General features: G+C 32.8%; 1 long non-coding RNA gene across 1 annotated transcript; it reads left to right on the top strand.

Moving 5' to 3' along the window:
* The first annotated feature begins 51,017 nt into the window (after positions 1-51,017).
* LOC127164897 (uncharacterized) lies at positions 51,018-116,616 on the top strand. Its single transcript, XR_007827718.1, has 3 exons — positions 51,018-51,101; positions 83,552-83,636; positions 116,300-116,616. It is a non-coding gene; the product is annotated as an uncharacterized LOC127164897 (long non-coding RNA).
* Positions 116,617-144,179: the final 27,563 nt, after the last annotated feature.

The following is a 144,179-nucleotide window of genomic DNA, read 5'->3' as shown; positions in this document are numbered from 1 at the left end:
AAAAGAGTCTTATATAAAAATACAATTATTTTAAAGTCCACTTTAAAAATACAATGCTAATATTTACATTAAATTCTCTTTCTTTCTTTCTTTTTTTAAAATATGATTTTTTTGTTTCCCAACATTTTTAAACCTAAAATCAGCAAACTTTTATTTTGGCAGGTTGCGGGCAAGTGTGATCAGGGTTGACAGGTTGTCACAATAAAACCAGCCCAATTACTATTCAAAGCTAGCCCAAAACGCATTTTGGTGGGGTCCCCCGGTAAAAATACACATTTTTGGCAGGATTCTCCTGGTAAAATTCGTACTCAGGGGCTAAATATCACATTATTGGGGTTGCTTTAACCCGCTAACATGAAAAACCACCCACGACAACAGTTTTAACGTAGCCCAATTCCACAGGAAAATGCGAACTTGGCAACACTGAGTAAGTTTATGCAATGGAATTCAAATGGAAATCTTATACAATTACACAACAAGTTGATCTAAAACAATGATTGCATATTAACAGCTGTTAAACATGTCAGTGCAAATTTACCACGCACATTTTTTATTTTTTTTTTTTTTTTTTTTTTTTTTTCCATGGAGAAAATGAATGGAATTTTTATCCTACTCTGTTGCAAGCAAAGGTGGCAGGAGCTTTCATAAACAAACAATGTGACTGGTTTGTTTTACAGAGCTCTCAGGAGTCAAGAGTGTGTTTTTCAGTTCACTGAAAACTAAATTCATGTTTACATGTTCTCAGGCTGTTACAGTGAGCAAGGATGAACTAGTCAACGGATTTTTCAGGAGTTTAAAGGCTCGTGGCATGAAATTCTGTTGCATTTGAATATTCCGTGGCTGCTTTTCACCCACATGCTAAGAAATGCAAATGAAAATAAATTGGATAAAGTGCATTTTCTTATTTGTGTAAGATAAACAGCATCACCCATCAGCACTCGTGTTTCAGAATTTACATACTGTCAGGCAGAAGGCAGACAACTGCATCAGTTCCTGTCGAAATCCAGGTTGAGTGCTTTAAAATGGCTGTCAGGTGAGAGAACTAGAGTGCCTCGTTCGGAGCGGTTGAGTCATATCCTATCTGGAGCCGTCACGCGTCAGACTGAGAGCGTTCATTAACATGAATAAATTCCTCTGTGCTCATTTCTCCTGCAAGGTCACAAATGTTGTGTCTGCTGTTGTGCTGAAAGCGTTGAGCTAAACCAGTGACAGCACAGATCTGGATCCTAATGTGTCGTCTCCTGATATCAACAAACACCTGGAAAGCGAGTTAAGGCGTTTCAGAATTGTATTACAAAAGATCAATTTTCCAATGTCAGTGACATTAGATATTCTTCATGAGTTATTGACGACCTTATCAGGGAAAGTGTTTTGCCATTCTTCTCAGGCTGTTGCACATGGAGTTTATTCAAGCAGCGGAGAGGCATTCGAGTCAATCTGTAACGGCGGCAAGCCTGAGGCGTATAGCTAAATACTGATATTGAGCCAGACACTCATAACTCCATCTTTAAAGAAATAGTTCACTCAAAAAATGAAAATTCTGTCATCATCTCTTCACCCTCATGTCATTCCCAAACCCCAGGACTTTATTTCTTCTGTGGAACACTAAAGGAGAAATTCTGACATCTGCTTAGGCGGGTGTCAAGACTTTCAGTGTAGAACAACTTAAATACTGGTCTGTTTGTCACACAAAGCTGTCACATAAAACTAAATAAAAATAATGCATGCAAACTGTATCGGCCAGTTTGGTGTTCTAGTATTTAAAGCAAATACTAAACCTGGAGTTTGCTGTAGGGGAGCGTGGGGTAAGTTGAGCCAGTGGGTAAGTTGACCCACCCCCTGTAACTTGGCAACTGTACACCTTTGCTGTCATGTGACCATGTATTTTGGAATAACACATCATTTCTGCCAGACTGTGAAAAGGAGAAACACATTGGAGGAGTGTAAGGCACCCATTTAAAAACTGTTCTTGGCTTGTCAAAGTAAAATTTTATCATAACAGATGTTGCATCAAGACAAATTTATCCAGGTCTAAAAATATTCATGATGCATATAGGTGATTTATCAACATATAAAACCATGCAAATCATTTAGCCAGAATTGGTAAGCTAGCTTTTTCCAAAATGCCACCTATGGGGCAAAGTGAGCCAAATGCTGTGGGGTAAGTTGAGCCAGCACTTTAACTTACCCCACCATAAGGCACTGAAGATAAGTTAAATCTCTGAAATATAAACTGGTATTTTAATTTGATATTACCCAACATAGATGTTATTTGTAGTTTACTTGTACAAGTGCACCCAAATCCTTCTCTGAAACCCAAGAAGATGCTTTTCATCACATTATAATCAAATATATCTTTCCACCTGTGGTCCCTAATGGCCTGTTTGACATTGCAGAAAAGGTACCATGCTAAAAAAAAGCGACTAAATTATGTATTAGTTTCAGTGACATTTATTCCTTCTTTCTAATTCAGTTTTTATTTAATTTTACTCAACAAGCTCCCTGTTTAGTCTGTTTTTGGGAAGGTTAAAAGTTTGGTGTTTTAACACATTGCTTCAGAAATGCAAACAATTATAGATTGAAAATTAAATTTCATTTGGTTTTTATTTCGTTTAAGTAAACATTAGGAAAAGGACTATGACTGTTTGTAAAATGAAATTTGATTATTAAGTTACCCTTTAACTTACCCTGGGGCAAACTGAGCTACAGGAACACTTTTTTTATAAGAAGCCATATTTTTAGAACCCTTTATCATAGATGCATTTTGTTAATTTAAAATAATGGGAAACATCCTGAAATTACTTTAGATACTGTCATTATACTTCTGCCTCATTTTCTCTTATCTTGAGGACCACATGTGTAAAAAATGACTCATCTTAGCCCACTCTTCCCTAACTGCATGGAACTGAGGGACGGGGACCAGTACCAGTAGCCCACAGCTGAAGAACTCTACTTTCAGATGATTTTACAGTGATATGAAGGTGAGTAAATGGATTTCATTTCACAGAAATTTCATTTTGCTTAAACTAAGCCTTCAACCAAAGCATACCCTGCATTTTGATTTACAAAAAAACAAACAAACAAACAAACAAAAAACCTAAACTAGCAACTCGTACAAGTCACTGAAACTGACATGTATGTTTTTGTAAATATGAGAAGTTATAGATGCAAGGCCTAGTTTTAAACCTGTCTGAAGTCTGGTTGATTAATTTTCAGGTGTGTTTGTTGCTAACAAGTGTGAATGACACAATCACAGTGATCAGCAGCCAATATAACTGCAAAACAAAAAAGTGCGAGACAAAGGAAATAGGTGTAAAAAGGCAACAGCTTCAGTCTTGCAGTTTGTTTAGAGTGTTGGCTTTGCCACAGAATAAAACACTGATTCTGATCAGGGTTGTTACTGTAACTGTAAAAGTAAAACCATTAAAAAGACTTAAAAGGGTCATCGGATTCAAAGTTCACTTTTTCATGTTGTTTGAACATTAATGTGTGTTGGCAGTGTATGTACAAATCTACCCTATAATGATAAAAATCCATGCAGTGGTTTTAAAATAATCTGTAAAAATAATATCCCCTTTTTCAAATCAAGCCATTCTCAGATGCCTGTCGTTGTGGTGTCACACCGACAGAGGCCGCTCCTACAATAGTGGATTGACATAAGCATCTTACCTCAGACCTGCCCTAAATCAGCTGTAACAGTCCGACCTCCATTGCTTCGATGCTGGAGCAGGGATGTAAGTTAGACAAGAATATTGAGCGATTGAGGTGTTGCTGGATCTAATTCTGAACATAGCGGTTGTCATTTACTCCCGACATCTGAGCTGCTGAAGATGCAGTGGATTACGTTTGTTTGTAAAGAGAATGCACCTCCCGATCTGCATAAATGCGTCTATGTTTGTGTCAATCATTCGTGATCCAGCTTCACCTACAGCAGAAGTGAGTATAAGGGTTTTTTATGAATCTCTGCAATCACCTTTCCTAATAACGTGCTAGTTAGCAAGTTTCGTGGCTAAATGTTCTAAATGCGGCTTGTCACTCCACAGAGAGAAGAGAGGGGTGGGGTGAGCAGAACTCATTTGCATTTAAAGGAACAATCCATCAGAACAAGATGCTTTTTGCAGAGCTCATTTTGACAAGGTAAAAAGGGTGTTGTTTTACACAACCAGAATTTTTAACCAAAGTATAGACTTTTCATTAACACCCTAAAGAATAATATCAACTTGTGGAAAATGGGCATCCGATGACCCATTTAAGGGAAATGTTAACTGAAATAAAATGTACAAAAACTTTTCATTTAGTTTAACTTGGCTTGTTAAGATTAGACAATGTTTGGCCGAGATACAGCCATTTGAAAATGTGGAATCTGAGGGTGCAAAAAAATCAATATATTGAGAAAATCACCTTTAAAGTTGTCCAGATTAAGTTTTTAGAAATGCATAATCAAAAATTACGTTTTGATATATTTACGGTAGGAAATATACAAAATATACTGATGAACAAAATCTTTTTTTTTTTTTCATTTACTGCTATACTCTTCAGAAGCTACAGAAAATACAAAATATGTTCAATTTATCAATACAAAAAGTTTTCACCCCTTTGGCTCTTGATGCGTCATGTTTCCTTCTGAAGCATCAGTGAGCATTTGTAATAGCTGCATATGAATCCCTCAGTTGTCCTTAGTGTGAAAAGATCTCAAAATCATACAGTCATTGTTGGAAAGCATTCAAATACACAGAAATGCTGAAAAACCAAAGAATTAGTGAGACCTGAAGAACTTTTCAGAAGAACAGTGGGTGGTTTAGGACAAATAAGGGACTCATGAACAACTATCACTAAACAAAAAACACAGCTGTGGATCATTTAGGTAACAACACAGTATTAAGAATCAAGTATGTAAACTTTTGAATGGTATTTTTTACAAATTCAGCTGTTGTTTACTCTTGTGCACTATATGTAAACGTCTTTAATGTGAAATATCTTATTCAGGTCAGTATTAGATAAAAAATAACATGCATTTTTTATGATCCTTCTTATTTGGGTAAAATAATTAACATTTTGCAGATTATTCTGCCTTAAACTGTATAATAAACAACAACAACAACAACAACAAAACAACCCAACAAACTTATTAAATCTTTAAAACTAAAAATAAAAACACTTATTCAAAATATCAGTAAAAGCTATAATGGTTTGTAATCATTCTTGTAATAGCATCATAATAATAGTATCTCAGTGGCACTAAAATAAACACACTTTCACAATATGAGGCCAGTGCAGTCAAGTGCAGCTGAAAACCTTGAAGCTCCAGCCTCTGCAGGCCTCTCTAGTTTACATTTATTTCATTTCATTTTTTTTTTTTTTTGTACATTGTTTTTCACAATACATATTGTTCCGCAGCAGCTTTACAAAGAATCATCGCTTCAGGACCCCGGTGAGCAGCTGAGTACAACAATAGCATGAAAGCTCCCGGAGAACGCTTGTGAAATTAGTGGTGAGAGACGAAGAGGCAGAAAAACAATACTTTATGCATTTCTTCAAAAGGCGTTTGCTGGAATGGAGCATCTCCCAGAGTAGGCGGTAGGTCCTTGAGTGCTTACCAAACCACCAGCCAGAGCAGCAGATGGAGCTCACAGAGCACAGACATGACTGCCTTTGGCCGCTTACAGTTCTGGTTGGTCCCATGTGGGGTCCATGGGGCCCTAGCAGATGATGGACCCGATTCTTTAGGGAACTAAAGGGTTTGCGCTCTGTAGTTGTTTCTTTTATATTAAAGGGATAGTTCACCCAAAAATGAAAATGTGATGTTTATCTGCCTACCCCCAGGGCATCCAAGATGTAGGTGACTTTGTTTCTTCAGTAGAACACAAAAAAAGATTTTTAAGTCTGTCAGTCATACAATGGCAGTCAATGGGATCCATGGATTTGACAGTCAAAAAAACATAGACAAAATCAAATAAAACCCTGCAGCTTGTGATGATACATTGAGGTGTTAAGACATGAAACAATCGGTCTGTGCAAGAAACTGAACAGTATTTATAGCATTTTTTACTTCTGATCCAGCACAATGCCCAACTCTCCTGAGCGCATTCACAACGTGTTAACGTGCTCTGGCATATACAAGAGCAAGCAGCCATAACTTCAGTCGATCATGCTCAAAAGTTGGGAGTCGGTGAAAAGTCAACACTCCCGGATAAGTTTGCGCAAGTGTAACCTGTATAATTTAGGATATCAATTATATTAAAAAAAAATTAAAGTGTCTCTTAAAATAGTAAATTAACCAGAAATGAGAAAAGAATGTAAGAAAAACTGTAAAATTTAAGTGAAATGCATTTCAGTGTGATGATTGACATTTTAGTCATTGTCCAATTACGTTAAGTCTAAATTGAAGACCCACCCCACCACTTTAGTGTTGGATGGGGGCAGCCATTTTCTTTCTACAGAGTGTTACGTTACGTTACATCAATCCGGAAGTCGGCCATTGCGGCGGCATTGAGTGTAAACAATGCCACTGAACCGAATGGAACTCGCGTATAGGTTTGGCGAAAAAAGGAAGAAACGAAAGTAATTCACTATGTCAAGATAAGAAATAGAAGGAAGAACTGTCGGGTCATCAGTCCGCGACAACGGAGGCAGATCGTACGGTTGTTTACCGTTGCTGTGGCCCATGCAAGTCGTACATTCACTGCACTGCATTTGGTTCCAAAATGTCATTTGTGTGGAAAATTACGTTATTATTGTATTTAGTCTGTAAAAGGCCGTTAACAGCTTTAGACGGACATAAAAAGAAGAAAATACTGTGCAGGCAGATCAATCTCACTGTTCACGATACACGAAATATCGGAAGAAACCCATAATAATGAATTGGGGTAGGAGTTTATATAAATGTGTCTCTGAGGGGAACTGTCTGTTTTCAGAAAAGTTTACATGGCTTTTTCTTTTCATCTAGCATCTGTATAACGCATTATAAAGCGGCGTAGCGGAGCTTTGTGTACAGCAGTAACCAAGGAAACACTAGTGTTGAGCCCTGTATTAACTTTAGTTTGTCAAAATAAAACGACCTTCCCTGCTTAATAAGTCCTTCTCTATATGATTTAGCAGCTTCCACGCATTTTCCGTAGTTTAGAGGGCATAAATTAGTAGACCAACGTCTTCAGTGGTACACTAACCGTGCAATTAATGCTTTTGTTTACATATGAGTATCGCCGCAATGGCGGCGCATCCGGGTAACTGACCAGAACGTGACGTCGATGCAAACCCTCTATTAGTGATGGAAAGTTCGGGTCATTTTACCGACTCAGACCTTTGAGTCTCGTTCAGCAAAATGAACGAATCTTTTTTCGAGTCATTTCGTTCATTTTAGCAAAATATGATAAAAATGTTACGTCCGTAACACATCTACTGCGAGACGACTCCGAGACGACTCGTTCGTCCCGAGTCACATTAAAGATTTGTTTAAAATGAACGAATCGTTCAAGAACGACCCAGAGACAAGCAGCAGCGTAACTTTGAAAAAGTTAAAATAACGTAAGAGGCGATTAAAACAGAGGTTTTCATATGTTGTATTCTCTTTGGTGAGTAGGCATTTTGCAGTTTGTTGACTGCCATAAATGTGATTAAATGTGTACTGATGTGTTCATGTTGAGAGAGTGAAAACATATTTTCCTGTTAGAATGAAATGCTGATAAGTTCTGATGTTTTACAAGGAAAAGAAAGATATTATAGTTAAGACTGTGAGTTCATAGTGTTTATATTTGTTGTTGATGAAAACGAACGAGTGTGTTTTGTTTAATTAAGTATCGTAACGTTACCTAAGCCATGAAAATACAATGAAAATGTGACTTACATGTCAAACGAAGCAATAAGTGCTAGTATGTATTGAAGTTCATCTGAAAACAGTGAATTTAATCTGTGTTGTGAACTAAAAACTGCCTGTTACATTTGTAGGTCAGGTGTTTTTTGTCCTACATTGGAACTACGTTTATTTCAGTGTGATGATGTCAGATGGCGAGATGAACACTGATTGTTGCGAGAGTTAAGTTCCAACCAGAACCCGTATTTTAACATTCAAAAAACACTCATTACTCTTAAAGGGATAGTTCACCTTAAAGGAGAAGTTCACTTCCAGAACAACAATTTACAAATAATATACTCACCCCCTTGTCATCCACAATGTTCTTGTCTTTCTTTCTTAAGTTGTAAAGAAATTTTGTTTTTTGAGGAAAACATTTCAGCATTTTTCCACATATAATGGACTGATATAGTGCCCCGATTTTGAACTTTCAAAATGCAGTTTAAATGCGGCTTCAAACGAACCCAAATGTGGTTGTAAACAAGCCGAGAAAGAGGGTCTTATCTAGCGAAATGATCAGTTTTTTTTTATAACAATAATACAATTTATATACTTTTTAATGCCAAATGCTTGTCTTGTCTTACTCTGCCTGAACTCTGTTTTTTTCTGGTTCGTGACAGTTAGGGAACTAGTTATGTTGAAAAACTTCCATCTCATGTTCTCCCTTAACTTGGTGTTTTACCTTTTTTGTTGAGGGTGTTTGATCTTCTTTGCATGTTCAGTTTGCATAGACTGGGTCGGAACTTCTGCAATCATGTAATGATTTTGAAATGATTTTTGAAGTTAAGGGAGAAAATACGGTCTGAGTTTTTCGACATATGCTAACTGTATTGAGTATTTTTTTAAAAATGTAAATAACCGATCATTTCGCTAGATAAGACCCTTCTTCCTCGGCTGGGATCGTTTACAACCGCATTTGGGATTGTTTGAAGCTGCATTTAAAGGGCATTTTGGAAGTTCAAAATCAGGGCACCATATCAGTCCATTATATGGAGAAAAATGCAATTTTTTTTACGACTGAAGAAAGACAGACATGAACATTGTGAATGACAAGGGGGTGAGTAAATTATTTGTAAATTGTTGTTCTGGAAGTGGACTTCTCCTTTAAAGTGAAAATTCTGTTATCATGTACAAACAACATTGAAACCTGTTAGCACTGCCAAAGACAATCCAAGATGTAGATGAGTCTGAAGTTTGAAATTTGAAGCAATTAGCACCAATGGATCCTCTGCAGTGAATGGGTGCCGTCAAAATAAGAGTCCAACGGGCTAATAAAAACATCACGATAATCCACAAGTAATATGTCATCCACCAGCTGTATGTTTATAAGAAATTTTTAACCTCAAAACTGCATCTGCTAAAATATGAATCCTATATTTATAATACTGCTTTTATTGGGAAAAAATAGATTTATTACATTTGATTCATAAGAAAAATATGCACACATCAAGCACTGAAGACAAAAACAGTGCAAATATGTTGGCGGATTTTGATGTGAGAGGGCAACAGGGGATAGACTTTTATACTGAAGGAAGCGTTATTATGCATTATGGACTCGCATTTTTGTCAGAAACAACAGTTTAAAGTTAAAACGTCTTTGATAGATTTGTGTCTTACAAACGTACAGCTTTTCACTTCACAAGTTGTTAATTGGTGAGCAAGTGATATAATGCTACATTTCTCCAAATCTGTTCTGATGAAGAAACAAACTCATCTAGATCTTGTACGGCCTGAGGGTGAGGTTTTTTTTGACAAACCATGTTCAAGGACATGTATTTGAAACAGTGAGATGGTGTAATAGTGGGACCATCGCTGTAAGGAGTGACCTAGCTCTCTCAGACACGTATGATCAATAACTCTGAGGTCTGAGCCACTTTCAAGTGTTTTAACTTTCCAGGTAGATAGTGCGCTGAATGATGAACGTGTCACACCTCCATGTAGATTAAAAACGGGAAAATTAATACACTTTAGATCATGTAATCTTTTTTTTTTCTTCCCCTGGCTGAGTTAATGAAACGGAGACAAAACAATCAATTATGGCTACATTGTTTGTCCTTCGGAGTGTCCACTTTAATGAGATTCCGGGTGTGTTTCTTACACACTTGCACACGTATCTTTGACCTCCATCAGTGTACCGAACACAACAATGGTCCGGTGACTTTCAGTGCTTTGGAAAGTACCCCACTTCATATATGTATGTATTGACCAGTGTGAGTCCAATTCCAATTCCAGGACAAATCAATATGTACAGGAGGTATATACTGTATCGATTTGTACCAAACAGCAAATAGATGAATCTCACAAAGAAATGTCTGGGTCATCACCTTCAAAATAATAATAATAATTATTATAATAATAATGCATTATTATATTATTATTATTATTATTATTGTTTTTGTCGTTGTTGTTGTTGCTAACAATAACAATAATAATAATAATAAGAACAACAACTACAACAATAATAATAATAATAATAATAATAATAATAATTATTATTATTATTGTTATTATATGCAAAATTTATTATTATTATTATTATTATTATATTGCATATAAAAATCATATTTAAAATAAATGTTAACTGAAATTAAATAATAAAATAAATTATTATTTTATTTATTTATTACTTTTATACTGTATATTTATTATTACTTTTATGTAAACTTGATTCACTAAAATAACAAAGTAAAAATAAAAATTAAACAAATTTAATTAAAAATTACAAAAACTATATAGATATAATAAAAGCCTAATACATATGACTTTAATGACTTAAGCAAAAATTAAAAGAGATATGTTTTAAAAAAAAAAAAAGCTAGAATGATTGTGGCTTATAAAGACATTTTTTCCCTTAAAACTGTCATGTGAACAAAAAATGTATGTGTTTATTTGGATTCAGCATAAAAATGTAAGTATTGTTAAATAAATAAATACTTACTTACTTACTTACTTATTTTTTATGTTTTAAGTAAGTACTTACTTACTTATGTTTTTGTTACCCAACTAAAATGGTAATACTTTTGTGTTATTTTGCTTTAAAAATATTTATTTTTATTGTTATTATTATTTTGCTTTAAAAATATTTATTATCATTATTATTATTATTATTAATTTTTTTTTATGTATTTATTTATTTATTTTTTTGGAGTGACATATAACCGTATGTTTTTGTTACCCAACTAAACTAAATTAATACTTTTGTGTTATTTTGCCTTAAAATATTATTTTTTTTTTTGTTACCCAAATAAACTAAACTAATATTTTTGTGTTGTTTTGCTTTTTAAAAATGATCTTTATCATCATTATCATTATTATTATTATTATTATTATATATTTTTTTATTTATTTGGAGTGACATAACCCAGTATGTTTTTGTTACCCAACTAAAATGGTAATACTTTTGTGTTATTTTACTTTAAAAATATTTATTGTTGTTGTTGTTGTTGTTGTTGTTGTTGTTGTTGTTGTTGTTGTTCTTCTTCTTCTTCTTCTTCTTGTTCTTCTTTTTTTTTTTTTTTTGTTACCCAACTAAACTAAACTGGGGGGAAAAAGATCAAATTAAATTAAAGGGTAAAAACACACACAAAAAATTCCTCTTCAGAATTCACATGACTTAAGAAAAATATAAATTAATATATTTTTTATAAGCTTGTGAGGCAGCAGCATAGTGAAATTGCCTTTTCTGCGGAGAGCTCTTCAATCATGGCCGACTCACACTCACAACAGGTTCCTCTCTGGCCAAAGCGAGGAATAATGTGTGGATGTGTTCGTTTGCTTTGAAGGCTGATGGTCAAAGAGAAATTGTAGTTCACTGGCAAGAAAGACAAATGATCTCTTGCCTGAGTTATAGGCCCTACTATAAGTTGAGTAAGCGCAAAAGGACAGAATGGAGGTTTCTAGTTGGGCAGTTAAAGTGATGTGTGAACCAGAGGACAGAAACATGTTTGTGGAGGTTACAGTACACATCAAACGGTCCAATTACACTGTATTCACACTCACAATCTCTTAGAAGTTTTGAGCTTTTTTGATTTATCTTGTTGCATGCACTTACAGCACAAAAACAACAAATTACAATAGTTATATTTGTGCATTTACTAAGGAAAATGTGAGTGGTATTACATAGTGGTGCGCTTGTGAAAAGAATAAACTTTAGCATACTTTTAAAGTGCAAACTGAATGTAATGTCATGTAATCTGGAAAAAGCATGTGCATAATCATTAAATGTGAATGTTATGTAATAGAGCAAATTATTTATTGTGCCAAAATGTAATATTTAGTGTTCGGGATTTGCTAAATCTAAACTTTTAGCCTCTCAGATAAATCAATAATCCACAAAAGTGTTGTATGTGAAGTCAGTAGTGCCTAATGAGCAGAATGAATGCCAGGAGAGAGTGACTGTATGCAGTGTGTATGCAGTCTGTGTCATTAATTATATATGGCTCGTCTTTGAGATGCTTCCCCATGTCTGATTGACCAGACCCACCGGTAATGACAGCTGAGGTCACTGTATCGACTTCTGCCTCTATCCCGCCGTGCATTGATATTCCCAAAAGCCCTCCAGCATTTTAAAGTTATTCTGATTGATTCGCTTCACTATTTTCTATGTTGTGGTTATTATTCCATATAGTAGGTTCTGGGAAAGAGAAAGAACAGCAGAAAGAGAGAATATAAAAGGAGAGGTGGAGAGAAAGAGTAGTGCAGGAAACACAAGAGTAACCATGTTTAGACCAGGGCTTCCTTTTTTTTTTGTGTGTGTGTGTATGTGTGTCATACTACTCTTTAAAACTAGTAAAACTATAAACTTTATATTTATACCCCACCACCATCTAATTATCTAGTACTGTTGCTTAAAAAAAAGATAATACATTTACAACATTCAGTTAGCAGATGCTTTTGTCCAAAGAAAGAAAGTAAACTTCAAGGAGCAAGGATCGATTTGTACCAAACAACAAATAGTTGAATCTCACAAAGAATAATCTGGATCATCACCTTCAAAATAATAATAGTAACAATCATAATAATAATGCATTTGCATATAATAATAATGATAATAATAATAACAATAATATTTATCATTGTTATTATTATTATTATTATTATTATTATTATTATTATTATATTGCATATTAAGAAAGTGAATATTTGTTTAATCAGGGTTATTATAGTTAATTAAATCTTTAAAAAAAATTATCTAGTATTGTTGCTAAATATATATATATATATATACATATATATTCAGTGTTCAGTTAGCAGATATTTTTGTCCAAAGCAAGAATTATAATTATAAAATAATTATAAAATTATTTTATAATCATTATAATTATAAAAATTAATTGTAGTTAATCATTTATCATTATAGTTACATTTATCATTTAATATCAATTAATATAATTTAATTGTTTGTGTTTCTTAAAGGATAATTCTGACCCAGTATTGCTGTCTTTTTTACTCAAAAATTTAATTTGGGAAAAAATAGATTTAATAAGCTCAAAAAAAAAAAAAAAACTAAAAACTAAATGAATAAAAATAATATAATAAAATAAAATAAGTGTGGAGAACATGACTCTTACTATACATGGAAATAAAAAAACAAATTTCACTTAGAAATTGCTACTATATTTCACCAATAATTACAATAAAAACATCAAAGTAACACATTGAATTACACACAAAATGAAATAGAAATACTGAAATATTATTTTCTTTTAAAACATAGTCCAGTAATCTTTTTCTTTACCTCTTCAAAAACAAAAAATATAAATAAATAAATAAATAAAATTACAATATTACAAATATTTTAAAGCTATACAATTTGTGTGATTCACTGATAATCTGTCCTTTTTTCCTCAAATCTCATTTTGTATGTTTATTTTACCTGCAGATGCATTGCGGCGGATTCGATTTCATTGACATGGTTCTGACACATGAAAGATGCAGCTGTGATGTGCAAACTACTGCAGAGGAGAAGATCAATACTTCAGAAGACTAGAATACAGCACACGAGTCACATGGTAAGTCATTTGATTCCTTTTGCAAAGACCAAAACAGGACTCCAACAGTGATCTGAACTCAAAATCAGCATTTGACTGCTGACATTGAGTCTAATTAAGTCTTATAGGCAAACAAAGAGCTCAAAAATGTCTGTGTCGTCATCTGAGAAAGCATTCGGTCCAAGACAGAAATGATTTAAACCATTTTCGTTTTCTTCTCTTTGCTCGCCTATTTAAAGCGGATCAAGTACCACAGCAAAAAGTCTTTTTAAAAAAAGTTGTCAGGAGATTCGATCTCAAAAGAACGAGCATATAGTCTTCACAGAGCTCTTTAAAGTCGGCTTGTAAACTCATTTGTGCCACTCGGCTGATAACATGTGGATTTGGGGATGTAATTTGATATTTTCATTTGACCTTTGATCTCGAACAGACCTCTAACTGATAGAGCGCTTGATGTTTCAATTGCGTTGGTGCTCCCTTTTCAACCCTTCTTTTCAAAATAAACAGCTGATGTAATTCAACAAGTCTTAAGTAATCTCCAAAAACGGTGTTTTTGATTTAAGCCCAGCGGCAGGGGTTATCGCTGATTCATAGTTGGGGCGGCAGTGAGGTGCATCTTCAATTTAGTTCCTGTGAATTGGCTAGCCATTGGAGATCATTTTCTGGCTAATGTTGTGCTTCCTGGAACTGATGGCTGTAAATTGCTCAGAGGCAGAGATGGTTATCGCCCCCAGAACCTCCCCAGGGGACAAAAGAGACAGGGCTGGTCGTGATGGTTAAATTATACACCGCACTGACTTGTTCGTATTGTGAAAGGACGATTTGGATGTGGAAATGCCACTTGTGGTGAGACGGGAAGTTAAAGTGCTTCATGGTGGGGAGAAAAAAAAATCACAAATTAGGGCTGGGTGGGATGACTTGACATATATTTAGTTGGTAGGACTTTATTTACATGACAGAGCGAATTTGCACATTTTTTTCACAACTTTTCCATTCGTTCAGATCAGTTACTATTATTGATATAATATTACAGTTTTTATAAATATTTTGAAGAGGTTTTATATTTATATTTTCTGTTTTCACCTTAATTTTTGTTAAAGATTTAGAAACTTTGTTGTATTTTTGTCAGTTGTATTATTATTATTTTTTGCCTTTATTATGACAGGACAGATCAGAAGTGACAGGTAGGCTATCAGCACTGACATATTATATAAATTAGCTGAAATAAGATAAATGTATGTAATGTTTTGTTTTAATTTTATTTTAAGTAAAGATTATTTATTTATTTGTTTGTTTGTTTATTCCCTGGCTTTTCCATTTATTCAGTTCAGTTATTTTAGTATTGTTGATATAATAATATAGTTTGTGTAAATATTTTGAATTAGGTTTTACTTCTATATTTTCTGTTTTCACCTATTTTTTTCTTAAAGCTTTAGTACTTTGTTGTATTTTTGTCAGTTGTGTTAGCTTTTTTTTTAAATGTCTTTTATTTATTTATTTAAACAAAAACGGGAAATGTTACCTTGGCAGCTTGCTGAAATAAAATAAGTTTATGATTTTTTTTTTTTTTTCCAAGTAAAGATTTTTGTAAAGTTATTTATTTATTTATTTAAAAATGAGAACTGTTACATTGGCAACTAGCTGAAAAAAAGGTTCATGGTTGACCACCATGAACCTTTTTTATGTTTTGTTTTAATTTTATTTGAAGTAAAGATTTTTTAAAAGATTTATTTATTTATTTATTTATTTATTTATTTCTGCATTTATGTATGTATTATTATTGTCCTCATCATCATTGTCATTTTGTTATTATAAATATTATTATAATTTTTAATTTTACACATTCTCAAAGAGCAGTATCTGTCCAATTACATTTTAAAGCATTAAAGTTGAACGAAAGTTTGGGTTTGGTAGGTTTTAGTAATTTTGTTGTGTCAGCTGTGTATTAGTTTTTCAATGTTTTTATTTTATTTTATTTTATTTTATTATTTTTTATTTCTGAAATAAGTCTCTTAGTCTCTTAAGTTGCATTTATTTTAATCAAAAATACAGTAAAAACACTAATATTAAAAAATAATAATGCAATTTAAGATAACTGGTTTCTTTTTAAAAATGTTAAAATATAATTTATTCCTGAGATGCAAAGCTGATTTTTTCAGTATCATTAATCCACTGTTCAGTGTCACATGATCCTTCAGAAATCAATCTAATATGCTGATTTGCTGCTCAAGAAATATTTATTATTTCAATTTTGAAACCAGTTTTGCTACTATTTATTTAGTTATTTGAAACTGGTACAAAATATACAAATATGGTATATTTTTCTGGATTCTTTGATTAATAGAAAGTTCAAAACAACAGCATTTAGTTTAAAATCAAAAATGCGTTTCAGAGTTTTAAATAAGAAATTAAGAAATGCTATTTTAATCTTTCTACTTCTTTCTACTAAAATAATAAATAATACTTCAAAATGCAAACAAAATATGATGCATCACATAAAAGGTCGGAAACACTTCCCAACAAAGTTTCCTAAGGGGTTTCTGACCTTTTAATGTGAAGCATCATAATATTTAGTTTGTATTTCTGTGTACAAATCCCCCTGAATGCACCACTCGAAGACAAATGCCTGCTTCCTGGCGTCAGTGTCACTGGAGAGTTTGGGCTCTGACTGCTACTTATTGTGCATTATTTAACTTCTGCCTTACCATTTGCTCTTGTCCCTTGAGACTTACAAGGCTGCTTCACATTGGACTCTGTTTGAGTGACAGATGATGGCAGGCCAGGCTTGAACCGCTCCAGCAGGGAATCATGGGAGAGGAGGGCAGCGCAAGAGCTCTGGTCTAGCAAAGAGGGAGCTTCAAACAGCATGAGAGCTGTGTGACTGGGCCTGTGTTTAATGTAGGAATTAATGCATGCTTGGGCTGGTCTCGCTCTCGTACGTGACTGGCATATTGTCCCCTGCTGTCTGTCAAAGACACAGGAGGACCTGCACATCTGAAAAAGCGGAAAGGAGGAGGCACCTTGGAGATCACAACTGGAATGTTAACTTGCAGTCCAGGTGGTCATTCTTTGGGTTATAACGCATGCAAATGGTGTCGCCTGAGAAAATGCTTCACTTGAGAAACACTCAAGAAACCTTTGTAGTTTAATTTGATTTGCATGTAAAATGATAGTCATTTTGAGAAATGTAGGGCTGCCTTTGATTTATTTAGATTTTATTTCATATATTTATAATATAATATAGTATATTATAATAATATTTTATTTTATTACATAAATATTTTTTATTTTTGGAATAAATATAGAATAGTATATTTATATAATATATATTCGATTTCTGAATTAATTTTAATTGATTTGTAAAAAATAACTTTTTTTTAATAATTTGATTTTAATGTAAAATAATATTCATTTTGAGAAATGTAGGGCTGCCTTTGATTTATTGGTAAATCATTGTGGGTGTTTCCAGTTGATTGTGTTGTGATTTAATATAATATAATATAATTTAATATAATATAATATAATATAATATAATATAATATAATATAATATAAATATTTAATATTTTTGGTATAAGGAATATAATAATAATAATAATTAATGCATTTTGATGATTACATAATATGTGGACTAATTTTTTTATTTATTTTTTTGGAATAACTTGCACTGAAGAATATTGACTATTTTATTTTATTTTATTTTATTTTATTTTATTTTATTTTATTTTATTTTATTTTATTTTATTTTATTTTATTTTATTTTATTTTATTTTATTTTTTACCAAAAGGTGCATTTATTTAATCAAAAATCATTTGTTGGTGTTTGCAGTTGACTGTGTTGACAGTTGGCTGAGGATTTAGATTTCATTTCATATATTTGTAATATAATATAGTATAATATAATAATATTTTATTTTATTACATAAATATTTTGATAAATGTAGGGCTGCCTTTGATTTATTTCCAGTTGATTGTGTTGTGATATAATATAATATAGTATAATATAGTATAATATAATATAATATAATATAATATAATATAATATAATATAATATAATCATGCACAATAAGACAAGAAAAACACATCTGATTTAATATTGACTAAAATAAAATAAAAAAAATAAAGTATATTTTTGGTTTCTGGACTAATTTTTATTTGTTAAAAAACGTTTTTGGATTCTCATGTAAAATTATATTAATTTTGAGAAATGTATGGATGCCTTTGATGTATTGGCAAATCATTTGTGGGTGTTTGCAGTTGATTGGCAGAGGATTTTAATATATAATAAATATAATATAATATAATATAATATAATATAATATAATATAATATAATATAATATAATATAATATAATATAATGTATATTTTATATTTTTGGAATAGTAATAAAAAAATAAAAATAATATAAATTTTGTTTCTGGATTAATTTTAATTTATTTAACTGTGTTTACAATTGCTTGATAATTGGCAGAGAATTTTGTTATTGCATTATATTTTAATTATATAAATATTGATGACTAAATATTATGTGGACAATTTTTTTATTTTTTGGAATAACATGCACTGAATCATGCACAGTAAGACCAAGAAAAATACATTTGATTTCATATTGAGTTTAAATGAATGAATAAATGAATGAATGAATGAATGATTTTTTTATATTATATAATTGTAGCATTATATTAAATCTATTACTTTAATGATTTAATAATGTGAACCATGCACAATAAAACCATAAAAATAAGTGTGTGTAGTATATATTTTGACATTTGATATTCCTTGCGTGCATGTCTTTGAGACAAACACAAACCACTGTCATATTTGACAGCCTAGACGTCGTGCAACTTGTTGTTTTTGCTCCCTTGACAAAACTGTCATTATGAATATCAGGAGAACTATATGCACCAATAACTTCTATTAGTTCTGCATGTTTACGTTCAAGAAGAAAAGAGAAGATAATTAAAACCGTAAAAGAGAGAGTAAATTGAAACAGCTGGAGGTCGCAGCTCCAGTCACTGTCGCCCGTCTCTCTGAGCTACTCCATATAAAAACGGCGTGAATAAAAAAGATCATTTCCACACGCATGCAACAATTATTTGACTCCCAACATGAGTACTAAGCTAATTTTACCCCAGCAGGCACAGAATGATGATCCAATGCGCTATGACGTGCCTTTGAAGTTTTCTGAGTGTGCTTATTAGTGGACTCTACTAAGGTGCTTTGCACATGAATTCCACAAAACCTGTCTGGGTCATATTTCACCCAAAATCAAAAGAACTTAAGTAAATAAAATATATTTTCTTAAAGAAAATAAAGCCTATTGCTGCAGATTTTTATAATGTGACATTCCCCCAAATTTTCTGTGTATCAGTGTCATTTTAGTATCATTGATGTGCTATTATACTATTATTAATTTTTGTTAATATTGTACATTCGATTTTCTTTTAAAATTTTGTTTTCACTCTAATTTTGGTTAAAGTTTCGGTAATTTTGTGTGTTTTTGTCATTTTTTTTTTTTTAAATTTGTATTTATACGTTTTTCTATAAATTTTTTTTTTTTTTTTTAGAAATTATAGAAATTAATACTTTTATTTTTTTTTAATTTGTCAAAAATGATGATAAAGACATTTATAATGTTACAAAAGAACTTTCCATTTATCAAAGAAACCTGAAAAAGTCTACCCAGCTGTTTTTAACTTAATAATAAATGTTTTTGAGCAGAAAATTTGAATATCAGTGCGGTTTCTTAAGGATCGTGTGACTGGAGTAATGATGCTAAAAATTCAGTTGAAATCACAGGAATAAATTACGTTTTAAAATATATTCAAATTATTCAGTTATTCAGTTATTTTAAATAGTAAAAATATATTTTAAAATTTTACTGTTTTTGCTGTACTTTGGATCAAATAAATGCAGGCTTGGTGAGCAGAAGAGACTTCTTTAAAAACATTAAAAATCGTACTATTCAGCAACTTTTGACTGGTATGTGTAGTATCATTGATGTACTATTTTAGTTTTTGTTAATATTGTGAAGTAGATTTTCTTTTTAAATGTTGTGATTTTATTTTAATTTTGGTTAACGTTTAGTAATTTTGTCTTTTTTTTTCTTTTTTTTTCTTTTTTGTTTTTTATTTATACTTTTTTCATTTTATTTGTGTCAGTTATAGTTTTATATATAATCTTAAACTATATTATTGATATTAACAATATTATCTTTAACTAAAATGATAATATATATACATTACGTAATATGTTTTGTATTTTTTCCCTTATTTTTTCATTTATTTTATTTTATTATTACTTTTTTTTAAATCCGTTTTTGCTGTACTTTGGATCAAATAAATGCAGGCTTGGTGAGCAGAAGAGACTTTAAAAACATTAAAAATCGTACTCTTCCAAACCTTTTGACTGGTGTGTGTTATTTTAGTATTACTGATGTACTGTTTTAGTTTTTGTTAATACTGTGAAGTAGATTTTCTTTTTAAATGTTGTGATTTCATTTTAATTTTGGTTTTTATGTTTTTTTTTGTTTGTTTTTTATTTGTTTACAACAAATAAATATATACATTTTCTATAAATTATTTTATTTATTTTATTTCTATTTAAATTGTAGTACTTAAACTAAGCTGTTAAAATCACAGCTATCTATCTATCTATCTATCTATCTATCTATCTATATATATATATATATATATATATATCTATATATATTCACATATATATTTACATATATACATAGTTATGCCTAATATTCCTGATATATTCTCATTATGTATTGATCATACAGTCCTTAACAATAGTGATATTAAAGCACATTGTAGGCTTAAAGTTAAGAAATGTGCATTGTGCACAAGTAGTACTCCAAATAAAGTTTAATTATAATTTGATATGTGATATGTCAGTAAATATGTTAATAGACTTGAATTATATGTAATATGAAATAAATGTATTTTAAATATATTACTTTTTTACTAGCGGCTATTACAGTATTTTTTATTTATTTATTTATTTATTTTTTGTCTGTAGAAATGAATGCAATGAAAAATGATATGAAAATAACAATCCATTTCATAAAACCTTTATTTTTTGCTAAATTTAGTTTCTATTTTTCTGTCCTTTCTATTTTTAGGTGTAATGTGACCTGCTTATCATGAGATTTGCCCTTACCGACGCTTCTTGCTGAAATTATAGTAAGTGTAATTTATTGTGACTTATTTTATTGTGCTTCATTCAGCTTGTTGCAGATGCTGCTTACAATGACCAAACAGAGCATCCATTCATCCATCTCTCCTCATAGTTTAAACAATGTATGACAGACGCAATACAATAAGAACACAGTTGAAAAATAAAGCAGACTATGAAAATCAATCAAACTGCTCTTGAAAATCATATTGCATTGGTTCACTCCAAGTTGAAAGATTGTTTCTGCTGTGAACTTTCTGTCCCCATATTCAACCTTTTTTTTGGCTGCTGTGATTTGATCTGCGCGCAGTTTTATAAACCTTCTTGTGGTGATAAGGATATGGGCTGGTTTACAGGCACCGCCCTCGAATCAATGTAAAAGGCCAGCATTTTTGGAGCACCTTTAAGGTGTCCGTGGGGGGTGGTGATTGATGCTATCTTCTTAACTATTTCTGAGGTATTTGTGGCTCTGTGTGAGAAATGCCCCTCCCTCTTTGTGACCCTCCAACACCCCCCACGGCCCACCGCAAAAGCCCTTTTCTTGTGGATCCTGTGGAAAAGGGTCTTCTGATCTGCTTTGCACTCAAAGCGTTCGCCTCAAGCACTGGAATAAAAGCTTGACACCTCAATCAAATGTTGTTTCAGTCAAGAAAAAGTAAACTTTCACATTGCACAGAGAATACAGCCATTTAGAAATCCAAGTCACCGCTTGTAATTTGTTTCATGAGGTAAATTAGAGTGTGTGTGTATATATATATATATATATATATATATATATAACATATAACATAAATATATAACATTTGTGATTTTTCACTTGGTTTGAGTACAAAAATCGCTTTTAATTATATTTTTCTATTTTATTTTTATTCTATTTTTTTTCTATTCTATTTTTTAATTCTAAGTTAAATTTTTGTTCCAGTAAATTTTTTTTTTTTTTCCATTTTTGTTAAAGATAATATCCCTGATATATACTTACATAATATTTCAGTAAAGAAAAAAAAAGAAAAAGATACTTTGAAGAAACTTTGAAGTTTTTGTAATTCCTTTTTTTACAAAATGTATTTATATTCACATAATTATTATATTATATGATATTATATGATATGATATTATTATTTTTTTTTTATTATTGTTGTTATTATTAGAACAGCTAGTAGAACAACATTAGTCAGTTTCAGTACAAAAATTGCTTCTAATTCTATTTTAACTTTTTTTTTTTTGGTCCAAGTTATTAGTTGTTGTTTTTTTTTTTTTTCATTTTAGTTAAAGATAATATCCCTGGTATATACTTATTGTGTAATATATATATATATATATATATATATATATATATATATATATAATTTTTTATTTATTTATTTATTTTGTTTTTATTAGCACAACTACACACAACATTTGCCATTTTCGCTTGGTTTGAGTACAAAAATTGCTTCTAATTCTATTATTATCCCTGATATTTATAGTTTATATGTAATATTTCAGTACATTTTTTTTTCATATAAATTATTTTCTAAAAAATTTTCTTATTTCTGTCAGTTTAGTTTTATATATAATCTTAAACTGTTGTAATGACATTAATGATATTATCTTTCACTTTAACTAAAATACTAAAATTGCTAACATTTAATTTGCTACATTTAATTTCATTAAATTTTGTTTTATTTTATCTACATTTTATTTTACATTAATTTTAAATGTAAAAAATTGTGTATATATTTTTTCGAACCTGTGATATATTTCTTTAGGATTCTTTTATGAATAAAAATTAATTTATTACAAATAAAATTCTGTGTTACAATACACACTACTGTTTCAAAAAGTTTGGAGTCAGTAAATTTCTTTCTTTCTTTCTTGCTTTCTTGCTTTTTTTCTTTCTTACAAAGACTTATGTTGTTAGAAAAGATTTATATTTTGAATAAATGCTGTTCTTTGTAACTTTTAATTCATCAAAGAATCCTGACAAAAGTATCACAGGTTCCAAAAAAATATGAAGCAGCACAACTGTTTCCAACACTGATAATAAATCAGCATATTAGAATGATTTCTGAAGGATCATGTGACACTGAAGATTGGAGTAATGGCTGATGAAAATTCAGCTTTGCATCACAGGAATAAATAATATTTTAAATTATATTTAAACAGAAAATCAATATTAGAAATTGAAGTAATATTTCCCAATATTACTGTTTTTTTTTTTTTTTCTGAGATCAAGTAAACAGCCTTGATGAGCATTAGAGACTATTGAAAAACATAAAAAATCTTACTGATCCCAAAGTTTTAAATGGCAGAACAGTTTTGAATGATTTGTTTCATGGCATCAGTTTCCTTGTAATATTTTCTAAAGTGTCTTTGGAGAAACAAAGGGGGGAAAAATAGATCTGGAAGCAACAATGTGGAAAAATGGTCAGTTTTGTTGCACTTTATTCTGATCCTTTCTTTTCTTTTGTGTGTACGAGCGTTTCAGCTTCTCATGCAGTACTTTTAGCAACAATAAGTGTCTTTCATTCATAATAGGCGCTTCAAACAGCTCACATTTCGCATCTCCTTTTGAGAAGTGTAGTGTAAACGATTGCATATCGTTCCTGAATGACTACAATTGGCAATCATAAGTATTCAGCATTGAGCTGCTCTCGCTGTTGTACGGTGGAGAAATGAGGAGTGCTATATGCTTTGATGCTGTCAGTGCTGGATTGCATCATGAAGACGAGGCCGCAAGCGCTCTAGGTGTACCTGATGTATAATCAGACCCCTGGTATTTAGTATCTTAATTAGTCTTCAGATTTAAGAACTAAGACTGGAGGGGATGTGTGATTTGGCAGAATAAATTTTCTCAAATGAACTAAACAACAAGAGACAGATGTGGAGATATTAAAGGGTTAGTTCACCCAAAAATAAAATTAGTCCACCATTTTGGAGGGTTCCAGACGTCCTAGGTGTATATGACTTCTTTCTTTTAGACAAATCCAACTGGAGTTATATTAAAAATTATCCTGGCATTTCCAAGCTTTATCATTGCATGGGTGGGTGTTTCTTTTGGTTTCATTAATCCAAAACTGACCCTTTAAATGGGCCAATGTTAGTATGGAAGCATATTTCTGCTAGGAAATAATAATAATAAAAAAAAGTTAAAACATTTTTTTCTGAATTGTGAGGAAAAAGTCATAACTTTGAGATGTAAACTTGTAATTTTGTGGTTTACAAATTTTTCTTGTAATTCTGAGTTTGCATCTTGCAGTTCTGCTTTCTCATATCTTGTAATTCTGACTTTTTTTTTCTCTCTCTGAATATTGAGTTTACATTTGATGTGAGTTTTTTTGTTATTGTTGTTTCTGCCATGGAATAAAAAAAAAAAAAAAAGTTAAGTACATTTCAGAATTATACATTTTTTCCCCTTGAATTCTGGATTTACATCTTACAATTTTTTGTTAGATGCAAAAGTTTTTTTTTTTTTTTCTCTGTCCTGCTATTAAAAAAAAAAAAATAAAAAGGTAATTGCAATTTTTTTTGTTAATTTTTTGTTAGATGCAAAAATTTTTTTTTTTTTGTTTCTTTTACTTTTTTTCTAGCAATTGCATGTTATATTTTACAATTCTGCTTTTTTCTAGAAATTGTATATTTATATCTACAGTTTTGACTTTTCTTCACAGAATTACATATTTATATTCATAATTGCACAATTATATCTTGCAATTCTGATTTTTTTCTTAGAATTTTGAGTTTACATCCTACAATTTTTTTGTGAGACCTTTTTTTTTCTCCTGCCATTAAACAAAAAATAAAAAAGGTAATTGCGACTTTTTATCTCACAACTCTGATTTTTTTCTAGCAATTGCATGTTTCTATCTACAATTCTATTCTGACTTTTCTTCTCAGAATTGCATTTACATCTCACAATTGCACAATTATATCTTGCAATTCAGAATTTTTTCTTAGAATTTTGGGTTTACTACCATTTTTTTTGTGAGATGCAAAAGTTTTTTTTTCCCCATCATGAAAAAAAAAGGTAACTGAGTGTTTATATCTCACAATTCAGACTTTTCTTAGGAGTACATATCTCACAATTGCAGTTTATATCTCTGCATTTATATCTTGCAATTCTTAATTTTGTTCTTTCAATTTTGAGTTTACGTTTCACTATTTTTTTGTGAGATACAGAAGTTTTTTGTGTCCAGTACTGGAATAAAAAATATTATAAATTATATAAAATAATATAATAATATTATTTATATTCAGAAAATTACAGAAAATAATTTTCTCAGAATTGTGAGATATAAACTCGCAATTGTGAAAATTGTGAAAAAAAAATTGATATGTTCTCAGAATTCCGAGTTTATCTTCCAATTATGACTTTATTTCTCAGAAATGCAAGATTGTCTTCCAATTCTGACTTTATAACTTACGTTACGAGTTTATATCACCCAATTCTGACTTCATTTCTCCGAATTTTGAGTTTATGTCATGCAATTCTGACTCTGTAACTTGCAATTGTGAGTTTATATCATATAATTCTAAGAAATAAAGTTAGAATTGCGAGTTTATATCATGCAACACTGACTTTATAACTTGCAGTTGTGAGTTTATATCACACAATTCTGACTTCATGTCTAAGAATTCCGAGTTTGAAAAGAAAAGTCAGAATTGTGAGATGAAAAGTGCAATTACCTTTTTAAATTTTTAAAACGGGCTTCCATAGAGAGCATATCTTGCTATATATAGACTCCGAATTCTGACTTTTGTCCTGCAATTTTGTCCTCCTCGTACTTTTCTTCTGTTTACTACTTGCATGTCTCAGTTTGTATCTACAAAAATGTCAGAATTGTTAGATATAAATTCATAATTGCAAAAAGTCAAATTTGTGGGATAAAAAGCTACAGTTTATTTATTTTTTTTTTTTTATCTTGTGGCAGAAACAAGCTTCCATTAGTCTGTTAACCCAGGCCAAAACAGCAGAAAAATGAGGCCACTCAGTGACTCTTTGAATTAAAGAAGCCATTTGTACTGCTGTATCTTTAAGACAGCTGGTGATGTGTCCCTTTAAATGAGAGCGACTGAGTACTGCAGGCTCAACATGACACAACTGCAGTTCATGAGGTGAATTTCAGCAGGCAGAAACTATTAAATTAACATCAGCGTGAGAATGCTTGCTGAGGTCTCTGTAAGTGAACCATTTAGCAGCTACAAATGCCAAAAATCCAATTAGCATGAACTAATACAGAATACACAACAGCAGTATTAAAGGTTACCCGTCAAATGTGTTTAAAATCGATCATAAAATGCGGCTCCAACCACCTCAGGTGTGGTAAGTAATTTACTCAGCTCAAAAGGCCACCAATGATAATTGGCCCTTTGTCCCAAATAGTTTTTCAGCACTCCTCACCTTTTCTGTTCTTTTTCTGTTATTTGTGTCCACGCAGATTGAAAAATGACTAAATACTATTAGATGCTTAATGCATTTATGCCCATTAGAATTAAACAACTCTCTTTGAAACAGACTGCATTTGATGTCGTCACATAAATTGTCTTTCGTGTTACTTTGTTAGTTGCTCCTAACTATAGCTGCATCTGAGTTGCATACATATGCAAGCAACTACATCGTTTTTGAAAGACGTGTTATTGTATTCTCACCAAGGCAATATTTATTTGATTAAAAATACAGTAAAAACAGTAATATTGTGAAATGTTATTACAATTTAAAATAACTACTTTCTATTTGAATATATATTAAAATGTAATTTATTCTTGTGATGCAAAGCATAATTTTTAGCATCATTACAGAAGTCAGTGTCTTCAGGAGTCAGTCTAATATGCTGCTTAAGAAACATTTTAAATTATTATTATTATTAATTGTTATGCTGAAAACAGTCGTGCTCATTAATATTATTTTGTCCTGATTAATACATTTAAAAGCTACTATGATAATAATAAAATTAATTAAAATGAAAGAGAATACTAAACTAAAATAAATCTAATGAATAGAAATTAATAAAATTAACAAAAAAGAAAATTAAAACAAATTAAAAACTAATAACAACACAAAAAAAGACTAAATCTCTAAATTTTCAATATTGAACAGTTTTAATAAAAAAAAAATAGAAATAGAAAGTTGAAGAACAGCATTTACTTAAAATATAAATATTTTGTAATAAATAAATAGAATAAATTAATTCATTAAAATAAATAAACAGGGTTATTATCGTAAAAGTAAGACCATAAAAGTTCAAAAGTTTAAAAAGTTAAAAATAAATAAAAAATAAATTGGTTGTAATAAACTCTTGAAATAAAAAAGTTAACAGAATTAAAACTAATTAAAGACTAATAACAGCACAAAAAAGACTAAAACTTTAAATTATCAATATTGAAAAGAGTCATGCTGATTGATATTGATGATTAATATTTTTGTGACAATAATTTTTTTTTTTTTTGATAGAGTAATAATAGAAAAGTAAGGAATATTTTGTAACAAATAAATAAAATTAATCAATACATAAAATAAATAAATTAACAGGGTAATTATCAAAAAAAGGAAAACCATAAAGGATAAAAATAAATTGGTAATAATAAAAAAAAAACTCTTGAAATAAAAAAATGTAAACAGAAATAAAATGTAATAATAATAATAATAATTATATATATATATATTTATTATTTATATTATTTATAACATATTTATTTATAACTTATTTACATTATTTATAACTTTTACTTATTTTTTTTATCTTGTTGCCAACATTTCTCATTTTTGTTTAAGATGAAGAATTAAAATAAAAAAATGAATAAATACTATACTGACATATTAAATAAAACACGAAAAATTGATAAAATTAACTAAAATCAAAAACTAAATTAAAGCTAATAAATAAAAAAACAAAAAAATATTGAATACAAATGAAGCAAAAACTAATAAAATTACATTATTAAAGTAAACGCTAAACAAAGTAATAATATAAATTAACAAAAAATGAAAAAAAAAAAAAACTTTAAATGATCAATATTAATGATCTTGTGGTGATTAATAATTTTGATAGAGCTGATAATTTTTTTGCTAAAGCAATATTTGAAAAGTTATGAATAGAAAGTTTAAGAACGGCATTTATTTAAAAATAAATTAACAAATTAAAATAAATAAAGGAAAAATATTATAAATACAAATAAATTAAAAACTGTATTGGTACTCTCTGTGTATATAATATAATATAATATAATAGGTGTGATGAGGGAATAATTTCTTGTCAAAGTTAATTTAGGGAATATGACAAACCTATTTTCACTTTGTAGAAATGACCCACTTGACCTTTTAAGTAAAAGCCTTTGGTCTTGTCCATACACTGGCCCAACGAAGGACATTCCTCACGTCCTCAAGCATCTAAAGAAAAGCAGCTTAAGCGTCTGTCGAAATTGAAATGCTTCCTGATTCTCTTCTCTCTTCACCTCTGTGCTCATCCCTTGTTTCTTTCTCATTTCTCCTCCAGCTGTCAGTATCACGTTCTGGATCAGTGAGAGAGGCCAGATGGCATCAAGCGTAGGGATCACCCTTTCTCTCTCTTTCTCTCTGTGTCTCTCTCTCTCTCTGCCCTGAGCTGAACTGTGCTGGACTGTCAGTTCTCTCCTGGCTTCAGCTTTCAGTGCAGGGCAGCTGAGTTCCCTCTTGGTCTCCTTTGGCGTTGTGAAGGCCCTCGCCCTCTTATCATTCTGCTAGCTCCTCACTCCAGTTCATTTTCAATGCCCCTTCTCTTCTTTCTCACAGTGAGCCCTCACAGCTCGCACTCGTTCTCTCTCGGCCTCCTACAGAGAGATCCATTGACTCGGCGCTGTAAGAACAGTAGTACTGCGGGCTGCTAGGAGCATCTGCACACGCTGATTAATGAGCTGCTGTGCTTGGAGGCGCTAATACTCTAAAATGAGGGCAGAATTAAAGTATTGCACAGCTTCTATCAATAATGGAACGAAACAAATTGGATCTGGAAGTGTTTACAGGAGAGAAACGATGGCGCTGGGTTTCCTAACCTGGGGGTCGCCAAGCAGTCTTGATTTTTGGAGAGCTGATTATGATTTTAGCTGCAAATAATTTGCAGTGTAAGAGATGTTTTTCCTAGAAAAAAGTGAAAAAATAAAGGGTTTTAATTGTTTTTACATCAGGAACTGAATGGATAGGGAAAATTGACAAGTAGATTGGTGATATTAATCAAAAATAAGAGCTTAGATGGTGTGAATATCCATGATTAAAGATTACAATAAGCACAAACAATTTTTTCTTTGGAATAATCATTAAAATCATCATCAAAATAAAAAAGAAAATAATAATAATCAGTTAATATAACGATAATAAAATACTTGAAATAATATAAATGTTAACAGAAATAAAATACACCCCCCCCCCCAAATTTAACATTTTTATTTAGTTCAAGTTGTAGAATTAAAATGACTAAAACAAAACAAACTAAAATTAATCAATTAAAATTAAAAATGAATAATAATAATAATTATTATTATTATAATGATAATAAAATACATAAAATAAAATCAGTGTTGACAGAAATAACATAAAATATCTACAAAAAACTAAATTTCACATTTTTTGAGTTTAAGTTGTAGAATTAAAATAACTAAAACAAAACAAACTCAAATTAATCAATTCAAATTAAAAAGGAATAATAATAATAATAATAATAATAATGATAAAATACATAAAATAAAATCAGTGTTGACAGAAATAACATAAAATATCTAAAAAAAAACTAAATTTCACATTGTTTTTGAGTTTAAGTTGTAGAATTAAAATAACTAAAACAAAGCAAACTAAAATTAATTAATTAAAATAAAAAATGAATAATAATAATATTAATAATAATAATTAATTATAATGATAATAAAATACATAAAATAAAATCAGTGTTGACAGAAATAACATAAAATATATATATAAAAAAAACTAAATTTCACATTTTTGTTGAGTTTAAGTTGTAGAATTAAAATAACTAAAACAAAACAAACTAAAATTAATCAATTAAAATAAAAAAATGAATAATAATAATGATAATAATAATAATAAATTATAATGATAATAAAAAACATAAAATAAAAATCAATGTTGACAGAAATAACATAAAATATATTTTTTAAAAAAACTAAATTTTAAGCTGTAGAATTAAAACAACTAAAATAAAACTAACTAAAATTAATAAATACTGTACTGACATTGAAAACAACAACAAAACACGACAAAACCTATTCTTAAGTTATGATGACAGATTATAAGCACAAACATTATTTTTCTTTGGAATAATCAAGAAATCATTCACAATTAGCATCAAGAAACATGGTTATTATAAACTAAAACCATAGAAAAAATGAATAAAATTCATTAATAAAAAGTATAATAAAATACTTTAAATAAATTTTTAATGAAAATAAAATATAAAAAAAACTTTCACTTTTTTTTGTTCAGTTTGAGTTGTAGAATTAAAATAACTAAAACAAAACAAACTAAAATTAATAAATACTATATTGACATATTGAAAAAAAAAACAACATTTATTTTTTTGGAATAATTGAGAAATCATTCACAATCACCACTGAGAAACCAGGTTATTATCATAAGAATAAAACCAAATAAATAAATAAATATGAATTATAATGTTCATAAAATACTTAAAATAAAATAAATGTTGATGGAAATAAAAAAAAAAAAAAAAAAAAAAAAAAAAAAATATATATATATATATATATATATATATTGTATATATATTGAAAAAAAGGGTTATTATAATAGAACCAAACCCATAAAAAATTTTAATTAATTATAATGAAAATAAAATAAATATTACCAGAAATAAAATATACTTTTTTTTGCTGTTTAAGTTAAACTAAAATACCTAAAATAAAACAAACTAAAATTAATACATAAAAATTAATAAATACTATATTGTCATAATGAAAAAATCTCGAATTAATAAAATTAACTAAAATGAAAGATAAACACTGAACACTAAAGCTAATAAATAAAAAATAAATTAAATGTGATTGCATACAAATAAAACAAAAACTAATAAAATGACATTATTAAAGTAAAAACTAAGCTAAAACTAATAAATAATTAGTTAAAATTATTGTGACAAACCTTTAGTTTAAAAAAAATTCTGACAAATCTAACGCTGCTAGATGGTAGCTCATAAATCATATTAAGCAACAACTCGTTTTATAGTTTACAATCTATTAGCTGTAACTTGCAGTTAGATCTGTCAGTGTGAATTTTGCATAATAGGGACATACTATCAGCTGATGGTGTTTTTGTAAAGGTATGAATAAGAATGATGTGGTTGGTCGGTGCAGACAGTGTAAATCATGAGAATACTTTAATTTGAAAGAGCATATTCGTCATTCCAATGGATGAATGAATGAGAAATTGCAACTGCACAGTCTAGACACCCAGATTTCTCTGCATATCATAGGAACACACGTCTAGGACTAGACAAACAATGTGATTGAGTTGGTGGAGGAAGGCCAACAAGAACCATTGCCCAGAACACCAGGGTAACCGTCTCGATTCTTTATGAGAAATGTCAGATGTCTCAACTAAAGAACATCACCTTTTGATGAACTCTTCGGTGCAGCTGTACATCACAGGGATTCATGTACGGGACGCTGCCAACCTGCACCCTCTCCTGCAGCAAACAACTCCAGTCCAACTGAGGATCAGCCTCCATATGCTTGGCCTGAGCGATTCTCCAAATTGCTCTTCGGTATTGTCACACACACAAACGAAATGTGTGCTTTTTCTATTAAAATACTTTAACAGTTCCCCTTTGGATACCAGCATTTTCACAGCTGACTCAACATTTTGTTCTCTGTAGTATTTTCTAGTTGAGTGGACGCATTTAGTTTCTTTAGACAATTCAAAGGGCTACAGCATGTAGCATGTTATTTTTTGTATTTATTTTTTTACCTCTCATAAAAAAAAAAAAAAATTAAAATAAAAAATGATAATTTTAACTACATCTATTAAAAAATAGTGTTTGTTATTTGAAATAAAGCTGTAATAAAATATAAAATATATACAATATAAACATAAAAGAATAAAAAAAGATATATTAATATATTAATATACAATCTAAAATAAAATGAGCTTAGTAGAAGTTCTAAAATTGCTAAAACTAAAATATAAATAAATTAAAGCTAAATTGAAAATAAATATAAAAAACAAAACGAAGAAAAATGACAATCTTAAAATAAAATTAAAAATGAAAACTACAAATATAAATATAAAATACGTTTTTACCTCATTAAAATGTCAATTTTAACCAACTATTAAATGTTTGTTTTTGTTAATTGAAATTGATAGGGCTGAAATAAATAATAAATTATATATATATATATATATATATATATATAAACATAAATATAAATCTAAAAGAATAAAAAAGAAAAAAATATAAAAAATGATAGATAGATAGATAGATAGATAGATAGATAGATAGATAGATAGATAGATAGATAGATAGAGCTTGGTTGAAGTTCTAAAATTAGTAAAACTGAAGTTTAAAAAACATACTAAAACTGATAATATAAAATAAAAGCAAATTTTACCTGTTTTTAAAAATGTTGTCAATTTCAGCTACAACTATTAAAAAATAGTTTTTGTTCATTGAAATAGAGCTGAAGTAAAATATAAAAGAATAAAAAAAAGAGAAAAACATCAAAAGGTGTGTGTATATATATATATATATATATATATATATAGTTGAATCATTGCTAAAGACTAAAATAAAAATAAATTAAAGCTAAATTAAAATATTAAAATTCTAAAAACTAATAAAAATGACTAAATAAAAATGTAAAAGGATAAAAAAGAAAAAGTATAGACAGATTAATATGCAATCTCAAAAGAGCTTAGCTGATGTTCTAAAATTACTAAAACTAAAATAACAATTAATTAAAGCTGAATTGAAAAAAAAAAAAACCCTAATAAAAATAACCTTAAACTAAAATTAAAAATGAAAACTGAAAATATAAAATAAAAGGTAATTCACAGTTTTAATCATGAACACTGAAAACATAAAATCTAATTCAAAATATTAAACTAGGCTACATAAATAAAACTGAAACAACACTGAAAAAGTGTAAAGAAGAATATGCAAAGCTAAAAAACATAGCAAAGGAAGATCCTTGGGCTTTTCTTGCAAGTACTGACCTCTCAGTGATCTGTGTGAATCGTGGTATATTAGATCACAGTGAAGCACTTGAGAAACAACAATTTATCAATAGGAATGAAAATGTTTATATTCCATTTCAAAGTCACTTATTTTCTATCTTTTATATGCATTGTTCACTGATGTCCTCAGATTCCCCATGGTTTTCATATGGAGGTTTCTGAAGTGTGTCGAATGGACATTGGTGTGAATCATAGAGGAGCTGTTGAAGGAAGTCGAACACTTCTATAGGTATCTATAGGACAATTTTGTGATAGTGCTTGTTTTTTAATAGTGAAACCTTTGTTCCTCAACAGGGATGCTGAGGCCTGATAACCAGCTTCTTCACTTGTTGTTTTAATCATTTAAGTTCTTATTATTGTAGCATCAGGAAGAATCAGTGTTACTGCTTTACATATGAAGTAAATTAAAAACTAAGCTAACTAACCACCTTATTACATCATCTAATTCCATTTGGGACATGTCAGTTTAGGAGCTTCTTACAGAGAATTATTTTCCTCAGCCAAGCTTGTTTCCATTTGATTTGTCTGCTACATTTATTTAATCAAATGCTTTTATTCATAAGACCCCAGATACAGAGATTTTCCCAATGTGTCTCCCTCAGCTGAAATTTGAACTAAAGTTAAAGTTTTAATAAATAAATAATAATAATACATAACACTGCAGGACTATTAGGCATCGCACTTGTTTCGCCCCAGTTCACACATTGATTGTGATCAGCGGCTCCTACTGTGATTTGTGACGTTTTTGACATTGCAGCGTGTGATGAGGTTAAATGCCATGCAATCTGAAATGAAGTGGCCTAATGTCTTTAATAAATTAAAAAAAGGCTCAAATGTTCACAATAAATGTCTTTGACATTGGCCCTCCACTATAAACTAGTGAGAACAAGCCATCACTTCTGGAGAACTGATGGCAGACTGAGATGGCAGACGAAGTAGGAGAAAATTTGATTGCAAAAAAACTACAAAATATTCTGCGATAACAACCAGTTTGATGTACACCCTTGCAATTCTGTCAGAAAATGCAACTCTTCCCTCAGAAAATTGTTGCAGTTGCAAATGTTCACATGTTTATTTTTTTTAGCACACACACACAAAAACAGAGAAGAAAAGTAAAATCTGATACAATTCCACACAGAACCCAAAAAATGCACTGGACAAAATGATTGGCACCCTTAACTTAATATTTGGTAGTACCCCCTTTGGAAAAAATAACTGAAATTAATCGCTTCCTGTAACCATGAATGAGTTTCTTAGACCTCTCTACTGAAATTTTGCAAACTGCTCCAGGCCATTTAGATTTGAAGGATGCCTTGTCCCAGCTGCTGTTTTGAGATCTCTCCACAGGTGTTCTATAAGATTCAGATCTGGACTCATTGCTGGGCATTTCAGAACTTTCCAGCACTTTGTTTGTAACCATTTCTGAGTACTTTTTGAAGTGTGTTTCGGGTCATTGTCCTGCTGGAAGACCCATGACCTCTGGTGGAGACGCAGCTTTCTGACACTGGCCACTACGTTGCGCCCCAACATTCCTTGGTAATCATCAGATTTCATGATACTGTTCACACAGTCAAGGGATCCAGTGCCAGAAGCAGCAAAGCAACCCCAAAACATCTTTGAACCTCCACCATGTTTGACTGTAGGGACTGTGTTCTTTTCTTTGAAGGCCTCATTTCTTTTTCTGTAAACAGTGCCATGATGTCCTTTACCAAAAAGCTCTACTTTTGTTTCATCTGTCCACAGTACATTTTCCCAGAAGCAAACTCCAGTCTTGCTTTTTTATGCCTTTGTGTCAGCAGTGGTGTGAGTCTCCTACCATAGCGTCCCTTTTCATTCAGATGGCGACGGATAGTGTGAGCTGACACTGTGTCTGCAGATCAGCTTGAATTTGTTTGGAATTTGTTTGGTTCCTTATCCACCATTCGAACAATCGTTCGTTGTAATTTGTCATTAATTTTGCTCTTCCGTCCACGTCCAGGGAGGTTAGCTACAGTGCCATGGGCTGTAAACCCCTTGATGGTATTGCGCACAGTGGACACAGGAACATTAAGATCTCCGGAGATGGACTTGTAGCCTTGAGATTGTCCATGTTTTCCAACAATTTTTTTTCTCTTAAATCCACAGACAACTCTTTACACTTCTTTCTTTTCTCCATGCTCAGTGTGACTCAACACAAAGGTTGAGTCAACTTTTCTCCATTTTAACTAGTTGCAAGTTGATTACTGTATTGCCCACACGTTACTTGCCACAAATACAAATTACAGGAGCATCACATATTTGGAAAGCAATTATTTCTTACAATTTTGACAAATAATTTTGTCCAGTCCATTTTTGAGTTTTGTGTGAAATTGTATCAAGTTTGACTTTTATTTTCAGTTTTGTTGCAGTGCAAACAAAAACAATAAGCATGTGAATACCAAAACATTTGCAATTGGAACAATTTTCTGAGAGAAGTGTTGCATTTTCTGACAGAATTGCAAGGGTGCTGATATTTTTGTCCATGAATGTAAATAATTAGATGTCAAATACTGATCTGAGTTAAAATGATCTGCTAATTAAGCAAGCAGGATAGTATTAAAAAACTTTTGGCACCATGGAATAAAAAAAAAAAAAAATATATATATATATATTTATAAGGTAACTGCAGCTCTTTAAAGTGCCCCTATTATGGATTATAAAAGGTTCATACTATGGTTTTGGGAGTCCCCAACAACAGGTTGCCATGCATGAAGGAAAACACTTTTGTTATCTTATAATGTGCATTTATTTTTACCTTATTTGCTCAACAACTCCCAAACGGTTCCCTCAATGATTCATTTCCTCCTTTGCATGAAGCTAACCTGCGGTGATTGGTTTATATGACCCAGTCTGTTGTGATTGGTCTACTGTGTGCAGCGCATTTTGGAAACAGAACACTCCAGTTCATGACAGTTAGGGTACATCGAAAAATTCCATTTCAAAATCGCCCTACATCACTGTCTTTCGCCCTTTTTTTGTAAAGACTGTTTGACCCTCCTTGCACGTTCACTTTGTAAACACTGGGTAAGTACTTCTGCAGCAATGTAGGATGATTTTAAAGTTGAAGGAGAAAATGAGATGGGATCCCTAACAGATTTACCCTCACAATGCAGAGCACAGCATCTTCTTGACATGTAGCTATACAGGAATCAGCTGTGTTTGAGGGAGGAAGGGGGAGAAGTTCAGTTTTCCCGGGCAAGTGGGCAGGGAATATGCTAATGTTTCAAGTTGACATCAATTTGAAAGATTCGTTTTAAAAATGGCACGTTTTCATGATTCAAAATCGACTCTTTCTTTTGAAAGACAATAACTTTATACACTGAGCACTTTCAGATTTACAACTTTGCAGGATGTTTTCATTCAGCTGTCACACACTGCTTGAAAGGTAATTTCAAAATTCTCAAAATTAATCTCAAAATTCTGAGTTTATAGCTCACACTTTTTTTTTTTAGCAATTTGGAGAAAAAAGCCAGAATCGCAAGCTGTAAATTAAGAATTCTGAGAAAAAAGTCAGAAATGCAAGATGTAAATTCAGAATTCTAAGACAAAAAAGTCAGAATTGTGAGATATGAACAGAATTGCAAAAAAAGTCAATTTATATCAATTTCACAATTCTGAGTTTAATCTCACAATTCTGACTTTTTAAAATCTTTTTTATCTGTCAGTTCTGAGGTTTATATCTTGCAATTTCAAGTTTCTCTGAAGATTCTCAATTCTGAAGAATTGCAGAGAAAACAGTCAGAATTTTGAGATAGAATTTCAGAATCACAAAAAAGGTCAGAATTCTAACTTTACATCTTGCAATTGTGAGTTTATATCACAATTTTCATGATGAGTTTTGATCTTGCAATTCTGTCTTTTTTTAAGCTTTATCTTGACATTTTTATGTTTAAAAAAAGTTAGAATGCTGGGTTTTGTATCACAGAATTCAGACTTTTTTTTTTCATCTTAAAATTCTGAGTTTACGTTTTACAATTCTTACAATTTTGATCGTACAATTCTGACTTTATCATTATCAATTCTGACATTTATATCTCACAATTTTGAGTTTATCTGAAGATTCTCAGTCCTGAAGAACTGTAAGGAAAACAGTCAGAATTATGAGATATAAATTCAGAATAGCAAGAAAAAAAGTCAGAATTCTGACTTTACATCTCACAATTGTGTGTTTATATCACATTTTTCACAATGAGTTTTGATCTCGCAATTCTGACTTTTCTTTTTTTTTCTTCTTCTTATTAATTTTTTTTTATTTTATCTTTATAAATTCTGATATTTGTATCTTGCAATTCTGAGTTTTTCTGAAGATTCTCAATTCTGAAGAACTGCAAGGAAAAAGTTAGAATGCTGGGTTTTCTATCACACAATTTTGACTTTTTGTCTTAAAACATCTCTTTAAATCTTGTAATGCTCACAATTCTAAGTTTTGATCTCACAATTCTGATTTTATCATTATCAATTCTGACATTTAAATCTCACAGTTTTTCTGAAGATCCCAGTCCTGCAAGGAAAACAGTCATAATTGTGAGATATAAATTCAGAATAGCAAGAAAAAAGTCTCACAATTCTGACTTTTTAAAATCTTGCAATTTTGAGTTTTTCTGAAGATTCTCAATTCTGAAGAACTGCAAGGAAAACATTTGTGAGATACAATTTCAGAACAAAAAAAAAAAAAAAAAAAATCAGAATTCTGACTTCACATCTTGCAATTCTGAGTTTATATTGTAATTTTCACAAAGAGTTTTGATGTCACAATTCTGATTCTCAATTCTGAAGCACTGCAAGGAAAGTTATTTCGCAGTTCTCACAATTATAGTTTTGATCTCACAATACTGACGTTATCATTATCAGTTCTGACATTTATATCTCACAATTCTGATTTTTTTTGAAGACATTCAATCCTGAAGAACTGCAAGGAAAACAATTAGAATTGTGAAATATAAAAAAGTCAGAATTTTAACTTTACATCTCACAATTTTGAGTTTTCATTTTTCATAGTTCTACACAAGTTCAAACAAGACAAGATTTAAGGGACATGCAGTTGTATCACTTGTTACACAGCTTTTCACATAATTAATAATGATGAGGACAAAAAGTATTGATTTGCAAAGAAACTAAGAAACTTGTAAAATCATACCTCTTTTTAAAATCTTTTTAATTGTAGACTTTTTACAGTGTACAATACAGTCGTTCTAGCATTCATGACAAACACTTCAACAATATTACCATAGGCCTACTATTAATATCAAAGTCTTCCTGTGTCATTTTAAAGTAAATACAGTTTTGTTTGAATGAAATGAAAGAGCATATCCGCAATGTCATAGAGAGAAGCGCTGGCCTCAGAGCTTCATTATGGTCACGAGCTGTCCATTAAAAAAAAAAAAAAAATAAATAAATCATCATATCTAAATAAAAAGCATTTTTCACTATATAGACCAGTCAGGTTAGACAACATATTGAATTTAAAATGGATGAAAATTAGGTTGTGAGGGATAGATTTACAGTGGCACACACTGTATAAAGATCCTAGATCCTGTAATTTTCACCACTTTTCTATCTATTGAAAGTTTTTTCAGAAAGATGTTTCTTTAGCTGAACAATCGATTGTTGTTAAAACAACAGTACAGTCCGTTGAACGCACTATCTCTCTCAGACTCATTTTCATTTCTGTCAGAAATTAAATATGGCACTATCCTGGCTAAGGTCTTGCACTTTGTGTGAGGAATGCAGTTTGTATGATGTACAGAGTCACTGTCTAAAACAATCCAATTCGACCACTTTTGAGGTTTTTATTTCAGTCTGGAAAGGCAGAAGCTCATTGAAATTCAATTGACGTTGTTTTCAATTGAAACACTGCAGGTACAATCAGCCTTGTTAACTTAACCGTCCATAAAACTTTCTTTTCCTACTTTATCTCAGGTTCTTTCCGATACTTCTAACTACAGTCATAATCCCGTGAAGCTGAAGTGCGTTGGGACCGGTAAAGTGTTGAGAGGTCGGGCTCAATTCAGGTTTTATTATAGGGCGAGTTTATATTAGCGCCAGGACAGTCAATACGATCACTCTCTTCTCATTTGGTCGTATCTCACTCTGCAAACTCAGTCGGACAGCACAAGTCTTTTCATCTTCGGCGTCAGGATTTTTCATTTGCCTTTCTGAAGGGGAATAATTTTCCTGTGTGAGAAGCAATAAAAGTGCAATCGCATTAGAAAGGCAGAGCAATCAATATATCATATTGACTGCTGAACCTGAAATCACAGGGCTGCTGTATTGTTCTCTCTACTGTCACAATACAAGTGTTGTTTGCCGTGAGGTTTATCTGTGATTACCGTAATTATTAAACACATTTTAGACCATACGTTAGCCAAATACTTGTCTGTCTCTTGCATCTCTGGATTTTAACATGCATAATTAAATAACACAGTTTTAGAGCTCATCTGACATCACTCTTTTGCATTATTGATGTAATAATATATGAAGCAAATCATCATAGTCGTGATCATTTGCACAAGGTTATGTTGTGTACATTGTCTGATAACTTGTATCAGAAGCACTGAACCAAATCAGTGCACTTCATTCATTTCATACAATCATTTGGGTACTTCGCAAATAACCAATAAGACGTCCATGAAAACTACTTTTAAGTTTTTTTTCTTTTGTTCAGCAAGGGCTCATTCAATGAATCAAAAGTGACAGTAATGACTTTTAAAAATGTTCCTTGAGCAGAAATCAGAACATTAGAATGATTTCTGAAGGATCCTGTGAAACTGAAGAGTGGAGTAATGATGCTGAAAGCTTTGCATCACAGAAATATATTTTATTTTAAAATATATTAAAATTGAAAACCACTATTTGAAACTGCAGTAATATTTCAGTGTTTTTTTTCTGTATTTTTAATCAAATAAATGCTGCCTTGGTGAGCATAAGAGACGATTTTCAAAAACATCATAATTAAAAAAAACAAAAAAAAAAAAAACCTACTGACCACAAATGTTTGAATAATAGTGTACGTCACTGAACTCTTGTTGCATGTACACAGTAAAAAAACAATTTGTTGAGTCAACTTAAAATAATTTGTTACCTGGCTGCGCTAAAATTTTAAGATCAGTCAACTCAACTTGAAATGTTAAGTTGTACTAAGTTACAACTTAGATATTTGAGTTGATTCAACTTTAATTTTTATGGCAGCGGGATAACAAGCCTAGCTTTTAAGTTTAACAAACAACGTTTTTTTTTTGTTTAGTCAACTCAAATATCTAAGTTGTCACTTAGTATAACTTAATATTTCATGATTACTAAACTTATTTGAGCTGACTGAACTTCAAAGTTTAAGGCAGCAGGGTAACAAGTTATTTTAAATTTAAGTTTTTGCAGTGTAATTAAAGGTTTTATTCAATGATTCCACATTCTTACAAAGAATACATTTTGTTATTGCAGGTTCTGTTAAAGCATTTTTAATACTGTATTTATAAAGTATTTTATAAGATGCTACAATTTGGCCTTTTTGTGACTTGTGTGGTAAACCAGACATGTGGTTAAAGAACTGCTTGTGCTTATGAGTTTCCTATGCTCTTTAAAACTTTTTAATGGACAAATAAATGTCATTATATTTTTTTTATTAATTTTTATTTTGTTTATTTTTTTGTTTGTTTGTTTTATTAGCCATTTCTTAAATGCCATACAGAATATTTACAGCATTTTCCAGATGCAGCATGTTTTTCGCTCACTGACATTGAGTTGACAGTCACTAACATTTTTTGAGTCTTGAGTAAACAGCTGTACACAAAGGGGTGGAAAGATCTGTGCAAAATAAATGCATTATTCTGGCACTCTTGGACTTATTCCTGTGTATTAGTATACGAAAAGTCCTGCATTTTAAGTGTCAAGACAAGCAGAAATAGCTGTAAGAGCACGAAAGAGAGGAAAAAATCCAGAGCGTGAGAAAAAGAGATGATGAATGGGGTGACAAGGTTGTGTCATTTCAATTCGGTAAATTCAGGCGATAAATTCAATTCATGAAGCAATTTCATAACTCTGGAAATCTTGCAGTGGATACCCTCCTGTCTTGTTTTGCACTGAACTCATGCTGTTTTGCTACTGTGGAAGAGGACTGAATATTTAAACAGCACAAAACAACACATTGTTTCATATACATTTGAAAATTAAATTATATATTGTTAATGTAAACTACGACAACTGGACAGATATGTGGTTGTAACCTGCTTTTGTATTTGTAGGCAAAGTTGAGATGCTCCTCTTCCATTTCTGAAGACTTAGGAGGCTAAAGAAAACATGGCAAAGTTTCTGTGAATATAAGTGAATATGAGCAGCTGAAGCTCACTGGTTTTACAGAAAAAGCACTGGAATGAGTTCGTCAATGAGACAGTCAGAGAAATGGCTGCCGCCCAGGGCAGTGCACTTCCCTTAGTTCTGGCTCTATTACTGGCTAAATTAGACTAGTTAATGGAGATCCACTCATTAGATACAGTGAATGAGAGAATAAAAGTAGAGGAACAGAAAAATGAAGACTCATTTTCACTGGCATCAACTTCAGTCATAATGAATGCACACAGTGAGGGTAGTATGATGCCAACACTACTGAAATATGTAAAGATTTGAGATTCACAGTTTGTATTTGAATTGCATATCAAATTCCCATCCATTTCTCAGTGATTTATCATATATATATATATATATATATATATATATATATATATATACGTTTTTTTTTTTACTTCAGAATTTTACATTTACTTCGATGTGTCTCTTGTCCAGTAATTTTACTATTAATTTTCACAAATAAGTTCAATATAGTTAAATAAGTTCAAAGCAGTTATTTTATTTTATTTTATTTTATTTTGTTTTATGTTCATTTAATTTAATTTAATTTAATTTTAGCTTAGCTGTTTCATTAATGAATGACATATATATAATACAAATGCATGGAAATTATATATGCCATTCAAATACATGAATCTTAAATTTTAGATTAGAGTTTTTTGGTCAATTTGAGTTAAACAACAGTGTTGAGGATGCTGAAGTAAACTAATCTTAAAAAGTAGTGAAGTAGTAAAAAATAGTTTTTAAGAGGAGTAAAATCATAAGAATATTAGCATGATTCTGACATCTGTGATTATTATTACAGCTGCCGGTTACAATTAAAATATTGAACTTTCTTTCAGATTGGGATTTGATGAGGTTTAAGGTTGACTCTGTAATAGGACCCATGGTATTTTTTAAATCAATCCACAGTACTTTAACACAGCTTCCCGTTAGCAAGCCAAAGGGGTTTCAATCCCCAGTTCAAGCCTTGGAGGGGTCTTAAACGGGGAATACAAACAAAGACACATAAACAGACAGGAACCTCAATATGGCAGTGAAGGATTTGTTCCTCGCTCGAACCCTCCAGGACATGCAGATATCACGTGGATCAGATCAGCAGCTGATAATTTGAATTTTAGACGCTCTCTTGATATGCCCCCGTATTTGACATTGCGACCAATGGTGCGAATAAACCATTCCATGTGTGAAATTTGAATCTTTTCAGATATGCAGTTCTGTCAAGGTGGTTTTATACGGGTGAATTTATTCCTGTTTTGGAAAAATGAAACTCAGAGCCAACAGATTAGATCTGTTTTTGATAAGTGTGCTTTATATAACCAAAAAACAATTTACATTAATACCTCTTGACCTGTGATTGAATGTAACGGAACCCTGTTCTTATAAGAATTATAACAAGACATTCTTTCTTCTGTGGAACAATGTTTAAGGGGAATATATATCACTATATCAGAAGTGTCTATCGAGCTCTGACAAAAAGCACATTTGGAAAAAAAAAAAAAAAAAAAAAAAATATATATATATATATATATATATATATATATATATATTTTCAATAGCTTATATAAATGTTTGATTAGACATTAGATGTAGAGTATTAGAATATTTTGACTGATTTATAGTGTTATTTTACATTTTTAACTTTTATTTTTTATTTTATTTTTTTGTACATATACATTTTTTTTAATCTGCTATACAGATACTATATTAATAATTCTTAGACTTTATATATGGATATCAATTGCTCTAGAGAGTTTGTCCTCTTGATGACAAATATTTGGCATGCAAATATTTGTGAAGATTTTTAGCAAATAACTACTTGGATTTTTTAAAAATTATTATTTTAATGTACATTACAATAAAAGAGGCTTCTGAGGTATATAATGTTAAGTGACTATTTACAAGCTGTATTCATGGCATAATACAGTAAATGATTGGACATAATATTTAACATCTTCCATTTATTATTTGTAGCGTGCCAGACCGCCACCCAGTATTGGCAATAATTTTGTGCTTTGTTGCTTTTAATATAACACAGCTCAGCTTTAAAATGCTGTCTGTTTTATCATGAAATACAAATTATAAATGTGTTTATTTCAAGTTTATAGCAAGATATAAAAGTGAAGGAAACAGCCTAAAATATTTAAATTTGTTAAATTTACTTAAACGAATGTCTCTTTATTGTAATCGGAAATATGATTGACTTACATGCCCCTTAAATTGAAGTGAATATAGCAATCTGTCACCACATTAAAGGGGTCCTATTATGCTTTTTTAGAAAGTCTTGATTTTGTTTTGGGGGTGTACTAGAACATGCTTTCATGCTTGGTGGTTTGAAAAACGCTTTTTTTTTTTTTTTTTTTTTTTAAACATAATTGACATTATTATAACACATTTCTCCCAGCCTGGCACATAAGACTCGATTAGTTCCGGGTTTAATGAAGGCCCGCCTTCCTAAAAACGAAATGTGTTGTGATTGGTTAGCTGTCCCACTGCATTGCGATTGGCGAACATCTTAGATCCGGGGTGCTCAACCCTGTTCCTGGAGATCTACCTTCCTGCAGAGTTCAGCTCCAACCCTGATCAAACACAGCTGAACCAACTAATTGAGATCTGAAGGAGCACTTGATAACTATATACAGGTGTGTTTGGTCAGGGTTGGAAATAAACTCTGCAGGAAGGTAAATCTCCAAGAACAGGGTTGGGCTCCCCTGGCTTAGATGGTGTTTCAGTACTGCCACGCCCCTTGTCAAAGAAGCAAGTTCTGTCTACAACTGTTAGCGCAAGCTAGATTAAAGTGATTCTTTCGTTTTAAATATGGATATTTTTCTTACAAAAACACATCAGTTCGCTACAGGAGGCCTTTATTAACCCCCCCAAAGCCATGTGAGGCACTTTTTATTATGGATGGATGCATATTATTGGACTTGTTTTGGACTGCTGAGGGGAAACACCCGTCTATGCCGTTCTAAAGCTTTGACGTGCCAGGATAAATTTGAATATAATTCCAATTGCATTTGTCTGAAAGAAGGAAGTCATATACACCTAGGATGCATGGAGGGTGAGTAAATAATACGCTACATTAGTGTTGGGTCCCATCATCAGCGTGCGAGATCGCCGATACATGATATTATCGTGCTAATTTATTTAATTATTTACATACTTAGTTTCATTGCCCGAAACCAGCTCCAGCATAAGGCTAAAAGCAGCCTAACATTATCAAAGAACAATATCACTGATCAGCCTAGCCTATTCTAGTGCAAGTTTATGCATTTTAAAAAACACTCACGTAAAAAAACACTGTATGATGAATAAATCTCTTACCACACACTGCACACATCTGTGGCGCGTTATGGCTCTGACGTGGCAACCAGAGTAGATTGTGGCTTCGGCCTGTACTGCACACGTCTGCAATACGTTACAGCTCTGAAATGGCCACTCTAGTCGATGCTTGTGTTTATACCCGCCATGCTGCGGCTCCTTGAAGCGGCCCCCCGTGATGCCAACAATTTGAATTTCCGTGGGCGGGATTTTATTTAATGATATTCTAATGGACCACATTGTGACATCATTGCATGCAGAAAACAAACGTTGTAGTCCAAAGGAGCTGTTTGTTGTAGTTCTTTAAAAGGGATTTTTTAAAAACAAAATATCTCCTTTTGGAGTGGACTTTGGGATTTGTACTTTTTTATGCCCACAGACACACACCACATACTGACTAAAATTCAAAAAGTGAAAAAGCATAATTGCACCCCTTTAAAGAGCGTGAAAACACATTATTGTAAGACATATTGTTTGTATTTCACTATGAAACTGACAGAATTTGAAAGCTGAGATTTTGGAATATCTCCCGGGGCTCCCAATCCGGGCCATTTGCATGGGCAGTAGGCTAGAATATACTTTCAAAATATAACTTTAATCTCATAATTGCTATGAATTCTTTCTCGTAATTTCGACTTTTTTCTCTAAATATTTCGACTTCATTCTCGTAATATTTCGACTTTATTCTCGTAATTTCGACTTTATTCTCGTAATATTTTGACTTTATCTTTGTAATTTTCTGACTTTATTTCTTCATCTTTCAACAAATGTTTCCTTGTAAACTCTCCATTCCACTGTGCCTTGTTTACAAAACAACATCCTCCGAAGTCCGAACAATCCACTGACATGATGATGCCATTAAAAAGAAATTATCCACTTGTTCCTTGCGCTGAGATCCTTCTGATATCCATTCAGAGATGCGAACAAACTGTTTAAACTAAATGCGTCAAATCGAATGTTCTTTCACTCCATTTGTCCTACTGACAACAGACTCAAGCGCGTGGACTGTGTCAGAAAGCGAACGTGTATCTAGACAAGATAGCGGCAGTGATTATAATTACTAATTGCTTTTGACGCAAATCAACACTTTTGGAGCTTGATTAAAAGATTTGTTTATAATGAGTAGGAGGTTTTAACCTTATAACTGTCGCCCGTCCCCTCAGAGGGACGCCTAAAATTACTTCACTATATTACAGTTAAATCCTAATCTAATCATGACAAACTATATATCATTGCAAAGGTCTAAGACTCTAGTAGATATTTTATTAAAATATGTAGGAAAAGTAATAGATTAATTTATGACAAGAGCGCACCTCAAAAATCTATGCCATAACAGGAGTTTTGACCCTTGTCACCAAATGTCTTTTTTCATTGCCTTTTTCCCTATCATGTTTTAAAAATTATCATAAGTTATATATCAGTTGAAAGTTTAAAACCTTAAAATCCTTCCTTTGAAACCCATTTTACAATCTTTGTATTTTAATTACCATGGAAATGGTACTTCAAAATCATATTATACAATGTATTTGTTCATGAATTATGACAATTTAAGTTTGGATAGTGCACTTTCTTGAGGTGACAGTTATGAAACTTGCAAGATGTTTTAATGGTACAAAGACGTCTTAAATGCCAAAAGATCAAGGCAAATTTGATTTCTTATGTCATCACTCCTTTAAATTTCATTGCGTTTTTACACAAAGCTTATTCTGTGATGTCAGGAGGCTAGGAATATATCACTTTCCAGCCTGTAGACATATTTTAACCTTGCACTTTTTTATGATTATAGATGGAATGCACTTTAAGTGTCTTTTGACACTGATTTTTCTGTATTATCAAATCTTTCATGCTCACCATTTTTCATAGTCAAAGGCTTATGTGTTACAGCAGCACATAAAAGCCCTGAGCACTGGCTATGAATCCCTCTTTTTCTTCAAGAGGACAAACTCTCTAGAGCAATATGTCCATATATACGTGTTATAGGAATTAAGATATATATTGTGTATAGCTTAGAATAGAAAACAAATTTTTTTTCTCATTTGACAATTATTCAACTGGTAATGAACCCTGCAGAAAGTAAGATGTTTTTTTTTTTTTCTCCCTCTCTCCTTCTCTCTGTTTCTGTCTGGCTCTAATACTGGCTCCTACTGCTCTTAAGAGATGCTGACATTTAACAGCCCAAGTCATTCTGTTTCCATACAGTGTGTTATTTCTGTTGTTTGGGTTCTTGTGATGTTCTGTGAAGGCTTCTTATAATGCAGATTATTCTTATAATAGATCAGGAACTGATGGGGTCTAATGACAAGGAATTAAAGTTTCTACTGTAACTTTTGCATAACTCAAACCTCGTCTTTATTGCTTGTTTACTTTCTTTCTTTCTTTTCCCAAGCACCAATTCAGTATATTAGCATGATTTCTGAAGGATCATGTGACACTGAAGACTGGACTAACGATGCTGAAAATTCAGCTTTGCATCACAGGAATAAATTAAATTTTAAATTGTATTCAAATAGAACACAGTTCTTTTAAACTGTAAAAATATTTCACATTAATGCTGTTTTTACTGAATTAATCATGAATGCATAGATTTTAATCATAAAAGCAGCATTTGGGAGCATAATAGACTTTCAAAAACATTGAAACCAAACTTTTCGTATGTGCCTTTAAAGGAACACTCCACTTTTTTTGAAAATAGGCTCATTTTCCAACTCCCCTAGAGTTAAACAGTTGAGTTTTACCGTTTTCGAATCCATCCGGCCGATCTCTGGATCTGGCGGTAGCACTTTTAGCATAGTTTAGCATAGATCATTAAATCTGATTAGACCGTTAGCATCTCGCTCAAACATGACCAGTGAGTTTCGATATTTTTCCTGTTTAAAACTCGACTCTTCTGTAGTTACATCATGTAGTACTAAGACTGACGAAAAATGAAAAGTTGCCATTTTCTAGTTAGTTTCTAGCCATATCAGCCTAGAAAATTGCAACTTTTCATTTTCCGTCGGTCTTAGTACACAATGTAACTACAGAAGAGTCAAGTTTTAAATAGGAAAAATATCTAAACTCTTTGGTCATTTTTGAGCGAGATGCTAATGGTCTAATCAGACCCGGAGATCGGCTGAATGGATTTGAAAATGGTAAAACTTAACCGTTTAACTCTAGGGGAGTTGGAAAATTAGCCTTTTTTTCTTTTCTTTTCTTTTTTTTTTTTTTTTTTTTTTTTTTTTTTTTAAGTGGAGTGTTATATATAAAGTATAAAATGCAAAAATGCAGCATGCAAGAATTGACAACAGATGGCTCAATATGCACAGTGTCCACAAAATATCTCCTATTTGCTGATGTTTTGCAGATTTGCTCAGAAGAGGAAAGACGGCAAGAGAGAAATCTCTCTGTACAATTCATTGCCTGGAACTATCTACACTAACAATGACACAGCATCTATTGATTTTTTTTTATTTCAAGGCCAGAGAGTTCTGACATATGTCCACAATTTTGTTTTCGTAAGTAATTTTCCAACCAGCATTGCCCAGAGGTTCACAAGGTGACCTCATTTTCTGAAGAGAAAAATTCTTCATATCTGAGACAGCATGCCTTGCCTTTCTTCCCTTCAATGTGATGTTTTGGTCTTAGAACATGGCTGTTGTGAACTGTAAATAAAAATGCATTCTTGTAATGTTTTCCTCAAGCCTTGTTGTTGCTGGCCTTCCGCGGAAGTTTGCCAAAAAGAAAAAAGAGACCTTGACCAAAGCTTTCCTTTTATGCAAAACCATGCAGTCAAGGTCTGTCTCTATTGAGAATGCAATAAAAAACATCTTAATGAAGCGGACAGGAAAAGTTTCACGTGCACTACGATTGAGAATGGATGCTTTCAATAAATACCCACATGTTGTGGTTTCCCAGAGTCATGCAGGGGGTCAAATTATTCAAATTATTGAAATGAATGTGAATAAAAACCATGTGTCGGACTCGTATTTTATTCCCATTGAGTAAAACAGGATAAAAATAAAAATCAATTAAATAAATGAAATCTCAAAAGCATGTTGTAAAGGGATAGGAGGCAGTTTAGTCCAGTGGGAGATCATTATGGACTCTCTCACAGTCTAACAAAGCAACCCGGGATGAATGTTCCCTGCAGACTTCTAAAAGCACCAAGGGGAAAGAGTACAACTAATAATAATAGCTAATAATAATAAAAAGCAGCGGGATTTGGAATATCACAGCATCTGCCAATCACTAATACAGACAGCGAGATAAAGCAAACTGTGTCCAAGGATTAGGATAATATTATTATTTTTTCCAAGAAGAGGATTTCTGGTACATGGAAAGTCATTATCTTCTTTTGCTAATTATTTATAAAGCCCTGGGATGAGCTCTCTCTGCACTTTAGTACACTGCACGTGTTTTTTAAATGATGAAACATGTTTTATTCAGAAGTGATCAAGTGTGCAGTGAGAGCTCGCAGATAAAAACAAACAAAAAAAAAAAAACCCAAAATGTTTAAAATCTATCACTGGTGTAGTACCCTTTTATAGGTTTATACCTTATTTAAATATTAGTACCTTAAACGTACATGCACTATTCTAGCTTTTGTAGCCTACTTTTTTGTACCTGTGAGTGAAGGGTGTAGGGGTCAAAAACAGGAGGGTGTAAAGTTGGCTGGTTAGCACATATAGGCAGTTAGTCCTAGTCCTGCTGGTTAAAGAAGTTCACTTGCAGAACAAAAATTTACAGATAATGTACTCACCCCCTTGTCATCCAAGATGTTCGTGTCTTTTATTCTCTTTAGTCGTAAATAAATTATGTTTCTTGAGAAAAACATTCCAGAATTTTTCTAAATATAGTGGACTTCAATGGTGCCCCAAAGTTTCAACTTCCAAAATGCAGTTTAAATGCCGCTTCAAATGGCTCTAAATGATCCCAGCCAAGGAAAAATGGTCTTATCTAGCGAAACGATCAGTTAACAATTTATATACTTTTTAACCTCAATGCCTGTTTGTGTCATCTCTGCGATGCACATGTGTAGTCTGTGTAATCCGGGTCAATACAGTTAGGTTGAAAAACTCCCGTCTCATTTTCTTCTTCAATGTCAAAATCACCCTACATCGCTGGTTTACCTTTTTTTTTTTTGCAAAGAGCGTTTGATATTCTTTGCATGTTCACTTTGTAAACACTGGGTCGGTACTTCTGCAGCGATTTTGAAGTTGGGTAAGAAAACGAGACGAGTTTTTCGATATACCCTAACTGTATTGACCATATTGACTCAAAGTATATAAACTGTCAATTTGTTTGCTAGGTAATGCCCTTCTTCGGCTGGGATTGCTTAGAGCCATTTGAAGCTGCATTTGAAGCTGAAACTTGTGACACCATTGAACTCCACTATATGGAGATAATTCCTGTTTTTTTTTTCCTCAAAAAACATAATTTCTTATCGACTGAAGAAAGACACGAACATCTTGGATGACAAGGGGGTGAGTAAATTATCTGTAAAATTTTGTTGTGGAAGTGAACTTGTCCTTACACCCAAAAGTGGCTGAAAAAAACCATAACTTGCAGTTTAGTCAGCCAGTCAGATGTTGATTCATTAACCACTCTGTTCAGAGAAATATTCGCCTGACTGATTCAAACAGGTAGTCCTAACTTTCACAAATATGAATTAAAAGAATGACCTGACTCATAGTTAAACTACGGGGATTAAACTACACCGATAGCGCGATGTGTTTCGATTAACTAAATAGAATCGGTTCGTAAGAGTCACTCGTTTGTGAATCTGCTAGCGCTTGTCACGTATGTGTTGATTCACTAAAACGAGTCATTTGTTTGTGATTCGAACCACACTGGTCACGCTGCTTTTGATGCACTAAAAGATCCAGCTCATAAAATTCATCATTCGATCGTGATTCGTAAATTGTTGATTCACTAAAAAGAACCTGTTCAGAAGAGTCAATCGTTTGTGAACCCACACGCACTGGTCACGCGGGTATGTGTTCGATTCACTAAAAAGAACCTACTCATAAGAGTCACTTGTTGGTGATTCAAACCACGTTGGTCGCATGTTTTTGATTCACTAAAAAAGAACCGACTCATAGAAGTAATTTGTTCGTGAATGGTAATGCATTTGTCACGTTGTGAGTAGTATGTTTGCGTGCAGCTTCCACGCCGAAGACTAAGAAAGACGTTTCTTTCCGTTATTTCACGGTATGTGGCCTTTTTATCGAATCACAATTAATACAGACTGCAAATACACATTCACAACTGAGGTAAAAAGTGATTTCTTTTGCCATTGTGTACTTTTGAGACAGCATTCATCCACCGCCATTGAACTGAATGGGAACGCTGTTGCTAATAAACATCGGTTGTCCATAACTTCACCCATATTATTATTATTATTTACACTATTATATTATAGCTGTGTTTGCCAAAATAACTTTTAGAATGATTTGAATCTCTTTATTGTTGTATTTAAACAGTGGTGTATAAAGTACCTGAAAGCCATACTTAAGTAAAAGTACAAATATCTTACCAGAAAATGACTTTGGTAGAAGTTGTAGTCACCGTTTAGAAAATTACTTGGGTAAAAGTCCTAAAGTATGTGATATTTATTGTACTTAAGTACAAAAAGTATTGCTTTAAAATATTAAATATATTTAAGTATTGAAAGTAAAAGTACAAGTAAATGCAAAATGGAAAAGAAGCAAATAAAAATATATAAAATGTTCATACACAGCTTGAGTAGCAAGACTGTGTTCGGTTTTAACTCTTTCTTCCATGTTGTATATTTGAGTAAGAATAAATAGCACTTCATCCGATACTTAGTGTCTTTCATTTCAACATAAGACAACATTACTGGAATCTGCATCTGAAATTTAGATGTTTTTACAGTTTAATGTATCTCAGAGGGGACATGGATGCATTTAAACTGCTGTTACAGACTTGTTTTGTTTTTAACATAAAACGTTGAATAGGCTACTGAAATTTGAAATAATTTAAGACATGAAAAAATAGTCGAAATGTGAAATTAAAACCGCCAGTAGGTGGCAGTAGGAGACTGTTCATGAGTGAGTCATTGAGATTCAACCGATTCATTCAAACGGCTGATTCATTCTGGAACAAAGCATTTGCCTGCATTCCAATGTACTACCTTCCATCCCAAATTCTATGTGATAGTAGTGATTTTCAATACTATTTAGGGCAGATAGGGTGGATAGTATGCACATTGGGACGCAGGGTTTGACTATCTTCATGAGTCACTGAGTAATTTTTATCAACCGATTCGTTCAAAAAGCGGATTCATTCAATAAGTAAACTGTGCATTGCTCAGAGATGCAAAACAGTGCTGCAATCTTTGTTTGGAACTATTTTCGTTGGCAAAATTAAGCAAAAACAAGCAATATTATGTCTAAAATGTAAGTCAGTTTTTGCTTTACTGAACTTGTATAAAATTATTATTAAATGTGTTATGCTGACATCTGCAGAAAAATGGTACTCTTTGTGTGATATAGATTAAGTTAACTATATTAAATTATATAAATAAAGCATACAGAAGCATTTTTGCCTCTACAATTTAGAATGCCTGGAATTTTGAGTTTTAATAGACTAACAAATCAATGTGCATACACTCTTTCTGCGATTTGGTGATATAGCCTACTTGATAATATCGGATTGCACATCATTAAAACAACACTTATTAAAACACCATATCATCACAGAAGATATACTGTATATCGCACACCCCAGACACGACAAAATGAATCCGTTGTTTGCACATGAGCAAAGGTAAAAAAAAAAAACTTAAGTACTGTAACGAACTATTATTACTTTGTTACATTACACCACTGTATTTAAATAACAAATACGTAATATTTGTAGCTAATGATGTTTTAATTACATTTTTATTTTAAAACAAACGTCACCTTGAATGCTTTTTAAATACACTTTTCCTTTCGACTTAATAGTTAAAAGCATAATAACGACAAATAGTCAAACACTTCACTGTGTCAGACACTTTTTGAGGAACACTAATGCATATTTAACAGATGTTTTCTGCATCTGTAAAAACATTCTGACAGCTTCTTTTAGGTGGCAACAGTTTTTTCTTGAAATTGACAACGTGTAAATTTATTCTATTCTTTTGGCTTTGGGGTATTTTGTTAATTGAGAAAACGAGTCTGTTGCTTCATGCTTCATTAAGTGAACTTCTTATTCTAATTCTTCTAATCTTAGCACTTAGATCCAGCTCCTATTCAGTGCTATAGGACTCATATGCTGGTTATTGCATATGGAGATAATCCCCTCCAGACGATCAGGTTAATTAGAGAGGCCAATTCTAATCACCAACTCATTACAGATATTAATTGCCACTGTACAGACCAGAACAAGTAAATTATGGCATCTTAATTATCGATAGGCTGAAAGGAGACAGGAACTGTACAGCATCAGCTGAAACATCATCAAAGAAGATGACAGAAGAGGTTAGCCAAGAAAGCACAAGTACAGTAGATGCATTTGTTTAGATTTTTGAGCACAGAAAGTGTAAAGCTGAGGTACTAAAACAGCGTCTTTGTCAGTCAGCAGCAGAAGGTCCAGCGGTGTGAGACCAGACGGTCATCGTCTCATATGTCACTCCGTATCTGGGTTTTAGGAACCACTCAGTCTTCCATGCAGATGTGCTTCATCACAAGTTGCCAGTAGTTTTCATTATTGCACTTGTGTTCACGGCCACCTGCTGCTTTCATGAGTCAGGAGCTGGGGTGGAAATATAATGGCTTAATTAGAAAAAACCTGATGTACTTTCTGTGATGTTCAAGCTAATTTTCAAATCATTAATAAAAAGTTAGTTGAGCGAGTTCCAAATCAAGCTTTGCTAATTAGATTGAAGCATGTGTTTCTAAATGAAATGTGCCTTTTATTAGCATTTTTTTTTTAAATTTCTTGTTACTTGTGAGGGTTTCCGCTCAGTTGTTTCTTCTACACTCTTAGGGTACTTTTACATGACAATGATGTACTGAAAAAATGAATAAATATAATCTATATAATATATAAAAATAATAAATAAAGTCTAAATGTTTTGAGAATAAAGTCGAAGCGTCTCGAGAATAAAGTCGAAGCGTCTCGAGAATAAAGTCGAAGCGTCTCGAGAATAAAGTCGAAGCATTTCGAGAATAAAGTCGAAGCGTTTCGTCGAAGCGTGTCGAGAATAAAGTCGAAGCGTGTCGAGAATAAAGTCGAAGCGTGTCGAGAATAAAGTCGAAGCGTGTCGAGAATAAAGTCGAAGCGTGTCGAGAATTAAGTCGAAGCGTTTCGAGAATTAAGTCGAAGCGTTTCGAGAATTAAGTCGAAGCGTTTCGAGAATTAAGTCGAAGCGTTTCGAGAATTAAGTCGAAGCGTTTCGAGAATTAAGTCGAAGCGTTTCGAGAATTAAGTCGAAGCGTTTCGAGAATTAAGTCGAAGCGTTTCGAGAATAAAGTTGAAATGTTTTGAGAATAAAGTCAGAATTCCAAGAATGAATTCATAGCAATTACGAGATTAAAGTTATAATATATTGAGAGTAGGCCTATTTTCTAGCCTATTGCACATGCAAATGGCCCAGATTGGGAGCACCGGGAGATATTCCAGAGTCTCCACTTTCAAAATCTGTCAGTTTTATAAGAAAATACAAACAACGTTCTATTACAATAATATGATTTTCACGCTCTTTAATGTGGCGTGACAGATCGCCTTATTCGCTTATCTTTGCAATTACAGTGAGACATTTGTTTCATTAAATTAGCCTATACTGTTTTTTTTTTTTTCTCATTCCTTCTGACATTTCTTCACATTTATATCTTGATATAAACTTTAAATAAAGAGGAAAAATACATTTATAATTTGTTTCGTAATACATCTGACAGAATTTGAAGGCTGAGCTGTGTTATATTAAAAGTAACAAAGCACAAAATTATTGCCATTACGTGCTACAAATAATAAATGGAAGATTGATTTACTGTATTATACCGTGACGCTTATATACCTCAGAAAAGACAACAATATAAATTATGTTAACGAGTTGGAGTCCACTTCAACCTTTAGAATGTTTTATTGTTGTTTTTATTTAAATGCATGTGGAATGAAAGATTAGACACTAAAGACATTTTTTACAGAGTCGGTGGTGGAATTATCACAAAGAAAACAGTACAATTTAATGAAACAAAGATCTTATTGTAATCTGTCCCACATTAAAGAGCATAAAAAACACATAATTGCAAGACACATTGTTTGTAATAGCTATAAAAACTGAGACTTTGTTTTATGTTAAAAGTACCGAAAGCACAAAGCTTGTTGCTATTATTGGTGCACTACAAATAGGCCTAATGAATGCAGTCGAAGATGAAATATTATTTTCAAGCATACTGTCCCTGCGAGTGTATGACATGATTTCTGCTAATAATCCCACATATATGCAAATAAATTCCAGTGGCCTGGCAACTTCTCCCAGTGCTCCCTATCCGGGCCATTTGCATGCACAGGCAAAATATTATAACTTTAATTGCTACGATTTAATTCTGGTAATTTTGATTTTATTTTCTAAACATTTTGACTTTATTCTCTAAACATTTCAACTTTATTCTCGTAATTTCGACTTTGCTCTTAAATATTTTGAATTCATTCTCATTATTTTGATTTTATTAACAAGTATTTCAACATTATTCTCTACACGTTTCAACTTTATTCTTGTAATTTCGACTTTATTCTCAAAATATTTTTACTTTATTCTCTGAACATTTCAACTTTATTCTCGGAATTTCAGGTTTATTCTTGAAAACTTTGACTTTATTCTCAAAATATTTTGACTTTATTCTAAAAATATTACGACTTTAATCTTGTAATTTTAGAATTTTTATTATTATTATTATTATTATTATTATTTTTTTTTTTTTAATGTTGCACTAAAACATCGTCGTAAAGAACAAAAAAGTTTGTCCTTTGTGTTTTTGAAAAGTTTTGCATACGGAAGACAATGTTGTGAAAACGACTAAAGCTGCTGTTTTATTTATGCCATGCCAGTAGCTGCCGATGCTATTTTGTAAAGAAACACTACGGGTCTGCACATATTCTTATAGACTTTTTTTTTCTCTCCATTCTGTCCCCGATTGAGTTTTGGTTCTTTGCCACCGTCGCCTCTGGCTTGCTTAGTTGGGGACACTTAATTTAAGGCAATATCGTCGACTTAATTGCAAAGATACTATTTGAACAGAACTGAGCTTGGATAATGACATCACTGAATCACTGATGGACTAAGTTTAACAAAATTTAAGTGCTTACTATTGTCCTTTTGCATTATTGACAAACTATCTTCTTGTTTAATAATGTAAAGCTGCTTTGACCCAATCTGTATTGTAAAAAGCGCTATATAAATAAAGGTAACTTGACTTGACCTGAATATGTATACGGACATCAACACCGCTTCACAAATTTGCGTTTTATAGTTTACACAGAGATGATAGTGGCATCGTTTTCAAAAACTTGCACTTTAAAGCTATTTTCAAAAGTTTCAACCCCCCCGAAAATGGATTGTTATTGTAAATGAACAACTGTTCATGTGACACCACCGCAGAAAAGAGGTGCTAAGATGGCACTGGAATGTACAAGCTTCTTTAGACCCCATTTATACCCCTAAATGTTACATATTTGTACCTTAAAGGTACACTGCTATTTAAAAGTTTGGGGTCAGAAGATTTTTAATTTTTTTTTTTAAGAAAAATGAGAATGAATGATAACAAAATACAGAAAAAACTGTATTATTGTGAAATATTATTGCAATTTAAAATAGTGGTTTTCTATTTTAATATACTTAAGTGGAAGCTGTCATAAGTGACTTAATGCACTGTAATGCAAAGCTGAATTTTCAGCATCATTACTCCAGTCTAAAGTGTCACATGATCCTTCTAAAATGCCGATTTATTTTCAATGTTGGAACAGTTGTGCTGCTTTTTTTTTTTTTTAATAGGAATATGATTTCTGAAGGGTTGTATGACATTGAGTGCTGAAGTAATGGCTAATGAAAATTTGGTTTTGCATCACAGGAATAAATCATAAGTATATTAAAATAGAAAACTATTTCAATTCTCAAAAATTTAAACTGCAGTAATATTTTTCTGTATTTTTGATCAAATAAATGCAGCTCTGATGAGAATAAGAGACTTAAAAAAAACATTAAAAAAAAAAAATCTTACTGATCCCAAACTTTTGAAAGGCAGTGTATCTATTAGTATTTTAAAAGTACATATTAGTAAAGTACCTTTTAAAGTACCTTTGAAAGCGTAGCATGATTTTCACCACTGTACTTTGGTTTGCATCTCTTCGTGATGCACATGCATAATGCAGCCAAAGTCAACTGAGCCGCCTATTTGTGTTTTCATTTGCGCCGTCGCTGTTTGTCCATTCTTTTCAGTATTATTTTCCCATGCTTTATTTGTTGTCATTGCCTTTTTATTTGTATGTAAAGTGGGCTGTATTTTTCTTTCATGGTTCCCTGTCACCTTTGATGTACAAATAAAAAAAAAAAAAGAAAACTGGAAAATTGATGATGATGCAGCCCAACTGTTGAGAGGACATTGCATCTGTGTTATTTCATAACTAATCGCTGGAATTAAATGACCTGGGCTATTTCATAATACACTTTTCATCATAGAAGTACCTTATATTAAGGTGTACCTGTATGTTAATTTAAACTTTGTTTAGGAAACAAGAAGAGCAGAATCTAGTACATGAATTTTGAATGTATGACATAATTAGGACGTCCATTTTGAGTCTCTTTCCAAGCTTTTTTTGGTTCTTTACTATGGTATATGGCCTACATAAAGAAATTCTACTGTATGTACTGTATGATATATAGCAAAAATACTTACATTTTGGTCTGTTTCTCACAAAAAGCTATCATAGAAATCTTAGAATGCGGTGCGTGTACTATTACTTTTGCTGAAATGGAGTTGTTTTGTTCATTTTAGAGTTTTTATTATTGTGGGAAAAAATAAAATAAAAATCACTCACAATAATACAGTGATTAAAAAAAAAAAAAAAAAAAGAAAACAAAATAAAATAATAATTAAAATTTATATATATATATATATATATAGTTATATACAATTTTTTTTTTTTTTTTACAAAATCATTTAATTGCAAATTTCTGCATTTTTATTTAGCATGCAGTGTTAATAATGTTGCATATTGTTGTGGAGTTCTTGAAATCTGGGTTATAATGAACATTTCTAGCTGGATGTTTTGAGTTGAGTTACACATTTATGGTGTATTGATAGGCAGTTCAGTGTTTAGGAAAGAGCCTTCATTTGACTGCCTCTTGCTGTCTTTCATTAACCTAATATATTCAAAGTGAATGGTGAAAAAGAGAGTTGCCTGAGACAGACTGTGGCCTTGATGTGCCTAAATTCAGACGGTGTGACCTGGATCTCCATTCAGCCCAGATTCTCATCATTTATATTCTTGTGTGAGCACCGCTGCGCTGCTTTAAGCATCAGGGGTCTAACACTGACTACTGGAGTTTTAATACAACACAGAACAGAGGCCGCTGGAACCGGTAATGAAGGGTCCTTTATCAAAGACATGCTACCACTGCTTATCTTGTAATTGGGAGAAGAACACTGACCTGATTCATGAAGCATGTCACTTGAATATAAATTCACTGTGCCATGTTAAACTCTGCACTTTTAATTGTTTTTTGGGACTTTTTCCATTTTATTAGACAAATAGATTGTGACTTATGTGCCAGAAACCTGACCTCACATCACCTTTGCCCATGTATTGTATAAGTTTAAGGATTAATAATGAGTCAATGTAGGGAACTATAATATCGTAGGGGTGCCTTTGGGTGAGTTTTACAAAAGACCTAACAAACATAAAAAAAAATATATATATACATATATATATGTGTGTGTGTGTGTGTGTGTGTGTGTATTATAACCTTCATATACCACAGATCACACTCACACACACACACACACACACACACATATATATATATATATATATATATAATTCTATAAGTCAAATAAATCATTAGAAAAATCAGTATAGGCAATAGGCAATAACCTATATATATATATATATATATATATATATAATCATATATAACATAACATTAAATATAAATATATATAACATTAAAATGTAACATTAAAAATAAAAAAAAAAGAACGGTGACCTGATTGATGAAGCATGTCAGTTGAATATAAATTCACTGTGCCTTGTTATCTGAAACTGTAGACTTTTAATTATTTTTTGGCCTTCTTTCATTTTATTAGAAAAGTAACTTAGTAAGTGCTCAAGGAAGCCAGGGAAATTTCTTAAGCTGACCTTACATCACCTTTGCCTGCGTTTCTCTGTCAGCCTGTGCTTGACCAATTATTCATGGATTGAATTTCAAAATGCATTATACACATTGCAATTGTGCCCCTAAAATGGATGCATTTGTTCCCTTTTTCCACCTTTTAGCCTCTCCGGCATTTGAAAACATGACAGACTGCTGACACGAAGAAGGAACGCGGAGGAACACGAGCCTACAAAGAATAATGTCTTACTGTCACTAAACAATTGCATTACTGCAGATCAGGATTTTTTTTTTTTACTTATGCAACACTGCTCTTTTGCAGGCCGCTGACGAAATGCATTGTGTAAGCTAATGTTCTTTATCTCAGACTGTTTGTTTGTCTGGTAAGTGGTCAAACTGGAGAGAACATTCGTAGGTGCCAGAATGACTATGCAGTATGTAAAAGCATGTGGTAATGTGCATGGCCAATGTGCTTTAGAAAAGATGGACATCATTTCTGAATTATAAGTAGGGAAACGTACAGTCATTTGTGAATAAAATAAGCTCTGTCCAGTGGTATAGCCATCAAGCAGTCCTCTAGGAAATATGGAAACGGCATCTAGCGCTCACATCGAATTCATGATAGTATAAAACACAGCGTAGATGAGGAAATAATGCAGGAGGTATATAGTAAGACGCCGTGTAGAAGAGCAGCATATTCTGATATGACTTGTATGACCTGTCCATATGTAGCTTATTCATAGATGAAATATACACATGGCATTCCTGTGGATTTGGTGCTCTCACTTGCATGGTCTGGGTTTGATTTCTGCTGAGGGAATGTGTAATATTAAATTGCCCTTCTGGGGTCATTATTGTGTCTGCTGTATTAAACAATATCCTACTGGATGCTGTTAAAAAATGTCCTCTTATCACTGTTAGAAACAAAGCTTCACTGCTCTAATGTGCACAGAGACTGTAAGTGGTTACTTATTTTTAACCACATTTCATATAGTGTCATCTTATTAAATGAGTGATGATTTCACACCAGGATGAGGCTGTAATGGCACCTCAGGGGTGTCTTTAGGTGAATTTCATGAAAACCTCTCGAAAATATGTCCAGATCATAATTAATTGCACAAATAAATACAGACATTTGTAAATTATGTACAATGAAATATTTATATATGTTTATATATAGCCTGTACAGGCTATAATGCCATCTTAGGCATATCTTTAAAAAACTTTTTTTAAAAAACTTTTTTTTTTTTTTATTTCATAAAAACTGTGAAGAATATGTCCAGATCACATTTCATGCTAAGCAAGTAGACCAGAAAGCAAGCAGATAGATAGATAAATAGATAGATATAAACAGTAGAAAAAAAAAAAAAAAAACAATGAATGAAAATTAAACGTGCACAATATAAGTAATAAAAAATAATATTATAAACACAGCAGATCACATTTCACATGTAAAAAGAAAAAAAAAATCAAAATGAGAAAACAACAAAATATTTTGTGAATGTCATAAAAACCTGTCAAGAACAAATCCAGATCACATTCACTGTAAAAAAAAATAAAATAAATAATAATAATAAAATAAAAAATACAAATACGAATAAATAAACCAAATAAAATATTAAGTCAGTGTCATGAAAACCTGTCAAAAACAAATCCATTACATTTCACTGTAAAACAAACAAATAAATAAATAAATAAACATATGAATAAATAACAAAATAAAATTAAGTGAATGTCATAAAACCTATCAAAAACACGTCCAGATCACATTTCATTGTAAAAAAAAAAAAAAAAAAAAAAAAAAAAAGGGAGAGAGAGAGAGAGAAAAAAAAGGAATAAATAAACAAAATGAAATATTAAGTGGATGACATGAAAACCTGTCAGAAACATGTCCAGATCACATTTGTGTGTGTGTGTGTATATATATACAATAATATAAAATATTATTAATAATAAATTAAAATAAAAAATAAGCAATTAAGAATAAATAAAACAAAATAAAATATCTAAAATACTGTATATAGTTTTGTTGTAATACAGAAAAAAGAGACTTTTGCAGTAACTAGCAAAAGCACTATTGAATTACAAAAGAATAAAGAAAATGCCCAGGTGCAGTACAGAATGGAAATGAAATAATACTCTACTGAAAGATGTCACAATGCAGGTAATGCACAAAGAAAAAAATATATATACTTCTTTCACTGCTTTGTAAAAACAGGTATGGCTGCTGATCTTCTGTAATCAATCTCTTAGGGAATAATCTTTTTTTACCCGTAAGAAAGACGAGCAGACTGAGAGAAATTGCCATATGGCAATGATTTAAGTTGTATGGAGAGTTAATTGGCTAGCGGTTTGCTCTCTGTGGAAGCGCGGTGGTCCTGCGGGAGATTACGCATTACATGTTCGCCGTCTTATGATATTAGAAGCATGTAATTAAGTGGTCGGAAAATATGTCAGCCAACATCAAGACACTTTTTGATTTGGAACATTGATTTGATGCAGAAAATGCAGCTTTGCTATGAAGACATAATTGCTTCTCAATAGACCCTAATTTTAAATCCTGACTTGATCTTTGAATGTCTTTCAGCCTCTGCACCACTTCAAAGTCAGCACAAATTGGGTCATATTTGTCAGGGAGAGAATCCTTCCACTCCCAGGAAATGTATTCAAAGTAGAAGTACACACGAAATTATTTCAAAAATTGAACCGTACACCCTTCAGGAATAGCAAGTAATTTTGTTTACAAAATCCTCGCCTGAATCTCAGGTTACCGGCGCGACTAAATCTTTGCCTGCTTTATTGTTCATTTTAAACTCGCAGGCAGACGGCTGATACCGAGCATAGATCAAACCGAGGGAGAGATTATAAACCAAAATCCGCCAGCTGTTGGTTGCAGTGTCCTATGGGACTACATTCAGTCAGATGATATTATAGCGGCAGGAGGGCTTTGCATAGGTTGTGTAGCCTGTCAACCTATGCCGTATATTGTGAAGTAATAAACAGATTTCTTTCCCTTCCGTACTTAGCTCGTGATCCAGCCCCTGTAATGTAAAACGATGCCTTCCATAGGGAACAGAAATCCTAAATGAGATTTCTGCTAGACAACATTGAAATTAAATGGAGATCATATGGAGTCTTCCCCTTGCTTTGCGGATTTTCCCTGGAAAACAAAGTACAGTGATCCTGTAGGGTTTCAAAAGAGATCTCAACAATGTCTCAGAAGTCTGCAATGACGTAAAAGACCTCAGTATGAATATTTCACATCACATTTATCCAAATGATCTGAACTGTTTTTAGGTTTAGAATTTTATACACTTTTAAAACTAAAGGTGCTTCATGATGCCATTGAAGAACCTTTTTGTCCAAATGGTTCCATAAAGAACCTTTAGCATCTGAAGAACCTTTCTGTTTCACAAAAGGTTCTTTGTGGCGAAAGAAGGTTCTTTGGTTCTTTGTGGAACCAAAAATGGTTCTTCTATGGCATCGCTGTGAAGAACCTTTTAAAGCACCTTTATTTTTAAGAGTGTATACTTTAACTATTAAAAATCCTTTTTCATTCATTGAAATAAAGCTGGAGTAAATATAAATATAATATATAATATTAAATAACCATTGAATTAAATATTACATTTTGAAGTAGAAAAACTGCTTGTAAAACATACTCCAATAATTACAGCTTGTTTACTTGCAACATTTATTTAATATATAAGTTTTATATATTTTTATAATTTAAAAAAAACTTAAAGTAAAAAAACAACTGAAAATTTGCATTAGCAAGTTTATTTAAAAAACTTAAAAAGAATTCAAAAACTTAAAATGAGCAAATTTGCACTGGCAACTAACTAGAATAAAATAACAATAAATAATAAAATAATAATAATTAAAAATGACAAAAGCACAACAAAGTTACTGAAATAAAATAAAATGGAAACATATAAAATAATAAATAATTAATAAAATAAATTGGTGTAAAACCATATTTGGCTTACTTTTCTATATATTTTATAATTTTAAAAACGTACAAACAAACAAACAAACAAAAACAACAAATTTGCATTGGCAAATAACTGGAAAAAAAATAAGTTCAAGTACTAAAATTACTAAAACTAAAAAACCGAAGTATAAATAAAGCTTAATAGAATCAAATCAAGTTAATACAAATACAAACAAAAACTAATGGAAATGACAAAAGCACATACATAAGTTACTAAAAATAAAAGTAACATGAAAACTAACTAAATAAATAAATGCTAATTTGGACATATTAATAAAGTAAATTGATGTAAACACATTTTTAACTCAGAAATTGCTAGTAAATTTGACGTATAATTGTAAAGAATCGGCAAGTAAAACACTGAATTAAAAATGACATTTTGAAGTAGAAAAACTGAAATGCATTTTCTTGTAAAACATACTCCAATAATATTTTTTTTTTATTTTCAACTTGCTTACTTACAACATTTTATAGTGTAATAATATATCAGTAATACGAAAAAAAAAATGGAGATGGTCTTACTATCTATCTGTCTATATATATTTACATTTCTATATATTTTATCGTTTTAAAAACATACAAAAAAAATTTAAATAAGAAATTTTGCATTGATAGCTAACTAGAATAAAATAAGTTTAAGTTGAAGAACTAAAATGAGTAAAACTGAAGTAAAAATAAAGCTTAATAGAATCAAATTAAGTTAATAGAAGAAAAACAAAAACTAATAAACATGACAAAAGCTAATGACAAAAGCACATAACAAAGTTACGAAAAATAAAATTAAAATAAAATAAAATAAATAAAAATAAAAATTATTATAAAAATAAAAATTAATAAAATAAATTGGTGTAAACTCAGAAATTGCTAGTTAATATGACATAATTATAAAGAATCTGCATGTAAAATGTTGAATTAAACATGAAATTTTGAAGTAGAAAAACTGTAAAACATACTCCAATAATATGTTTTGTTTTAATTTGCAACTTACTTTTTAACATTTTATAGTGTAATAATATATCAGTAATACTAAAATAACACTGAGGATGATCTTAGTATCTATCTATATATATTTACATGTCTATATATTTTATCATTTTAAAAACGTACAAGAATAAAATAAGTTTAAGTTGAAGAACTAAAATGAAAAATAAATAAAATAAAAAAAAGCTTAATAGAATCAAATCAGGTTAATAGAAAAAAACAAAAACTAATAAACATGACAAAAGCACATAACAAAGTTACGAAAAAATAAATAAAAATTGACAATTTTAAAAATTAAAAAAAATAAAATAAAATAAACTCAGAAATTGCTAGTTCATGTGACATATAATTATAAAGAATCGGCATGTAAAATGTTGAATTAAACATGACATATTGAAGTAGAAAAACTGAAATTGTATTTACTCCAATAAGTTCAGCTTGTTTACTTGCAACATTTTACAGTGTAATAATGTATAAATAAGGCTAAAATAACACTGAATTCAATGCAAAGTTTATATTTAAACTTCAAGTCTCACGAACTTAGAAAGAGCAAGTTTAGAATTAAAATAAAAAAAAAAAATCTCAAAAATTAAAATAATCAAGCATTTATTTCCATATATAGATCACTGCATTTCTTAGATTTCATATTCGACAGTTCATTTAACTTTTGGCACAAAAACTTTTAGGAAATGCATAACAAATAAACAAGCGAATGAAAATATTCCTGGAATAGAAGCACAGCATGAGGCCTTTCTCTTGTGATTCAATATTTATATTGTATTCAAAGCCCACGAACATTACAGAAACAGCTGCACAGAACTTTCTTTAACCTCCCTAGAGTAAGCGGTGTATTACGATCTGCAAATGTATATAAGCAAAGCTCAGATGTAAAGGGTAGCCGTGTTCAGTTGGCTGCAGATGTAGTGTTGCTGGAGTCGCTTCAGGTAGGAGGTTTTTGTGCCCCTGTCGTTCAGCGACTGTAGTCTCTTTCCCAAGGCGCTGCACAAGTCAGCAAAGTAAATAATTCATCTTTCACGGCCCCTGTTCCTATTGCAAAAGATGAGACATCTTGTATTCTGCTCCACAGGAAGCGTTTGAGGTGGAGACAAATAGATGCTTGTGCAGTGGCATGCTTAAAGTTTTCTCAGGCTAAGTGACAGTTGCATAGGACAGCGCTCCCTAATAGACTGCAGAGCTGACAATAACAGAATGGGTCAGAATACTAAATGGGGATTGAGAGGGATAGTGCATTGTCACAAATGAAAAAGAAAGCAGTGGGAATGTCTGCCGTGATGCACCGGTGCACATCGCTAATAGATGTAATTGTGTCAATACAAGTTGCGTGACAGTTGTTTGAACAACAGGAGCCAGATGCACCAAATTCTGCTATTTTCTTCTTATTTTCTAACATTAAGGAAAAAAATACTCATCCTCAGGCCTTCCAAGATGTAGATGTGTTTGTTTCTTCATCGGAACAGATTTGGAGAAATGTAGCATCACTTGCTCACCAATGGATCCTCTGCAGTGAATGGGTGCCGTCAGAATCAGAGTCCAAACAGCTGATAAAAACATCACAGTAATCCACAAGTAATTCACACAACTCCAGTCCATCAATTAACACAGGGGTTTAAAACTTTTTGGAGCCTTTTATTGATGCAAATGGTTCACATTTTATATGTACTTTTTAATAATGCAACACAATATAGGGCTGGGTGATATGGCCAAAAAAGTATCACAATATATGTGTTTTTTTTTTTTTTTATATCAGTTGATATTGATAATTATCACAATAAACATTTTATTTCTTTCAAGTTTAACCCTTTAACTGTCACTGTCCCCTCTGTGGGACGGCTAAGTTTACTTTACCATATTACAAATAAATCCTAATCTAATCATGACAAACTATACATCGTTGGAAAGGTCTAAGGACCTTTGTCACAAAAAACACTTTCTTCGTTGCCTTTTTCCCTATCATGTTTTAGAAATCATAAATTATATATCAGTTCAAAACTTAAAATCTCAAAATTCATCCTTTGAAAGGCATTTTTAAAATCAGACATTGCATTACCACGGAAAATGTATTAAAATCATATTACAAAATGTTTTCATTCATGAATTATAAAAATTTAAGCCTGGATAGTGCATTTTTATATCTTTGATCAAAAATGAGAGTGACAGTTAAAGGGTTAAAGGCAGATTTTTGTGGCTTTAAACTATTCTTTATGGTCAAAACATGACAAACACTTTATTTAATATCTTAATAGAAAAAAAAAATATATTTCTTTGTCCTGTATGTTTTAATGAGTAATTTTGTTTTAAATCAAGAAACAGGTTTGTGTTGCCTGATAATAATAATAATAATAATAATATAAAAAAATGTCTCTTAGAAATACACATTTGATAGTAGCTTGAGTTAGGATGCAGATGTAGATGTATGTTCATTATCAAAATCAGTAATATCTGTGAAAATGTAGCAATCTCATTTTTCTATATTGAAATTTAATTATTCTGAATGTTTGAGTTTTTTTTAAGTAACTATTGCTCTTCCATAGTATCATCCATAGATCATTTTAATAGCAGTTAAAACCACAAACATAGCACCTCAATACTGTGGTAAAAATGTAAAAATATGGTTCCTAGGTATTTGTATGAAAAACAGCAGTCTAAATACATTTAGTATATATGCATAAACGCTATAGCTTAATCACAAAAATACTTTAATTATATTCCATTACTCCTCCTTCAATACATTTAATACATGTCTACATTATTATTATAATAACATTCAACACAAATATACCCACATTTCTGACACAATACCACCGTGCAGTTTGTGCTACTACAGTAAATCGATGGTAAATGATGGCGATTTGTAGATTAGAAAGTCTTGACTGTATCGTTGCGAACAGTGTTTCTCCTGTTTGTCAGCACTGTTTCATTTGGCTTTAAACCGAGTCATTTGTGTTCTTCACTGAATTCAAGCACTTCACACTGGATCTGCGAACAGCGCTGTTTTGGTTCTTACAAGCACACAGATTTTCACTTTTACAGATTGTTATTTGATGGACTGGAATGATGTGGATTGCTGCATTATTGTGATGTTTTTATCAGCTATTTGGACTCTCATTCTGACGGCACCAGTGTTAATTTTTAAAGCAATTTTTGATTTAGTTTTAGTCATATTTTAGTCATCTGAATTGTTTTAGTTTTAATCTAGATTAGAGGTCGACCGATGTATCGGTTTTGCCGATTAATCGGCACCGATAGTTGATTGGCGGAGCTATCGGTTATCCATGCCGATAGTTTTTCCGGGTCGGGTCCGTTGCTGGAGCGGCTCAGAAATTCCTCATTATACAACAAAGTCCCTATAGTCTTTGTTATACAGCACGGGAGCAGCCTCTAGTGGCGAAATCACTGACAGCACGTGCTGTTTGTTTAGGCATGTGACACTGCGCGCTGCACAGTGCGGGAAACTTCAAAGGCGGATTTAAAACGTTGACAACGAAACGGTGTACGTATACTGTAGTGCATGTTTTCATGTCATTACTAAGTGATGAATTTGTTGACTAGATGCTGCAGTAGTGGAGAAAAGACAGCAGTATACTTTTGCCCGTTTGGTGATCAAATAAAGTCTTGTAGACCGCCGCTTGAACTGAATGTGACGCGTCCAGTGTGTGTGATACCGGATAGCTGCGAGTTCTTCTAGATGGCGCTGCACTTTTACCCACTGTGTGACTAATTATTTTAATATTTAAATTAGATAACCACAAATGTTCTAGAATAGAAGCAGTTAAATTGTGAAAGTACACAATATCCATATGTATGCAGTTTCAATACTGTGTACCTTGTATAGATATTTAAAGATGGCCATCTTTAGCTTGATTGTTGATGTAATGGTAACACTTTACAATATGAGTCCATTTGTAACATTAAGATTGATAAAAAGCTGTAGAATAGACGTATTTTTCCTTAAGTGTGTTAATTTCAACATTTACTGATATATTAAAAAAATGTTAGTTGTTTTTGTTAATATTAATGAACAATTAACTAACGATAATGATCAATATATAATTAATCATAATATTTTTTTATTAATTTACAAAGTATGGTTCAGTAGGCTACTTTTTTTTTTTTATTGTAGAGCACTATTTATTTTCCATTCAGTATCCATTTTAAAAACTATCGGTCAGTTAATCAGTATCGGCCAGTGTGGTCCAACCTAGTTATCGGTATCGGTAAAATCCAATATCGGTCGACCTCTAATCTAGATTTAGTCAACTAAATGTCACACGATTTTAGTCAACTACAACTACAGTAGGTAGTTATATAAATATAATGTAACATAAACCTATATAATAGGTTTATTTACTCATCAAAGCGTGCCACTGCGGCACGGCACAAACTTACTAGAGCATTCACTTGCTGATGTGTCTCAGTCACTAAACAGCGCCAGTGTGAAGTGCTTGAATTCAGTGAAGAACACAAATGACTTGGTTTAAAGGGGTCATCGATGCCCATTTTCCACAAGTTGATATGATTCTTTAGGGTCTTAATGAAAAGTCTATAATATACTTTGGTTAAAAATTCTCGATGGTTGTGTAAAACAACACCCTTTTTATCTTGCCAAAATCAGCTCTGCAAAAATCAGCTAATTCTGATTGAGGCTGCTTTAAATGCAAATGAGCTCTGCTCACCCCACCCCTCTCTTCTCTCTGTGGAGAGACAAGCCTGTTTACTTTAGCAGCATTTAGCCGCGTTTAGCTGCTAAACTTGCTAACCAGCACATTATTAGGAAAGGCGATCGCAAAGATTAATAAAAAAAAAACCCCTTATACTCACTTCTGCTGTAAGTGAAGCTGGATCATGAATGATTTGCACGAACATAGACGGATATATGTAGATCGGGAGGCGCATTCCTTCACAAACAAATGCAATCTACTGCATCTTTAGCGGCTCAGATGTCGGGAGTAAATGACGATCACTACATTCATTATTACATCCAGCAACACAACACCTCAATCGCTCAGTCAGAGATATTCTTGTCTAACTTACATCCCTGTTCCGGCAACGAAACAAAGAGGGCAGACTATTATAGCTGATGTGAAGTGGGTTTGAGGTAAGACGCTCATGTCAATCAACTATCCTGGGAGTGCCCTCTGTCGGTGTGAGTCACAACGACAGGCATCTGAAAATGGCTCGATTTGAAAAAGGGAATATTATGTTTACAGATTATTTAAAAACCACTGCATGGATTTTTATCATTATAGGGTAGATTTGTACATACACTGCCAACACACATATATATTCAAGCAACATGTAAAAGTGAACTTAGCATCCAGTGACCCCTTTAAAGCCAAATGAAACAGCGCTGACAACGGCAACGATACAGTCAAGACTTTCTAATCTACAAATCACCATCATTTACCATCGATTTACTGTAGTAGCACGAACTGCACAATGGTATTGTGTCAGAAATGTGGGTATATTTGTGTTGAATGTTATTATAATAATGTAGACATCTATTAAATATATTGAAGGAGGAGTAATGGAATATAATTACAGTATTTTTTGTGATTAAGATAGTTTTAATGCATTTATACTAAATATAGACTGCTGTTTTTCATACAAATACTTAGGAACCATAGTACATTTTTACCATGGTATTGAGGTGCTATATTTGTGGTTTTAACTATTATCATGATATGCATGATACTGTGCAAGAGCAATGGTTAATTAAAAAAAACTCAAACATTCAGAATAATTAAATGTCACCATATAAATATGAGGTTGCAACAATTTTTACAGATATTACTGATTTTGAAAATGAACATACATCTACATCTGCATCCTAACAGCTACTTTTAATATTTATTTTAAGGAAAAATCACTGGAAAAAGTAAATTTTCAGCAAATTTTCATTGATCACTAGGCTATTCTGTCAATTAGAATTTGAATTCCTGAAAAGAATGTTCTTAAAATCATCATAAATAACCTCCTTAAGATAGGAAAACATCCAACTTTTGTTGCAAATAAAATATTATGATTATCAGTGTTTTCCAATTCCGATTGATGAATCTTAATGTACTGTTTACGTGAATGCTACATAAAGTGATCGGGTTAGTGTGTGCGTTTATATGTCACAAATCTTCACAAATTTGCAAATCGGAATAGTTTTTTTTTTTTTACGTGTGCATACTGCACGAATATAGAGTTTCTCAATGCACATAATAACCTCTCTCCTACACTTTTTCTTTATTTGTTTTTTAACAGCAGCATTAATGCTGTGCTGGTCATATTTATCACGCAGTAAAAATGCCCCTCCCTGCACCCAAAAGGGGTTGCCTGTGGATGAGAATCCGAAACAAGAACTAGTGGGAGGTTGTCCTGCTCCACTTCACAGTTTTTTAATAGCAGGCCACGCATTTATACAACACTTTATTCAGTAGGAAGAACCGCGTGTCATACGTCATTATGCTATTTCTGCGTCGTTGCACATGCGCAGTCCTTTCAAGTGTTTACATGCACTTTTGTTTCCCAACAAAATTTGTTTCCCATTTATTCGCTGACAGCTCTCCTGCCCTGTTGAGAGAAATCAGCAGTAAGTGCAGAGGCTCTTCCTTCAGCCTGAGGCTTATTCATTCACTTTTAGAGTGCAAGGGCCTTTACAGTTGCCAAAAATACAACTTTTTTTTTTTTCATTAAAAATAAATAAACCCAGCTCAGATGACAAAAAGTAGCACAAGAGTAACATCATGCATTACTTTCCATAAAAAATTAACTGAGTAACGCAATGTTACTTTTTAATGAAGTAACAGAATATTGTAATGCATTACTTTTAAAAGAGAGAAGAAAGTGTTGTTTGTTTGTGTTATTGTTATTAAAAGTTTCTCTGTAAGACAAAATTCAACAACAGTCAGCTAATACCAAAGCTTGTTATTTTCATCTTAATCAAAACAAAAAAAAGATGTTCTGAAAATAACTGAAAACTTTTTCACGATTTCTTTTTAGAATTTATTTAAAGACATTTCTTAACTTTTTTTTCTGAAGATTTTCATGAAACTGGCCACAGAGCTGCATTTCCTTCCATCTAAGCTCATGCAGTTGTCTTTTCCCCCAACTGACACCTGTCAAATTGAGGAACTTTCTAGACTTTCCAGTCTGGACGTGACAGTCCTTCATAGCAGAAGCAAAACTCAGTTACCCAGCATCTTCTGAGGAGCGTCATTGACATGATTAAGAAGTCCAGTGTGTCTCCACAGAGTCCTGACCAGATGAAAAGAATAACCTGTGGTGTCAAAAGCAGAGGCGGAAAAGAAAGTCTGAATAATGAGAAAATTTATTGTAACGTCAAGCGGCCTCTCTAGGGAGTATGTCTTTGACGCAAGGTATTAAAATGTACAAACACCTGACACAGATTTTCCCATTGGGGAAAGTTTTTCCTTTCAGAAGTGTTCCATTACCAAAAAGACAGGGTGGAAACACGTCTGTGCGCACCTACGGTATGACGAGCCTCTTTCTATTTTAAGACTTTATGCAACCGTGGGGGATCGTAACCTTTTAGTGATTACCATGCAATTATGAGTCATGTACTTGTGAATGGCTTGGTCCACGGTGACCCCTCACAAATGATGAAAAATTCACACAAGGGAATCGGCTGTTCAGATTATGTTATAATAAGAGCTTGCAAGATGTATAATGTAACATAACATGGAGCTGTTTGTATGGATTTGCAGGTGATTGGGCTGGACCATTCAAACATGATATGTGATTTTCCTCGGCTATTACCGGTTGCATGGCTGAACTTCACATAAAAGGCTGCAGCTATGATTTTAACATGTATATAAATAATGTGTGTAAACAAATAATAATTTGAAGAAATGCCCTTGAAGTGTGTTTAAGATTCATATGATAGATTTTTTACATCTCTGAAATGTTAGTAGTTTTTTTTTTTTTTTTAATAGAGTAAAATCAGTAATGATTTAGTGTTCAGTGACTTTGTTCCATCGTAAGGTGAATAAGCCTTCAGACCTCAGTGTTTTTCAAACGTTTTTTTTTTTTTTTTTTGCCAAGCCAACATTTTATGGACAAGCTTCACTTTTATGTTTAAAATGAAATTACAGTTTACAGTTTTTAAATTACTAATTTAAATTACAGTTTTACATATGAGTATAAATTTTAATGTTCTGTGCGATTAATAATGATTAATTCCAGATTTTTTTATTTTTTTTTATTTTTAAGTCCCTGGTAAGGCAGCTGTAAGTTCATCAAAAAATATGGTTTAAATATTGTGAAAATTATTCCAATATAAAGTAACTGTTTTATGTTTTAATAAAATTTAAATTAAAATATAATTTATTCCTGTGATGCAAAGATAAATTTTTAGCTTCATTACTCCAGTCTTCAGTATCACATGAATTGCTGGGGAATATGTATTTGTGTATATATATATAAAATTAAAAACGCAACACTTTTGTTTTTGACCCCATTTTTCATGAGCTGAGTTCAAAGACTTTTTCTATGTACACAAAAGGCCTATTTCTCTCAAATATTGTTCACAAATCTGTCTAAATCTGTGTTAGTGAGCACTTCTCCTTTGCCAAGATAATCCGTCCACCTCACAGTTGTGGCATATCAAGATGCTGATTAGACAGCATGATTATTGCACAGGTGTGCCTTAGGCTAGCCACAATAAAAGGCCACTGTAAAATGTGCAGTTTTACTGTATTGGGGGGGTCTGGGGGGGTCCACACAGTGGAACACATCTCCTTTGCATAGAGTTGATCAGGTTGTTGATTGTGGCCTGCGGAATGTTGGTCCACTCCTCCACAATGGTTGTGCGAAGTTGCTGGATATTGGCAGGAACTGGAACACACTGTCATATACGCCAATCCAGAGCATCCCAAACATGCTCAATGGGTGACATGTCCAGTGAGTATGCTGGCCATGCTAGAACTGGGATGTTTTCAGCTTCCAGGAATTGTGTACAGATCCTTGCACCATGGGGCCGTGTATTATCATGCTGCAATATGAGGTGATGGTTGTGGATGAATGGCACAGCAATGGGCCTCAGGATCTCATCACGTTATCTCTGTGCATTCAAAATGGCATCAATAAAATGCACCTGTGTTCGTTGTCCATAACATACGCCTGCCCATACCATAACCCCACCGCCAACATGGGTCACTCGATTCACAACGTGGACATCAGCAAACCGCTCACCCACACGACACCATACACGCTGTGGTAGGCTTATGGTAGAGAAATGAACATTCAATTCACGGGCAACAGCTCTGGTGCAGTCAGCATGCCAATTGCACACTCCCTCAAAACTTGTAACATCTGTGGCATTGTGCTGTGTGATAAAACTGCACATTTTAGAGTGGCCTTTTATTGTGGCCAGGCTAAAGCACACCCGTTTTTTGTTTGGTTAAAATAAATAAATAAATACATAAATACATACATAACAGAAACCTCATTTCAGAACTATAAAAAAATGTTAAATGGAATCAATGTATTTGAAATTGATTTTTACTTTTTAATATTAGTATTAATGTAGTATTAGTATTAGTAAGTCTTTACTGTATCTTTTGATCAATTTCTTGCTGAAATAAAGTTCTTACTGAATAACTTAGTTTAATTTAAATGTGTAATGTTATTTTAATTTAATTAAAAAAAAAAAAAAAAAAAAAACTTTTCTTTGAATTTTAATTGAAAAGTGCAAAATTTAAATCAAATTTAAAAGGCTTTCTGAATTCAATTCCCTGTAAAATTCTGCATTACACCGTGACAGATTTACAAACAATCTGTGCTGAAATGTGCTATTCAAAATGTCAAGATGAGGTTGAAATGATCCCGGATGCTGCTAAAAATAAATCAAGCCCTTCGACTGTAACGTTAAGATTCTTTGGAAGGATCTGCAGAGTGCCAGGTGCTCCACACAACCAGAAAAAGCTCAAGGTTTGGCTGATTTTCCCAACACATTTTCCTCTTAACATTTGTTCTTAATATACCTATCCAGCTTTCTCATTATTACCTCAGCGTGACTGGCTGGGCCAAGTTTCTGCACACAATATGTGCATCATTAACATGTAAACAAGGTGATGCATTCATCTGCCTGTCCTCAGAAAGTTCACAAAAAGTTTTGAATGACATTTTGAGTTCTGAAAATTACAGCACGTTTTTATACTACAATAAAATCTTAAAAGGTTGAGATAAATGACCCCTCTGTGTACTTTCTAATGTCCTTCAGCTTTCAGTCTTCTCTCTGACAAATATCTATCATCTAGCAAACTGGCTGTGAAGTTTAAGGCTTTACACATAGCTGTTATTTTTAGTCTGATGTTTTTGTGAACATACCTTGAAACCGCTCCAAGGATGAATAGCCATCTGGATCACTGAATAATAGACACATCCCGCCTGCACTGGCTTTAAACACGCCGTCTCGCCACGTGGAAACGAACCTGCAGGGTTATGACTAAAATAAGGCCTGTGTTACCTTTGATGCTTCTCTTCTGTCTTGCTGTGGCTGAGCAATATGAGAGATCATTGTGGTCAGAGAATCTGTAATGAGAAAGAAACCGCTTTGTCCTGCACGATTTGGAGCAGAGCGTTTTAACAGATAACAGTCAATTTGTTATACGTTGCTGGGAATGAAACGCATCTCATACAACAATGTTGTTAAACAAACTGCAGTTCGCACCGTTCCGTTTTACCTAGTATTAATTATTGATCAGATAAAAGAAGCACAAAGGGAATTGCGAGTCAATATTTAATCAAGAGTGCCTGCCTGGATCTAGATGGGTGCGGAGAAGGGCATCATTATAACACACAGGCAGTCCACCATCTATGATGGGATTTCATCACACTGTTTCTTTGGTCAAACAACTCAGGGGGATTTTCAATGTTGTACATGGCCAGCATTACAAATGGGTGTCCCCAACAGCATGTCCTCATTCCTCACGCTGCCTTTTCATAATGAAGAAGAGGTGAGAATGAGAAAAAAAAAAAAATGAAATGAGATGACAAGGTCTTCCAGAATGAAGGCTGTTGACCTTGTGTTGGATGTGACTGGCTAGAGATGGCATAATTTGGTCCAGTGTAGCCTCCATCTTCCCTGTAACAAGCTAGAAAACAGAAAATTAAATATGATACGGGCAAAAATGAGTTTGCTCTGTGAAGAGGTGGCTGAAACAATGCATTTTATTTTTTGCACTAAATGTAGACTGCGTACCTGCTGTTTCTGCCTGATCTGAGCCTTAAGACTTGTGAAAGTTAGCATAACTGAATATAATCTGATTGATTTGGTAATAATAAATATTACTGACTTAATGAGATCAGTTACATATGGAGGCTCCTTTATGCCTAATCCTTTTTTTTATACGTTTATATTTTACAATTCTGAGGAAGAAAGTCAGAACTGCGAGTTTGTATTGATTGCGAATTAAGTCAGAATTGTGAGATATAAACTTGTAATTCTGAGAGCATATCAGTCCTTTTTCCCCTCAAAATTGGACCTAATAACTCACAGTTGTAAGTTTATATTGCATAATTCTGAGGGAAAAAAGTCAATTGTGCAATTGTGACTTCATTTCTCACAACTGCGAGTTTATAACATGCAATTTTGAGAAATTCTGAGTTTATATCTCAGAGTTCTGACTTTATTTCTCACAATTGTGAGTTTATATCTCACAATTCTGAGAAAAAAAGTCAGAATTGCAAGTTTGTATCAATTGTGAGTTAAGCCAGAATTGTGAGATATAAACTCGGAATTCTGAGACCATATCAGTCTTTTTTTCCCCCTTCAAAATTGGACTTTATAACTTGCAATTGTGCGTTTATATCTCACAATTCTGAGAAAAAAATCAAAATTGTGAGTTTATATCTCATGGTTCAGACTTTATAATTCGCAATTGCGAGTTTATATCTCACAATTCTGAGAAAAACGTTGGAATTCTGAGTTTATATGTCAATTTTAAATATTTCTCGCAATTGTGAGTTTATATCTTGCAATTCTGACTTTATATCTCACAATTCTGAGAAAAAAGTCAGAATCAGTTAAGAATTCTGAGAACATATCAGTCCTTTTCCCCCTTTTAAAATTGAACTTTAAAACTTGCAATTGCAGATTTATGCTTCAAAGTTCTGAGAAAAAGTCAGAATGAATTTTTATCTAGCGGTTGTGACTTAATTTCTTGCAATTGCGAGTTTATATCAGGCAATTCTGAGGGAAAAGTCGGAATTGCGAATTTATATCAATTGTGAATAAAGTCAGAATTGTAAGATATAATCTCGGAATTCTGAGAATTTGTCATATATGTATCAGTCCTTTTTTCCCCCTTCAAAAATCTGACTTTGTAACTTGCAATTGCGAGTTTATATCTCACAGTTCTGAGAAAATAGTCATAATTCTAAGTTTATATTTCAGTTTTAAATATTTCTCGCAATTGTGAGTTTATATCTCGCAATTCTGACTTTATATCTCACAATTCTGAGAAAAAAGTCAGGATTGCAAGTTTGTATCAATTGCGAGTTAAGAATTCTGAGAACATATCAGTCCTTTTTCCCCCTTCAAAATTGGACTTTATAACTCACACTTGCAAGTGTCTCACAGTTCTGAGAAAAAAGTCAGAAGGAGATTTTATCTAGCAGTAGGGATTTTTCTTGCAATTGCGAGTTTATATCAGGCAATTCTGAGGGAAAAGTCGGAATTGCGAGTTTATATCAATTGTGAATTAAGTCAGAATTGTGAGATATAAACTCGGAATTCTGAGAACATATCAGTCTTTATAACTTGCAATTGTGAGTTTATATCACTTAATTCTGTGAAAAAAGTCAGAATTCTGAGTTTATATTTCAATTTTAAATATTTATCGCAATTGTGAGTTTATATCTTGCAATTCTGACTTTATATCTAGGGTTGTTTGATTTCTAAAATTTTGGAATCAAGTCCGATTCCTGGTTCTGGAATTGATGAGATTCGATTCCAAGAATCTTTTAAAGAATTCAATTTAAATTGTAATTTTGTCTGCATTGCACATGAAATTAGTCATAGCCCACAGCGCAGTTCAGCTGAATGATGTGTACTTCAGGGGTATGCTTTGCGCAAAATTAACAAACTGTACACTGAAACAAAATAACCAGAACAAGCTTGTTGTTTATCTGTCAATTAGATGCACTCTCAGCCACTAATCTGTGCTCTCAGCATTTTCTTTCAGAATTAGCATTGGCTGTTAGAAAGGTTAATTAATAGCAGTTTATTTAAGATGGAAGTAGGATCAACACCCTCGATCATGATCTATTCTGTCGTGCAGCGCTCAAAACTGTGGACAATATAAGGCCATTCCACCGTAAAATAACTTCTGAATCATTTTGAACTGGTTCATTAAAACAGTCTATCCAAAAGAACCTTTTCGTGGAAACGAATCAGACTTCTAATCACTATTAGCGAGCAAGAGGCAAATTAGTAAGTGCTTAACGGAAGGCTGCATCCTCAAACGCAGACATGCTCAGTACCGACTCTTTTCATTCAGTTTATTTTTGTGAATCGATGTTCAGTGACATTTGATGACAGCAGCCGAGATATGCAGCCGTTTAAGAGGCACCCATAGATAAGCTTTGTTGAACTGAAAACGGCTATGAATGGGGAGTCGATTCCCCTTGATAGGATCGATTCCAAGCTTTGGAATCGACTCTCGATTCCCAACGCTTCGGAATCGAGGAATTGATTCTTTTTGGAATCGACTCCCAGCCCTATTTATATCACTCAATTCTGAGAAAAAAGTCAGAATTGTGAGTTTGTGTCAATTGCGAGTTAAGAATTCTGAGAACATATCAGTCCTTTTTTCCCCTTCAAAATTGGACTTTATAACTTGCAATTGCGAGTTTATATTATTATTTTATTTATTTATTTTTTGGCAAGTCTGAGTATTAAAAGTTTTTCCCCTTTTCCCCTTTGGTAAAACTTTTATCTTTTCACTGTTCCACTAGGTAGAATTAAAAGGATGGAAATTATGAAAAGTTTAAGTCTGTTTTGAGCTGTTGCTATTGTGCTGCAATTATGAAACAAGTATTTAATAGCTTAATACATTTTAATGGATTGTTTTCATGAACTAAATTGCTTTATGATAAAGAAAATACATCAATTTCCACTCAATGAGTTTGTTTTCTACTTAAATGATGCTGTTATAATATCCAGCATATTGATTCTGGTAGTGAGTGTCGGCGTAACAATGTCAGCGCTGGGCAAATTAAATGTGCTCATTGTGCCAACTTTATGGAGAATAGCAATTGGATCATCAGCCTCAGTCTTCAGATCATTACATAAGTAATCAGATGGTCAGGCATTCCAGTGAGCTTCCCAAATCAGATTCTTGAGGTGAATGCTGTCCAGGTGTTGAGCTCAGACAGAAATCACGCTTAATCCTTAAACACAAATCAATACCTTCTGTGCTTCATTACTTCAGGGTATATTTCGAAAGCTGTAGCATGAATTATAGAAGAGCTGTGTTTGTAGCTAGCACCCGATTTAGGATAGATAATTTGGTGAATGCACAATTCTGACAAGCTCTTAAAGAAATGGTTCACTCAAAAATAAAAATTTACTGAAATACTCCTCACCCTCAGGCCATCTAGGATGTAGATGAGTTTGTTTCTTCATCTGAACAGATTTGGAGAAATGTAGCATTATGTCACTTGCTCACAAAGGACAAACGGATCCTCTGCAGTGAATGGGTGCCGTCAATATGAGAATCCAAACAGCTGATAAAAACAAGATAATAATCCACACAACTCCAGTCCAAAAGTTGCATGTTTGCAAGAAACAAATCCACATCAAACCATTGCTTTCTCCTAGTGAAAAAGTCATCTCATCTGAATCAGGAGAGAAATATGCACAGATCAAGCATTGTTTACAAGTGAAAACAGTCCAAAACCGTTCTAAACAAGTACATCAGTGGATTTTGATGGGAGTGCACAACAGAGGATGGACCTTTTCATTGGGGGAAATGTTTTTATGGATTATGAACTGGTATTTTGGCCAGAAGCAATGGTTTAAAGTTAAAATGCCTTAATGATGAATTTGTTTCTTACAAACATGCAGCGTTTCACTTCTCAAGATGTTAACTGATAGACTTCATTCTGACGGCACCCATTCACTGCAGAGGATCCATTGGTGAGCAAGTGATGTAATGCTACATTTCTCCAAATCTGATCTGATGAAGAAACAAACTCATCTTCATCTTGGATGGCCCTGCAAAATATTTTAACAAACTTATTTCTGCTATTTTATTTAAAACATGTCATTTAGTTTGATATTTTTTTGCAATGCAATGACATTCATGCACTGAAAAATAGACGCACAAACAATTTTCACTCAGAAATTGCTGGTAAATTTTAAAATAATTACACAGAAACAGCAAGTTTTGAAGTAGAAAGACTGAAATAGGATTTTCTTGCAAAACCTGCTTCAGTAATCCTTGATTTACAGCTTTGAAAAATCATTTTTTCAATCCATTTTTACATGTCCAAAGGCCACTGATTACATCAGTGAACAAAGACAGTGGCTACAAACTCCATCAGACTGAAAAAGCACATCAACGGCAGACAGACAAGATCAGAGAGATACAACAAAAGAGATGTGGCCTCTAACCGGAGTCCTAGAGAGAAAAACAACTGCAGTTTTTTGGAGGCTGCCTCTCACTGGGGTGGGATCACGAAGGACAGACAAATTCAGAGGGGATGTCAGGATGAAAGAGTGCCGCAGGTGACGGGCCAAAAGGTTAGGAGAGATGAGGAATAGGGAAGTAAAGCTGGGGGCTGCAGAGGCAAACAGGAAGTGCTGCAGGTGCGACAGTGGCCAACACATCTGGCACAAGGATGAAGATAACAACAGGAAGTAGCAGTAGAGCGGCGGGAGGGTAGAGAGAGAGACGAGGGCAGACGAGGACAACAGAAGGAGGACAGGGAAGGGGAGGGTCATCGATGACATAATGTGAGGAAATACAATACTGAACAAAACTTATTACATACATGTGATCTCACATTACCGCACCTGTGCAACCATAGTGGCAAATGCCAGACGCTAGATGAGAAAAGATCAGATTCTTTCAGTCACCTGCGCTGGTGGAAATGAATAATATAACACCTCGAAAATATCAAATGAAATGCCAGAAAAGGATGAGGTTATGCTTTGAGCTGGAAATATATTTACCTAGTTGAAATAGCTCTGCCTGTTGTAGCTGCCATGTTTGCATCTACAAGAAGTTTCCATCTACAACATTAAATTGATCAAAAGTGACATTTTTAATTTATAAAAATGTACCATGGTTTATTAAGCGAATTAAAAAATGTATCATGGTTTATTAAGCAAGATATTAAGCTGGTTTATTAAGCAGCACAACATTAATAAAATTAATAAATGTTTCTTAACCATCAAATCATCATATTATAATATATGATATGGATGTATATTTACCTTATTAAAATAATGTCTATCTAATATATCTTTTTGAAGATGGCAGATATGCAATGATAGATAACTAATATTAAGTTAGTACTTTTTGATTATTTTTCATTATTATTTATCATCATTTTTCAAACTGTAGTTTGTGGTGAAATACAGCATGAATTAATGTCTTGTTAATTACATGCATTGAAATTTGTTAGTAAAAATTAGTTTTGCTATTAAAAATTAAATTAATTGGAAAAAAAAGGAAATGAATTGAAAAATTGATAATACAAGTATTGCTCAAACACTACACTTTAAAAATGACATTGAAGTTGTAAATAAAACAAGATAAAAAACATCATTGTAATACATTTGAAAAAAACTAACTTTATACTTCAAAATTTCACATGTAATACTTGCTTGTAATTATCTGTGAAATTTACTAGATTTTTGTTGTATTTGTAGTATTTATTGTTTATTTGTCAAGCCTCATATTTCAAATTTTAAAGTATAAAAGTAAACCCTTAAACTGATTACAAATTTAACAAGTTAGACTGGCTTGCTCAAAATCAGTAGTAAGTAAAAGGTGCCATATTTTAATAACTGAAACCTACTAAAAAGATAAAGTGTGTCCAAAAAAGTAAAATCTTATTCTTTCTTTCTTTCTTTCTTAGTCTTGGAAATAATGTGAAACAATGTTAAACATAAAAATGTTCATTATATATTCAATAATTGCAGAACTTAAGTAAGCGCATGTTTCTTGTCCAATCATCCAGTTGAACCAACAACACAGAGTTTTCAGCTCCACAAACTGAGCTTTGCGTTTGTCTGACAGAACAAGCGAATTAACACACGCTGCAGTTTTGAAGAAAACATAGGCATAAAAAATGATATATTGCTGTAGTTTCCCATTTATTTCATTTGAAATGATTTATTTGTTATGTAAAGCAGTTGTGTGACACTAAGAAGAGTTTGGCACATAATCAGCTCATTTAACCAATGAGAGAAGCACAAAGGTGTGTTTACAGTTTATTGTATCATAAATCATATACTAACAACTGTCATATACTAACATCCGTGACACTGGAGCAAATAGTTGCTGAAAATTTAGCTTTGTATCACAGGAATAAATTACATTTTTAATCATATTCAAATAGAAAAGTTATTTTAAAATATAGTATTTCACAATATGACTCTTTTTACTGTGTTTTCATCAAATATGCAGCCTTGGTGAGCAGAAGAGACTTCTTAAAAGAGACCTAAAAGATGGCTTTCAAAAAAGAATAAAATAATTTTCAAATAAAGTGGTTTTTATTTTTAAAAGTTAAAAACTTCATGCATTATTGTTTAATCAAAATTTAATTGTGGGTATGTTTTATTAAAATAGCAACATTTTGAACAAAAAGCTGAGAAAATCTAATGACTACATCTGGATTAGATTCAGCTTGATGATCAAAACATAGATGGAGTAGATCAACACCCCAAAGCTTGCACAGTCTTAAACTGGGTTGACATTTCATTTGGTAACTTTGGTTTATATGCCATTAAAGGAGTAGTTCACTTCCAGAACAAAAATGTACAGATAATGTACTTCAAGATGTTCGTGTCTTTCTTTCTTCAGTCGTAAAGAAATAGTTTTTGGAGGAAAACATTTCAGAATTTCTCTCCATAGTGGACTTCTATGGCCACCCCAAGTTTAAACTTCCAAAATGCAGTTTAAATGCGGCTTCAAAGGACTCTAAACAATCCCAGCCATGGAGGAAGGGGCTTATCTAGCAATAGATTAGTTATTTTCTAAAAAAAATTTCAGTTTATATACTTTTTAACCTCAAACACTTGTCTTGCTCTGTGTATACTCTTTGTTTTCTGGTTCAAGACAGTTAGGTTATGCCGAAAAACTCCCATCTCTTTTTCTCCTCCAACTTCAAAATCGTCCTACATCCCTGCAGAATTACAAATCTATTGTTTACAAAGTATACATGCAAAGAAGGTTAAATGCCCTTTAAAAAAAACAACAACTGATGTATATACAGTATATATATATATATATATATATATATATATATATATTTATTTTATAAGGTTGGCTACGGTACAATACTAGAATGTGATACCTCGGTATCGATACCATAGGTAACAAATAACCAGCCTCAAAAGATAAATGAATTAAAAACAATTTAGTAAGTAATGTTAACATACTAAACATGTATTAGTACATTTATCATTTCTAACTAATTATTGACCTAGATTAATAAGTGCTATAATACGGTTAGGTCAGCTTACCTAATGAATTTTGACAAAGGTTGCTTTGCTGTAAAGTGTTATTCTAACAGTGAAAGTATTTAAAATCACGTTAATATCTCTGTCTGATTGGTTTCAGATTTTGGTTGTGATCAGTTGTGAATAAAAGTTTATGAATGATGTTTGATGCACTCACCTGTCAATCTCTAAATTTGCGTTAAAGATCAGGATGAGCAAGTGACAAATACTTGGCAAGATTTGGTGTGTTGCCTCCTGTGGCAACACATTTATAGCAAAGCTTGCATACAGTTACAGTAAGGTCAGCTTGTTCACCTTTATCATCTGTTTTGTATGCAAAATAATGCCATATTTCACATCTACTGTTGTCTTTATGTGCTAGATTTGAGTGTGTTGATGGAGTTTCATCTATTTGATGATCCATTGCGTTGTGGTGTTGTCACGTTTACCCGTTTTTGCAGCAATTTGGGAAGCACTGCTGCCTACAGATGAACTTAATAATATACCAAACTGATCAAAATGATAGTATCGAACCCATTGAAATATATACCAGTATTTTTCCAGTACTGGTATACCACGCATCCCTAATATATATATATATATATATATATATATGTTAACATATATTGTTTCTCTCACCTCCTCAGATGTGACGCTCGCGTGGGTTGTCAGATTGAGGACACAGAACAGGAACAAGTGCAACTGACAATGGAAGAAAACAAACCTTACAATGTAAGTTTTTTAGTTGATTTATCCACGTTTTAATATGCCTCTGGTCATAGATTGTTTAAATGAATGCGAAAGGCTTTTTAGGTCGGGTGGAATCTGCAAACTCTGATCCAGTTTGTTTGCTGCCTTTCTTTAGCTTCAGTATGCAGTATTTTCCACCAACTGGCAACCCGGGGTGTCAAAATACTACTTGTTAAACTGCCAGTGGGCGGAGTCACAAAGACCAAAACAAAAACACACATTCCAAAATGGAATGCACATTTTAAAAGTAGTATGAATTAATGAATTAGTGTTTTTATGCTTTACATCCAGCATTTTAAAAAATAAATTATCCATATGTTTCTGATGCTGGAATCCTACTGAAGTCCTACTGAACATTCTTTATTCTTCTATTTGTTCTGTTGTCGACATGTTTTTGGCAGTTAACTAAATAAATGTGTTGTAGTGACAGCCCTAATTATAAAACAGTCAAATGCTCTGAACAAACAAATAATCCTCTGATATAGTCCGGCATGCAGTATGTAATATTGACAGCTAGTGGTTGAAATAAGTACTGCAGCCCAAATTCAAAATATTGTTTCTCCGGCCTCTTCGTCCGCAGACAGGAGAGCACGTGGGTTGCCAGATTGAGGAAAAGTTCAGGAATTGAATTGAAGGTGATCCTTACACTGTAAGTTTATAGGTTGATTTATCCACATTTTAAGATGCCTCTGGTCATAAAACTTTTAAATGGATGCCGAGGCTTTTTAGGTCGGGTAGAATCTGCAATCTCTGAGTCAGTTAGTTTGCTGCCTTGCATGACTTCAATACGCTGTGTTTTCCACTAACTGGCAACCGAGAGCATCGAAACTATTGGTTAATCTGGCATTAGGCAGAATCATACAGGCAAAAACAAAAACAAACATTCTGAAATGGAATGTATATTTTCAAAGTAGAATAACTGGTTGTAACATTGTTTTTTGGAAAAACAAGTATGTGACTCTGGACCATAAAACCAGTCATAAGGGTCAGGTTTTTTTTAAATGAAATTTATACATCATCTGAAAGCTGAAAAAATAAGCTTTCCATTGATGTATGGTTTGTTAGAATAGCACAATCATATTTTGCCAAGATATGGAAAACCACCTTTGTTGTCCAAATGAAGTTCTTAGCAATGCATATTACAATCAAAAATATTTTGCCAAGATATGACTATTTAAAAATTTAAAAGTCCTACTGAACCAAAACATTGATGTTTTAAGATATGAAACTTGTAGGAGGTACAAAAACCTCTTTTATGTCAAAAGATCAAGGCAAATTTGATTTCTCATATCATGACCCCTGAAAGAAGGGTCTGTAAACAAAACAATAATTTCCTGGCAGAAAATGACCAGTACCTTTTCCATTTTTCCACTCCGTATTTTTTTCAGTGAACTGTTCCTGTCATGGGTTGGCAGAGAGCCACCTCCAGGTTTTCTGACTGACATGTGCAGGCCGCAGTCAGATTCATAAGTGCCAGGACTGTCACACAGACAGGTGTGATTCTCAGGGCACCCATTTCATTGATACCTGTCAGCTAGCAGAGACATTTTTATGCCTGGTAAAAATCATCACCTAGAACAGCGTTAAAATAAGTGCTCTCAGTGTTTTAATGCCGCTATCGCTAATATAGTGAAGTGCTGCAGCTGTGAATATCACACAATCCATACAAGAGCAGAACAATTTCAGGTGTTGCAGATTTCCACTCAGAGATCGAGACTGACGTGTCGGGTTAAACCACGAGGGCCCGGTTTGCACAGGCTGTATCTTTTTGCAGCGGTCACGTTAAACATGGCTCAGCATGAATCTGTTAATATCACCTACAGGCTCTAGAGACAATCAAACATCTGTGCCATACTATATTTAAACATGCCACTGCGTCTCTTTACCACCAACAGACAAGGAAGGGGAAAAAAAAATGAACAAGTGAGAATGAAAGTAGGACATTCACAACCCTACAGCATTTCTATTACAGAAAAAAAGACGGTGTGAGAAAAGACTGTTCTGGTGTTTGTGTAAGATGCTGTCTTAACAGAACATGCTGCTGATATCAGGGAGACAACAGTGACCTTTTTACATTTGCAGTAGTCACGAGCCACGTTCAGGTGATGTAAAATAAAATTATCCTAAGGCTAATGATGGTGAATGCATATATAAAACAAGAAAGAAGCCGTTTATTCACACAGAATGAATTCTTGTTCAAAAGCTGCTAGACAGGGAGCAGCACAGTGAAACAAAACACAGGCGTTTCGAGACATCAGTTGTGAACTAGTTTCAAGCAGTTTGTTTACATAGAACAACAGTTACAAAATATTGCTCAGTATTGTTTCATGATATGAAAATATATTCATATCTAAAGCCACTTTTGCTCATTTGAGACCATGTCTTTTGATCATTTTTTTCAACAAATGTTATTTACATTTTAGTTATTGTTATTATTGTTATTTTGTTTTTTGTTGTTACTGGCTTTTTTTTTTTTTTTGTATGTTGACTTTTTAAGGAAAAAATGTGAAATAATGTAAAATTTATATTAAAAGGATATTGTTTGAATTAACTGAGTGATGCAATTGAATTCTTTTTGCCATAAATATAGCCATTGTTGCTGACATGGTGCATAAATAAATAAATAAATAAAATGTAATGTAAAATTAATTTAAATATATTAAAAAAGTAACAGCCATTTCAACCTTAAACTCTTTCCTTGCGCATATAAGTAAAGAAATCCTTATCCTTTTCTCAGTCTCAAACTGTGTGACCAAATTTGAAGAGACAACAGCACAGTTTTCATTTTGCACAAAGTTTATGAATTTATGCATTTTTTTAGAAACAGCTGTTTCATAGAGAATCCCCACCAAATAGAAAGGAAAAGGAAAGTTTGTCAGTGTTGTTTTTGTTAATTAAAACTACAAAAAAATTCTTTCATTAAAATAAAGCAAAAAAAATAAAAATAAAAATAAATAAATAAAAAATAATAATAATAATGATATATATATATATACATTTTATACAGACACTAGTTAACTAAAATTAACTAAAGGAAAATTTGTCAGTGTTGTTTTTGTTCATTAAAACTATGATTTTTTTTTAACTGAAATAAACAAAACGAAATATTAATTTCATATCAAAGACTTAAAATGGTTAAATGGAAATTTTTAAGAAGTACAACAGCAGTTTTATACTGACACCCCTCCAGCTAGTTAAGGAAAGTCAAGGAAAGTTTGTCAGTGTTGTTTTTGTTAATTAAAACTATTTAAGAAAAAGAATAATAATTGAAACAAAATATAAATATTAGATAAATAACTTAAAGTTGAACAATTATAAAATGTTGCCTGAATGTCACCTGACATAAATAATAAATAAATAATAATAAATTAATAATTTCAAGTTGAAGTACTCATAAGTGATACAAATCACTTGACTTAAAACGGAAATAAAAATAAAGCGAATAAATATTTTCAAGTAAGTGTTTAAAAATGTAATAAAAAATTAGAAAACAACAACTAATAAAAATAAAAAAAGCACAAATTACTAAAACTCAAACTAAAATTTAAATATAAACTTTATTAGTATAAAAATAATAGTTATTATATAATACAGTTAAATTGTTTTTATTTCAAAAGTTAAATTGTTTTTTTGTTTTGTTTTGTTTTGTTTTTTTTGATAACTGTATTTGGAGTTTATGGTCACATGATGCTTTCATTGTAAAAGTATAGCATAAAAAACAGGTTTGGAACAACAAGAGGGCAATTTAACAATAACACAGTGTTCATTTTTGGGTAAACTAACCCTTTAAAGGTCACATTTTAAGAATAATGTACCATGCAAAGGCTGTAATAATGATCCATTAAAGAGCAGCTTATTACATTGCCCTCTCTCTCTCACAGAGTTATTAAGGATCATAGACTGTACTTAAGTGGGCCTGAAGTGCCCATATTTAGCTTCATTACTCTTGGGCCGCTGTGCTGACTGCTTTGGGCGCTCTGTTATGTTATGCTATATAACCCGCTTGTCAAACCGACCCACTGTGAATGGTATCCTTCGCAGTTGCCATGACTTTGGCTGTGATTGATTTCTCAGTGTCGTTTCTGACAGCTTCACTCCTGCACATTGAAACGGCAGAAGTGCTCGGACCTTCACCCTCTTTATGAGACGGCCTATTCTTCAGAGTTAAAGATGCTCTTCCGCTTGCTTATGCACTGAGCCTTAAACTACCTTCGGATTTGTGCTTTTGTGCTAAATCAATGCCTGAAAACCTTGAGCAAGCAACTACAGAGCCGGCAACCTCGCTTTCACAGTTCTTTTATACCTCACAGGATCAGAGATGAGTGATATTTCTTCATTACAATTAGTCTCTTTAAAGAAATTGACTAAAAATGACATTGGTCATCACTGGAATATATTCGATCCTTTATTCTCAATGAAAAACAGTAGAATTCCATTATTTTGTTCCATAGAAGTCAGTCAGGTTTGCTACGACATAAGGTTTTTCTTTCTTGGGTGAACTCCCTCTTTGAGTAGACCAAATATTTCTTAATTAATATGAATCTTTTTTTTTTTTTTTTTTTTTTTTTTTTGAGAGAGAGAATGAGAGTTTTGTCATTGTTTAAAGGGGTCCTATTATGCTCTTTTACAAAGTCTTGATTTTGTTTTGGAGGTGTACTAGAACATGCTTTCATGCTTGGTGATTCGAAAAATGCATTATTTTGAACAAAATTTACATTATTACAATACATTTCTCCCAGCCTGACACAAATGGCTAGAATAGTTCCAGGTTTAATGAAGGCCCACCTTCCGAAAAACTAAATGTGTTGTGATTGGTTAGCTCTCCCACTGCATTGCGATTGGAAAACAGCTTAGACGGTATTTCAGTACTGCCATGCAAGTTCCGTGTACAACTTTTAATAAAAGCTAGGTTAAAGTGATTCTTACGTTTTAAATATGGATATTTTTCTTACAAAAATGCATCGATTCAGGAGGCCTTTTTTGACCCCCCCAGAGCTGTGTGAGGCACTTTTTTATTATGGATGGATGCATATTATTGGACTTGTTTTGGACTGATGAAGAGAAACACCTGTCTATGACGTTCTAAAGCTTAGGAGTGCCAGGATAAATTTTAATATAACTCAGACTGCATTCATCTGAAAGAAGGAAGTCATATACACCTAGGATGCATGGAGGGTGAGTAAATAATACGCTACAGTAGTGTTGGGTCCTATCGTTAGCCTGCAAGATCGTGCGAATTTATTTAATTATTTACATAATTAGTTTCATTGCCCTAAACCAGCTCCAGCATAAGGCTAGAAGCAGCCTAACATTATCAAAGAAAACAGCCTAGCCTATTCTAGTGCAAGTTTATGCATTTTAAAAAACACTTGCGTTATAAGTGAAGCTATCTACACTGTATGATGAATAAATGTCTTACCACACACTGCACACGTCTGCGGCGTGTTACGGCTCCGACGCGGCAACCGGAGTAGATTGCGGCTTTGGGATGTGTTTCGACCCCCTGTACTGCACACGTCTGCGGCGGATTACTGCTCTGAAACGGCCACTCTAGTCAATGCTTGTGTTTATACCCGCCGCGCTGCAGCTCGTTGAAGCTGCTGTCCGGACTGCATCACTAAAGTTAGGCTAATTTCTCACCTCGTCCCTACACCCCACCCAACAATTCGAATTTCCGTAGGTTGGATTTAATTTAATAATATTGTAATGGGCCGCGTTGTGACATCATTGCATCCGGAAAACAAACGCTGTAGTCCAAAGGAGCCATTTGTTGTAGTTCTTGAAAAGAGGTTTTTTTTTTTGAAAACGAAATATCTCCGTTTGAAGGGGACTTTGAGATTGTAACTTTGTAGATCTTTTTTATGCCCAAAGATACACACCACACACTGACTAAAATTCAAAAAGTAAAAAAGCATAATAGTACCCCTTTAAATCATTTGACCGTTTATTCTCAGTGGGAAATAATTCAGCTATTTTTTTTTTTCCATATAAGAAAGTCATACAGGTTTAGAACAACTTGAGACAGTTGGACCATCAATTATATCCATTTGATACTTTGTTCTCAATAAAATATTACAAATTAAACAATTTTGTTATAAAGAACAAGGTCATATGGGTTTGGAACTACATGAGGTTGAGATTTTCATTCTTAAAGTAGACCAGATATGTTTTCATTAAAAATACTGTCTCTAAAAGAAATAGTAATCCAAAAATGTCAACTTGGCCATCATTTGTATCCATTTGAGCTTTTGATGTCAATGAGACATCTGAATTTCACCTATTTTGTCATGCAGATTTGGAAGGTTTTCATTCTTATGTGAACTATTCTTTCTAAATGGGCCAGGTATTTCTTCATTAAAATCAGTCTCTTTAGAGAAGTAGTTAGCCAAAAATGACTATTTGGTCATGGTTTAAGTCCTTTTGACCTTTTATTCCTAATGAGAAATGCAATAAATTCAACCATTTTGTTTCAAAAGAAAAAATCATACAGGTTTGGAACGAAGTGAGGTTGACATTTTCATTCGTGGATGAACTCTCATTAAATAGACCAAATATGTTTTAAATAAAACTAGTCGCTTTAAAAAAAGTAGTTACCCAAAAATTACAATTTGGTCATCATTTATATCCATTTGATCCTTTATTTTCAGTGAGAAACACTTCTAAAATTTACCAGTTTTGTCATGCAAGTTTTGGATGACGTGTTTGAGTTTGTTTTCATTCTTGGGTGAACTCTCTCTTTACGTTTCTTCATTAGAATAAGTCTCTTTAAAGAAACAGTTACCCAAAAATGACAGCTGGGTCATCATTTGAATCCATTTGATCCTTTATTCTCAATGGGAAACACTTTTAAAATTCAATGATTTTGTTTCAAAGAAGAAAGTCATACAGGTTTGGAAGGACTTGAGGTTGAAGTGTTCATTCTTGCGTAAAGTATCTCCTCATTTCTTCTTTAAAATAAGTCTTTTTAAAGAAATAGTTCCCCCAAAATGACAATTTGGTCTTCATTTGTATCCTTTAGACTGTTTTTCTCAATGAGGAATGCTTTTAAGAATCAACCAATTTGTTTCAAAGTTTGTTTTCATTTTTGGGTGAACTATCTCTGTAAGTAGACCTTCACTAAAATGTGTCTCTTTAAAGAAATAGTAACCCAAAAATGACAATTTTGTCATCATTTGAATCCATTTGATCCTTTATTCTCAACAAGGAACGCTTCTAAAATTCACCTCTTTTGTCATTTTTGTCATTTTTTGAAGTTGGGTTTTCATTTTTAGGTTAGCTCTCTCTTTCACTTTCTTTATTAAAATGATTCTCTTTAAAGAAATAGTTACCCAAAAACATTTGGTATCCTTTAGACCCTTTTCCTCAATGAGAAACGCTTGTAAAATCCAACCATTTTGTTTCAAAGAGGAAAGTTATACAGGTTTGGAATGACATGAGGTTGAGGCTTTCATTCTTGGGTGAACCATTTCTTTAAGTAGACCAAATATTTATTCATTAAAAGTCTCCTTAAAGGGGTCATTGGATTCAAAGTTCACTTTTACATGTTTGAACATTGATGTGTGTTGGCAGTGTACACATTTACCCTATAATGATAAAAATCCATGCAGTGGTTTTTAATTAATCTGTAATAATAATATTCCCTTTTTCAAATCGAGCCGTTCTCAGATGCCTGTCGTTGTGGCATCACACCCACAGAGGCTGCTCCCACGATAGTTGATTGACATGAGCGTCTTACCTCAGATCAGTTGTAACAGTCCAACCTCCATTGTTTTGATGCCAGAGCAGGGATGTAAGTTAGACAAGAATATCTCTGATTGATCGATTGAGGTGTTGTGATGGTGGATGTAATAATGAACATAGTGGTCGTCATTTACTCCCGACATCTGAGCCACTGAAGATGCAGTGGATTACGTTTGTTTGTGAAGGGAATGTGCCTCCTGATCTACATAAATGCGTCTATGTTTACGCAAATCATTTGTAATCCAGCTTCACCTACAGCAGAAGTGAGTATAATTTTCTGCAATCACCTTTCCTAACAACGTGCTAGTTAGCAAGTTTTGCAGCTACAGTAAACAGGCTCGTCACTCCACAGAGAAAAGAGAGGGGCAGGGCAAGCAGAGCTCATTTGCATTTAAAGGAACAATACCTCAGAATTGGTTGATTTTTGCAGAGCTCATTTTGACAAGGTAAAAAGGGTGTTGTTTTACACTACCATTGAGAATTTTTAACCAAAGTATATTATAGACTTTTCATTAAGACCCTAAAGAATCATATCAACTTGTGGAAAATGGGCATCTGATGACTCCTTTAAAGAAATGCTTGCTCAAAAATGACAGTTTGGTCATTGTTTAAATCCTTTTGTCCCTTAAGCTCAATAAAAATTCACTTATTTTGTCATACAGGTTTGGAACGGCATGAAGTTGAAGTTTTCGTACTAAGCTCTCTCTTTAAGTGGACCGTTTTTCATTAAAATGAATATCTTTACAGAAGTTATTACCCAAAAATGACAATTAGGTCATGTGAATGCATTTGATCCTTTAGTCTCAGTGAGAAATGCTTCTGAAATTCAGTGAATTTGTTCCAATGAAGAAAATCATTCTTGGGTTAAGTATCTCCTTATTTTTTCATTAAAAATAGCCTCTTTTAATAATGCCACTCGTACGTGTGATCACGAATCTCGAAAGTTAAAGTAAAAAGCGAGCGTGCATTCAAAAGCGATTTCATGCCCCGCATATTACTATTTTTTTTTCTCCCATCTTGTATTTATTCCCTTTAGTGGGGATTCTTTCCTTTCTGAACGTGGTATTTGAATTCGGGCACATTCCTATGACAATTTGGTCTTCATTTAAATCCGTTTGAACCTTTAATCTCAATGAGCAACATTTATAAAATTTGCCTATGTCCTGTACAGGTTTGGAGCCACATGAGGTTGAGGTTCCTTAAGTAGACCAAAACTAGGACAGATAGAAAATGAAATCTTCCGGATGATAAACACCAAGCTAAATTACAACAGGAGATTGAGACAGCATGTGCAGATGATGAGTCACTGAGAAAATGACACGCTGAGACATGTTAATTGCAAGTGCAGCTCCACTCCTGAGCGGTAGGGGGCAGCGCAGGCGAGGCGGTCCCATGTTTTTCCCTCCAGCACATTGATTCAGTGGGGACTCTGGGGATTGGAGCTCAGACAAGGCTGAGAGTGGCTCAGCGCCCGCATTGTTTCTACTTTTATCCCAGTCCTTCCTTTCCTCCATCGCTTTACATATTTCTACCTCAACTAAACAAGGACCTGGGGAAGTTTTTAGGGAAGCTCTGGAGAGGAAGAGCTCAGTTTAATTGCTCAGAGCGGTTCACATGCATAAATACATGTCTAAAATGGGAAGACGAGTCCCAGATGCGTGTTTTCTTCATATTACCCTGTTATAAGTCCCCTGCGCACCAGTATTCTGTGGTTCGCTGTACATCTGATATGAATAATGTCCGTGATGAGAGATTGTGAACCTGCCCAGATTGGCATCCCACATCGAGGCTCTTTTTGCCACTACTGGCTGCTTACTGATTCAATAGGAAGTGTTTAAATGAGATGATGCTTTCTCATTTTCTCAGTTGTGTGATGGTGAGTCAGATTCCCGCCGGCGTCTGACCTCACTGATGCGCTAACATCTTCCAACATCTATTGGAAAGCCCAACCAGAAGACTGGAGATAGAGCCGCTAATGCAGGGATTAATGCCAAATTGAAATATGTGCTAGCCGCATACTGATATGTAAATATAGAATCTAAGAAGATTATGAATATAGCACTAACCCTATAATGTAAGTCAAATCTAGTACTTGAACTTGACTGTTCTGGGGTCAGGGGTCAGTATCTCGAGTACCAAATCAGCATATTAAAATGATTTCTAAAGAATTATGTGACACTAAAGACTGGAGTAATGATGCTGAAAATTCAGCTTTGCATCACAGAAATGAATTACAACATTTTAGCATTTTTTTTAATATATTTTATCTCACAATTATAACTTTTTTCTCACATTTGCAAGTTTATATATCGCAGTTCTGACTTTTTTTTCACAATTACGAGTTTGTATCTCACAATTCTGACTTTTTTCCTTAGAACTGCGAGTTTGAATCTCACAATTTTGTTGCATTAGCAATTTTATATATTGAAATTCTGACTTTTTTTTCACAATTGCGAGTTTATATATTGCAGTTCTGACTTTTTTCCGTGGAATTGTGAGTTTGTATCTCACAATTCTGACTTTTTTTCACAATAGCGAGTTTATATATTGCAATTTTACTTTTTTCCACAATTGTGTTTATATCTTGCAATTCTAACTTTTTTTTTGCAATTGCGATTTTATATTTTACAATTTTTACTTTTTTCACAATTGCGAGTTTACATATTGCAATTCTGACTTTTTTTTTTTTTTACAATTGAGTTTATATATTGCAATTCTGACTTTTTTCACAATTGTGAGTTTATATATTGCAATTCTGACTTTTTCTCATATTTGCAAGTTTATGTATCACAGTTCTGACTTTTTTCCTTAGAATTGCGAGTTTGTATCTCACAATTCTGACTTGTTTTCACAATAGTGAGTTTATATATTGCAATTTGACTTTCTTTCACAATTGTGAGTTTATATATTGCAATTCTGACTTTTTTCACAATTATGAGTTTATGTATCTCATTTTAGACTTTTTTCTCGTAATTGCGAGTTTATGTATCGCAGTTCTGACTTTTTTCTCATAATTGCAAGTATATATATCACAGGTCTGTCTACAGAAAAATTCAGATTTTTTTTTTTTTCATAATTGCAAGCCATGGTGTGCATAAGAGAGTTTATGGAAGCCCGTTTCTGCCTCTGAATACAGGATAATAAAAGGTAATTGCTACTTACAAATCTTACAAAACTTTTTTTTTCAGAATTGTGATTCTGACTTTTTTCTCGCAATTACGAGTTTATATATCTCAGTTTTGACTTTTCTCTTAATTTTGAGAAATGAAGTCAGAATTATGAGAATTTTGAGGGGGAAAAAAAAATTCTCAGAATTGCAAGTTTATATTTTGCGATTCTGACTTTTTAACACGTAATTGCGAGTTTATATATTACAGTTCTGACTTTTTTCTCAGAATTGTGATATAAAGAATTGTGAGATATAAACGTATAATTCTGAGAAATGAAGTCAGAATTGTGAGAATTTTGGGGGTGAAATTCTGAGGGGGGGAAGACTGATATATACTGATAAGTTTATATCTTGCAATTGCTTTTAAATCACAATTCTGAGATTTTCTCGCAATTGCGAGTTTATATCTCACATTTCTGGGAAAAAAAAAGGCCAGTCGATTTTGGAAAAGATCAGAATTGTGAGATTAAAAAGTCTCAGTTACCTTTTTTTTTATTCAGTGGTGGAAACAGGCTTTCGTAAGACTTCTTTAAAAACCATTAACTTTTAAATAGAAGTGAATAATAATTTAAAATGTTCATATTTATTATAATAATGAATCATAATAATTGAACTTAAAATTTAGTTGAACTGCTTGTTGTTATCTCAAAATTTTTAACGTATAACCATTTTTAATTAGTAACACATTACTGAGCACACAGTTTTCCTGATTGAAACAGTTGTTATTAGCAAATGAAATCAGAGCTCAATCAAACAAAACAAACTAATCTATCCTTTGATAACCAAGGACAGTTTAATAATTAAACCTGGAGAAATTCAAGTAGAAATCCCACTATGTCAACAGATGTCTATTAAAGTTCGGAACGTTTTAAGGGTCAGGAAAAATGAGAAGTTGACTAATCCCAAACACCAACATGAATTTTATTCATGACTTCACCGTGGGGGAGTCTCTTGAGGGTAGCAGGTGCCGAGGTTTCAGCGGGTATTAACCGCAGCGCTTCAGCTGCATCCAAGTTTAATTAATGCTGGGAAACAGAGCGAAGAACCGGTGGCGGTGAGCGGCGGGAGGGCGTTAGGGTAGATAGCAGCCACTGTGTGGGCATGCCAAGTGCCCTCAGGTTGGTGCCACCTCCTTGCCAGGGCCGAAGGTGGGCACGGTGCCACCGCAAAACAGCAGCTATGCTCGCCAGCCAGGAGTCTAAACATACAAAGCAGGACAAGAAACAGCTCTATAATCAGAGAGAACAGAAACATAATCTTGGGCTCACGATTAGTCAGTTTGCCGAGAGGATGGAACCGGTTTAATGTGACTCCAGCATCGGATGCATCACACAGCTATGTTGTTTTTGATGTTGGACTTTACAATGTTAGCCAAACGATTACAATCTGGACAATCTGGACTGTTTACGCAAATGCTGCAGGTATGATCTCAATAGTGATTACTCTGCACCTGCAAAATCTGATGATGGAACACTTAATGGATAAAACTTAAAGAGATTGTTTAAATTTTGTTCACTTTCAGGGTTTTGATTGCATTTTGAGTGTAAATAATGCTTCACATTTCAATATGGTTAATCATGTAAAGTAATTATGTCAATTATGACTTACAACGTACCTGTTGTGTTGCATGGATCATTTTTATGCATATGTATTAACTATTTAGTCTATATTGTCCCTGAAGTCCAGATTTAAAACCCACTCTTACTTGTCGAAAGCATATTCTCAAACGTGCACTTTATACTGACACCTGTTGGCCTGAATGCATTAATTTTGCTTCAAACTGCAGCTGTTTTACATTTTTTGAGGTTCCTTTTTGTCATTGTTTTCTCTCATTATTAATTATTATAATTAAAAATAATTATTATTATTTCACAATATAAGTTGCAATATGCTGACAAATTTTATTATAGTAAAATATATATATGTATATATGAGATATATATATATATATATATATATATATATATATATATATATATATATGATCCAAAATACAGCAAAAGCAGTACTATTGTGAAATATTTTTACTATTTAAAATCACTACTTTCTATTTGAATATATTTTAAAATTTAATTTATTCCTGTGATCAAAGCTGAATTTTCAGCATCATTACTCCAGTCTTCAGTGTCACGTGATCCTTCAGAAATCATTCTAATATGCTGATTTGCTGTTCAAGAAACATTTTAATATTTTTATTATCAATATATAAACAGCTGAGTACAGAAAGATCTGCATTTTTCTGAAATAAAAAGCTTTTTTTTTTGGAAGAAATTAATACTTTTATTTAGCAAGGATGCTTTAAATTGATGATAAAGACATTTATAATGTTACAAAAGATTTCTATTTCAGATAAATGCTGTTCTTCTGAACTTTCTATTGATTAAAGTAACATGAAAAAAATTTTGCTGAGCTTTTTTCAACATATAATAATAATAATAATAATAATAATAATAATAATTTAATTATTTATTTATTTTATTTATTTTTTTTATTACTTTTTTTTTGGAGCAGCAAATCAGAATATTAGAATGCTTTCTGAAGGATCATGCGACTAGAGTAATAATGCTAAAAATTCAGCTTTGAAATCACAATAAAAATTACATTTTAAAATATATTCAAATAGAAGATAGTTATTTCAAATAGTAAAAATATTTGGATAAAAATATGCAGACTTGGTGAGCAGAAGTGACTTCTTTAAAAAAAAAAAAACATTCAAAATCTTACTGTTCAAAAACTTTTGACTGGTAGTGTATAGCAAAACCATGGTTAATTTGTGGTTACCATTGTTTAACTATCATAACCATGTTTTTTTTTTTTTGGTAGTAAAACAATGGTTAATTTTAGTAAGGGATATCACAGTTTTTATCACACAATATCACATTTTGAGGAGTAGTAGAAACTTTGTAAGCCACATAGTCTTTGTTTTGTATTGTATTTGTCAAAAGTGCTCTTAATTTCTTATGGCGTAAACCTTTGTTTTCTTTTCGAGCTTGACAATTTTGAGTTTCATTGACTTTTATCGTTTGAAAAAACATAATATGTTGATATTCTTCAATTTTTTTTGTGTGTATTCTGCAGAAGAAAGTAAGTCATGCAAGTTTAAAATCACTTGAGGGTAAGTAAACAATGACCAAGTATTAATCTTGGGGTGAGCTTTCACTTTAATGACTTACTGAAGGCATGTTTAGCATGCCAAGAGAAGCTTATGATTAAATGAACTAAAGGAAAAGCAGGGAGAACATATTATAAAACTTCATAAAAAGCTGATGAAGGCCTAATTGATTTGTTAGGAAAAGTAGACTATATCTGTAGTAGAACTGGTCCCTGCTGTTCATAGTGTAGCTTAATGAAGCCGTCACATGACCAGATCAACCATATGACTTTATTGACCTGCTGTACAGTAAATGTACACAATTAAAACTATATTGCCAGAACAATGATGCTGCAAAATATTGCCAGTATTTTCAGGGTTGCCCATTGCAATGAGTTGTGCCAGCAGCTATGTGAATGCTGTTAGAGAATGTCATTTTAGCTTGTGTTAATCACTAGTGGTCCTGAGGAGAGATTGTATGTGTGGTGTGTGAGAAAAGTTGCCCACTTGGTTGCAAATCATTTTCATTGAGGGTGGCAGCGGAATGACGTGCGGGCGTGATCCCATGATACTGCTACAAATGAACATGCAGAAGTGTGTGTTGGAGAGCTGTGAGCTAGAAAGCGCTCCTGCTGTAGCCAATAACAAGGGTCGTGCTTCTGTAGCCAACTGCTAGAGCATGGCACTAGAGATGTCACTAATGATTATTTTGGTAATCGGTCAATCAATCTGCTGATTAATCGAGCAATCGGGTAATTCTTTTTAATTCTTTTGTGGTGATAAAAATAGATCCAAGCAAACCTTAGCCTTTAAAGGAGAAGTTCACTTCCAAGACAAAAATGTACAGATAATGTACTCACCCTGTTGTTATCCAAGATGTTCATGTCTTTCTTTCTTCCGTCGTAAAGAAATTGTTTCTTGAGAAAAACATTCCAGATTTTTTCTCCATATAGTGGACTTCAATGGTGCCCCCGAGTTTGAACTTCCACAATGCAGTTTAAATGCAGCTTCTAAGGGCTCTACATAATCCCAGCCTTAAAATACTGTCCTTTAAGACAGATAAGAGTAATACCTCTTTCGAATCTGTGAAAGGTGTACTTTCGTTTGTGTGCACTCACAGTAACAACAAAATGTTGTGCTTTTGTAAAATAATGAAAGCATACAGGATGTGCTTTCTGCCATCTCGGTCTCTGTACACTTGAGTGCGTCAAAAAAAGAACCAAAATTCTGTGCTTCCCTCACAGACAGGAAAAATATATCTACAGAAGGCGAAATGTCTGTTTTTAAATGAATTAATTCAAATGGAAAACAAATATTTTCAGATTATTTTCAGATGTAATCTGTATGAAACATGCACGTCCGCTGTAGAGATGACGAGTCAGTGTCGTCGACTTTGTCAGTGCTGCCGAAAATACAGAAAACAAAGTTTGCCAATGAATTATTATGATTTTAAAGGAGAGGTCCACTTTCAGATAAAAAATTGACAGATAATGTACTCACCCCTTGTCATCCAAGATGTTCATGTCTTTCTTTCTTCAGTCGTAAAGAAATTATGTTTTTGAAGAAAACATTTCAGGATTTTTTCCTTATAGCGGACTTCTATGGTGCCCTGAGTTTGAACTTCCAAAATGCAGTTTAAACGCGGGTTCAAATGATCTCAAATGCAGTTGTAAACGATCCCAGCCGAGGAAGACTGGGTCGGAACTTCTGCAGCGATGTAGGATGATTTTGAAATCATTTTTGAAGTTGAGGGAGAAAATACGATTGGAGTTCGACATACCCTAACTGTCTTGAGCCAGAATACACAGAGTTCAGGGAGAGAAAGGCAAGACGAGCATTTGAGATTAAAAAGTATTTAAATTGTATTTTTTTAATGAAAATAACCGATCATTTTGCTAGATAAGACCCTTCTTCCTCAGCTAGGATCGTTTAAAACCGCATTTGGGATCATTTGAAGCCGCATTTAAACTGCATTTTGGAAGTTCAAACTCTTGGCACCATATCAGTCCATTATATGGAGAAAAATCCTGAAATGTTTCCCTCATAAACCATAATTGCTTTATGGCTGAAGAAAGAAAGACATGAACATCTTGGGTGACAAGGGGGTGAAGTACATTATCTGTAAATTTTTGTTCTGGAAGTGAACTTCTCCTTTAAGGCATTCTTCTTGCTGTCTTTTCACTGAAGCATTCCCGCTGATAGCTTATAGGCAATAGAAAAATCTTTAGTCGAAGGCAGCCCTAGAAAGCTGCATTTATTTGATCCATAAAAATAGTTAAGTTTTGAAATATTTGTATAATTATGAGAAGGCAAAATAGTTCAAAATGCATTTGAAAAAATAACATTTAAACAAAATAACACAATAACACAAAAATGAGTGAAATCCTTGGCTTTTGTAAACGTACTGTGATTATTAAATGAGAGCTCTATCTGTAAAGATAGCGTGTTCTCATCTGGTGTAAAGGAACTGGGCCAAGTGATGTACCAGAAGCCAAATGCCTGGAGTATTCTTCTTCCTGTACGGGTTTACACCCTTCCTAATTTAGCATCACTGATCCACACCTCATCCCTCTGTAGCTGGCAAAGAGAGTTTTACTTCAGCTGCAGAACATGCTTGCACTGATGCACTCTTTCATGCACAAATGTATTCATGTGTGCATTCATTCCTTTTCTGTATAAAAGACAAGGCAAATATGTCTACAGTTATGAAAGACATGCAGAATATATTTGAAATGTAATACTGGCATACTGAATCTGGCATACTGCTTACTCATGTGAAATCAAACACATTTTGCAATGATAAAAAAAATGTATAGAGTAGTGTCTAACATTGTTTGGCCATAACAATTGGACAGCGGTGATACATCTGCTATAGTATATAAATAATAATATAAATAAATAAAAAATATTTTTATGAAAATATATAAAATATATTGAGGAAAAAATACATCTATACTTCAAAATGTCATGTTTAATTCAATGTGTTACTTGCAATTGTGAAATTTGCTAAGAATTTCTGAATGAAAATTGTTTCCACATCACAAAAATGTCAGTCTTTTCAGAATACGTTTCTACGATATGTTGAAATGATACATTTAAATAAAATAAAAATTAAATGATAATAAGAACAGTGTATATTTTGACAGAATACACATCTACAATATGTTCAAATGATAATAAAATATTAAATAAAACTAAATTATTAAATAAAATGAATAATAATAATGTATATTATAATTGCATAAATAAATAAGTTTATATTTTCTCAAAATACATGCCTACATTTGAATGACAATAAATAAATAAATAAATAAATATTTTGTCAGAGTACATGGCTACAGCTCGTTTGAATAACATCAAATAAATAAATAAATAAAATATAATATATAATATATATTCAGAATACATAGCTACTTTTAATTGGCTGATTATAAAAAAATCTCACATGGTGTAGTTACACCATCTGAAAGGGGTTTGCATTACTTCCATTTAACACAAAATCACTGCATTTGTGATAGCTGTAGTGTGCAGTGTTCATATCGATGTGTGCATATCTTGTAAATCATAGAAAATATCATGTAAATAATATCAAATATCAGTTTTCATCCAGGTAAAAATCTGCTCACTATATATTACAGAAATAGTTAGTAGTATGACTTTCTGAAAATAGCCGTATAGTTTCTGGCTCATATTGTCATGTTTTATCAGACAGTTACTCTTTAACCAAAGCCTTGGGAATAATAATTGAATGCTGCTATAGATTCACAACACACTTGTACGTCCCAGAATGACCAATTACACATTAACCAAACCTAAGCTTATTCTAATTTATTCAGCAGATGCTCGAATTATAATTGTAGTCTAACAATCTGATTTGAGCTTGTTAGCAAACTAATTCATCCATTACAATGTACCAGAGCCGACAGACGCTGTATTCACATGCGCATCTTTGTGTAGTCTATTCATTACAAGTTGTGAAACACTGTCAAACTGCATTGTGTACATTCTGCAATCACTGACAATATACAAACACACTTAAAACAGGGCTGTCAGGGTTTGAAGTACAAGCTCATACAGAGTAAAGACCAATATCCTGTGCCTGTATAGTTGAGCTCACAGCGACTCAACTTTGACCTGAAAAACATAGTCGCCTGATGCTTTTAGCATATGCACTTAACAAATCCTCGGATACCACTCAGTTTAAAAGGTTCTTGTTATATTCAAAGCCTTCCTTTAATGCATGTCTGACAGGTCAGATCTTATCCTATACTTTTTTTTTCTCAAACAAAAACTTTGCCCATTTATTATTTGAATTATATCGACACATCAAAGCTGCACTCTCTTTCATATAAATGCTGTTCTTTTGAACTTTCTAATCATCACAGAATTCAGAGAAAAATACATCAGTTTCTACAAAACATATTAATCAGAACATCTGTTTTCAGGAATAATAATAAGAAGAAATGTTTTTGGAACAGCAAATCAGCATATTAGAATGATTTTTGAAAGATCATGTGACTGAAGACTGGAGTACTGATGCTGAAAATTCAGCTTTGCATCACAAGAATAAATTACGTTTTAAAATGTATTTAAACAGAAATCAGTTATTTGAAATAGTAATAATATTTAACAATAATGCTATTTTTACTGTATTTTTAATCAAATAAATGCAGCCTAGGTGAGCATTCTTTCTTTCTCCTTTCAGAAACAGGGAAAAAAATTATACTGACCCCAAATTTTTGGACAGTTACTGTATTGCAGAGCAAATAAAAAGCGGGATAGAACTTCTATATTTTCATTGATTGGATCATAAAAAAAAAGTGGGAATTACTTACCAGAACTGAAGGGGATGGATGATAGAGGAAAAATAAAAGAGCTTGTGAAAGTCAATTCAATAGGCAAACAAGATATTTCATATGAAGTTATAGCTGTGTCTGAAATCTGAGCAGATATCTGAGCTTTTTTGAATAAGTAATTACTTTGCAGCTATTAAAAGAGTACAGTCTGTGTAGTGTGAATGCAATTTAGATATCCTGATCAATGCATCCATCATGTTGCCAATCATCAAAGCATCCATTGTATTAGTAAGTTAATTCATTATTTTACCAAAATAAGAGGGATCATATAAAATGCATGTTATTTTTTTATTTAGTATAGATCTGAATACGATATTTCACATAAAAGACGTGTACATATAGACCTCATTTGAAAAGTTTACATACGCTTGATTCTTAATACTGTGTTGTTACCTGAATGATCCACATTTTATTTTTTTTTTTTTTTTGGTTAGTGATAGGTGTTCATGAGTCCTTTGTTTGTTCTGAAGAGTTAAACTGCCTGCTGTTCTTCAGAAAAAATCTTTAGCTACAGAAGATACTTACATGTTTCCCAGAAGACAAAACAAGTTACATTTACCCTGATTTTCAAATTTAAAACGTTTTCACCCCCGGCTGTTAATGCATTGGGTTTCCTTTGATGCTCCAGAAGGAAACGCAATGCATTAAGAGCCAGGGGTGAAAACTTTTTTTAATTTGAAGATCAGGGTCAATTTTACTTATTTTGTCTGCTTACTTATGTAAGTATCTTCTGTAGCTCAAGAAACTAAAAAAAAAAAAAAAAAACCCCCCCCGCCCCGGCTCTTAATGCATCATTTTTCCTCATTTGGACCTTCTGTAATAGTTGCATATAAGTCCCTCAGTTTTCTTAGTTTGAAAAGATGGATCGTAAAATCATATAGTCATTGTTGGAAAGGGTTCAAGTACACAAAAATGCTGAAAAGGATTTTTCTGAAGAACAGCAGGCAGTTTAACTGTTCAGGACAAACAAGGGACTCATGAACAACTATCACTAAACAAAAAACTCAGCTGTGGATCATTCAGGTAACAACACAGTATTAAGATTCAAGTGTATGTAAACTTTTGAACGGGGTCATTTTTTATCATTTAAACTATTATTTTCTCTTGAAGACTTTAAATGTCTTTTATGTGAAATATCTTATTCAGGTCAGTAATTAATAGAAAATAACATGCATTGTGTATGATCCCTCTTCATTTGGTAAAATAATTTACATTTTGCAGATTCTACAAGGTGTATGTAAACTTTTGACATCAACTGTATTTTTAAATATATTTCAAAATATAAAAAAAAAAAAAAGGGCCACAAAACATATTTGCTAAAATATGTTGAAAATATACGTTTGTAAAAAACAAAATATATTTATGTATAAATATTTTTACATATATTTATGTAAATATATTTTACTGATATATTTTTGGCCTTTTTAGTACATTTTAGAAAATATATTTTGCCCAATATACTTCAAGCGGAAGGAAGGACGGAAGGAAGGAAGGAAGGAGAGAGAGAGAGAGAGAGAGAGAGAGAGAGAGAAGAAAATCCACATATTACATTTGAAGAAAAAAAATATTTTCTATAACATTTGTGAACATGAAAATCAGCAAGGATCATACTTTACAGTGAATGAATCATTGTATAATTTTATATATATATATATATATATATACAATAATACAACATACAGTTATTAATATTAAATCATTATAAATCTAGTTATTAGATTTATATTATAGATCTCTAGTAGGCTATTTCATCCACATTTGCATTTAGCCCTAATGTAGGTTACAGTAACATTGGAAATATATTTTCTTGCCCCTGAAATACATTTTAAAATATATTTTCGTATATAAAGGCTGAAACTATATGTATTTTCTATTTCAAAAATATATTTCACTGAGGTTTTGTTTACAACATATATTTAGTATATATTTAGTCACAAAAATCTGTCTTTCTTGCTGTATGGGGCTACTTTTTGCCTACTGATTTATGAATCCTGTGAATTCTTTTCTCATACTGTTTTTTTTCACATAATATATAGTAATATAAGTGCTAATGAATCATTCAAAATAAAATTGTAATGCTCTTCCTGTCTGGCATTGGTCCAAAAAATGCATAATCCTGCTCTAAATTCATGCCATGTCATCAGAAACATACTTACTTCCTTAGAGTTGTCTCTCCATGTTCAGCTAGAGCGAGGAAAACACAACACTTTGGCTTTAAGATGAAATCTCTTTTTTGCTAAGAGCATAAATCTGAAAATAATTTCAAAAGCAAGGGTAATGTCCTTCACTTTCAGAGCTACTGCCATCCACCGCCACACGCTGTGCAGCCCTCAGCGGACCGCGAGAAATGTTTTGAACAATATGGTGTCAAAAAGAATTCTGTTTCCCTCCACCGTCGGAACGAATATGAAATATGTGGGAAAAATAAATAACGTCTGCACAATGCCAACCCAGGGCAACACGAGAGAGTGATTGTGCTTCAAAGCCACAGGAATATACAGTATTAACAACAGTGATATTGCAACACCTCCATTACAGGCCGTGTTACATGAATCATTACCGCCGGTGACTTTTGATATTCGATAACATCCATCACGGAAGATTCGGAGAATAAAAATGCATTCGTAGTCAGGGGGCCGTCGCTTTACCCCTGAGTTTGCCTGCCGCTCCTTTAATCAAACCTGACTTTTTTACGCCGCCAAGGGGATCCAGGGGAATCAAAATGTCATTATTCTGCAGGGATATGCTCCACGAACCTCGCTGACCTAAGTTGGAGGCTACGTTGTGCTGTGAAAGTAGACGCTGCACAGACAAGCTTTTAAAATAGAAAAGTTACCAGACAGCAGACGACTTTGAGTTTGTGAATGCGCTCAATAAGCATTTTCACTCGTGTCTGTTTTTGAGATAAGGCGACTGCATTCAAGCCATCGACTCCATTGCATCCTCTGAATAACAGTCTGGATTGCTACCGTGTCTCTTTATTATAAAAACATCAGGCGTTTCTTATAATCGCTCAAATGCGCACTCAATACAAAAGGCTGAGCCAGAAATAATGTTTATAAAGGAGTTACGAAACTGAAGAATCCGAGGTCGCATCTCTACCTTCAGACGTCTGCCAAGGTTCTGCTGAATAGATTCAAAGGTCTTTGAAGTGACTTCTGGGTTGTTCGGGCTACTTGTCTCCGCTAAGGGCTTGTGAGCACAGGCTGTCTGCTGCAGAAAAGCCTGTCTGGAAAAGTGAAAGAATGACACTGGCCTCGGCTTTGTATCTCAGAGTCTGTCTGCGCTGTTTAGAAACATCTGATGCCCAAACATGAAATGCATGTCTGGAAAGGAAAGGATGTGAGCGGAAGGGAACACGTGAGGTTTTATAATCTCGTTCTTAATGAAAAAGTTTGAGGGTGCCGAACCTCTGCCGGCGAGTCTTTTTTCAGCGTAATTAAATGTCATAAACATTGTGTACGCTTTATTGCACCCTCCACGGACCAGTAGATCTGAAGAGAACGGTAATGTGACAAAGTTCCTCTGAGGTCTGTGATGGTGAATAATTAGTACATTATTAGTAGCATATTATACTTTTAAAGAGGTCATGAATTGGAGAATCAAAGGGTTCTAGTTACACATACAGCATAATGGGTTACTCTACAATTAAAACATACTATACATTTATTATAGTTTGTTATAGTTTTATAGATTTATTATGTTTTTACAACCCAAATATAATGCTAGAATCAACACTTTTCATGAATAGTTAATCTGAGTGGCTGTTTTCATATGCTCATTTCATATGCGAATATGTTAGCCAATCAGAGCAGTGGGTGTTTACATTGAAATCTCACAGCACATGCCCCTTCCAATGGAGTGCTAAAATCAGGGTTAGAAAATGATCATTTATATGATTTTTACTATTTTTACTATTTAAAATAACTGCTTTCTATTTGAATATATTTTAAAATGTAATTTTTTCCTGTGATCAAACCTGAATTTTCAGCATCATTACATGATCCTTCAGAAATCATTGTTTATTTGCTGTTCAAGAAACATGTATCATTATTATTATTATTATTATTATTATTATTATCATCATTAAAACAGCTGATTACAATTTTTTTCAGGATTCTTTGATGAATAGAAAGATCCAAAGATAAGCATTTACACACTATAAGAAAAGTATAGAAATTAATACTTTTATTTACCAAGGATGCTTTAAAGTGATTAAAAGTGATCATAAAGACATTAATAATGTTTCAAAAGATTTCTATTTCAGATAAATGTTTCTCTGAATTTTCTTTTCGTCAAAGTATCATGAAAAAAAGTCTACTCAGCTGTTTTCAACATTATAATAATAATAATGTTTTGTTTTTTTTTTTTTGAACAGCAAATCAGAATGTTGGAATGATTTCTGAAGGATCATGTCATTGGAGTAATAATGCTAAAAATGCTAAAAATTGAAATCACAGGAATAAATTATGTTAAAAATATTTTAAAATGCAAAGCAGTTATTTTAAATAGTAATGAAATATTTCAAAATGTTCCTTTTTTTTTTTTCTGTACTTTGGATCAAATAAATGCAGGCTTAGTGAGCAGAAGAGACTTATTTAAAGAAACATAAAAAAAAAAAAAAAAAAAAAAAAATTCTCACTGTTAAAAAACTTTTTTTTTTAGAAACAAATTATTTTAAAAAAGGCATTTCATGACCCTTTAAAATGTAGAATTGATATAAGCAAGGATCTGGTAGATTTGATGTGTGAAGATTGTAAATGAATATTTCTTGCAGTCAAAATCTTTCACCAGCACTTAAAAATTGCTGGTAAATTTCACAATTACACAAAAAAAGAAAGTAAAACATTGATACATATGAAATTTGGAAGTAGAATGACTGAAATAGTTTTTCTTGTGAAATAAATGTGTAATTCAGCTATCTTTGTATTTACAACTTAAAATAATATTTTTTACTTCACACACTTGTTTGTAATACAACTGGTTTCGACCCTGTCATTGTTTGGTCTAACCAGAAACCTTGACTATAAGCTTTTATAACCAGCTAGTAAAGTATCAGGGTTGTTTGCGAGTCCAAAATGTTAGAAAGCAGTTAGAATGTTTCAAAACAGTTCAAAACCAAAACCAACATGAGTGTAATTTTCCAGTAGAAACAAATCAGCATGCATTTAGTAGCTTTTTAGTGCACTAAAGTACAGGTACGCATTGAAAACTAGCTAATGCATTCGTTTTGGTGCTGGGGGCTAACACACAGAATAATAAGCTAACACAATACCTCGTCTGGGATGTAAAAAAAAATCATTGGAGTTAAATTTTCATGCTCTGTTGAAATCTATTATTGCATTTTTTGGCCTTATTGCCACTTTTTATTGACAGGGCAGTGGAGAAAGGGCAGGAAATACAAAGGGGTGAACAGGATCAGGAAATGACAAGACATTCTTGCGTGAACTTGCGTCACCCACATGAGTAGCACATCTCATGTCAGGCCACTACTGCTAACTACAACAGCATTCTTATTCCATGCCGATGACTAACGTGTATGAATGCATGCCATTTCATAATAACTTCTATTGTCTTTGAAATATGGATGAAATGTACTGCTGAATGTACTGACAAGCATTTATGGTAAACAACTATTTAATTTAGTTTCTGTTGAAACATACGTATTTAAAAGTATTTGTAATTTCAAGTTGCAATTTAGTCCATTTAAGACATTTTAACTGTTATTAATGCAACACAGAATAACATACCCACAGTTAAAATGACATGCTTTAGTGTGTTAGCCAGTGCATTAAAATAAGCATTTTTCTAGTAGGCCTGTCAGTTCAACGTGTTAATTAGTTATGAAATATGTACGTCATCTTATATTTCATATAGTTGACTGTTGACAAATGTGGTGCAGTGCAACAACTTTACAAATGCAGTTATGCCCTAAAATTCAAGATATTGGTGCAAAAATGTCCCTGTATGTGTTTTGTCTCATATATCACATATCACACAATATCACACGGGCAGCAAGAGCAATATGACAAAAGTGTTGATTGTGTCCTGATCTATCATGAGCTTAAATGTGATTTTATACAACAGTTCAGTAAATAAGATGTTGATATTGTTTTATATTTTAAACACAATATTATGTTTTTTTGCTCAATTTTGCAGAGAACATATTACCTTTGAAGCCATAGCAGAAGCAACACAGCGGTGTTTAGTTTTTGAATTAATCTGCATTTTGAATGAATTGTGTGAATCAATGATTCAAAAGGCCTTGCATAAAGAGAGCTGTACTTCATTTCTGAATGAATCAGCTATTTGAAGAGTCAAATGAATAAATGAATGACTCATAAAGACATTTACCGCCACCTGCTGGCAGATTTAGTTTCTTATTTAAAGTATCATTTTATTAAAACATTATGTCATCATTTACTGCTGTCCTTTCAAACCTTTCTTTTGTGGAACATGAAAAAAAGGTATTTTGAAGACTGTTGGTAACAAAGCTTGTTCTGGTTACCAATCACTTTCATCATATGAACAAAAAATACTATGTTTCTCAAATTATCTTCATTTATGTTCCACAGTTTACGTTAGGCTGTTGCAGCCTAAATGTTTGTGTGTAATAAATTTTATGTTGAATCAAATGAAACATTTCTTTCTGAAGCTACAATTTGTAATGTCTACTTGATATTTTCTCATTTAACACAAAAATAGCTTTAAATTACCTTTTGTGGGTATTTTCACAGTCAAATTTATTTTGCGAAAAATGAGATTAAATAATCGAAACACCATGTAAATAATTAGATTAACAATTTGAATCGACTGACAGCCCTACTTTAAAGCATTAAAAAGGTTATTAAAACATAATAAAGTGAAAAATATGAAGTGTACTCTCTTACACCAAAAATAAAATTCTTTCATCATTTGCTCACCTATATGCTGTTCCAAACCGGTATGATTTTCTTTCTTCTGTTGAACACAAAATCATTTATTTTGTAGAATGTTTTATAACCAAACAGTTGCTGGGAGCCATTGACTTTCATAGTAGGGAAAATACAATGGATTCAATAGCTATCAGCAACTATTTGGTTACTAACATTCTTCAAAAAATACCTTGTTTTGTGTTCAGCAGGAACAACATGAGGGTGAATAAACTATGACAAAACGGGGTGACCTATCCTTTAAAAATGGCCTTTTATTTCATTACTTTTTTTATTATCTGCAAATACAGTTTTTAAAAATGCACTTATTTGAAGTACACTACAAGTGCACATTTAAGCACAGTTCTTTTTCCAGTACTCCCCTACAAAAATGACAAAACAAACAGATACACATTTACTAAAAGTAATGCATGACACCTCTCACACTCAGGGCCGCATAGAAATTGTCCACTAAAATGCTCTCAAATGAGAATGTTCCTCATTCAATTACCAAGAGCAGGTAGCGTTACATTATACTTATTCCTTTAGCAGATGCTTTTATCCAAAGCATCTTACAAATGAGAAACATAACAAGCAACAATATTTATATCACACAATGCCCAGTACAAGCTACTGTAGATTACATAATTTCTTGTTACTAGACTACTAGCCAAATTGCTGTTTAAAAAACATCAAGTTTTTTGATACATTTCCACTCAACTTTCAGCATGCAGTTGCATTGCACTGCAATACAACAGTACTGTACGCAATATAGCATAATCAGCATGTCAGTAAAAGATCATGCATATGATTAACAAATCAATATGTTGCCTAGGGTAGAAATAGTCACTAAGTCTTTTGGACCTAGTTTTGATGCTGTTTAACCTTCAGCAAGATTGTAGTGAATGGATTCCTGAATGATGGCACAAGGCCATATTTTCACAATGGCTGCTGTAGATGCTTTCAATGGAAAGTACAGTATATTTGACCCAGGTATTTTTCTTGCAGTCATGACAACTGGCTTTTCAGTGGTGTTGCTGCATTGCCAACAGCCAATGGTGGTGTGAATAGGTACTTATGCAACATTATTCCTCATTCTCGCTAGCTGCTTCTCTAGGAATCTAAAACACAGGCTAATATTGCTGTCCGAAACCCCAAAGAGGTGCAGGTCAGCACAGCTTTGATTTTGTGTGTACAGCAGTCCGGCGTTTATTTTATATCATACAACTCCCAGTGGAGATTAAAAGTCGACTCAGCAAGATGTATGTCTCGACGTTTCTTTATGGTTCTTGATAAAGTAAGACTCTCGCAATATTTGGAGGCTAAAATTCCACTCAAGGGGAGCCGGGTGGCGGTTCAATAGTCTGTGGAAGCAAACAGGGCCGCTGAAGTCCTTTGGGTCGAATGGAATCCGAAAGTGACAAAAACAGGCAATTCAAAGCAGTGTTTATACAGGCACAGGCACCTAATTGCCCGACAGGAAAAGTTTTTGTTTACTCTGCAGCTGTGTACAGAAGTATTGAGAACGTAAATGATTATTTTTCATCATTGTGATTTCATATTTGGTTGTGTTATGACTGAGCCTTACCTCCTAAAAAGTGTTGTGGAAGGAACAGTGAATTATTAATCATAATTGGACATTCTGTCCTACTATGGAAGCCCATTTCTGCCCATTTTTTTTCTGAAACTTTTTTTCTCAGAATTGCGTGATATAAACTCACAATTCTGAGAAATGAAGCCAGAGTTGTGTAATATAAATGCAAAATTCTGACTTTATAACACAATTCTTAGAACATATCAGTCTTTTTCCCCTCAAAATTGCAATTGTGAGTTTGTCACAATCCTGAGAAACAAAAGTCAGTATTGCGTGTTATCTCGCAATTCTGACTTTATTTCTTGCAATTGTGAGTTTATATCATGCAATTCTGAAAAAAAGTGTGAATTGTGACTTGCAACAATTCTGACTTTATAACTCACAATTGTGAGGTTACATTATGCAATTCTGAGAAAAAAAGGCAGAATTGCAAGTTTATGTCACAATTCTGAGAAAAAAAGTGAATTGTGAGATAAAAGTCAGAATTGCAATTCTGACTTTATTTATCGCAATTTCACGTTTATTTATATTTAGTTTTATTATCACGCAATTCTGAGGAAAAAATCAGAATTTTGACTTTATATCTCACAATTCTGACTTTATAACACGGAGAAAAAAGTCAAAACTGTAAGAAAAAAGTCAGAATTTATATCTTGTAATTCTGACTTTATAACACGCAATTTCGAGTCTTTTTTTCCCCTCAAAATTTGACTTTATAAGCTTATATCATGCAATTCTGAGGAAAAATGTCAGAATTGCAGATCAGACTCGATCTCACAATTCTGACTTTATAACTCGAAATTGCAAGTTTATATTGTGCAATTTCGAATATTTCTTACAACTGTAAGTTTATATCATGGAATTCTGAGAAAAAAAGTCAGAATAATTACTATATCTTGCAATTCTGACTTTATAGCTCAAAATTGCAAGGTTTTTGTTCTTTAAACGCAATTCTGACTTTATTTCTCGCAATTGTCAGTTTATATCATGTGATTCTTAGGAACAAGAAGTCAGAATTGTGACTTTATATCTTGCAATTCTGACTTCATAACATGGAATTGTAAGTTTATATCTTGCAGTTCTGAGAAGAAAAGAATTGCGAGTTTTATATATATATATATATATATACATATACATACAGGTGCATCTTAATAAATTAGAATGTCATGTTTTTTGCACAAGTCACTGCACCCGTTCACCAAGAAATTTTAGAGCACTTGATGCTTCCTTCTGCTGACCAGCTTTTTAAAGATGCTTTTTTAATTTTCCAGCAGGATTTGGCACCTGCCCACACTAACAAAAACACCAAAAGTTAGTTAAATGACCATGGTGTTGGTGGTACTTGACTGGCCAGCAAACTCACCAGACCTGAACCCCTTAGAGAATCTATGGGGTGCTGTCAAGAGGAAAATGAGAAACAAGAGACAGATGAGCTGAAGACCACTGTCAAAGAAACCTGGGCTTCTGTACCACCTCAGCAGTGCCACAGACTGATCACCTCCATGCCATGCTGAATTGAGACAGTAATTAAAGCAAAAGGAGCCCCTACCAAGTATTCAGTACATACGCAGTAAATGATCATACTTTCCAAAAGACCAACAATTTTTATTGGTCTTATGAAGTATTCTAATTTGTTGAATTGGTGGGTTTTTGTTAAATGTGAGCCAAAATCATCACAATTAAAAGAACCAAAGACTTAAACTACTTCAGTCTGTGTGCATTGAATTTATTTAATACACGAGTTTCACAATTTGAGTTGAATTACTGAAATAAATGAACGTTTCCACCCACGACATTCTAATTTATTGAGATGCACCTGTATATAACGTTTGTTCAAAATCAGGACACCATATCAGTCCATTATATGGAGAAAAATGCTGAAATAATTTCTTTACGACTGAAGAAAGAAAGACATGAACATCTTAGATGACAAGGGGGCCAGTACATTATATGTGAATCTGTTTTGGAAATGGACTTCTCCTTTAAGAATAGTAAAAACAATTAGAAATGTGCCCTTGTTTGACTTAATTAACACTTGCGAAAAAGTTATTTAAGCTTGAACAGAGCTTCCTATAGACTCAATTACTGTGTGATTGATTCTAACATTAGAGTGATGTGACAGCGTTACCTGAGGAGGTCTTACACATCTGCAGTCTTATACAGCAGCCCGCTTCTACTGTAATAGCACTCAGATACTCATAAATAATCTTGATTAGACAGTGATGGGGGGTGTAAGGGCCCCCTATCGAATTCATTACGTGTGGATCGACAGGTAAGATGAAAACCCTATTTAGGACTAAAGCTAATCAAGCAAATGCACAAAATTAAAACACGATGACTAAGTTTTAGAAAAGAGAGACAGACTAAAAACGGATCACATGTGCATGAAAATTGCTCTGTGTGCTCCACTGGGAAGAAGCATGTTTAATGGGAGATGAAAGGAAGGCTTGAGAAGTTAAAATAGCGTGCGGGGAAATGACTCAAAGGATGTGATAGCGATGATTTTGTGGAGCCGTTTTCCGGTGTCAGCTGGGTCACTTGACAAACACAAGTTTTAGGCATGACCGAAAATTCAACTAGACTAGTTTATAGACATAGCAGAAAAAAATCATTTTGTTTGTTTGCATCCTTAATGCGATCTCTCATTAATATTCCTATATACAGTGTAGTTTTAGCACACATAAGCTGGTCAGTCTAGGCATACTTGACAGAATTTATGTTGCTCATGATTTTAAAAACCTTTTGATCTAAAGTTTTTTGCTTAATACTTGAAATCAGTTTTGTAGACAAATATAAACTGTGCCCACATATGAATTTCATTATAGAATTTTCTGACAAAAAATCTTTACAAATTAAGTACAAATGCTTGCAAAAATATTTTTTAACAAAAGAAAAGTACTAGGTCATTGTTTACTTTAAACAATTCTCAATGTGCCGTCTTTGCTGTTTTAAGTCCAGTTGAAATAATGCATATGCATAATGACCATTTTCAAATTCAACTCATTTCATATCATTTTTTTTTCAAAAAAAAAAAAAAAAAAAAAAAAAATCTCACATCTCACTTAGTGTTTGTCAATATGCACAGTTTGTGCTTTGTGAATGCAGAGCACTCCAAGTTCATCTTATTTTCACTTTTGCTTAATTCTAGATACAGTATATGTATATTTGCCTGCTACAGGTTACTATTCAAAACTAACATCCACTATAGTTTAAATAATTTTCCTCCTGCCATTACCATTGTCACGCTGTCGCATGCGGGGAATGAGGAGTAGGGACGAGGAGAATCTGGAACATGCACATTTATTTAATAATCCACACAAGGAACAGGAACAGCAGGGAATCCAACGCAAAATGACATGAAAAGGCTTAGAATACACGGAGTGACATAAACAATAACCGACAACCAAACGGGGAACACAACCAAACTTAAATACACAGACCAATCAGGGGGAGACAGGTGTGAATGATCAAACAGTGACGTAATAATTGAAAGCGGAACAGGAAAGACCAAATAAGGGCATACACAAGGGGAAACCACAGAAACAGTTCACAGGGGTGTGACAACCATATAGAACCAGCACAAGTCATATGATCCATGGCCAGTCAAGTCCCTTTGAGGTTTCAATTTTGGTGACCATCTTGGTAACAATTTTAATTTGTATTTTTTTTACTTTTTTTGTTTGTTAAGATTTTATTTCAACAACATACTCTATCCGATATACTATTATAGCTTTTATTAATATTTAGATTTTTTATTTTTATATTTTGTTTAATTTTACTTGTGTGTTTTTTTTATTCTGTTGTCTGTTTTTGACTATATTTTAATATTTTAGTTTTAGTCTTTTCAGAACTTAGTCAAAACAAATAAAAATGAGAAATGTTCCTTTGAGGACTTTTTTAAATATATATATATTTTGTTTCAATTAATATCTATTTTATTTCAAGTAAGAAAATGTTTCATGGTTTTTAGTTAACAATAATAACCCTCACTGTAAAAACAAAAACAAACAATAAAACAAACAAACAAAAAACCTACTGTACTGTATTATTTAGAATTTTCTGTATTGATTTTTCCAGTTGTTTTATCTGAACCGTCATTCATCTTGAAATCATGTGATTCGATTTGTGTCTTCTGATTGGTTCTGTGGACTTTTGCTGAAAATGGGAAGTGAAGGCATGCATATGAGCCAGCATTCAGTTGTCAGGCTGCAAGTTTAATAATTCTAATTATTAATTTTTTATATTATTATTATTTTCATGTTAATACAAAAAAAAAAAAAAAAAAAAAAAAAAAAATCAAAGGATAAGTCACCCAAAAAATACAATTCATATTTTATTTTATTTTATTTTATTTTATTTTATTTTATTTTATTTTATTTTATTTTATTTTATTTTATTTTATTTTATTTTATTTTATTTTATTGCCAAAAAAGCACACATTAAATAAATAAATAACCTACTGTACTATATTATTCAGAGTTTTCTGTATTGATTTTTCCAGTTGTTTTATCTGGGCCATCATTCATCTTGAAATCATATGATTCTATTTGTGTCTTCTGATTGGTTCTGTGGACTTAGAAGCTTTTGCTGGTAAAGGGAAGAGATGACATGCATATGAACCAGCGTTTAATAATTCTAATTATTATTTTTTTGCTATTATTATTATTATTATTATTATTATTTTCATATTTCCATCTTAATAAAAATCAAAGGATGAAAAGGATTAGTCACCCAAAAATACTATTTTATTTTATTTTATTTTATTTTATTTTATTTTATTTTATTTTATTTTATTTTATTTTATTTTATTTTATTTTAATTATATTTCCCAAAAAAGCACACATTGACTTTTCTGGCAGCAAAAGATGATCATATTTGTTAAATACCAATTAATTGACTAAAGTGACATTTTTGAAAGTAAGGCACTATATTATTATGTACTAATATTTTCATTGCCTTTAAAGTGAAATTACCGAACCTAAACATAAAAGCCTGATTTAAAAAATGGTAATTTAAAAGAAAAAAAAAAATGTCAGACTGAGGGTTTTGCATCTGAAGTCTTCATACATATATATGTATGTATGTATGTATGTAGGTATGTGAAGAGCTCTGTATTTACTGCTGTGTGAAGTAAATTTGAAAGGCAAATGCAAACATTACCCAGCCAACCTTTGTTACTGATCTCTGCAGTGCCTTGGGATGAAACACAGAGCGGAGAGCATTTGTCTTCTGTTAAAGGGCTGTTACTGAGTAACTGTGAGGTTTCCAACTGTTGTCTTGGCAGGGTGGTACTGCGGCCCCTCTTAAAGATGCATCATATTGATGGATGGCAGGTTATTTGCAACAACAAAGGACAGACTGCGAAGGAGAGAGAAACTAGTTTACTCTACGCGGTCCGCAGATCATTCTAGAAGATCTGCCAAGAATACATGCCCTCCATCATTAGCTCAGGACGGACGAGAAGCGCAGATGGTAAAGCCGCGCTACCATATGTCCTTCCAGGGAACCCACCTGTCTGGACATACAGTGACACCGGGCTTTAGATTACACTCAGATTAGCCATTAAGAACATTTTCGGTTTCATACAGACGCCTATTGTGCATCAGTAATTGCGCTTTGTTGTTTTATAAAGTGAACTGAATTCATAATCCAACGTTTTGAATATGTAATCCAAGCTGTTATGTACTGAACTGTTTGTACAACAATAAAATGTGATTACATTTGAATTTTAAATGGGTGTTTTGCTCCACATACAGAAAGACAACAAGGAGCACAACAAAAGATGATCTCTGATGGAACTTTTTTACATTATCACATAGATGGTATGTAGTCCTCTCGCATTAATAATACATTTGCTCTTTCGGCACGTAACAGGAATATAAAGAGAAAGCTATTAGCACAAACAAAGGAAGAACGGGCTATTTTCGATGCCTATCGAGCAGTCGGGTTGCCGAAAATCGGTTTCATGCATAAGAAATTGATTGTGTCACAGAGGATGAGAAGCGATAGATGTCTGTAATGACACTGTCACAAATATATGTTCAATACGCAGCAATCCTGCAGCGATTGATCGCACTGTTGCTTCAGTAATGGTAGACTCCAACTGACTGCGTATTATCAAGTTTTCAGTCTTTTCGGCCTCAAACTGACTGCACATTATTCAGCATTCAGTATTTTGCTCATAAAATTGCCGTTATTATGCTGAATACTGTAATTATTTTCATTGCAACTATTATGTGTGAGATATGTGTGAGACTTCCTCTGCGGTGCAGACACAAAGCGAAGCGTCCTTTCTCAGATTCTACATGTCATGAAACAACTTTCACAGCCTATTGCCATTTCTCAGACATGCTTACCTTTGAAAAGTTAGAGGTAGGTAAGACTTTTTAATGTTTCTGGAAAACAATCTCATATGCTGACCCATTATTTGATCATAAATACAGTAAAAGCAGTGATATTGTGAAATACAGCATTATTACAATTAAAATAACTATTTTTTATTCTCATATTTTTTAAAATGTAATTTATTCCTGTGATGCGAAGCTGAATTTTCAGCATCATTACTCCAGTCTTGAGTATCACATGATCCTTCAAAAATCTGTCTAATATGTGGATTTACTGCTCAAAGAACACTGGAAACCCCCATCACCCCCCAACATTCTTTATACGAAACAGATTTTTTTGTAACAATGTAAAAAAAAAAAAATCCTGTAACTTTGATCAGTTACACTGCTGTTCAAAAGTTTTTTTTTTATGCTCATCAATTTTTATGCTGCATTTATTAATTCAAAAATACAGAAAAAACAGTAATGTTATGAAATATTATTTCACAACTATTATTTCAACTCTCTCCTATTTAAATATATTTTAAAATGTAATTTATTCCTGTGATGCAAAGCTGTATTTTCAACATTATAAATCCAGTGCCACATGATCCTTCAGAAATCATTCTAATATATAGATTTTTTTTTCTAATTTTGTAATATACTGATTATTATTATTATTATTATTATTATTTATTTATTTATTTATTTTTTTTTCATTTTTAAAATAGAAATCCTTTGTAACAATATAAACTATCATTTAAAATTTTGTGGTCAGTAAATTTTTATTGTTTACCTTTTAAAGGAAAATTCATACTTTATTCACCAAGGATGTATTAAACTGATAAAAAGTGATAGCAAAGGCTTATATTGTTAGAAATGTTTTCTGTTTTGAATAAATGCTGTTCATTTTAACTTTTTATTCATCAAAGAATCTCAAAAAAAGAATCATAGGTTCCAAAAAATATTAAACAGCAACACTGACACTGTCAAGACAAACTTTGAAGTTGGCTTGAGAAAGCCTGCCAGAAAGTCTGAAAAAGTCTGAAAAGGTTTTAAAAGTTTTGAAAGTGAGCAGATTTTCAGTTTGAAATAGATTGATGTTTAAAATTGTTTTAAAGCTAAATGGGTGCTAGTATGATTAGCAAGTTACCAGCATGTTTCTAACATGATTAGCATGTTACTAAGATGTTACTAGCATGTTGGTAGCATGATTAACATGTTGTCAAGATGTTTTTAGCATGATAGATAGATAGATAGATAGATAGATAGATAGATAGATAGATAGATAGCATGTTGTTAGCATGTTACTACCATGATTAACAAGTTACTAGCTTGTTGTTAGCATGATTATCAAGTTATTAGCATGTTGCTAGCATGTTGTTAGTATGATTAGCATGTTGTCAACATTTTTCATATATGTCTATAGCATGATTAGCATGTCATTAACATGTTCATAGCATGATTTGCATGTCTTTAGCATGTTAGCTTGTTTTTTAGCATGATTAACGTTATTAGCATGTTTCTAGAATGATTAGCAAGTTACTAGCATTCTGCGAGCATGTTACTAATGTGTTGCTAACATGATTAACATCTTGCTAGCATGATTAGCATGTTTCTAGCATGATTAACAAGCTACTAGCATGTTGCTAACATGATTAGCAAGTTACTAACAAAAGAAAAGCTTTTGACTGCTATTTTTACAGTAATAATACAGTTTTTTTTTCTGTATTTTCGGTCAAGTAAATGCAGCCTTGATGAGCATAAGACCATTCTTTTAAAAAACATTCCAAACTTTTGAATGGCTGAATAAAAAATTAATTTCTTTAAAAAAAAGTAATAATAAGATAAAGTAACAGAGTAATCACAGTCAATCACAGCATGCATATCTTTTTAAACCCAAGTATCATGAGCAAAGTAGCATTGTCACACAATGTTCTGCTTGTTTTGTAGACGTGCACTCAAACTTTAAACTCCATCCGTTTCAAAAGTAAACTTTTGGGCATCCATCCAAACACGGTTTGTTTTTCTGAAATGTTCAACATCACGGCAGCTTCCCGCATTCCTCCAAACATCTTTTCCAAAGTGATCGGAAGCTGTTTGGAGCCGTTTAGAGATTTGTTTGTCATGTTTATTTCTTTCTGCTGTCAAATACACTTGAATTACTCCTTTAAGCTTGTGTACTACCTCTGGGTCCTTCTCGCACGGATGCGAGCTTAGCACCAAAGCCTCCACCACTTACTCTGGATCTCCAAAGATGACTAAATTGTCCCCTTAAAAAGGACGTTGGAACACTCCGCAATACACTCATCCCCTCCGACACATTCCTCCGCTGAAATGGAGTGACTTGTTTTCAAATTGACTGTCACTCCAAGGTTCAGTCGATGGAGGTAATTGTTTCATTTGCTCTAGTTTCTAAGCTACTAAATCTGCAAAACCTGTCTTCTCCTTTTTCATGACTGCTCTTCTTCTGAGTTTGACAGGTGGAGCTTTGCAGTGCCTTCTGTACCATCTCACTTGAATCTTTCAAAAACGCTTTAAACCATGAAATTGTCATGCAATTTTCACAAAATGTAGGCTCTGTTCTCAAACCTATGAGCTGCCTTACAACATCCTGACTCATAAGCGGCTGATCTGGAACGCTCTACATTGGCTCAGTCTGCCTGAAAGTTGGTGTAAACAAAAAAAATAGATTACTGTTTAGATGCTGGTTGTGTACATTAAATGAAAACAGCACTGACATAAAGGAATAGTTCACCCAAATATAAAAATTTGCTTAATATTTACTCATACTCAGGCTATCCAAGATGTAAATGAGTTTGTTTCATCATTGGAGCAGATTTAGAGAAATTCAGCATTACAACACTTGCTCACCAATGGATTCTCTGCAGTGAATGGGTGCCGTCAGAATGAGAGTCCAAACAGCTGATGAAAACATCACAATAATCCACACCACTCCAGTCCATCAGTTAACGTCTTGTGAAGTGAAAACAAACCCATTTCAAACCATTGTTTCCATTGCTTTCACCAGTGAAAAAGTTTTAATTTCACATTTTCAAGACGTTAATTGATGGACTTGATTTGTGTGGATTGTTGTAATGTTTTTATCAGCTATTTGGACTCTCATTCTGATGGCACCCATTCACAGCAGAGTATCCATTGGTGAGGAAGTGGTGCAATGCTAAATTACTCCAAATCTGTTCTTATGAAAAAACAAACTAATTTACATCTTGGATGCTTTTTGGGTCAGCTATTGTTTTAGTAAACTTGTTTTCCTTTTACACTATTGGCAGATATATTTTCTTGTTTTAAGCATAAACTCACTTAATTTTAATTAACGTTACTATAAAACAAGACTTCTTGTCTTGTCATTTTTGATTTGTAATTTTTTTTTTTTTTAAAGAATTTAAAAAAAAACTGTCAGAAAAATCCTTTTTTTTTTGCACTGTGAGCCTTCTATTTTTGTTAAAGCACTACACTGTAAAAAAAAAGTCAACTTAAAATAATTAGGTACCTGGCTGCCTTAAACTTTAAAGTTTAGTCAACTTAAAAAAGTTTAGTCAACTTGAAATGTTAAGTTGTACTAAGTTACAATTTAGATATTTGCGTTGATTTAACTTAAAAGTTTAACTTACCCAGCTTTTAAGTTTAACAAACCAAATTTTTAGATTAGTAAACTCAAATATCATCATTTCAAGTTAACTAAACTTATTCGAGTTGACTGAACTTTAACAAATTATTTTACGCTAACTCAACAAATTGTGTTTTTTACAGTGTAGTAATGAGTAGTATTTGAGCTATAATTTGTTAAAAATCATGGCCATCAAGGATGAACATCTACTGTATTCTTCACCAATGCAATTCCTGTGTTTGTCAAGCCAGTTTAATAACGTTATTGCTGTTATTTTCTTGTTTAAAGCATGAACTCACTTAAGTTTGAAAAAAGTTACCATAAAACAAGACTTTGTCTTGTCATTTTTGATTTGTAATTTTTTATTTAAGAATGTCAGAAAAATCCTTTTTTTGCACTTGCAATGAAAGTATAAAACAACTGTGAGCCTTCTGTTTTTGTTAAAGCACTACACTGTACAAATAAAAAATAAATAAATAAAATTGTTGAGTCAGCTTAAGATAATTAGTTACCTGGCTGCCTTAAAATTTAAAGTTTAGTCAACTCAAAAAAGTTTAGTCAACTCGAAATGTTAAGTTGTACTAAGTTACAACTTAGATATTTGAGTTAATTCAACTTAAAATTTTAACTTACCCAGCTTTTAAGTTTAACAAACCAAATTTTTAGATTAGTACACTCAAATATCATCAACATTTCAAGTTGACTAAACTTATTTGAGTTGACTGAACTTTATCAAATTGTGTTTTTTTTTTTTTTTTTTTTTTTTTTTTTTTTACAGTGTAGTAATGAGTAGTACTTGAGCTATAATTTGTTAAAAATCATGGCCATCATGGATGAACATCTACTGTATTCTTCACCAATGCAATTCCTGTGTTTGTCAAGCCAGTTTATATAACGTTATTGCTGGATGTTTGGCAACAGAAGAAATTATTGTAAATTTTCTCGGTTGGTACTGAAAACGTACATGCCACACTGTACCGTACCAGACAAATACACGTCAACGTATTGGTAATACCAGACCAGCACTATTCACAAGCATATGTTAAGCTATATTAATGGTCACAGTGGAGGGGATTGGATTTCTTAAAAACCCCGTAACATCAATATCTCACTACCAGGGATATTTCTTTGCTCTATCCACTTATCCTTCCTTCCATCCACACATCCATGAAATTTTAATACTATTCCCAAGACACGCATAAATCTAAATGATCCAACGGACATAAGGCCCGTGTATTAGCAGCCCATCTCGCGGTAGCGGATGAGTAGGCGCCATTTGCCTCTGCGGCTGTCTCTCTCTTGAGCCTTCTCTATAAAGCGTTTTGCAAACATTTTTGATCACTCATCCATCTTGCAGGTGCAATGAGGACTAGTGATTTCACCGTTGATTACCTCTGGGGTTAGGTTTGATTGCTTAATGTTGAGTAAATAGCATGTGCCGTCTGACAAGATTATAACTAACGGCTTTTCAGGACAATGTAAATAGAAGAATAATTACTACAGGGAGACGATATGAGCCACGGCTACCAGAGCCAAAATAAACCTCTTAACTGCAAAAAAATTGAGAAACGGCCTGCTTGAGACGCTCAAGGTTAACCTAAATCCATCAGAGCAAAGGTGACTGCATAAGTCAATGTAGATTTTGACATTTACAGTGTAAAAGCAAACTTATCAACAGAGCTGCTAATCGTTATCATCTAACTGGTCTCAACTGGTTTTGCTTCAGGATCCAGATTATCCATCAAGTGATCTGAAAAGTTAAAACAATAAAATAGGTCATAGTACTATAAATACTGTATATTTAATTTCTGAAATATACAGTATGGTCACCTTATCCTTAATACATCTAAAAATGCCATTTTAAAATATAAAAGACTGAGTTTAACAAAGAAATAAAGTCGGAAAAGACGTAGGTAGGCTTAGGAAATCATCAGTCATCATTTAGATTTCACATAAACCCCATTTAGATACCACATGACAACTTGACAATACCTGATGTAACATTAAAGGATGAATGGAGGGCCCAATAATATGCACAATTATTATAGGCTGAACAGAAAAATGGACTATTTTCCTGGCAGCCAGTAATTCTCTGCACAAAACACTGTAAACCTAATAAGTTTGCAGAACAGTTACTTCATTTTTTTAAGTTCACAGTTTCAAAGGTTCAGTTATTGGAGCTTTACATTTTTATTTCGCACAACACAAGCATGTTAATCGCAAATAAACTGAAACATTGACTAAGCTAACTTATACAATTTGATTGCATATTAAAGGAGCTATTATGCCTTTTACAAGATCTATTATAAGTCTCAAGTGTCCCCAGAAAGTGTCTGTGAAGTTTCAGCCTAAACTACATTTATTATATCATTTTGAAAATGCCTGTTTTGAGTGAAAGCAGAAACACGCTCTTTTCGTGCATGTTTCTTTAAATGCAAATGAGCTGCTGCTACCCTGCCCCATTTTTCCAGAGTAGAGCTGCACCTTTACAGCTTGTACCTCAGATATTCTGCAAAAAAAAAAAAACAGGTCTGCAACTGGGAAAGAAATTGCATGTTTATATTAGATATGTGTGACAGCAGCATAATATACAGTAATTAAATGAATAAATCCACTGCTTTCTTGTCTCTTCTGAGGTTGGGACTCTAAATAGTGTTCTGTGCTTGTCTGTGCAGCCAAAGACTGAACAGTCAGCTTGCTATGCTTAAACTTCGCCATGGCATTAGAACTAGTACACTGTTGTCGCTTGCAAAAACAAAATGCCTATGCCATGGGTGAAAACGTGCAGATTAAGATCCGGAAATATTACAAAAAGATCCCCTTCCTACGTCAGAGGGAAGTGAAATCTGAGCAGTTTGTTTTTTTACATGCTTGCAGAGAAAGGCTTATTTAGAAAGGCAAATTATATATTCAGTTACTCAGTTTTTTCTATTAACCTTTCAGTAATATTTGAGTGACAAACTCATTTAATAAGTTTGACTTTGGTTTAACAGTGCAAAAACTATGCGCGATTACTATATATGGTTTGTTGCATTAAGAATTGTTTTGTCTATCCTAACAGAATGATCCGTAACTCATTTTTGGGTCACGACCCACCAGTTGAAAACCCGCTGATCCAACTCAGCTCGTACATCCCACAGCGACAAAATAATCTGATTCAGCAGAAGTAATTTATTTAGTGATTTTTCCTCCAACAAAACGCCACATCTTATAATGACTCACCATTGCACATCGACAGACTCTCACAACATCTCATTTCCCCCAGTGGGTATCCAAGGCCCGTGCTAAAAGCTGCTCCCCGCTCAAGGTTTCAGCTGTAGTGACAAGGCAACCCAAAAGCCTGCTGGGCACAGGGCCTACCCAATGCATATCGCATCAGATTCCACGCGAACACAATACCAACAAGTTGTCAACGGGGGATATTTACACTTTCCCTCAAACATAATTCATATTCCGGAGTGCCCTTGGAGGCAAGACATTGTATCTTCAGAGGGGAAGAGAGTAGAGAGGGAGTAACTGAATTTGCCAGAAAAGAAAAGAAAGGGAAAACAGTGTCATCACTTTGAGTACTGTTTCAGGCCACAAGGACAGAAGTGCATGAAAAGTTGATAGGGTCAGTCACTATGCATATAGACAGAGAGAAAAAGAGGGTGCTCCAGGGATGACATATTTTTGCAAGCCAAAATACAGAAAATGAATTAGCATTTTAGCACTTCCAGCTCTATTGACCTGAAGTCAGTAGGGTTTTTGAATATTTGTTATGCCCTAAAATAAAATAACAAGCTCAGTATATTTTCACGTTTTATTCTACAACATAAAATACATCAGTAAAACTAGGGTTGTAATGATACATGTATTCGTACCGAACCTTCACGGTACGGACATCTCGGCATAAGGCCTTACAACGAATACAGGCAATTCACCCTCAGTCCAGAATGGGGCGCCCGCAGTAATGCAACGCTGTTTGATAACCGCCAGCAGAAGAACAGCGAATGCAGAGTTACGTGTTTGAAAACAAAGCCCACTAGACAGTGACCATGTGCTCATTCTGAATGTGTCTCTCACTGACAAAGGAGTATAACGTTACTTTAAGGCTTGCATATTCAACTGTTTGGGAAATGCTCGTGTATCCTACATATCTTATTCGGCACAAATCCAAATATTCCATAATATGTCCATATTTGCGATGTGTCCAAATAGTAAACTATTATGTAGAATGAAAATTACAGGTTTTGTCCTTCAGTCGCGTTCCAGCGTTGAAACAATGAGGCGGGCGTGTTTGGTTCACCGCATTTTATTTTGATAAAGTACCAACTGCGCTTTCAAGTTAGCAATGCTGGAAGCCTGGAACTGATATGTTTTGTGTGTGTGTGCCAGCGCTATTACTTAAACTGGTTCCTTATACCAGCAAAAATCAACTTAAAGGGGTCATCGGATGCAAACTTCACTTTTTCATGTTGTGTGTGTTGGCAGTGTATGTACAAATCTACCCTATAATGATAAAAATCCATGCAGTGGTTTTTAATTAATCTGTAAAAATAACATCCCCTTTTTCAAATCGGTGTGGCGTCACCGGATCTCATTTGCGTCAGCGGAGCTCATTTGCATTTAAAGAAACAATCCCTCAGAATGGGCTGATTTTTGCAGAGCTGATTTTGGCAAGGTAAAAAGGGTGTTGTTTTACACAAACATTGAGAATTTTTAACCAAAGTATATTATAGACTTTAAAGACCCTAAAGAATCAACTTGTGGAAAATGGGCATCTGATGACCCCTTTAAAACACTGTCATTTATTGTCTTATTAATAATGCATCACAGTAAAAGGTCTTTTGTAAATTAAAGAAAACAAATAGGATGTCACTTTCTGCCATTTGAGTTTCCTTTCTGTCACAAAAATGAACTGAAACTCAGCATGTATAGGCTATGTTATGTGTTGCACTGTTTTTTCCTCCTTGTTTATCTGGTAACTAAATCAAATATATTTTAAGTATTTGTTGCTTGTATGTATATATATTCTGCAGATTATATATATATATATAACATAATTTGATATATTTAGTATTTGCACATCTAGGTGGAAAAAAAACTGTCTGTTCAAAATAAATGAAAAGAAACTTAGCATAGCAAGCATAGTAGATTTGTTGTTGTTTTTTTCTGTTGTACCAAAATTGTACCGAACCGTGACCCCCGAACCGAGGTACGTACTGAACCATGACATCTTTGTACCATTACACCCCTAGTAAAAACCTTTTTCAAAGGTGTAATTCATGAAAAAAAAAAATAATTTGCTGAAAACTGACTCACCCTCAGGCCTTCCGATAGGCAGATGAGTTTGTTTCTTCGTAAGAACAGACTTGAAGAAATTTAACATTACATCACTTGCACGCCAATGGATCCTCTGCAGTAAATGGGTGTCATCAGAATAACATCACAATAATCCACAAGTAATTCACATCACTCCAATCCAACAATTAACAACTTGTAAAATGAAATGTAATACATTTTTTTTTTTTAGCTTTATACCTTTAAAGCTTTTTTTTTTCTTTGCAATGAAACTCTAGAAGGCAAGCGGACCAAAATTTAAAAGCAGGTATGTGAAATCTGTCATTTTATAAAAGTACTGGAAATGATTTATTTTTTAACAATATTCTTTTGTTATTTAAGCTGTAAAGCTGTCTAAATTTTCTTTAGAGGTGAGAAATTTTTTTCCAGGTGTAGGGACATTCAGTTTTGAGTTACTGATGTAATTTCTGTAGGTAGAGGGTAAACAGTGCTTTATTACATCAGAGAACCTTTCTCAGGAGAAACAAATCTCTAGTCAAAAGCGCGTAACACGATGGGATCTTAACAGGGAGACTGTTCTATCTGATTAGAAGTCAATGGAGGAAATACCTTATTACCTTGAGTAAACTGCCTTTGTGTGCAGACAGTTTATCACATAATAAATTGATTGCCTTGCTGCTAATCTACAGCATATTTGCCAAGACATGCTCATTTTGGAGTGAGCTATTAAATGTCTGCTAGGAAAAAAACAGCTGTTTTTTTAAGATAAGTCAGTCGGTCATGATGAGAGTTTAAAAAATGGCCTTGTAATGTACTGGCAACACCAAGGTTGTTGGTTTGATTCCCAGGGAAAGGAAGAACTAAAATGTAAATGTGTACCTTGAATGCAACATAAGTCGCTTTAGATAAAACCACCTGCAGAAAAAATAAAAAAATAAATAAATAAATGCAATGCATGTAAATGTAAGATTAAATAATATATACTTTTTATTTATATTTTTATGTATTGTTTAAGGAAAGCATTATTAATCTAAAAATTATTAATGTACTTTTTTAAATTGGGTTTTAACAAGGGTTTTAAAGTACAAGAAGAAAAAGGCATAAATGTTTTCTTCTGCTTTCTAAAGATATTATATTTTAAGGTATTTTAATTAATTAACTTGTATATGTTACTTTAGATTATTTTAATTATTATTAATAATGATTATTTGATTGCAATTGCCCATATATTTCTTTAAAGAAATACTACATAAAAACAAGTCAATGAAATTTTAATAACATCTTTTTTGCTTTAGCACAATAAAGAAAATATAAAACCAATTATTCTAATTTTGCAAACAACAGCTCATAATGTCATGCTTGCTATTAAGTTTAAAAACCTCTGCAATATATTAACCATGGAGGGAATGCATGGATATTTCTAAAAGCACAGACTAAAAATTTTGTAATGAAACATAAAAGATATTTTATTAAACAATCTCCACATCCATAGTCTGAGTTCTTACTTCTCAGTATTAAATGCAAATCACTGCCCTTTTCAAATTGCCAAAGTGACCAGCAATTTAGCATATTCAATCTACCATATCCAGATAATTTTCTGTCATATAAACGTGTACCTTTGATAGCCCTTTTCTTTAAGCTTTATGTCCACGTTGTAATACGGGAGGTATAGCTTGCTGTTAAGCTGACATTATCGCCTTGTGTCAAAGGAAGAGGTGAACTGTGGGTCTTGCCAGTGATAACAGCCGTTACGCGAGATACCCTCTGACTCTCCAGTGACTTCCCCTTCACCTGTTTGTAAATCGGAGCTGTCACTTATGACAGCAGTCAGCTTGTGTGTTAAGCTTCATTACCCTTACCACACAAAAGCTCAGTTTCAGGCATTATATTTCCTGTGCTAATGGGTGGTAAAAAACCTGGGGCCACATGGTCAAGGACATGCAAAAAACAGCAGCAACAACAACAAAAATACACAGATGGCAAACATTTACAGCTGCATGCACTAAAAAAAAAATTCCTTTTCCTGTGTAAATTATGTCATGTTGATATAGGGCTGGGCGATATGGGCAAAAAAAATATTTTTTATTATTACAATATTTTTTTTTCATATCATTCGATATCGATAGTTATCACGATAAATGTCAAATCTTTATTTCTTTCAAGTTTAAAGTCAGATTTTTGCTCCAAAGTGAAAGTTGTAGAAACTAGACCATTAATTTTCCTTAACAAAATAAATATCTAAATAGTAAAATTAAGTTATATTGTTTTAAATCAAGAAACAGGTTTGGGTTGTCTGATAATGATAATGATGATAATAAAAATAATAATAATAATAATATCACTTTTTTGTCTCTTAGAAATGCACGTTTGATAGTAGCTTGAGGATGCAGAGGTAAATTTTTGTTCATTATCAATCAGTAACATCTGTAAAAATTGTAGCAACCTCGGTTTTATATGGTTACATTTATTCTGACCCAGTTTTTTTTTTTTTTTTAATTAAGCATTGGTCTCCCATAGTAGCAAGCATACATTTTAAATCATGATAAACACAGTTAAAACCACACATAATGGTACCTCAATACCGTGGTAAAAATATAACTGCATGGTTTTATAGGTAGACTATTTGTATGAAAAACAGTAGTCTAAAAACATTCAGTATAAATGCACACATGCTATAGCTTATCACATATACATGCATACTATAATTTTATACCTTTACTCCTTTAATAAAATTCAGTGTGAATATCCCACATTGCCACCACAATAGTGCAGTGAGTGTTACTACAGTAAATTCATGGTAAAATGGCGACGTGTAGATTGAAAAGCTATCTGACTGTCTCGTTGCACACATCTTTAAACTAGTTTGAATCACAGAGTCATTTGTGTTCATCGCTGAATTCAAGTGTTTCACACTGGATCTCACAGCGCTGTTTAGTGCTCGCATGATGGAGTAAAAGCACCCCCTCTAGTGAGCTCGCGCAGCGCGGCGGTTTGAACTTTGGTCCGAGAGGATAAACGGATGTGTGGCGCGATTCAAATAAGTCACGCTGTTTTGTTGCGCTATACTATGGGAAGCCAAACAACCCAAATGTGGGACGAAACAGCGCGATATTAAAGTGCTCGCACTCCCACTTTTGGTGTTTCTCAGCGTCGCGCTGCTCATTGGGTGGCGCTAGCAAACATGTTTTCCCTGTGCTGTCGAATCGGTCGTGCGGCTCGGTCCATTGGGCCGCGCAGATGACATGTCAGCGTGGCGCGAGCACTTTAATCCCACATTTGGGTTGTTTGGCTTCCCATACTTTTCCGCCATTTCAGAATTTCGTAACCGTTCATCAAACTTGCATACTCCCAGAGCAGACATTTGGAGGGAAGCGTGGGAAAGAAATAGACAAATCCATTCACCTTATTAGAAGTCAGTGTACCATCAGAATGATTTTGAAACTGATGTTTCAAGGTAAAATGATACATAGTTCCTTTAAATAAATAAATAGGCCTCTCAAAGACTTGTATTGCAACAGTGAGATGCGGGAGGCTTCTTTACTTCTCACTTTCGCAACATAGGCTCATTGGAAATATGTAGGCCTATACATTTCTGCAAAACTGAAAAAAAAAACTATATTTGTACCTGTACAAATCACTGCAGTTGAAAATATAGCTGGAAGCAGCGATTATCGGGGTTCAAGCGCTTTATTTATGCTCATGTGAAAAAAGACATTATTTAGCAAGCCTGTATCAATGATTTAAATCCAGGTAACTTACCATTGAAATATTATGTTTTTTAATGTTTGTGATTGTTATTGTACAGCTGTGGTCCGATCTCCTTAAAACTTTGCATGATTGTTTAGAATCAGATGTCTCATGTGCTCACCAGGTTTTGTGAAGTTTTGAGTTTTCATTTAGGCTTTATAGTATTTTGGGTAAATTTGGACAGGCCACTTTTCTAAACGACCCTGTTATAGCTTCTCAAAGCGTAAATTTCAACATTTTTTTTTTCATTGACCTAGAGAGTCCACGGAACTGTACTGCAGGGTTTTTTTCCGGATTGAGCGAAACCTTGTCTAAAAGGTGATCGAACTTCCTCTTATAACGCCACCAGATTGAGCTCTTACACGGGTGTTTTGAGTTTTGGCAAAGATATCTCATTCCGTTAAAGAGTTATAAGCATTTTACTAAAAATGGCCCTGCCCCTTTTCAAAAGTTTTGGCGCCCCTTTGTGACAGTGAGTCAAAAGTTTTAAGTAGAGATTGCTGATCCTTGGCCATTCTAACAGTTACAACTACGCGCTTGAACCCCTAATAAACACTAGAGACAGTAAAACTCTGAAAACTTTCTTTTCACACATGACATACAGGCACAGAGTTTTGATTAATAAAGCCAAATTTTCACACAATTACTTGCAGAACATTATGTTTTGACTTCAAAACAATTTTAACATCTTGCGCAATTTGAAAACTGATACTTTTGGACGTTGTCGTCACATATACAGCTTCATATGCATGAGTTTTGTTCAGTAAGTTTGCACGGTAGCTAATGCAATACGGCGTTGCACTTGATGGATGAAGGGCTTTGGTACGAACCCCGTGCCATGGTCATGTATTGAACGTGTGTTGTAGCGCCACTCTCTGAACATCTCACTTTGAAACTGCAGTGAAACATGCAGTAAGGTACATAATTATGTTGTAGAAATGTATATAGGGGCATGTATTTTCATGAGCCTGGGTTGCACTTTCACACATTCAAATTTGATGATAGACACGAGAACCAATTAGATTTGTGCTCCGTTTTTCTCCGCCTTTTTTCTCCTTACTGTGTATCCATTAATGGAATGTCTATGTACACTAAGTGCAAATAGCCTGCCTTGTTGGCAGAGGCTATTTACACTATCTCCTCCCACCAACGTGCAATGGGGATAGTCAGCACTACAAAAGATGCCTGTTCAACAACAGCTCCAGTGGCAGAGTTGGTGAAGTGCGTACCATAGCCTTTTTCGATTCGATCGACCCGGGTTCAAATCCGCCTTTTGCCAAACTTTTTTCTCCCTTTTCTAATCTCATATGATATCGGAAAGGCATTTAGTGTAAACAGCATCTATCGCTAGTTGCACTTAGTGTCAATAGCATCTATCACTAAGAAAATATGCTATTTTCACTTGCTATTTACACTTAGTGCAAATAACCACTGCCATTTATTAATAATAAAATCTAAATAAACAGTTCTTGCACTCAGACATATCCAATTTATCCAGTCAGAATCTAAAGTCGGAAATGAGTTTGACTTGAATAGCAAATAAAGCACCTGCTCATTTCATTTCTCAGTTTTATTTTATAAATGTTAAACCCATTGAGCAAAATAGGAGAGCGGAAACTGTCATTTCGGGTTGACTGGACAAGGTTACATGAGTTAATGTGTATGACCTTTAATTTTTTCACAAATTAACATTTGGTGTCCTTTGAGATGTTTCTTTCCTGTTCAGTGTGACTTATTTTTCGAAGTCGTTGCTGATTTTAATCACTACAAATACCAAGCCTTCACTCCAAAACTTCCAGCTCCATAGAGGACACATTATACACCACTGAACCACTCTAAGCACCCCCTTTTTTTACTTGCTCCTCATTTGTGGGCTCTTGAAGGTGTCTGCTTAGTGCTACCTGAGGTAGGAGTGGTCAGCCCTGGCAGACTAGCCTCAGGCCAAAACAAGGCCTGCTGGGGTGAGCGACTCACTCAGAATAGAATATGCTGCTCGCTCAGCTTAATGCTTGCTCGCACCAGGACTTCTGAGCATTGTTGAACACAAGAGAAGTGAAATACAGATTCCTTATGGAATAGTGAGTCTAAATTTAGGCTGAGGGGAGAATTCGCCATTTTGTCATGTGGTGAAAAGGTGAATTCACTTTGTAGACTGTGGATGTGCGTTAAAATACAGCCAAAGGCATTTTAGACTGGACGTCAGGTATTGTTAGAGAATAAAGATTATTCTTAGACCCTCTGAAACAATGCATTAATTGAAATCAACACAATAGACTTGTATATTGCAGACGTTACAGAGCGGTCATAGAAATCTGGCAAATTTGATTTCTACGCCTGGAGAAAGAGTAGAAATGATTAAACAGAAATTAAAAAGCAATTTGGACCAGCATAAAGTTCCAAGCTCATATTTGCCGGTTACGTTTTTGTCTAACTGGTGAACCAGCATAGTTAAGCATGTCCAGTGGGACTTCTTAATAGAAAAGTCAAAGACATTTCTATAGTCAATATTATTTTATGTAGTGGCTCAGTTATTTAATTGACTGGAAATTGCTTTCTGTAAAAGGCTCTATAAAGGGATTTGTAAGAAATAATATCCATTAGTCATGAAGTCATGGAAATTAATGTGAGACCCTGTTAGGTTGTCATATAAAATGTACTGTGGTAACCACAGTTAACAAAATGCTATGTTTCCTATTAATTTCTTTCTTTTTTAATGTAGCAATTACGGTGGTGAATAATACCAATATCAGTTTTCATAGTTATATTATATGGCCAAAAACCATGATAGCACAGTATTAGTAAGTCATTAATAGTTGGGTGATCCTTTTTAATGCCTAAAATAATATTGCTTACTAACATTTTAGTTGGATTACATTTGTGATGGTATTCCCATGCAGAATTTGCAGAAGTATAAACATATTGAATATAAATAACACAAATTTTGTGATCATTTTGAAAAGAATGAGCCCTAATAACCATCTTAATACTCAATTAGTTATGCAAATTGATGGCATGATTGTGTTGAATAGAACATAATAAGCCACTGAAACAAAGAACTATTGAAAGCTCTCGTTTCTCCCATGTGAAGAAAGAATAAAGCCTTTCCGCGTCTACGAATGCAATCAGGGAATAAATGATTTCAACATAATTCTCTGAGACACCCATTATGTGTTTTTGAATTTCAAAATCAGTAATGCCTTTCCAGGAAGTTAAATGATATAATATATAAATATATAATTTGATACACAAAGAGACAGAGAGAAAGAAATAGTACAATGGTATTATACTGAGATGTGCCAATTAGAAGAACAGAATTCAATTAATTTGGAATCGTTAATAGACAGAACAATTTCAAAGCTAATTAGTGTAAATTTCACTCACTGAGTTAATCAAACAAATGAACTGTTGATTGGAAAGTGTCTGAATAATGTTCCATCTCTGCAGTTTTGTGCTAAATAAAAGTCAGATAGGAAGCCAGAGGTGTCCAAAAACTAAATACAAACTCATATTTCTGCTTTCATTTTATAATTGATTATTGATTGACTATCATATTGAACACAGACTAAATTAACTTTCTAATTATTGGTAATTACTAAAGCATTTACATTTGAACAACCCTCAAGTCTGTGTGCAACCCCACACAGACATTAATGATACCTAAAATTATTGAGGAGAGATGTGCTTTTGCTTTTCTAAGTGATCAGACAGACATACTGCCTTACGGGTGATCAAACAGATTAGGAAACTGGAGGAACCAAAGTCAGAGAGACTCTTTTGACTTGAGCCAATAAACAACCACCAAAACACTCTAGCATTATGACGGCACGCATAGCAAGCAGTCTAATAAATATTTAGTAATGCATCCTTGTTATTGTGCCAGAGTTGCTGTTGTTTTACCGGGTTGCAACACACATGCTCATTCATGCGTTTATACACGCACACACGTTAGTCACGCACACACGTTAAATTTAACTTATTTTGTTATCTGGGAAACAAGTGTTTTCTGTAGCTTCTGAAGGGCAGTACTAAATGAAAATTATATATGATATTTAGGGAAAATAAGAAAAATGTACACGTCTTCATTCTTTTCAAAAGTTTTCACCCCCCTTAATGCATCGTTTTTCCTTCTGAAGCATCAGTGAGTATTTGAACCTTCTGTAATAGTAAGCAACCACCAAAACACTCTAGCATTGTGGTGGCATGCATAGCAAGCAGTCTAGTAAAGATTTAGTAATGCATCCTTGTTATTGTGGCAGAGCTGCTATTATTTTACCGGTTGCAACACACGCATGCTCATTCATGTGTTCACACACGGACACACATGTTAGCCACGCACACACATGTTAAATTTAACTTATTTTGTTATCTGGGAAACATGTAAGTGTCTTCTGTAGCTTCCAAAAGGCAGTGCTAAATGAAAAAAGATATATTTTGATATTTAGGCAAAATAAGAAAAATGTACACATCTTCATTCTGATTCTTAATGCATCGTTTTTCCTTCTGAAGCATCAGCGAGTGTTCGAACCATCTGTAATAGTAAGCAACCACAAAAACACTCTAACATTGTGGCGGCATGCATAGCAAGCAGTCTAGTAAATATTTAGTAATGCATCCTTCTTATTGTGGCAGAGCTGCTATTGTTTTACCGGTTGCAACACACGCATGCTCATTCATGCATTTATACACGCACACACATGTTAGTCAGTTTACGGTTTGTGTTCTTTGCTTGTGCTTCCTGTAGCCCTGTGGCACCATCGCTTCACTACTCAGAGCTGCTTTTTCGGGCAAGAAGGAGAATTATTTATTTAGCACACACCTCTCCTGTCATAGTTCATCTGCAGATAGCAACATAAGCACAGCCTAGAGGCCTGTGCATCTCTGCACAATAAGAGCAACACTCAAACCCTCCTCAAAAAAGCAACATTCGTGATCATTGTATTGAAAATAAATTCAGTGAAAATTTATTTCTTTAACTTGTTTCTCATGTCTTACTATTATATTTTATAGTAAGAGCGTCTAAAGGATGATTGTTTTGCCTTAGAATAAAAATAAAAATAAACATAAAAGTGACTTTTTATCTCACAATTCTTGGAATTCTGAATATACATCTCGCTCTGATTTCTTCAGTGTACTGTGCCTCACAATTCCTTAATTTTTAAAATTCTGTTCTTCAGAAAAGTCTTTCAGGTTCCACAAATTCTTGGGTTTTTAGCGTTTTTGTGTATTTGAACCCTTTCCAATAATAACTGTATGATTCTGAGATCCATCTTTTCACACTGAGGACGATTGAGGGACTCATATGCAACTATTACAGAAGGTTCAAATGCTCACTGATGCTCCAGAAGGAAACACAATGCATTAAAAGTCGGGTGTGAAAACCTTCTGAATTTTAAGATAAGGGTAAATGTAACTTATTTTGTCTTCTTTGAAACATGCAAGTATCCTCTGTAGCTTCTGAAGGGCATTACTAAATAAGAAAAATGTACACATTTTCATTCTGTTCAAAAGTTTTCACCCCCGTCATGCATCCATCGTGTTTCCTTCTGAAGCATCAGTGAGCGTTTGAACCTTCTGTAATAGTTGCATATGAGTCCCTCAGTTGTCCTCGGTGTGAAAAGATGGATCTCAAAACCGTACAGTCATTGTTGGAAAGGGTTAAAATACACAAAAATGCTGAAAAATTAAAGAATTTGTGGGACCTGAAGGATTTTTCTGAAGAACAGCAGGCAGTTTAACTGTTCAGGACAAACAAGGGACTCATGAACAACTATCACTATACAAAAAACACAGCTGTGAACCATTCATGTAACAACACAGTATTAAGAATCAAGCATATGTAAATTTTTGTCATGTGTTATTTTTATAAATTCAACTATTATTTTCTTTTGTTGACTATGTAAGTGTGAAATATCTTATTCAGGTCAGTACTAAATTAAAAAATAACATGCATCTTGTATGATCCCTCTTATTTTGGTAAAATAATTAACATTTTGCAGATTCTGCAAGGTGTATGTAAACTTTTGACCTCAACTGCAATGTCTAATAGAATTCACAACTGTTAGAGGAGAGACTCTTCATAGTCATGTTCAGATTGAATTCAGAATGTTAAAATTCTCCTTGTTTGACACTGTCAAGAAAATAGCCAATAAGTGGCATATCAAAGCCAAATGTAGCAGTACAAGGATGATTCAGATTTTTTTATCTTGGCAGAATACTATTAAAAAAAGAAAAAATCTCAATCAACACGAAATCAAAAAACGCTTGTATTTTCTTAAAACCCACAGCTGATATTACATCCATGGAGTTTATCTATCACACTGGACATGACAGATCATGTACACTGCATTGTGCTACACACGTTGTGTTTTGTGTGTATACTGCATTTTTTTGGTAATAGTAACTTTTTCTATACTGTAGATCTGCATGCTGCACATTATACACACTATATACTACAGCAATTCTGAAAATAACTTATGAGTACTCACACACAGATAACAAGCTTCCCTGGGTTACAAGGAGTCAATTAACATCTGAATGTTATTCATTCAGATTAATCAGGGTGCAATGGCATGGAGAACGAGAGTCTTGTGTCTGTTTTTATGCAAAATAAATTAAAAATCATTTCAAGCATAAAAGATAATAAGAAACTGCTCTGGATCATTGCATTATGTCTGTTTATTAAAATAAAACAATCAATTAGGTTTGATCATTACATCTGATGTTTGCTCAGGTAAAACTTCACTGTGTTGCACTCTAGTCCTTTAGATCTTAATTCTGTATATAAACCTAATTTGTGTTATTGTTAAATATTTTAACTAATTTACAGTGGCCATCATTTTCTGATTATGGTAATTTCCCTGTTTACACTACCATTCAAAACTTAGGGGGCAGTAAATTATTTTTCAAAAGAAATTAATGCTGTTATTCAGCAAGGACACATTCAGTAGATTGTTACAAATGATTTCTGTTACAAAATAAATGTGCTTTGCATTACATTAAATTACATTAAAATATAGGAATAGGAATAAATTAAAATATATGTAATTATTCTTTTCACAATATTGCTGTTTTTACTGTATTTTTGATCAAATAAATGAGCACATAAAAAGACCTTACAAAACTTTTGAACATTATATGCATATGTAATCAGCATAATTTTAACTAAAACGTTTTTTCCCGTGCCATTTTTCTTTTTTCTGCACAAAAACGTCTGGAAAATTCTTGGGCATGAAAACAAGTTTCTCCAAGTGAGATTTCAAATTGTGTTATCAAACTATGTCTATTAATACACTGCTTGACTTCTCAGATTTCCATCAAATTACGGAAGAAAATGTTAGTATTAATGTCTAATTTTCCTAACTGGCAGGTACCCCCATATGTGTGCAAGATCTCAGCAACCCAATTAGAGAACACATCTGTTCCATTAGAGAATCTAGACGTCATCCATCAAATGTGTCATATTCATCTCACCTCCACTTTCCTCATACACATGCTGCACATTACACTCAACAAGATTGGCAATTTGCTTCAACTACGTTTTAGTTCAGTCCCATATTAGAGAAGGGTTGGAATTGAAAGAGTTTATTCCTACCATCTGATACACATTTTATTTTATTTTATTTTATTTTTTTTATTTTATTTTATAAAAGAGTTTATTTCTGCCACCTGATACACACAAGATATGGTTTATTTTATTTTATTTTATTTTATTTTATTTTATTTTATTTTATTTTATTTTATTTTATTTTATTTTATTTTTATTTTCCAAAAGAGTTTATCTCTACCATTTGATACACACAAGTTATATGGGCTATTTTATTTTATGCTAATTTTAATTTAATTTAATTTAATTTAATTTTATTTTATTTTATTTTATTTTCCAAAAGAGTTTATTTATTTAATTTTATTTAATTTTATTTAATTTTATTTAATTTAATTTAATTTTATTTTATTTTCCAAAAGAGTTTATTTCTACCATCTGATACACACAAGTTATATGGGCTATTTTATTTTAATTTTTATTAATTTAATTTAATTTAATTTAATTTAATTTAATTTTATTTTATTTTATTTTACAAAAGAGTTTATTTCTACCATCTGATACACACAAATTGTATGGTTTATTTTATTTTTTTATTTGTGATTTTCTGTCTTTCCTATGCCATGATAGTCCTTAATCACCATCCACTTTTATTGTATAGAAGCAGCTTATACATTCGGCTAAACTTCTTTTTATGAATCAACTGGGTTTCCAAAAGAGTTTATTCCTACCATCTGATACAGACAAGTTATATGGGCTATTTTGTTTTACTTTTATTTTATTTTATTTTATTTTATTTTATTTTATTTTATTTTATTTTATTTTATTTTATTTTATTTTATTTTATTTTATTTTATTTTATTTTATTTTATTTTATTTTAGATTTTCTGTTTTTATTATACCATGACACTCCCTAATCACCATCCACTTTGATTGTAAAGAAGCAGCTCTAGACATTCCGCTAAACTTCTTTTTGTGAATCAACTGGATTTCCATTTTCTTTTTGCATGATTTTACCAAATGCTGTTGCTCAGGCAAGTCAAAAGAGTCGACTTTATAGACTTTATGATATCCTGCTCCCTAGATAGGGCTCTAATTCCTCCATCCCTTTTATCTTAAGGGTTTTTTTTGCCTGGTTTTCTATCAACCACTGAGGCAGAAAGCACCAGTACTTTATGATAAATTGATATCAAATAAATTATATTTCTGTCTTAGTGAATGCAAATAACTGAAGATGCAAAAAATGATCTAGAGAAAAATATAATTTCTTCATATGACATGCTTTCTGTGTTCAACTTGGACATATTAATCTTTTGATAGTTTGAATTAATAGTCTAAGTTTTGTCCTCCATTAGTAGACTACAATAGGACAAGCCCTCTCTAATTCCACACTAATGGTAAGCCATTAGCATGCATCATGCGTATTAATTTCACACATTTACGGAAATCTAAATCCCTAGCAAGACAAATAGTGAAGACTCCGATAAAGCGCTCAGGCCCGGCCTTTATAGTTCTGAGAAAGCATCTGATGGGATCAGTATTGGGCCGGAGTCAGCTGTCTGAAGACTGCTTTCACACAGACAACCTTGAGATCAGATGAGAGGGATTATTCGCTTTCAACTTTGAGTGCCATTATGGAAAAGGCCGGTCTTACCGTATCTCATTCTCTTCCCAGAGGTTCATCTGCCGTGCTGTTTTCCATTTCTTTACAGGAAGGCTTTTTCTGAATAAAATAGTGAACCACACAAGATTGACTTTTACAGCATCCTCCTTAAGGAGAGATGTATTACGGAATCAAAAAGGCTTGTGTTTTTTTGTTTCTGACCAGCGGATTTTTGATGATTAAAACAATCTTCCATAAACTCTTAAAAATAAAGGTGAGAGGGAGTTTTCACGTAGCGATGCTACAGTAGAAGCATTTTTGGTTCCCCAAAGAACCATTTAAAAAAAACTAAAGAATCTTTTTCCACTATAAAGAGCCTTTGGTGGAATCTAAAGATTTCATGGATCTTTAACGTTCTTTATGCAGGGCTCTACAGTGCTGCCATTTCGTGCAAATATGAACAAATATTTAGGAGCACCATGTGCAAATGACCCGATCAGCATGTTTATGTTTGCGCTGAGGATATCTTCAAAGGTTTCTACGTGTTTTTGCAACATTGAGTAATGTATCACAGATATATCTCACGAATCCTTTCATAAACAAAGTGTAGAGAGAGTGTAAATAAGAGAATCATTGTGTAGTGTATACAGCTTAGTTGACAGCTTTTAATGATTTTAAGGGAGTTTGTAAATGAGATATTGATTTAATACAACAGTCAAATAAACAAGTTAATATTAAGTGACTTACATTGTCTGACTATAACACTATTGCCTGATTTTGCTCTATTTCGTCATCAAAAATAGTCTGAAACAAGCCACAACCGAACCGCTGCGCATCTCTGTTCAAACACAGCCTTGTTTAGTTTTTGAATGAACGTGTGTTTTTAAAACGAATCTAGTGAGTAAATGATTCAATTTCCCATTCATAAAGACAGTCGCTTGCTTTATTCCTAAATGAATCAGCCGTTCCAATGAATCAAATGAATGAATGATTCAGTAATTAAATCAGTGACTTGCTGCCACCTACTGGCATTTTTTGTTTTAAGTGCTCCTATTATGCCATTTTAAAGATTGCTAATATTGTTTTATGAGTCTCCTAAAACAGGTGTACGTGTATGCAAGGTCAAAAAACACTTTTGTTTTCTCCAAAAATAGATTTCATTTTTTAATTTTTAATTGTTAATTTACACCCATTGCTATACCTGAATGACAGCAGCAATTTTTGGTAAACATTACAGCATATTATGCATTGATTTTTACATCAATGACATTTACAGTGTAATTTTATTCTGGAGAGTTGGTGGAGGCAACCCTTACAAAAAAACAATATGGTTTTAATAAAACCAAAAAAACATGGTTTTCTTGTATTTAACCCTCAGGTATTGCTTACTTATAATGTGACCATACTGTGACCAACATTTAACTGTTTAAAAATAACAGTTTTTCAGTTAAACAAATGTTCTATATTTTACTTCAATAATATTCATTTAATATTTAAGGAGATCATTTAGTACTAAATACTATTTGTCCAATAATTATGGTCCAGTAATGGCCTTATATATATATATATATATATATATATATATATATATATATATATATATATGTTACTTATATTAAAATTATTGTAGTATTTAAGGTTAAATAGAGGGTTTTAAATTCAAATGCAAAGAGGCAAATTAGTCATTTTGTGGTCGGAAAAAAAAATTGTTTTATTTTTTTTTTTTTTAATGCCATGGTTTACCCATTAGGTAGGTACCTGTATGGCTCTTTACTAAATATACATGTATCTAGAATATTGCAGGTCATACCTGCTTACTTATTTTTAAGTTCTTCATATGAATAAATAATAATAATAAAATAAGAAATGATTAAACATAATATTTAAACAAATGTGAAATTTAAAAAGTGAATAACTTACATCCTTTTTTAATGTGCACACAATGAATGCAAGCCAATACTGATTTTAAACCAAGTTTAAAATGGTGCTAAAAAGGCATATCACCTCATAATGGGAAAGCTCATTTTTTTATCAGATTTTTTGATCATTGATTAGAAGGTGCTAATGAAAATTTGACTGTGATCCTAAATTTATAAAGTTAGGAGCACAAGTGCTCCTAAAGAGAAAAGTAGAGCCCTGGTATGCCATGTACAGGAATCAGATATTTATCTAGATATTTTCAGATAGCAAACATTTTCAATTACCTCTATATTGAGCATTTTCTTTGGGTCAGCGAGAAACCTAAATACAAATACTTTATTTGCAATGATGGATGTGCATAAAGCAGCACTATCTTTGATTTATTGTCATTTAGATTCTCCACACTCTTGTCACAGTGTAGTGTGCCAAAGAATTATTGCTGTTGCTATGTTTAAAAAGGTAGGAGCAGCCACCCCAGCGGTGGAAAATACTCACTTGGGTGTACTTGGCACACAATGGCCTTCTTAGACATGCTGAAAAGAACTGATCACCAGCATATGTTGCGTTTTGGATTCTGGTCCCCAGCATGAGATATCGGTGTGCTGGTGTGTCCCCACCAGACTGCACCTAAAAAAAAAAAAAAATAAAAAAATTCTTGTTTACAGCCTGGCAGCTGTAGTTGTATCTAAAAAAAAAAAAAAAAAAAAAAAAATGTTAACACCATTTCAGGCATTAAGATGTGGGATGTGTATATGAATTTTATATTGTATTGTGCATGTGTGTTTGTTTTTATGTATGCGTTTATTTATTTATTTCATATGGTAATTATGCTTTTTGTATTTTAAAATATACTGATTATCAAGCACAGATGGAATCTGCTTTTTTTTTTTTGAAAAGTTTTGAGAAGAAATCTGTAATTTACATCAACAAAGGGAGCTGCATTCTTATTGCCAGCTGGAAGCACCATCAAATTAGCCAAAATATTTAATAAATGAACAGGCGAGGCGGAGATGACGTGTAAAACTTTGTGACTGACTGGCGTCCAAAGCTTTTAGCAGGATTTTGTGGCTGTAAATTCTGTGTGGGCCTGGTGATGGTGGTTAATATAAGCGGTAAAACGATTAAACATTGATTTACAGTAACATTCTCTACAATGGCCTTTCCAGGATTAGATAGTGGACTTCAATGGGACCCAATGGGTTGAAGGTCCAAACTGCAGTTTTGATGCTGCTTCAAAGGGCTCTACACGATTCTGGATGAAGAATAAAGTCTTTAGTTTAATCTTAAATTGGCTTATAGCTGTGATTTTCAGGAATAGAATTTTGAGAAAAACGTGTTTGAAGTGAGACGACTTTCACTTTCAATTCACTGGTTTAACGAGAGCTGATATTAGTATTTTTGGTGATTTTTGTCACTTTCGTTCATTTTTATGTCAGTTATAATGTTAGTTCTTTAAATCATTTATTCCCTTTCAGAATATACATTTCCTTTTAATTTACTCACCCCAATGTTCATGTCAGTTGAAAAGAAATTAAGGTGTTTGAGGAAAACTTTCCAGGATTTTTCTCCATATAGTGGATTTCAATGGAGCCAATGGGTTGAAGGTCCAAACTGCCGTTTCAGTGCAGCTTCGAAGGGCTCTATACGATCCCAGATGAGGAATAAAGGTCTTATCTAGCAAAACATTTGGTCATTTTCTAAAAAAAAAAAAAAAAAAAAAGCAAATTTATATACTTTTTAACCACAAATGCTCAAAAGCTCTGCAATACGTGTCGGTTCTTTGTCTGTGTACTCCGGTTCAAAAAGTTACAATGTAAAAAATGACTGTGAATTTAACGGTAAAAGGCTAAAAATGCTGCAGAAAAAAATTTTTGGAATTAAAAAAAAAGTAACATTACGGTGATTAACTGTAAATTGACATTCCCAGAATTCCCTGTGTTACATTTTTTACATTTGATGTTTGATGATAACTGTTTTTTCTTTGTTCTTATCACTTTTGTACATTAGGGTTTTATGTTACATCTAATGTTGTTAAATGAATGTTTATTGCATTATTTCAGTTTCATGTGTGTTACCATGATGGTGTTTAGTGCTTGTGTGAATGACACTGTGCACATTCTATATATGTTAATATTTAAAAGCTGTTTGTGATAGGCTTTGGTTCATCATGTGACTTTCTCATCACCACCTGCTTTTGATGGTTATCAGTGTATTACAAAGGTACAAAACAGATTTCAGTACTTTAATAATCTGTTACATTAACATTATATCAGTTAATGAAATTACAGTATTTAAATGAAAATTTAAGTTAAAACCTAAAACATTGCTACTGTATTTGTTCATGGTAAAATCCTGGCAACCACAGCTGCCGTTTTTTTGTTTTTGTTGTTTTTTTTTTTGTTTGTTTTTTTTACCGTAAATTTTATAGATTTTTTTTTTTAATTTTCCAACGTATGTAATTTGTGAAATCAGGCTAGTGCAAGACGAGCATTTGTGGTTAAAAAGTATATGCCATTTTTATTTTATTTTATTTTTTTTGTTAGAAAATGACTGATCATTTCACTAGGCACTCATTCCTCGGCTGGGATCGTGTAGAGCCCTTTGAAGCTGCAATTTGGACCTTCAACCCACTGATCCCCATTGAAGTCCACTATATGATGAAAAAAATTCCTGGGATTTTTTTTTTTCTCAAAACCATTAATGTCTGACACGGAGGTGAGTAAATTATCAGGACTTTTTTTTTTTATTCTGGAAGTGAACTAATCCTTTAAGAGCTTAAACTAATTTATTTTAGTAAGCTTGCAGTTACAATAAAATCTTTTTTATAGTTTTAATTTTAGTTAACAATAACAACACTAATACATACTGTAACTCTATACACAGGGTAACACTTAAGAGTCTAAACTACCCACCAATGCTTGCTGCAGTGCTTTAAGACTTTTGCATTGAGAGAATAATTCAAAAAAAACGATTAGCAAAACAAAAATTAAAGTTGCTCATTTTAAATTTGACAGCTCATTTTACAAAACAGGCCGATTGCAGGATGCTTTAAGAAGCTTAGGGACTTCACATCAGGCTTGTGCTGTATCTAAACACCCAAAAATTTAGACTTTAAAA

This window comes from Labeo rohita, chromosome 5, assembly GCF_022985175.1.
Source record: "Labeo rohita strain BAU-BD-2019 chromosome 5, IGBB_LRoh.1.0, whole genome shotgun sequence".
Classification (NCBI taxonomy): domain Eukaryota; kingdom Metazoa; phylum Chordata; class Actinopteri; order Cypriniformes; family Cyprinidae; genus Labeo; species Labeo rohita.
The sequence above is the reverse complement of the archived record's forward strand: the minus strand, read 5'-3'. Positions and strand labels throughout refer to the sequence as shown.